This window comes from Mesoplodon bidens (assembly GCF_964165515.1).
Source record: "Mesoplodon bidens genome assembly, chromosome: 6".
Taxonomy (NCBI): domain Eukaryota; kingdom Metazoa; phylum Chordata; class Mammalia; order Artiodactyla; family Ziphiidae; genus Mesoplodon; species Mesoplodon bidens.
The window spans coordinates 24,696,896-24,839,855 of NC_138162.1; the positions used below are offsets into that span (position 1 = coordinate 24,696,896).

The following is a 142,960-nucleotide window of genomic DNA, read 5'->3' on the forward strand; positions in this document are numbered from 1 at the left end:
GAGGATAGGTGCTTTAAAAATTCATGCTACACGGAGAAAAGGATCATGTAAGTCTAAACTGATTAAAATGGAAAGTGAAAAAGTGAAAGAAGAATGTGTGTAACATAATCCTATTTATGAAAATTTTATGTATTTACCTAACTAAACATGTACATATGTATGTCTAGAAAGCCATCTAGAAGGATATTCACCAAAATTTTAACACTGGTTAAAACTGGTGGAGACTTTAAATTGTGTTCTTTTCTGTTTAGGCTGGTTGTAATCCCTCTGATATTGATATCACTGCACCATACAGGCAACAGTAAAAAGTCATCAATAATTTATTGGCACATTCTTCTATCGGGATGGTCGAAGTTAATACAGTAGACAAATACCAAGGAAGAGACAAAAGTATCATTCTAGTATCTTTTGTTAAAAGTAATAAAGATGGAACTGTGAGTTCAAACAAACAATCAAACTGGGGCTTCCCTGGTGGCGCAGTGGTTGACAGTCCGCCTACCGATGCAGGGGACGCGGGTTCATGCCCTGGTCCGGGAGGATCCCACATGCCGCGGAGTGGCTAGGCCCGTGAGCCATGGCCGCTGGGCCTGCACGTCCGGAGCCTGTGCTCCGCAACGGGAGAGGCCACAACAGTGAGAGGCCCGCATACCACACACACAAAAAAAAACAACTGGTATCTTCTCAGACTTGCTTTCTCTCTCTCAATATTATGATTCTAAGATCCATCGACACTGTGTACGTTTTTGATGACTTTAAATTTTTTTCCAACGACATTTACAGGCACTCTTTTTTTTAAACCTTCACCTATGCTCTGTGGAATTGATATAGTAAACATCTTAAAGATGAAGGAACTGAAGTCAAACAGTTCTCTGGTGTTCATAAAAATATCATGAAGAAAAATGGCCAAAAAGGGCTCCTACCCTAGTCAGTTATGTTCTGCTTTATTTAACAAACACTTTCCAAGTGTCTACAATTGCCAGACATTGTGCTAAGTTTGGGGAAAAGATACAAAACAAGAACTCTTACCACAGTGGAGTTAACAGTTGATTGAGAGAAACTCACAATAGGCTTCAGTATCATGGGAAATGTCGTATCTGTAGCAATGATCAAAGACTTTTGCCTTTGACTGATTGCGGGTCTAAAGTTTATAACTAACTTGAGTTATCACGTCATTGAATCAGTCTATACCTGTTTTTCACAGGCGATACATATGCTATGATAATTATAAGTTGTAACCAATTAGATTGATTCCAACCCTGTTTGTTCACCCCTATAAGAACATAAGCAAGATAACACTGGGTAAGCAATGAACTGAACGAGCTACATTGGAAGGAGTCCCTCAGCTATGTCACTCTCAAATGTTTTGGGACCACTCTCAACATTATCAACTATCCATCTAATAAACGTCGGAACTTAACCATATTCTAATACGTCTGGAACTTATTTATTCTCTGTGCCCCGGTTCTTGGGATATTAAATGCTATGAAATATAAATGCTCAATGATTTCCAAATATGAATTCTGCTTGAATGCTCTCCTTGAAGTGGAGGCCTGAGAACATCCACCCAAGGGATTTCTGATCTTCTTCCTCTTGCCTCGTATCTCAAAAAACAAACAAAAAGAAAACATTAAGCACTGTGCTGAGTGCCTGGGAACAGGCATAAACAAGAACCAGTTCTCACCATCAAGGTGTGCAGTACATTGACAGAGTGGACAGGTAAATCAACAATTAAATCAAACTGCCTTACATACATGCAGAATAGGGAGAGCACAGGTATGTCAGAGGAGTACTGGCATGAGAACCACATGGAAAGAGGGAGAAGTTTCCCTGGGGCCTATGGCTGGTATGAAAAGAGAAAAAGGACAAAAACAACACAGGGCCGTAACACTAGCTGTATGACCTTGGGCAAAACTGCTTACCTCTCTAAATCCAGTTTTCTCAGCTATAAAACAAGGATAATCATCCTATCTTGGAAAGATGACTAAAATATGTAAAGTACCTAGTACAACAGAAGGTGCTCAGCAAGGAGAGATTTTTAAAGCCCTTACACAGGCTTTTCCCTCAATTTAACAATATTACAACTGTACTAACCATATAATTTAAAAAACCCAACAAGTTATTAACGCAGAGGCTTTCTGTACACAAGTCTTATCAACAAGTCTTGTACAGACAGAAATGTCCAGGTCCTTTTCACCTCTTGCCCGGACTATTAAATTACCCTTGTTATAATTTGTCTTCCCTTTGCCAGTCCCTCCCCTCCTCAAAACACACTACACCAGTCCTCCGGATTCTGAGTTCCTTATGTCTCGCTACTCTCTAAACTTTTTGTTTCCCACTATTAACAGCTGTCATATTTCTTTTTTTTAATTTTTATGATTTATTTATTTAACTATTTATTTATTTATTTATTTTTGGCTGGGTTGGGTCTTCGTTGCTGCGCACAGGCTTTTCTCTAGCTCTGGCAAGCGGGGGCTACTCTTCCTTGTGTTTGTTTATTTATTTATTTATTATTTGGCTGTGCCGGGTCTTAGTTGTGGCATGTGGGATCTTTGTTGCCACGTGCGGGATCTTAGTCGGGGCATGCACGTGGGATCTAGTTCCCTGGCCAGGGATCGAACCCTGGCCCCCTGCACTGGGACCACAGAGTCTTAACCAATGGACCACCAGGGAAGTCCCCCATCCAACACTTCTGACTTACAGCTCCCAGACCCCATGCTCTGTAGACCTCTGAGCCCTGCTCTTTCCTGCCTGTCAAAATATCAGACCTGGGGCTTCCCTAGTGGCTCAGTGATTAAGAACCTGCCTGCCAATGCAGGGGTACGGGCTCCAGCCCTGGTCTGGGAAGATCTCACATGCCGCAGAGCAACTAAGCCCATGTGCCACAACTACTGAGCCTGCGAGCCACAACTACTGAAGCCCACGTGCCTAGAGCCTGTGCTCTGCAACAAGAGAAGCCATCGCAATGAGGAGTCCACGCTCCGCAACAAAGAGTAGCCCACTCGCCACAACCAGAGAAAGCCCACGTGCGACAACGAAGACCCAAAGCAGCCCAAAATATAAATAATGAATTAATTTTTAAAAAACTATCAAACCTATAATCTGGCAGTATGCAACAATTTTTTTTAACAGGCACAACCGTTGACCATGTAACAATACCTTTTAGAAATTCAAGTTAAACATTTAGAACATACACAAAGATTTTATTTTCAAAACTTTCATTTAGAACAATGAAAACCAGCAATAACCTAAATGCCCAACAATAGGGAACTGGTTAAATAAGAGCACATCTATAAAATAAAATAGTGTGCAACTTCTCAAAATTAACATTATTAATTGCCATGGAAAGATTTTCATGAACCTTAAGTTTTGTTTTGTTTTTAATAAATGTAGAGCTGGGATTCAAATCAAAGTTTTGTTTTATTGTTTTAAATTTATTTATTTACTTTTGGCTGCGTTGGGTCTTCGCTGCTGCGAGCGGGGGCAACTCTTCATTGCGGTGCACAGGCTTCTCATTGCGGTGGCTTCTCTTGCTGTGGAGCATGGGCTCTAGGCGCGAGGGCTTCAGTAGTTGTGGCGCGCAGGCTCAGTAGTTGTGGTGCATGGGCTTAGTTGCTCTGCAACATGTAGGAATCTTCCAGGACCAGGGCTTGAACCCGTGTCCCCTGCACTGGCAGGTGGATTCTTAACCACTGCACCACCAAGGAAGTCCTTAAGTTTTTTTTTGAAGTTATAAAACAGTGGTGTCGCGTATCACCTCATGTTTCTAGTGTGTAGGCACTGAAACTATTATGGAAAGTAGACACCAAAAATTAACAGTGGTTTTCTCTGGGTAATGGCCGACTACTTTCATCTTTTTTTCCATTTGCTTCCTCGGATTTCTAAAGTTAATATATTCTGCCCTAAAAATAGGGGTGAAAATAAAGAGAAACAAACTCATGCCATCTTTCAATGCCCAGTTTAAAACTATTTCCTACACTTCCTGCAGCACAGGTTGCTTCTCTCTTGTGGCGTTAATCCCGAATCGGCAGAACACCTGCTGTATATATCCTATCTCTCATTTATGGGTGAGAACTCCCCAAGACAAAGGCCACTACACTGCACGTAGCTGTTCTGCCAAGACCAGGCCACCTTAGCTACCAAGAACAGAACAGGAGAGATGATGTCATCCCGCTCGCCTAAGACACATCACGTGGTCTCCTAAGCACATGACCCGTGCCTTCCAATAATCAGGAAAAACGACCCACGTCCATTCTAGGTCTCGCATTTGCCGTCCCTCCCTGCAGTGAAGTCGGCTCCCTGCACTTAGGGCTCTTCGGAGTGCGGGACCTTCAGCCTCTTAGAAGTTACCTGTCTCCAGAGCCGGCTTCACGCACCCGCACGAGGTCACTGTGGGTCGAGGGCCGGGCTCCTCCAAGTCGCGCATGGCTAGTGGTCTCACAGGTGCCCACCCAACGCGTTCAAGCCTTCCGCTTCCGGTCTCCATGCATGGCGCCTGCGCAGTGCGGGAGAAGTGCGGCGCGCGGCGGGCGGCGCCGGAGGCCACCGCTAGGTGGCGATTAGGGCCTGGATCCCTCGTTCTGCTTCTGAACGTGTGTCTGCTGTATCCCGCGGATCCCTTGCAGTTGCCCGCCCTTTCAGGGCAGTCAGAAGCTCCAAGTTACCACCCTTTCCAAGGGGAGCACGTCGATGAAGATTTATGCATAAAGATGTCTCTCTCGAAATAATAATCAACCTACATATCCAGTGCATGACGCTAATTTTTAAATAAAAGTAGTATGTATATACAATTATCACATAGCAAGCTGATCGGATGTTATTAAACGTTAATTCTTCTTGAATGGTGGGAATACACAGATGGTCATTTATACTTCTCTGTATGCTCCCATTTTTCCACAAGAAAAACGATGTTTTGTCAGAAAGGAACCCCAAGTAAACCGTATTTCAAATCTAATGGATGGGTAGCCCCACACCAAATTAATGGGTAAGAAGTGGGGACTGTTCCTTGTGCTCCATACCTCACAAGAAATGAAGCGAGAATGAAACTGAGTCAACATGCCATACACATTGAGGGGATTGTAGTCGTTGTTTCTGGGCAGCTCTAAAAAGTTGAGGGCCAACAAGAGTCAGTTTTCATCCCATGAAATGACCAGTTATCCCTGCACCACTAGCCTGGCCTTTTACCCACTTACTTGTAACGTCATCTCTCACCTGTGTATTTATCAAGTTTCTCTGTATATATAATTCTACTTCTGAGCATTTTATCCTGTTGCTTCATGGGGAGAGGGGGGACATACTGCCTTCAAAATAAATTATTCAAAACCATAAAACTCCACAGATTGAAAAGCTTCAACAACCATGAAAAGCTGTTCCTAAACCTGTTCATTTGTCATGTAATAGACCACTAGCAGAAAGTAACCATCAGAAGGAGCCAAAGTTTTAAAGAGAAGATTATAGGGTTTTGTTTTTTGTTTTGACATTTTGCGAAATTCAGCGAACATTTTAATTTATACATGAGAAAAGGAAGTGTTCAAAAGGGTATGCATTTCAAGTTATTGCAGGTTATTTGTGAGAGAATTTCTGCAGGTAAAACATGTTTAAATTTAACCAACAGTAGCGTGTCCGTGTATTTAAAATCATGACAAAAATAGAGATTGTGGGTTTTAAAACAAAAACTTTAAAAATTGATAAAATTCATACACCTGGGCTTCCCTGGTGGCGCAGTGGTTGAGAGTCCGCCTGCCGATGCAGGGGACACGGGTTCGTGCCCCGGTTCGGGAAGATCCCACATGCTGTGGAGCGGCTGGGCCCGTGAGCCATGGCCGCTGAGCCTGGCGCCCGGAGCCTGTGCTCCACAAGGGGAGAGGCCACAACAGTGAGAGGCCCACATACAGCCAAAAAAAAAAAAAAAAAAAAAAAAAAATTCATACACCTACGTGTTCTCTGATAGTTTTTTTCCACGTGAAAATTTGGAAAAGAATACCATTATTCTTTTTCGAGGAGGGAACAATTCTGGGCAGCTGATGAAACAAGAACAAGTTTGAGAACCACTGAGCTACTATACACGTTGTAAAACTGAGGCCGTAATAGCTGCAAATTGCCACTAGATGGAGGTGTTGCTAAAAGTGATAGTCTTGCTTAATTTGTGGACAGACTCCTGTAGAAAATGAGGTATTTTCCCTCCTTGCTTTAGATAACATATATAATGATAATCACACCAAAAATATATTACCAAGTGTGACAAGTTCTGAAATGCAAAGCAGAATTGGATACACTGATGAAGTTGATTGCTACTTCATTTAAAGGAAAACTTTCTCGGGCCTCCCTGCTGGTGCAGTGGTTAGGAGTCCGCCTGCCGATGCAGGTGATACGGGTTCGTGCCCCGGTCCGGGAGGATCCCACATGCCGCAGAGAGGCTGGGCCATGCCGTGAGCCATGGCTGCTGAGCCTGCGCATCCAGAGCCTGTGCTCCGCAACGGGAGAGGCCACAACAGTGAGAGGCCCGCGTACCGCACAAAAAAAAAAAAAAAAAAAAAAAAAAGGAAAACTTTCTCTTTATGAAAAACAGGAACTTAAATATGTAGCCCTTTCATTATATGATTTGAAATTTCTGTTATCCTGTCTAGAGGATATATGATTATATAAATAACTATTATATACGATTATCTGTAGTTTATGAGACAACCCTTTCTCTGGAGCTAGGACCTAGGAATCTGCCTTAAAAAAACCCGAATGATTCAAGGCAGGTGGTCATCTGTCTACACTTCGAGAAACACTTCTCAGTGTAATGATTCTTAATCTTTCATTTGAGTGAAGGATCCCTTTGAATATCAATTAAAGCTTTGGATCTTCTCACACATCATATTAGATTTAATATCATAAGATTCATGGATTTTAAAGAACCACCATTCTACCCACGAGTGGAGGGTAGCACAAAGTAGGGCTAGATGGATTCTTGCAAAACTTTAATTCTATGACATGAAGGCTCTAAGCCAAGAAGAAAACTGGAACATTTTTAGATACACACTGGTGTTTGAATGAGAATAGTGAGAAAGCAGAGTGTGTATGTCTATATAGGGAGTGGGATAAGAAGGTAAGCAGAAAGGGTCCTAAAAGGTAGAAAGACCCCTCTTCCTCTAATGTACTATATTTCTTCATATCATCCACTTCCTTATCTCTTTCACCTTTGTGCCCCTGTACATTGTACATATGCAAATTTCATAAGATTCATCTTAATGAAACACTTTTAGAACTTGAGGTTTCAGTTTACTCTTTCTCTAATCTTGACCCACCCTGGCAGGTAAAATTGAGACAAGATTTCCAAAGATTGAAAACCATCACAAAGAACACTGAGGAAGTTAGATGAGACTTTGGGTGAGTACTCATCCTTTCTGCAGTTATCCCCTCATCTGTAAAATGGGAATGGTAATCACTGCCCAGCCTATTTCAAAGATTCTTGTGCAGATCAAATTTTTAAAAATGTATTTGAAAGTACAAGTTCTGAAGTGCCATCCAGATGTAAGGGACTATCATATGGTGTGCTGTCCTCAATATTTACTGTTACTTGAGTAATACAATGGGATATGAGTAATCATTGTTCAATTAATATATGCTGAGGGGGGAAATTTTATTGTGGGAGAGGGTGTGGCAAATAGGAGGGAAATAGCATTGTAACCTCCCACCATACCAGTGGTCCTCAACCCTAGCTGCACATTAGAATCATTTGGAGAGCCATTAAAATACTCTAAATCAGGGGTCCCCAACCCCCAGGCCATGGACCGGTACTGGTCCTCAGCCTGTTGGGAACCAGGCCGCACAGCAGGAGGTGAGCAGCAGGCAGGCGAGCCAGTGAAGCTTCATCTGCAGCTCCCCATCGCTCCCCACTGCTCCTATTACCTCCTGAACCATCCCCCACCCTCCGTGGAAAAATTGTCTTCCATGAAACCCATCCCTGGTGCCAAAAAGGTCGGGGGCCACTGCTCTAAATGCAACGTTGTAGCCTAGATTGCATCCAGAAGCAGAAAAAAGACATTAGCAGAAAAACTAATGAAATCCCAATAATATCTGTAGTTTAGTTAATGGTAATGCAACACTCTTAGTTTCTTAAGTTTTGATAAATGGACCGTGGTTATATGAGATATTAACATTAGGGTAAACTGGGTGAGAGCTATATAGGAACTTCTGTACTATCTTTACAACTTTTATATAATTCTAAAATTATTCCTCAAAAATTATTTAGAGCAAAAAACAATGTAAAAAAATATGTCTTGATGTCACCCTAGATAGGTGAATCAGAATCCCTGGGGAGGTGCCTGGGCAACTGTGATTTTGAAATCTTCCCCAGTGGTTCTAATATATGGTGAGGGTTGAGAACCACTGTTCTACACCATGAATGCTTGAGAGACTGGGATCCTGTCTTGTTCTTCACTCTAGCCTAGTACCTAGAACAGTGCCTATATGGAGAGCTTGCATAGTTGTGCCCTTGCTGAACCATTTGCAGAAATCTCCTTTATTTTGAGTCCTCTGTAATAACAGAAGGAAAACTGAAAACAAACCTCTTCCCCTCAAAAATACTGGGCTGGCCAAAAAGTTCGTTCTGGTTTTTCCATAACATCTTACTGGGGAAGATTTTCAGACATCTTCCTGCCCAGAATAGTTTCTACTCCTGCCCCCAGTCTCTCGTCATTTTCAGTTAATCCTGACCATTATCACCAGATAAATATTCCTGAAATACGAAAACTGCCATCTCTTTGTTCAAAAGTCTTACTTAGTTCCCCATTACCTAAGTAAATAATATACTTCTTAGTTAGGCAAGCAAAATTCCATACACTCCAATAATACAATAATTTTCAGCCTGCTAGCCTGCTATTCCACACGGACCCTGCATTAACTGTAGATTGCATGCAGTTCTCTTGAACATGTCTTTAATTCACCTTTCTCTGTGTCACATACAATAATGCTGCTATCCTCACCTATATTACAAATCCTCTCCATCTTTCAAGGCTCCACTCGTGTAATTTTTTCGGGTCACTCCAGCAAAAAAGTGAGCATTCCCTCTGTTGTATCTTCTAATTCAAATGGCACTAGCATTACTATTTTCTTTTGTAATTATTTGTTTTCTGTTTTATTCCCCCACGAGACTAGATTAAACTCCTAGTGGGCAAGGACTATGTGTTATTAGGTCTTCTAACCCTCACAGTGCTTACCATGATGCTGTCCACACAAACATGTGATAATGATTTAATGTACATTTTGCACAATTGCAATGTATAAAAAGTAAAAATAGAAAATCAAAATTCAAATACACAACTACATTCATCACTCCAAAATATCTTTGAAGGAGTCCCAGAATAAGAATTGTTAAAATTGTTAAATTGTTAAAAGCCATCTGAAGGCTGAATAAGATTTTGATGTTATTGTTACATTAGTAATTGAACAAAGTTTATAAGAAAACTATATATTTCCTCAAATTTTAATTGTTCAGACTTAAAAATGGGAAAAGAGAGGGCTCAGTAATTTTCCCCTGAAAACAAACATTTATTTGACTAATTCTTAAGGGCAGGACTAATTCTTAAGTCTATTTGACTAATTCTTATTTGACTTATTATTTGACTAATTCTTAAGGGCAGGACTAATTCTTAAGTCTGTTCCCACCACTATCCTCTCCCTAATATACCTACACATACACACGCGTGCGCACGCGTGGGTGTGCACACAGACACACACACACTAGCAGGATGTTGTCTATGTGGTAGAGCCTGAAAAATCACATTAGTTCTCTCTTTCAGATGTGGTCTATATATGGGGGAAAAACCACTGTTAAAATATTAATGAATATTGTAGAGATTTCTACCATATTTTGAGAAAAATCACACATATAATGTACTAAGATGTGAATTTTGTTGGACAACTATCATGGTTGCACATTGTTAAAGCAAAACAACTATAAATTTCATTTTCTGGGTGAATCTCTTGAGGAACATTCGGAATTGCTGGTATCTCTGGTTCTTCTGCTTTGGGTTTTTCCTTCATTTCTGTAAAATAAAATAAAATACGAAAATACATTTAATAAATGGTATTGGGATGATTGGCTATCCACTTGGAGAAAAAAAACTCTACCTAACACTTTGCACAAAAACAAATCTCAGATGAATTAAAGATTTAAATATTAAGATACAGTAAATGTTGTAGAAACAATAGAATATTCCTTTAATCTTAAGGTTATAAAGGCCTTTCTAAGCAGACCACAAGCCATAAGGGAAAAGACTGACAGGTTTGAATCATTAAGAATTAAAATCGTGACAGGTTTGAATAACTAAAAATTAACATTAAAATTTTGTCATATAGAATGCCAAACTACTATAAACAAAGTTAAACCACAAACAACTAGAAAAATATTTACAACTTATATGTAGGTAAAGATTTAATAACTATTATTTAAAGAGATTTTTAAAATCAATCAAAAAGGTAGATATCCCAAATATAAAATGGAACAAGGATTCAAACAGGCAATTCTCAAAAGAAAAAAACTGAATTCATAATAATCATAAAAATATGCCTAGCAGCATTAGTCATAAAAAAGTGGGAATTAAAACAATTAGGTTTTTTTTTAACCTAGCATAATAGGCATAGATTTTTAAAACAATCATGTGCAGTGTTGTCAAGGGCATGGGCAACAGGCACTTACATAAATTCTTGGTTTCTGTGTATTGCTACAACATTTTTGGAGGCTAGTCTGACAGAATATATCCAGACTTTAAATGCTGATACCCTTTGGCCCAGGAATTCAACTTCTAGGGATTTGTCCAAAGGAAGTAATCAGACCAACTTAAGCTTCCAGTGCCTTAGTTTCCTTATCTATAAAATAAGGATAATATTATTCATCCACTAGGGTTTTTAACACTGAATAAAGTGATTCACATGAAATGTTTAATACAGTGTCTGGCAGATAGAAAGTGCCAAATAAATGTTATTTAAATAAATGTTACTTCCAATGATGTTCATTGAACATTGCTGTAATAGTAAAACTTGGCAGTAATCTAAGTGTTCATCATTATAGGGATTGGTTGAATAAATTATTGTACGTATAATACTGTATAATTGTTACAAAAGATGTCATTAAGATGGCCACAATATATATTGTATGTGAAAAAAAGCAGGTTATAAAATGGAATGTATTGTATTGATACCATCTCATTTGTTAAAACAAAACAAAAACTTAACCTTGGGGATCAGAGATAGGAGATGGTATTATAGGGGACTTTTACTCTACAGTCACTTATATATTGCTTTAATTTATTATAATAAACATTTATAATTTATTATTATGACAATTTTATAATCAGCAAAAAGGTAGGTATTTCCACTTGTTTGGTAAGACAAAGCCCAAAACAAAATAAGCATTAATTAATTGCCCATCTTAACCTTGCTGGGATTAAAATGAAACTCTTAGAATTGGGCACTGTGTTTATTAGAGCTGCTTCTCCATCAGGGGACTCCTGTCAGTACAAGGAGTGCTTCATATGTCTGCTTTTACTGTAATTTTTTAAAAGGTATTTCCTCAAAACCTGTATTACTTGGAATACAATAACCCCAGGTTTTTGTTGCACTCATATTTTAGGAGAAAGAGAAAATAAGCTACCAAGGGATTTCTTTAGAACACAATTCCCTGGGGATAGCTATGGTCTGCTAGACAGCCCATTTCTTATACTGTGTACAGTATTGCACAAAGAGAATCAAGGCTCTCAGTTATGTCCCTGAGACAAGTCAAACTGAAGAAAGGTCACATTATTTCTTAAACGCTATGCAGAGGAGAAAGCTTTTCAGGAGCAAATATTTAAATAGAAAGGGTTTGGGATAAGCCTGGTAAGCCCTACAAGAATGAGTTCCCTATTACCAGGATCATATTTCATGTCTTTGTATCTCCCACGGTAGCTTGTACCATGAATTTACTTACCTTTAGTTTGCCAGGAAATTTTAATTTTCTAGAGAAAACTTTATTCACCAAGTTTTCTTGTTAATCTAAATGTAATTGTCCCTTAAAATATTTTGCACATAACTCACTCTATGTGGGGTTCATTCTTCTACACTGGCTAAAGCTTCCCAAAATGGATAGTATGTACAAGTACCCACTATACACACTTATAGTTTCAATGATTTTCTTTTAATTATATGGTAATATACCAACAGATATTGGTTGAATGAAAAACATTTTTCACTTGAAACTAGCCAAAGACATTGATGATACCCACTGAGATAAGTGGGATAACCCAGGATTGTCAAAGAAAGCAATAAATCACCGCTGCAAGGGAGATAAACCTATCTGGTACTCTGATTATGAGCAGGGAACACAAATAAGTGGCATGTCACTAGCTTGATCCCAATTAAAAAAAACCTACCTCAAGGAAAAATATAAACATCCTTAGCATCTTCCTGGTGTGCTTTAGGATCCTGGTCTTGGGGCCCACCTCTTTCTTGGTACAGTCCTGGAAAGCATTCTTCAGGCACATCCTTATCTTTATATGTCTTAGTAGAGAGGTCTTCAGGCCCAGGTGTTTCTTGGTATATTTCAGGTGCATAGTCTTCAGGCCCAGCTGTTTCTTGGTATATTTCAGGTGAATATTCTTCAGACCCAAGTGTTTCTTGGTATACTTCAGGTGAATATTTTTCAGACCCAGGTGTTTCTTGGATTGTTATATGAGAGGGGGCTTTAGACACAGCAATTTCTTTATATGTTTTATGAGAAAAGTGTTCAGGTTCAACTGTTTCTTGGTATGTTTTTATAGAAAGCTCCTTAGGCACAGCTATTTCTTGTGCTTTAGGAACAAAATTTTCAGTCTCAGCTATTCCTTGACCTAGTTCAGAATTGTGTTCCTCAGGTTCAGCTCTTTTTTGGTATGTTTCAAGAGTGTAGCCTTTAGGCACATCTGGTTTGGGGTATGCTTTAAGAGGGCATCCTTCCAGGTCAGCTATATCTTCAGATGTTTTAGAAGAAAGGGCTTTGGCTGCAGCGGTTTCTTGGCACATTTTAAGAGAGAGGTCTTCAGGTTGAGCCATATCATGGCGCATTTTGGAAAGATGGTCTTGAAATACAGCTATTGCTTGGCACATTTTAGGAGAGAGGTCTTCAGATTCAGCCATATCTTGGAGTATTTCAGAAGGGTGGTTTTGTACTGCTGTTTCTTGGTATTCAGAAGAATTTTCCTGATGGATAATGCTTTCTTGACCTATTTCAGAAAAATGTTTCTTGGGCGCAACTCTTTGCGTGGAGGCTACCGGAAGGAGAGCTTCGGTCACACTCCTGGGTGGTTCAGTTTCTTTCTCTGTAGGTGTTGGTGCTTTCTCCATCATTTCCTTTTCTAATTGTGACAGAGGCTCCACCTTCATTTCTCTATTTTGTTGTCTCTTTCTGCCTCTTTCACTTCTTTTTCCTGTTCTCTGCCGCTTGCGTTTTTTCTCTCTATAGAGAAATCAGAATTAGTGTCAGCAACAGGGTTCCAGAATTCAAATAAACATTTGGTAATAACAGTCTCAGGACTCCCACTGCCTTGTTGCACGACCTTGAACAAGTCACTTAATCTCTCTCTGGGCCTCAGTCTCCTTGTTTGTAAAATGAAGAAGTAGTTCTAGATGCTCTCAATTGTCGGGAGAGGAAATGACCCTCAGGACTTTTTGCCTTTGATGCCTTCCTCAACAGGAACCTTCTTGGTGAGTGTAGCATGTGTGTGTGTGTGTGTGTGTGTGTGTGTGTGTGTTTGCATGCATTTGAGAGCATACATTTAAAGCTTGGTTATGGAAAATGTATTGTTGATGTTATACATTAATAGACTGGCATTCTTGTTTATATACTAGTCTCTTTGGGTTTAGTCTATGTGAATTCATTTCTCTATACCCTGGGTAAACTGATATGATTGTGTTCCTAGATCTGCAATGCAGGCCTGCTCATCTGCGCAGCCTGCAGGTGAATGATGTATATGGCTTGCTTATCTAATACAGTGCCTTGTGTAAAGCAGGCTAAGTGGCCAAAGCTGAGTCCAAAGCTCCAAAGCTGCAAAAACACTTCCTTGAGGTAAAGCAGCTTGGTGGAAAGGCATGAGTGGTCATATTATACCTACTCTGAACCAACAGATAAAGATCTAGAAGATGAAAGGATATGCATGGGTATTGCAACCAATGACAAATTGTTAGGTACTGCAAATATAACCAAATACAGATGGCTAATATAGATGGACTTGGGGGAAGAAAAAGATACTATAAATAACATTTCATCATTTTTCTAAACCTATTGAAATTCTGTTTCATGCTACCTGCCCCATGGAGCCTTCTCCAACAGACCACAGGGCTGAAATGCTCTCCTGCTTACCACTCCTATAGGATTTATTATGAGGATTATGCTTAAGGTAAAGAACATAGGCTGCCTCATCCTGTAGTTATTTCTGGAGAAACCCTATTTCTTTTAGTAAACAAGACAGTCTTTGGAGATAAAACCCGTGTTTTTTACACCTATGCAATGCTTGTAGTTCCTTGTACACTTAAAACATGTATACCCTATTCTACTTTTGTGTGTTTGAAAATTTCCATAATTAAATTTTTTTAAAGGTTGTCTCATCAAAACCAGTTTGAAGTCAATATAAAAAAGGTACATATTGTAATAGTACAGTTTAAAATAAATATTAAAAATAATATAGAAGGTAAAAATGATATGGTACCTCAGCATTTGGAAGTTTAATTCCAAGTAACCAAGGTAACAAGATAAATTATAAAGTCCTTATTGTCAGATTTTAAAAAGATGATGTATGTGAATTCTTCAGGCAACATTATTATCCTAGAAATTAAATCCTAAATAATTTGCTATGTAGATCTCTATATGAGGGAAATCTGAGTAATGTTCCATATTCTTCCTGGTAGTTTCTCAAAAGATACAAATATATCTGTGTGGCCTAAAATTTAATCTGTACTCAGTCACTTATCAGCTATGTGATCATGGGCAAGTCACTTAAACTCTCTATGCCTTGATTTCTTCACAGGTAAAATGGAGTAAATAGTATCTGCCCAACCTCATGTGGTTGTTCTAAGAATTTCATGTAATAACGTATATGAATGAATCATCCAGATAGAAACTAGTACTCTTATATAAATATCAGAAATATACATATACATATATATGGCGCTTCCTATATGCCAGGCACTGTTTTAAGTAATTTACTTATTCTGTTATCTCATATAGTCTTCACATCAACTTATATGGTAGATACTATTATTATCTCCATTTTGTAGATGAAAAACTGAAGCACAGAGAGGTTGAATAACTTGCCCAAAGTGAAATGGCTAAGAAGTAAGGGAGCCACTCTTCAAATCTAGTCACTTAGCCATCTGGCTTTAGCAGCCAGGCTCTTAACTATTACACTCTACCGCTTCTCTCTGGAACTAGGGTTTCACTGTGTAGAATGTTGTAGTGAGGACAGCCCTCAGTAGTATAGATATGTGTCACAACAGCAAGGCCAGCCAGCTGCCAAGAGGCTCACCAAGGTTCTACCTACTCCAGTGACTTCTTCAGCCTTGCCCCCCTCAAACCAATGAGCACAGAAGCCCAATTCTATAGGCATACTGAAACCAGCTCCATTTCTAGGGTCAGAGCTCATCAACCAGCTCTAAGAGATTGATATGTAAACTTAAAGACCAATTTTTAAATGAACAGTGAGAAATGCAAAGACTTGGGAAGGCAAGAAATGATCAGAAGGTTGCTTGGTGAGTAAGGAATTAGGGGAACTAATTGTGTGTTTTTCAACAGTCACCTGCCAGAGGACTTGAGTACAGAAGTTTCTGCTATAACATATATGCATTCCTGAAAAACCTCACTTTCTGCAAAATCATGCACTAAGAGTGACAGTGCTTATGGGGAAAAAATAAAGTTGGGGCAAATGACTCAAATCCTATGCAACTTTTTAACACTAGCATAAACAGTAATTGGGACAAGGGAGAGATAACTTGGATAGTCCAGACAGGCAGCTTACTATGGCTGGAGGCTGCCTCAGGGATGGTAAAAATGCACAAAAGCAACAGTGTAAATGCAGGCTTTCAGTGCTGAGATCATGCAAATAAGGGTGCTCTGAGCCAGCAGGGCTGCCACTAAGTTGAGCACAGGAGGAAGTGCAACCTGCTATGTGTGGAGATCATTGCAAGGCTACTAATGTCCTTCTCTGGGGAAGAAGCCCCGGAGGAAGGCTGAAAAGGACCCTGTCTATACAGCAGCCAAGCTGAAGGCTTTTTCCTTTCCTGCGAAGGTTTTAACTCTATTCCCACTATTCTGGCTTCTTCTGAGTAGGAAAAATTATGAACTAACACAATTTCCACATTATACTGACATCATTCTCCTATTTACCAATCACATGTGAGCTAACTGGTGTTGTAGAAACATGTGTTGTTGCAGAACAGACGATACTCAGTCCACAGTGGGAATAGGTACTTAAAACATCTGCACTGTATGTTTTTTTAAAAAATGATGCCTAGAAAAATGTATACCTATGTTTTTTTGTTTTTTTTTCACAAAGCAGAGCCCGGCCCTGTGAAAAATGTATACCTATGTTATTTTTGCCATTGAAGGAAACATTTTTACAGTAAAGAAGAAATACACATCTAAATCTTAAAAAATTTTTAAAGAAGAAGAGTGCTTAGATCAGTGGTTCTCAACTGGGAGCATTTTACCTCCTCTACCCTGACCCCAGGAGACATTTAACAAGGTCTGGAGATATTTTTGGTTGTCACAATGGGGAGGGGAGAGTCCTGTGGGTTTCTAGAGGCTAGTGGTGCTGCGAAACATCTTCAATGCACAGGACAGCCTCCCACACAAAGAAGTCGCCTACCCACAGCATTAATAACACCAGCGTTGAGAAACCCTGGCTCAGATGGATGCTGTACTTTGGCTCCTTGGGCTCCCTTTTATTTCCAAGCAGGCAATACCTCTGTTTTCACAGTTATATTCTAAATGGTGCAGTTAGATGCTGCCTAATTTATAGTCATGTTCATGTACTCCCTTCCTGAGATTACATACAGCTGACTTTGGACACTTAGGAACTCTCAAACTCTTCCATCACTCATTTACAGACAGTGCTTTGGTTTACTCCATGGAGAGTTAACTACACTCATTCAAGAAGAATTTCACTAATAGAAAGCTTGGAGAACAAGCTTGGGGGTCTTCTCAATGGTGTCTCCCGCTCCCAAAAGATACTTCTATGGTTATATTACTAGGGTGGTTGAACACCAGGCCTCTCTACAATATACATAATTTGATCACCTGGTACTGTAATTAAAAGAGACCATAGGGCTTCCCTGGTGGCGCAGTGGTTGGGAGTCCGCCTGCCGATGCAGGGGACACGGGTTCGTGCCCTGGTCCGGGAAGATCCCACATGCCGCGGAGCGACTGGGCCCGCGAGCCATGGCTGCTGGGCCTGCGCGTCCGGAGCCTGTGCTCCGCAACGGGAGGGGCCACAGCAGTGAGAGGCCCGCGTACCGCAAAAAAAAAAAAAAAAAAAAAAGAGACCATAAATAAGATTCTGTTCCCATCACTTTACTAGATGGGTGACTTTAGGCAAGAGATTTAACCTTCAGAGACTTGGTTGTTGTTGTTGTTTTTTTGTAAAATAAGGATAACAGCTCCCAATTTATGGGATTTTTGGAAAGATGAAATATAGTGCGTAAAGTGCTCAGCACCACTTGACAAGTAGCATATGCTAGATAAATATCAGTTCCTTTCCCCTTGCAGCAATACCATACCCAAATTGCCATTGTGAAGTTTGCTTTTCTTGCACTTCAGCTTTTCTTTTTCTGAGTTGCTCTCTGTTTCTTAAACTCCAAGTTCCAATGACTTCTGTAGGATCAAAATGAAAGTTATGGGAGATAATGATGAATTGTGGCATTAACAGGAAAAGAGTCCTATAGAAAAATGGTAGAATCCCCTTACTGGGTGTGTAAGTTTTACCTCCTAGCCTTTTGAGGACAAGAACTATATCTTATTTATTCTTGTATCTCTGAAGAATGCCTGGGAGCAAACATTCGGTCAACATTTTTTAAATGAAAAGGTCAGTATTTGTACATAAGTGTGCTACCAACCTATTAATTTTTTCAAAATAGTGTACATATTGTACAAACATAAAAGAAAAAAATCAGCCATGTTCTGCCATCCTATAACCTGTTTTCATTTTATTCCTTGTATTCATCTAGTCCCTATATTAAACAAAGTTGCAATGATGGCATACCACAGTTTTATCATTTATTAACCTGATACATCAAAAATATATTCCATCATCTTGTCCTCATAATTATAACTTTAGCAGTTACATGATACTTAATTGAGTTGATGTATTCTCATTTATCCACTCACTCCACTCGTATTGAGCATTTAGGTTGTTGCCAGTTATTTTTTTTTGCCATTGTAGATCAAATTATAATAAATATTTCATGTACACATGAATATTTTTCTTTTTTTTCTTTTGTATATTTTTCCTTTGGATGATGTTTCTCCAAGTTCTTTGGAATATTAAAGTTAATATCAAGAAAGGTTCTGTTGCCATCCAAGTTTGTGAAAAGTTAATGTTGGTCTTTGATGTAGAACTTCTTAGAGACTATAGAATGATTTCAAATTTGCACTGGGACCCCCAAAAGAGAAAATGCCCCTTGGACCATGGCACCTTTTGTTTTTAGGACAGAAGTCCTTAATGGTGAACTTGGATGGGGGAAAATTATACTTTTATTTTTACCAATCTTTAATTTAAATGACCATTTCCTTCAATTATGAATGTAGGTAACAAACCACGGTAGTTTTAGCAGTGTGTGATTTTGTCACAAAAAGAAATTACAGATTTTCTTCATATAACATGACAGTTATTGCAGATACCTTAAAATATCATTTATTTGAGATGATATATTTGATTTGATACAGTGGTAATTAGATCCACCACTAGATCTTGTTATTTAATGCATCTATAAATAAGCACATATATTATTATATCATAGTTTTTTATTTTGATAACTTATCTTAATATAATTGTTTCCTTTATAATCCTATGTATTTAATTTTATGTGTTTAGACTTCTTAGTCTAAGAAGGGGTCTAGAGGTTCATCAGAATGCCAAAGGGATCCATGGCATTAAAAAGTTTTAAATCACTGCCTCAAGGCCTAGGGTTCTGCAAAAGCAGCAGAAATGCTGCTTTAGGATAGATCCAAAGACTAAGATTAGTGAGTCAAAAGAATAAACACTATTATCGTTCTTGCTACTTATTGCCAGATCCCTTTCCAAAAGTTTCACTATATTTACGCTACCAAAGAAGTATATGGTTGTATCTGTTTTACCACAACTATCTGGTATTGGGTATTTTCGTTATCTTTCATTTATATATATTATTAATAATTTATTTATTATTTCCTTGTGTTTCTCTGGCTTATTAGAATCTTAGTGCTAGAAGGCACCTCAGAAAGTTATATAGCCCCAATTCTTTCATTCTAATATATGAACGTATCCAATTATGCCCCTTTTTTGCCAGAGCCATAAAAAGAGGAAAATAATCATAGTCCAATCCTTCCCAACAGCCACTACCTCTTAAGGTCTCTTTCATTACCTGGAACATGGGTCTCTTCCTGATGAGGATCAGGTGTCTGATGGAGCATCAAGTGAGACTGGCCCTTTCCCAAATCCATCTTGCTGCAATACCTTCCTGCTGTTTGGTCTGACTTCCACAAGAACCCTTTTTTAAAATGTCAAAAGTAACTAACAGTTAAAAACACACACATACCCGAGTTCACTTGTCACTTGACTTCCTGCCTAAAAGTTTTATCTAGTTGGACCACAGCTGCTGGCTACTTCTACTTTCTTTATCATACTGCACAGGTGTGAGCAGGGGGCACAGCTGGTGCTATGTCCTCCTCCACCATAGTGGCTAGTTATACAGGCAGCCCTGCAGCCACAGGCTGGTACGTCACAGCCACCGGTATGGCAGTCATTTGGGTCTGCTAAGAAGTACCTGAGTCCGATGTTCCTTTTTACATACAGAGGTGGCATAGTATAGGAAGAACACCAAGTCTAGCACCTAACCAGCTCAATGTCCTTGAACAAATCACTTCCCCTTTCGTGACTATCCTTCCTCATTTGCAAAGTGGGTGAATAATTCCTGACTTGCCCACCTCACACAGTTCTTGTGAAAGTGAATATTATGAATGCGAAAACTATGAAGATGTGAAATTAATCTTATATTGTTTTCCTGCATGTGGCATTTTCTCATCTTAACCTGATGCAAAGTAATGGAAAGTCTTGCTGTTAGACTTAGATAATAGACATAAAGAACTAAATTGGGAATTCAAAGCAAATTTGAACCCTCTTCTGCTCCTAATCATTCACAAGTGACTCAAGATAACTAGTGAAATCCACTGTGACTCATCCAGGGAAAGTAAAAAAGCATTTCTTAATGAAAATATCAGCGTATTATGTCACAGAAATTAAGTTGAAACCAAAGGAATCACCCATCTTCAATCGGTCACCCGATTTGTGAAGGCAAAGAGGCACAGAGGATCAGGATTGTTCACCAAGGAAAGGAACACTGACCACCTCCTATTACAGGCAAACAGTCTGTGAGATGCAGGGTTAACACTGTATCTGGAGTCAGATACTGAAGTGAAGAGAGTTTGAATTCCAGGGTTGCCACATTCCCTAATTCAGTCACCTTAGGCCACTTAGTCTTGGAGCCAGTTTACCTACCTACAAAATGGGACAATATTGGTATGTACCTCATGAGGTTATTGGGATGACTGAATCAAATAATGCATTTCATATGTGCCTGTCATATTGAACACATGGTGCCTAGCATATTCAACCTGCTTAGTAAGTGTTAGTTGCTGTTATTAGTAATAAAAATATAGTGACAAGATTTTGGTAAGTCAAGTCACAGTTTAAATGCACTAAAGAACTCAGAGAAAACCTGAAGGGAATCCTTTATAAAGAGAAAACCTTTATAATATGAGTAGATGCCCTCTACTTCCATAGACTCTTAAGGCATTAGCATCTCCTCCTAAACCATCTAGTCCCTCCCCCTATTTTATACACAGAGAAATTGAGAACCAAGGAGGGGGAAGATTTACCTGCCCCAAATTTTCTTACTTACTGGTGGCACCACATCTTACTGATTATAAAATGGGTCATCTTGTTATGCTTCACCTTACCTGGGTATGAAAATGTATGTGTGATGTGAACATATGAGAGAAGCAGGTTTTTCAAACACACTGAAAAATATTGAGAATTATATAACAAGCACTCAAGGGCTTACCACCAAAACAATGTGGTATTTAATTACTAGATCCTAAGCTCTAGCTTTAAGTTTCTCGGTTCCCCAGTCTTTCTCATAAGTTAATCTCTACCTAAAAATTCAGATAACTCCAGGGAGTCCCTATTCCAAGAAGTCCTATAGGGAATGGAAAGTGTAACTTGCAATTTATCTCATGATAATTTTTGGATTTTCAGATACAGGGTTTTAAAAACCCCAATACAAGTTAAAGTAGCTTTGAAAATTATAAAACAGGAGTGTTTTATAACTTAAACTGGCATTTTAAATTAGTCGCTTTATTTGATATGTTTTAATTCTTACTGATTAGGTTATTTCTTATGATAATGAAATAAGATAACCTTTTAGAATACTTCTAGGACGTCTTACAGAAGATACAGAATTACTTCTTAAATACAATTATTCTTAAAGCTTGTAAGACCCAGTTCAACGATTCAGCAAACCTTCCTGAATGCCTCCTCTGTGCCATGTACTGAGCAAGGCTGTCAGACTACAAAGGTGGACGAAGGTGGACCGATGTTAGTCCCTGAGTTCTGGGTACTGTAGGCCCATAGAGATATGCACATCTTTATTGGAGGAAAATAATATTTAGACCCTTTTCACCCTGCTGCAGCCTGCCTAAGTTGATTCCACCCCATGTTCTGATATCTAGGAGCAGAATGTGGAGGGACTGTATGAGGGTGGGGTCTCAAGTTAACAGTAATTAGAGAGCAATACTGGGTGGAGGGGGCAGGTGGAGGGAGTTTGGAGCAAACTAGATTGGAAGTTAGGCAAGGTGTCTCTGTTGTGATAAGCAGGCCACAGCAGGAACTTGTCTGGGACAAAAATAGCCAGTCAGTAAATTCACAAGCCATAGTTCATTGTCCTTTCCCTCTGTAGTGAAGTCTAGAGTCGTTAGCAGTGTGTGAGATGTTAGGCATTCAAGGCCAGATATTTTTAACAAAAGCTGCCTTGTTCTAGAGTTATTTGCATATATACATAGTACCTCTCTCTAGGCCACAAACTCTTTGAGGGTGGTTACCACTCCTGATTCACCTTTCTATCCCCACAGTATAATCTAGTAGGAGGCTTAGCCCAGAGCAGTCCCCATAAATGCCCTCACTCCTGTATGCAGGGCCAGCCTCATGGGTGTGCAGCCTGTGAAAGTACTTTATACGCTCAGAGGGGCTGATGCTGCTGTTACTTAGTAATACCATCATCTGTTCCAGAGCTCTTTCTACTGTCATTCACTGGCACTGACCTCTGTGCTGAAGATATAGCAGTAAGGATTTCCCTGGTGGCGCAGTGGTTAAGAATCCTCCTGCCAATGCAGGGAACACGGGTTTGAACCCTGGTCCGGAAAGATCCCACATGCTGCGGAGCAACTAAGCCCGTGCGCCACAACTACTGAGTCTGCGCTCTAGAGCCTGCGAGCCACAACTACTGAGCCCACGTGCCACAACTACTGAAGCCCATGTGCCTACAGCCTGTGCTCCGCAACAAGAGAAGCTACTGCAATGAGAAGCCCACGCACCACAACAAAGAGCAGCCCCTGCTCACCGCAACTAGAGAAAGACCGCGCAGCAATGAAGACCCAATGCAGCCAAAAATAAATAAATAAATTTTTTGAAAAGAAGAAAGAAAAGTGAGCATGGAATGATAGGATAAGGAACAAGGGGGGAAAGTTGATGGTGGTTGCTATTTTAAACAGGGTGACAGTTGTTCGGGACTGAAGGAGGTGAGGGGCCTGCCAGGCTGCCCTCTGGGAGGGCACTGTAGGCAGAGAGGCACTGGCAAATGGTCTGAGGTGAGGGAGTGGTAGGAGGTGGGTTCAGAGAGGTAGCTTATTGCCCCTTGTAGGGATGTCTACTCTGATTGAGATGGATAGTCATGGGATGGTTTTGAACAGAGGATGGATGCCATCTGACTTTTTTTTTTTTTAATTTTTGGCAACGCTGCTTGGCATGCGGGATCTTAGTTCCCCAACCAGGGATCAAACCTGCACCCGCTGCAGTGGAAGCATGAAGTCTTAACCACTGGACCTCCAAGGAAGTTCCTGGCATATTTTTCAAGGATTATTCTATGTAAAGAACAGACCATGGGGACAGGGGAGGAGGTGGAAGCAGGGAGACCAGTTAGAAGGATCCTGCAGAATCCAGATGATTAAGGCTTGGACTGTGATGGGAGTGATGAAGAAGTGGTCAGGCTTTGGAGTAGCTTACAAACTGGATATGCAGTGAGTGATAAAGAATCAAAGAGTATGACAAGGGTTTTGGTCTGAGCAACTGGAAAGATGGAGATACCATTAACAGACAAAGAAGACTGGGGGGAGCAGGCTTGCAGGAGATGATCAGGAGTTTAGTTTTGGACATGCTAATAGATTAGGGAAAAAACAGCAAAGGAGCAGCCAGTGAGGCAGAGAATAACCAGGAAAGTGTAGTGTTCTGGAAGTCAAGTGGAAAAAATGTTTTAAGGAGGAGGGAGTGATCAATCTGTCAAATTTTGCTACTAGGTAGATAGAAGGAGGATTGAGAATTTTCCTAACAATTTCTTTCCTAAGAATTTAATTAATTATGAACTGGAGCCCAGAAAGGTTAAGTGACTTGGCCAAGGACATACAGGCAGGACCAGCAACATAATTTGCAGGGCCCAGTCCAAAATGAAAATACAGAGCTCCTCCTTCAAAAACTATTAAGAATTTCAAGGCAGCTACAGCAGAGTATCAGAATGTCAAACCCATCACAGGGCCACTTTCACAAGTGCTTCCCTGAATCTTTGTGGCAAACATAAAATAGCTATTAGTATCCTCATTTTTCAGATCAAGGCACTGGTGCTCAGAGTGTACAGTGATTTTACTAGGGTCACAGAGCTAGACTGGTAGTTTGAGCATGAAACCTGAGCCTGCAGCCTCCAAGTCTGGCCTTCTTCCTACTAGACCAAACTAGATATTGAAGGAGAGAATTGCTTTCCTGCCTCCTGACCCATCTGGAGCATGTTTAAGTAAGTGTTGAGGCCTTGTTCATGCATTTCAGAGGCCTGGTTGAACTGGGCAGATGTGGGAGGGAGGGAAAAACATTCCTAGGAACTTCTGCCCTGGGGCTCTTTATGATGGGGGTGAAAAGGGAGCACTGGATACTATTCAGTGAGAAACTTGACCTAATAAAAGTGCCCCCAAACTGATGTAGTTTTAGGCCATATTGATAGAATTATAGAAAAGAGGGTGCTCACTTTGCTACACTTTGGTTTGTCATCCCATATATGGAGTGTTATGCTGTGAAGACCGTGTGAATGGAATTTGAAAACGTGTAGAAAAAAAAGTGCAAGGGATTTGGGACTCTACCATTTCCTGGCTGTGTAATTTGGGGGGAAATCTCTCAATTCTTTCTGATTCTCAGTTTCTTCCCTTATAAAACAGAGAAAAAGTAATACCTCCCAGGGATTCTGGGAGGATAAAAGAGATCATGAGAGCTTTCTATAAAATAAAAAGCACTGTGCAGATAGACATGCCATAAACTCGGGCAGTGTTAATAGTATTATTGGAAGTGTTCTAATGATAGTATTATTGGAAGTGTTCTAATGATACACCTGGGCATTGTCCTGGAGTGCATTAGGGTGGAAAAGTCAAGAAAGGGAAGCTATCATACACTTTTTTTTCTTAGTGTTCTTTCCTTGCTAAAATACTTTTTCAAACCTTTTAAATTATTTTCAAAGAGTTGATCATGCTTTGTTTTCCTTAGTGGAGAAGGGGAGTTTCTGGTTTCCCTCTCTCTCACAGCCTGTTGATGCATGATAAATAAGTTCTGTCTCTGCTGAAACAGATGCTACTGCACACATACAGATAACACGGTCTATGACTTTAGGATGGCTGTAACCTGACTTTCAATTTAGTTTGTTCCAAAGTCCCTCCTCCGGCCTCCTCCACCAATATTGCTTTCTATTTCTTTTTTTTTTTTTTTTTTTTTTTTTTTTTTTTTGCGGTATGCGGGCCTCTCACTGTCGTGGCCTCTCCCGCCGCGGAGCACAGGCTCCGGACACGCAGGCCCAGCGGCCATGGCTCACGGGCCCAGCCGCTTCGCGGCATATGGGATCCTCCCAGACCGGGGCACGAACCCGCATCCCCTGCATCGGCAGGCGGACTCTCAACCTCTGCGCCACCAGGGAAGCCCTGCTTTCTATTTCTTAATGAATAGACAATAAGCATCTCTGACTAAACATTGATGTGTGGTCATTTATCTGGGGAAGAACAAGTCTGCTCCCACCTTGAGCCCCCGTCACATCTCTGTCCTCACATTCCTGAACTTCCGGAACTAACAGTGTACTCTCAAGTCGACTGCTTCCTTTCCCCACATAACTTCTTCTTTCCTTTGCATCCACAATCTAGTTTTCTCTTCCACGTATTGTTCTCTCGTAAGTCAGCAATGATTCCTAATGGCCAAGTCCAGTGGTCCCTTCTCACTTCTCTCTCTCTGTGACTTCACTGTAGTTTCTATGGTAACGTGTTCTTCATCCCTCCTTCCTCCCCGCCCCCTCCTCCACACACTTCTCTTTTACTCCTCTAGCTATGAGAAGTACTTCCCAAGGATGACTCCTCTGAGTCTTTTCTCTCTCACTCTTAGACAGTCAATCCAACTGTATACCTTTAGCTATTACCTTTATGCAGATATCTTCTAAATAATTACCAGTCTGAGTTGAAAGATCACATTTTCAAGTGTCTCTTGAATATCATTCTTTACCTGAATATCCCACTGCACCCTAAACTTAGCATAGCAAAAAGCAAATATAGGGCTTCCCTGGTGGCGCAGTGCTTGAGAGTCCGCCTGCAGATGCAGTGGACACGGGTTCGTGCCCCGGTCCGGGAAGATCCCACATGCCGCAGAGAGGCTGGGCCATGCCGTGAGCCATGGCCGCTGGGCCTGCGCGTCCGGAGCCTGTGCTCCACAACGGGAGAGGCCACAACAGTGAGAGGCCTGTATACCACAAAAAAAAAAAAAAAGCAAATATATCTTCCCCCTAAAACCAGTCTCTCCTACGCCTTATTTCTGCCATTCTTAACTATTCTACTATAGAAGAGCGGCACCTTGTTCCTGGACATCCAGTTCTAATTGGCAATCCAGTTCAGAACTGCCTTTTCCTCTGCCTCCACCTCCTCCCTTTGCTTCTCACATCCAGTTGGACACAGTTCTGAGTTTATTCTTCCCAATGTCCCACATGCTTATTCCCTCTTTTCCTTTCCCATACCACCATCCCAGAGGGGGGCCTCAACTTCTCATTGGAAGTATTGGAGAAGCTTCCTAAGTGGTTTATTTTCTTCTATCTCCCCTCACCTTCCCCAGATTGTCCTGCACAAACAGCCAGAACACTCCCCATAAAACTGGCTCAGAACTGGTCTCTACCCCATTTAGAATCCCGTAAAGTCTCAGTATTATGTGTAGAATAAAGACTAAACTTGTCAGTCTGGCATTTAAAGCCAACTTCCCAATCTTGTCTCCCATTACTTTCCTGAAAATACCCAATGTTCCAATTAAATAGTGCCACTTGCCCTCCCTGTTTGGCTTTGATTCTTTCTAACACCCACAGTACCTTTATTCACACCTCCTTGCTCTTCAGTGCTCTTCACTTGTGTCTGCTCATCCAGATGGTGAGTGCCCCCATCACAAAGCCTTTGGTGATGATGATGATGATGATATATTAGCTACTCTACAAACACATAATAGGTACCTGACATGTTACAAACATTATCTCATGTAGTTCTTCTAACTAATATTATCCCCATTTCACTGATAAGGAAATTAAGGTTTAAAGAAGTTAGGTTACATCCCAAGGTCACATAAGCTCATAGGTGCCGTAGTTAGAGCTCAAAACCAAAGCAGTCTGACTCTAAAGTTCACAGATTTAACCATTCTTTTCTACTACCTTTTCCTACATAGAGGTGATCTCTCCTTTTTGAGCTATAGTGTCACTTGATCTGAGCCTCTTGTATGATAAATATCACATCATATTTATTTTATTGTTCACATGTACACATCTTTTCTATAATGTTCATTCAGCAAACATTTATTGAACATTTATTTCTTGCCAGCCCCTTTACTAAGAATTGGAGACATAGAGAAGAATCAAACAGGAGTCCTTTCCTCCAAGGAACTCAGTCTAACTGAGGGTGATAGACAATAAGTAAATCTGAATTTAGAATATAATACAGTATGATAATTTTAACATCAATATTTCCAAATGTTCTAAGAGTAGAGGTGGAGTGCTTAATTCTGCTGTCATAGAAGTAGAAAGATAAAGATATTATATTGTGTATCCTCTAGCTATAATCCTCTTTATTCATAACTGCCTTGAAATGACTGCATTGGTCAACAAGTAGAATTGGAAAAATGATGAGGCTCTATGTGTGTAATAGTATTATGTGTTTTTTTCACTTTACAATAGTGTTAAGCTTTTCCCCTTTTATTAATTTCACAGAAATAATAATGATAGCCAATATTTATTGAGCACCTGCTTATCATATTCCAGGCAGTCTTCTAAGTACTTTATATAAGATAGTTCATTTAGTCTTTCCAACAGCTTTTAAGGTAGGTATCACTAATATCCCTATTTTGTAGATGAAGAAACTGAAGCACAGGTATTGAACCTGTGCCCTAAGTCAAACACCTAGTAAGTGGCAAAGCTGGGTGGTTTGGATCTAGGAGGCCATATGCTTAACCACCTTGCTCTCCTGCCTCTCAATTCTACTTCTTTCATATTTAATAAAATAAGGCAGCAATATATATTCTTTTTTGATCCTCTCTCCCTCCTTTCTTTCCCATTTCCCTCTCCCTCATCCTCTCCCTCTTTCTGCAATTTGTTGACTATCTAATCTGTGTCCCAAAGTGTGTAGGGTGCTGGGAATATAAAGGCAAATAGGAAAAATGGCATACATAGAAAATTAAGGGAACACAGAGGAGGGACATCTAACCAAGATGAAGAGATAAGGTCAAAGCAGTCTTACTAGAATAGGTGATCTCGAGCTTAGTTTTTTTTTTTTTTTTTTTTTGCGGTACGCGGGCCTCTCACTGTTGCGGCCTCTTCCATTGCGGAGCACAGGCTCCGGACGCGCAGTCTCAGCGGCCATGGCTCACGGGCCCAGCCGCTCCGCGGCATGTGGGATCTTCCCGGACCGGGGTACGAACCCATGTCCCCTGCATCGGCAGGCGGACTCCCAACCACTGCACCACCAGGGAAGCCCTCGAGCTTAGTTTTGAGAGTGAATAGGAATTAACTACTATGATTCAACCAGGCTCAGAGGAACAAACACAGGCTCCAGAGTCAGATCTAAGTTCATTCAAATCAGGTTCTGTGTGGCCAGGATCTTCCACCCTCAATTCCCTCATATATGGAATGGGTATTATAACACCTACCTTTCATGACTATTATGAGAATTAAGAATGATGACTATTGGAAAGAATCTGGCACATAGCAGAACTTACTGCTCTGGCTGTCATTATGATTGTTCATAATCTCAATAACAGTAAGTGAAATAGAACTGTTAAATAATAAAGCTAAGCAAGGCATGAGAGTTATTTTATAGATAAGGAGATCCAGAGGGGGCCAATGTCACACAGGCCTAGTGGCAGCTGGAACCGGAATCCAGATCCTCTGAGAGTTCTATCATTTTCCCTTTACCTGCCTGCTATTCCGAACTCTTCTGTCTACAAGTCAATCTACCTTATCCCCTGGTTTGATGAAGTATTTCCCAAACTTTCCAATTGTTACATTCTCTCTTCATGATTTTTGCCCTATTCTTGTAATAACACCTTCTGTATTATTATTTACTTAATGTTTTCCTTCAAATAAACTTATTTTTCCTAAAAGTATTTAAAATGGAAATTTTATATCACCAATGTAAATGGAAAACCAACAATATCACCAGTGAAATCACAGGTTTGTGGTATAACAAATTATAATTCTTCTAAGGTACATTAAAATAAATACTGAACTATTAAAGTAAAAGATGTTTCATCTGAAATTATCTGCACTGCCCCAAGTGGAATGAATGCATATCACCTCTTGGGAAAGGTTGGCCTATGTAATTAATCAGTGAATTCTTTTCATTTCACAGAATTTCTAGATCATGTCCAAATTATCCTAAAACCAAACTGCCCTTTGCAGGAACTGTTTTATAATTCAAAAGGGACAGAGCAAAAGACTCGATTCATTCCCTGGCCTGCCACTGACCCACTGTTATTCATATCAGCTTCTCCACAGGGTCTCTATTTGAATGCTAACCTCTCCTCTTTTTTTTTTTTTTTTTTTTTTGCGGTACGCGGGCCTCTCACTGTTGTGGCCTCTCCCGTTGCGGAGCACAGGCTCCGGACGCGCAGGCTCGGCGGCCATGGCTCACGGGCCCAGCCGCTCCGCGGCATGCGGTATCTTCCCGGACCGGGGCATGCACCCACATCCCCTGCATCTGCAGGCGGACTCTCAACCACTGCGCCACCAGGGAAGCCCTAACCTCTCCTGTTTTTGCTCTTTATTCACTCCTTGGAGTTTTAGCTACTGGGGCATAGAATATGTACTAGAACCTAACATGATGCTTTAGTCTTATTAATTTGGAAACTTCAACTCCCTGCTTCCAGCAGATTCTATCCCCTGGGCTTGACGTTTAGAGTTAGCATAACCTAGATGAGTCCCTGCCCAAAAGTGAACACTGCTGAAGAATTGCAGCCTTCCAAATGGTTCAGCGCCAGTGCTGAATGTTATACTATACGTTCAAGTAAATGGTCGTCACCTGAACCAGTTGAGGTAGAGATGACTCTGGCTAGAACTCTGCTACTAGGTGGACGTAAAAGCCAATTGCACCATTCTCACCTGTCAACTAGGTCTTGAGCTTTGGTTCCAGCACTTTCCATTGGTGGCAGCCTGCCTTGCTCCCTCCCTAATTCTCTGACACTCTCTGTTCCCCCTCCCTGCAAGTCCTCCTCTGGGTAAGTTCGCATCGGGGATGTTTGCATACCAAACACTTAGCTAATTGATATTCTGTCACAATCTGTTCAACAAATGTTAGGCTTTCTTGTATTTTGGGTTTGTGCGTGGTGTGTGTGTGTGTGTGTGTTTTAGTGACACTTTGGTTGTATTTTTAGCCAGAGAGAAGAGAAGGAGTTACTTTAGCAGGCAGAAAATGTATTGTCAGGTCTTCCTTCCCTGGCATTCTCCTAAGTGGCTGTGAGCACCTTTAACAGATGGAGCTCAGGATGTGATCAGATCTGATTTCATCAGCATTTATCTTGGGCAAGTTCAATGTGAGGATGAAGACTTCCTTTGTGCTTCTTTATGTTCTGTATTGTCACCCTTTATTGTTAGCACTCTCATCTCATTTTAGGGAAGCCAGAGTTGCTCAGCTGTGATAGACACCTGTGTGGGAGTCATGTCGCAAAGTCTGATGTTCCACTGGAAGAAAAGAGGGTGCAGGTCTGCCCCAGCTCTTTGTAATGAGCCCTCCCCTCCCCGTCAGCAACAAGCACATCTATTCTTAAGTGTCAGAATGTTCTTGGTAATCAAGAGAGAAATTAAAACAAACCCAGACAGAATTGCCATCTTCAGAGACTGCCAGCAATACTCAGAATTACCCATAATACTTCTATCTGATTGGCTTGGTCTTCTTGATGAAAATAAAATAGGATGTTACATGTTATTACTGCCATAGCCTTCATTATTAAAATTGGACACTATGCTTCACTTCTCAGGAAACACTAACTAATAGGAGCAATTATCACCCTGAAGAGTGGTGTGGTGCAGCAGACAGAGCCTGGACTCTTGGATCAGAAGATAAGTAGGGTATCTATTTCCACAGAGCTGCTATTAACTTCTGTTTTTACCCAGTTCAGATGGGTGTACAATACTTTGTGCTCATGCAAAGAGACTGGGCAGAATTATCAGGCAGAATTTAAATAACTTGGTCCATCCAACCAAGACAGATTTTCCTTTCTAGAAAATCCTACCCCTACCCTGATCTATGGAAAACTCCATTCCCATATCCCACTACCAAATATGGCACCCACATGGATTCAGTCGTCTCTCTGAGGAGGAATGAGTAGAATGAAACTTCACTAATCCAGTCAATTCCATTCCCCTTTAATGGGAATTAAATTAAGATCTCAATAAGTCACAACAGTTCTGATTTCTAGTCTTATATAGAAATTATGCCTTTAGCTCTAAATCCTAGTTATCTCTGACAGAGGAAGTGAACAATTGATCAAGTAATAGAGTTGCTACAGCGTAGGGAGTAGGAGTGGAAAGAATAGATTGATGAGTAGGTGATACAATATGTAAGTAATGGGCATGAGACTTTCTAGTAAGTCAGACAGCGATGCTTGACTGGGCAGGAGAGCTATTTGTTTTGGAAGTTACTTGCAAACTGGTAATTGTACTTTATGGAGTTACCTGAACCTGGGACACAGTAAACACTAAATTTCATAGAATTTCACCGCTGGAAGAAATCTTCAATGTCATCTAGTCAAATTTCCCAAGAGATGTCTGAAAGCCCTGTGTGGACTCAATTTACTAGAAAATGTTTCTGATTTCACAAAGTTTATTAAAGAAAACCCCACAGAGGAACTTCCCTGGTGGCGCAGTGGTTAAGAATCCGCCTGCCGATGCAGGGGAACACGGGTTCTTCCTAGTCCGGGAAGATCCCACGTGCCGCGGAGCAACTAAGCCGGCGAGCCACAACTACTGAGCCTGCGTGCCACAACTACTGAAGCCCACGCTCCTAGAGCCCGTGCTCTGCAGCAAGAGAAGCCACCACAATGAGAAGCCCGCACACCGCAACGAAGAGTAGCCCCCGCTTGCCTCAACTAGAGAAAGCCTATGCGCAGCAACAAAGACCCAACGCAGCCAAAAATAAGTAAGTAAGTAAAGAAAGAAATAGTTTAAAACCCGCAGAAATTTTTACAAGTAACCCCATATGTTATAGTTCTGATTATTACTTCACAACCCTGGGAAAGTCACTTCATTTTTGTGGGCCTTTGCTCAAAACATGACCTTGGGCAAGTCACTTCTCCTCTCTGGATATTAGTTTCCTTATCTACAAATAACCCCAGCTCTGTCTTGCCTGCCCCTCAGGGTGGATAACAGGCTCAAGCAGATGATAAAAGTGGAAGGTTTTGGTAACCACAGGGTATGCTGTACTTTCTAAAACATAAGAAGTGTTGCTACCAGCTACTACATTCCCCCTCCAGCGACATCCCAATGCTAAGCAAGAGTAGCAATGCTTCATCCCTCTCCATTCTATTAAGATGTTTCTCCCCCTTGCCCATAATTCTCCCCCATAGAATTACCCACAGATGGGTCCCTACAGGAACATTCTCCAAGGGGTCCTGTGTTTTTTCATGAAAGACAAGGAATGGGCTTGTGCGAGTCACAAAGTCTGAGAGGGAACGAGCTGCACGCATACAGGGAGGCTTTCAGTGGGAGCAGCTGCAGGCCTTTTGCTTTTTTGCACATCCTCAGCTACCAGTGCCACTTGGCCCTAGGCCTCTATCAGCAAGGGTGAACCCTAAGGAGCATGGCAGCTCCACACAGAGGACCCTCATAGCAGAACCTCATAATGGCACAGATTATTGTTCATTCTAACAGGCATTTAGTAAGTGTTTGTTGTGAGTCAGGTCCTGTGCTTGCCACAGTGGGTAAGAGATGAGTCAGATGTGCTGCCTGCCCTTGAGACCTCACAGTTTAGTGGGAGAAACAGACTCATGAGTGTCATATACAGACTGGGTTATGACCAAAGCCCACACAGCGTTTGGGCGCAGTTGATGGATCACTTAAGTCTGTCTGAGGGCTCAGGCTGGGCTTCTCAGAAGAGATAAGATTTAAATGTTACCTTAACAAGGGTGTAGAAATTCTCCAGGGGGATTAAAGGTGGTGGGGGGCGCATTTCAGACAGAGGGAGGTGGGAGTATACAAAGGCACAGGGATATGAAAAGGCATCTTGGCTCTGGGCACAGTAACAGAGAAGCTGGAATGCGTGCTACACACCAGGGAATGGAAAGACCTGAAACCAGAGGGGTAGCTGGGGGCCCAAGGAGAGGCTTTTATGATGTCATGGGGAGCCACTGAGGGGTTTTATGGAGGAGAATGCCATAATCAAGTAATGTTCTTAGAGCATTTAGGTGACAATAAGGGGGCTGGGTGGGAAAGAAGAGAGAAGATAAATTCACTGAGGGTATTAAAGGAAAGGACAGATTCTAGAGAGATTTAGAAGGTAGAAATGACAGATCTTATTATGAGAAATTCTAAGAGTTCCAGCGCAGAAAATTGAAAGAGAAAGACAGCAGACTGAAAATTTAGTGAGGGTCCACAGGTAAGATGACAAGATATCTTGTATCAAGCAAATCACACCCTGACTTCCATTTCTTGATGGCCTGGCCGAGATGGCCTATGTAATGTTTATGGACAGGAGGTCAAAAGCTTTTATTACAAATTATTTTTACAGCTACAGAGGTGGATTCAGCAGATCTGGCTGGCTAAGCCACTGTTTCCCTCCTTTCCCTCCTGCCCCAAAGCTAATTGCTTTGTCAAGGAGGATGCTTTCCCCAGGTAGAGAAAGGCCACATTTTGGTTAAGGATTGACAAATAGCTATGCCAGGATCTCCATACTAAGTCCTATCTAGATCCACGCATTACCACAAAGAACTGCATAGCTCAGAATGCTTGGATGCCTATAGCATACCGTCACAGACCACACATGTGGCGAATTCCCAGAAGAATTGATATATGAGCCGGGTCTTGAAGAAAGCAAAGGAAAAATAAGCACATTAAAATGATATCCTACCTGGTTTGGCCCTTTTTTAGAAGTACATCTAGAATGTTCTAGAGCAGAGCTGTCCAATAGAACTTTCCACAATGATGGGAATGTTCTTCTTTATGATCCAATATGGTAGCCACTAGTCACATGTGACTATGGAACACTGTAAATGTGGCTAATGTGATGGAGGAACTGATTTTTTTAAATGTTATTTAAAATTTTATTTATTTATTTATTCATTTATTTATTTTTGGCTGCGTTGGGTCTTTGTTGCTCTGTGCGGGCTTTCTCTAGTTTCAGCGAGCAGTGGCTACTCTTCGTTGCAGTGCGCGGGCTTCTCACTGCGGTGGCTTCTCTTGTTGTAGAGAACGGGCTCTAGGCGCACGGGTTTCAGTAGTTGTGGCGCACAGGCTTAGTTGCTCCGCACCATGTGGTATCTTCCCAGACCAAGGCTCGAGCCCATGTCCCCTGCATTGGTAGGCGGATTCTTAACCACTGTGCCACCAGGGAAGTCCCAAGAACTGATTTTTAAATTTAATTTTTATGAATTTAAATTAAAATAGCCACCTGTAGCTAGTGGCCACCATGTTGAACAGCACAGCTCTGAAGCCCACTTAGCAAGCCTAGATGCTGTTTCCCACGCTTATTCTTTGCTTCATTCTCCACGCCTGTCTCTGTTCTCTTCTGCCTAGTCCCTCCAGGTTGATATACTAATTGACTATCTTCTAGCTTCCAACATTGGTCCTGTTTCCTGGTTATTGATTTCCTCTCTCTCATCACAGCAGAACCCTGGACTATCTTCCATTTGACTCATACCTTAATACCTCCCCAACCTGTGCAGGAGTGTGGGCCTAGAGGAAGTAATTTCAGAGAACCTGTCCTGCCACGTTGGGCTCTCCACCAGGCCTTATCCTCTCCCTCCCTTCTTTTCCTCAGTTTCTTTTCTAGGCCACTTTAACCAGCTAGTTAGTAACCTGGAATATTCTTTGGTGTTTTCCCTCCCTGACAGCTTGAGTTAGAGGATGGAACAGTTGGAGGATGGAAGTGTGTATATTGGGGCTGGGGAGGGAGGCTTATAACTGGTTAAACAAATACTTTGATTTGAGGTCTCTGGGCTCCATCCTGAGGCCTTCTCTGTCAGGCTTTTTTAACTTTGATTTATATACAGATAGCAATATTGATAGATTGATTACACCTGTGGATGGAAAGGATAGATTCAGGATACAAAAAAGGGTCTTGATAGGCCAAAGCATTGGGCCAAATTTAACAGGATGCAATGTAATGGTGACAAATCTCAGATCCTCCTTTGGGGTCTAAATGGTTAATGCCTAAGTACCAATATATGGCTTAGAAGACTTGGTAGTTTTAGCTAATTAGGAATCAGTAACGGATAACAACAAAGGCAATATCCTCTTGGAAAGCACTAATAGAATCATATCCAACAAGAGAATTCACATCCAACAGAGACCTGCTCAATTCCACCCTGACCAGACCACATGTTGATCGCTGTTTCAGATTCTGAGCACCTCACTCTTTTTTTAAAGGGTGAACATTGACAAGCTGAATGACCACAGTGGTAAAGGGACTGGTAACCTGTCCTATAAGGACCTGGGATAATTGAGCCTTACGAGAGCAGACCATGGGGACAAGGTCACTGTCCTAAATCTCTAAAGGGCAATCACAGAACGGAAAGCAGGCATGCTTTATGTGGCTCCAGAGGGTAGAGCAAAAACAAACGAGTGAAAGATAGAAATAAAAAAAAAAAACAAACGAGTGAAAGCTCTAGCAGATTTCAGCTCAGTATGAGGAAAATGTTTCCAGTTGTCAGAGCTGTGATTTGGGCAGTTTAACCTGCAGAGGCAGAGTTTGGTAGAGACCCTGGAGAAACGATGTTAAACATGCCCCAAAGCCAGTCTGCTCAAATATTGATTGTCTCCACAGTGATGGATAGCTAATTCAAAATGTGTAGGCCCCATACATGCTGACCCCATTTAGCTTCCAGGCTCTATACTAAGTGTTAACTCCTCATTCTAGCTCACATTCTCGTTAAATAACCTGGGCTCCTTGTATGTGGAAAACCGGTTTCGAGCACAGAACCTCTAGCACCAAGCAGAATGGCAACATAATTTTAGCTCCTGAGCAAATGGGTCTCACAATAGTGTGAGTTCAGTGTACGCATTAACATTTGAATATGCTGTATAATAAGCGTGCTGATTACTCTGAGAAGAATACTTGAAGAATAAAATAAGCTGTGATCATTAGAGGAAAAAGGGGCTAGCAATTTATGGCATGGCTGCTGCTTGATATTCAAAAGTACATGACAGCTCTCATCACAGGTAAAAGGTAATTACTGTGATTATAAAATGTAATGACAGTGGCAGGAAGTGATCAGAATTTTACTGGAAACCAGTTTGTGGTACAGTTTTTTTACCACATTCAGATTTATAACTTATAAAAATGTGTCTGCATTTGGTTGTTTGGTTCCTCTGGGCAGTTTGAATGTGAATCCATTGTAATCTCAACTTTGCAGGAAGTGGCCGACCGAGTTTTCACAGGAAATGAGAAGCTGAGGTGTGGAGGCCTCAGGTTGGACGTGGGGACATGACAATCACCTTGTGCTGGGAGAGAAGCTGTAATGGGGAGCTGGCTGGTGCCCCACACCTTGGATGACCTAGACCAGCAGTTCTCAAAGTCTGCTCTGCAGACCTCTGGGGGATCCTGATACTCTTCCAGGAGGTCCATAAGATCAAAATTATTTTCATAATAATATTAAGATGTTACTTGGCTCTTTCACAGTATTGAAAGACTTCAAATTATATGACTCAACTTATATGAAATGTCCCAAATAGGCAAATCTATAGAGACAGAGAGCAGATAAGGAGTTGCCCACGGTGAGGGGAGGCCAGAAGGTGGAGCGACTGCTTAATGGGTACGGGGTTTCCCTCGGGGTGATGAAAATGTTCTGGAACTAAGTAGTGGTGGTGGTTTCATAACTAAATGCTACTGAATTGTATATTTTTAAATGGTTAAAATGGTGAACTTTATGTTATATAAATTTTACCACAGTAAAAAACAGTCCAAAAATAAATAAATAAAGCATTAAAATGAAAAACAGTAATCTTTTGGAGTTCTGACTACCTGCTCTTTGCTGCAAATACTCTTATATATCCCAGCTCTTCCTGTACCTCCTCAGAGCAGTCTCTCAGAGCTATCTGAGAGGTTTCGTCCTGGGCTTTCATCCTCAGTTTTGTTAGCCAAATAAAACATAATTCTCAGCTTTTAGGCTGTGCATTTTTTCAGTCAACAGGACAAAAGAAAAAAATGGCTAATGATATTAAGCAAATGAAAGAGATCCATTCTTATGACTTGTTAAATGTTTCCATATAAGTTTTCAGACCTTATAGCATGTTAGAGCTAGGAGAGACCTTGGTTACCTCCTCGTGCAAGTTGGAAATAGGGCAGGGGAATTCCAAGGTGATCCTGTGGAAGAAATATGGATCAGGAGCTAAAGAGGAGAGATCAGGAGTAGGGAACAAAGTCTCCCAGGAGCGGATAGAATGCATAAGATAATAAAGAGAGAAAGGGTAGCTTAAGATGATTATCAACCAGCATTTAGGAAACCCCCTACCCAGAAGAAAGGCCAGAGGAAGGCAAGAGAACTAGGAGATGGGAGAGTCCCAGAGCAGGGCAAGATGCCCCAGGGCATGCATTAGCAACCGGGGATACACAGAGTTTCAAATCAATGAGCACTTCAAAGCTTCCCACAAAAACCAGTTGCAGTGCCTTGTCCCATCCCACCCTGACAGAGCTCCCCAGAGGCAACTACTGCCAACACTTTTAGCTATTTCTTCTGATGTTTACCTCATATTTATAGACACATGCTCTGTTCTATGTCTTGGTTTTTCCACTTTAGACATTATCTATTGACTTCATATTATTAGAAGATTAGGATTTAGCTCTCTGCTACCACCTCTAAAAGCCAAGTGGGCACTAGTAAACTGGGCACCGAGTGACCCATCTTAAAGGGAGGCAGCTGCTATTCAGAGGGTTATTGCCAGGGAATGTAGCTCTGCAATGCAGAATGTGTCAAAGTATGTTCATTTGTAAGTAATTAAAATACAACCAGAAAACTGACTTAACGATGAAGCTCACACTAAAGTCCAGGTAATTTAAGCTTCAGGGTTGGTTTGATTCAGCAGAGCTCCAGTCTTATCAAAGTTGACCTTGAGGTGAGATGGCTAAGGACAAGTCCCAGAGCTCCTTGTCCATATCCAGAGAGATACAGGTCACTTCTGGAAGCCTCTTTCTCAGGAGTCCTAGCAAATCTCTATTAATCTGGATTGAGTCTTATGCCTGTAGGAGATACTATGGGGCTCAGCCCAGGTCCCCTCTTCAGGGGGAACACATCCATCCCTCAGCTGCTGGGAATAGTCTTGTTCTCAGCCTTAGGAAACCACTTCCTCCAAGGTTTTACACCCCCTTCCAGGGTGCAGCCTGAGGCCTGTGACTGGCTGATGTGGGAATACAAATGTCTGGCCCCCTTACTTCAGTTTGGGACAACTCTGAAGGATCATCCCCATTCTTGAGTTCCTGGGATCAGCTGAGGCTTTGGTTGTAACTACATTGCACTTACTTTGCTGGTCGGCTTCTCTCCACCCCCACCCTTGTCTTCTTCAGGTCCCCATAGGTGTGTGTCCTAAGGACACTCCTCAGTAAGCCTTCTGCATGCAGCTCTCCATCTCGGATTCTGTTTCCAAGGAACCCGGTCTTGAAACAGTGCTTGTTTCTGAATCAACAAAGGTGACAAAAGGTAGGGTTATGCTGATGAATTAGGACTAGTTTGCATGCCCCGTTCTAGAACCAGGGGTGGGATCAGCTTCTCCCAACAGCACATAGGCTGAGCCAGAGAGGATAGGGACTGGAACAAAGCTTTGAATTGTTTACTAAAAAGGGAAGAATCATATTGGGGAGGCAGCTGCACAGACCTTTTGATCTTTCCAGAAAAGTCAGAAACAGTTTATGTAAACAAACAAAAAACTCATGATGTTTTAATGTCAAAAACTAATTGAGATATTTTTAAACACTATCAAGAGCCAACAAGATATGGTCTAATACTGGCCTGCATTTCAGTAGTTTGCAACCTTGGCCAGAGAGAACATAGGTGTAGTTTGTAGCCCCAGAGAGCTAAGCTGGCACTAACAGTGATCGTGAAGTCAAGATTTCAGCTCAGCCTAAGGAACAGTTTCCTAATGATTTGAGCAAGATGAAAACGGAATGAAGCACCTCAGGAGGAGATGAGTTCCTTGGCACCAAAGGCCATTGTTGTTTGTTTTTTTAAATTTATTTATTTATTATTTTTGGCTGTGTTGGGTCTTCGTTTCTGTGCGAGGGCTTTCTCTAGTTGCGGCGAGCGGGGGCCACTCTTCATCGCGGTGTGCAGGCCTCTCACTATCGCGGCCTGTCTTGTTGCGGAGCACAGGCTCCAGACGCACAGGCTCAGTAGTTGTGGCTCACGGGCCTAGTTGCTCCGCGGCATGTGGGATCTTCCCAGACCAGGGCTCGAACCCGTGTCCCCTGCATTGGCAGGCGGATTCTCAACCACTGCACCACCAGGGAAGCCCCAAAGGCCATTGTTTGAGTCTTGTTAGAATTTGAACTATATGATCTTTGAGTTCCTATTCATTGAATAGGAACTTTATCCATATAAAGTAGATATCCATATAAAGTGGATCCACTTTATCCATATAAAGTGGATATAACTTTATCCATATAAAGTAGATATCCATATAAAGTGGATCCACTTTATCCATATAAAGTGGATATAACTTTATCCATATAAAGTGCCGTGTATACATAAAATACCACTGATACACCCTTTGGCTAATGTCAGTAGCAGACAGCAATGGGATTGCACCAATGGTTCTACTGAAACACAGCTCAATTTTCTTTTCTGGAAAACACACTCCACTTGACTCCTTGCTTCTGGATACTTCAGTATCAAGGGAAATAAAAGGTGAAAAGAGAAGTACGTGATTCTTTGCCCTGCTCCCGTCTTAGATACAAAAATGTCGCCAGCAAATCCTTTACAGATATCACATTATGAGACCCTCTGTTGCTTAGAAGTTAGCATTATATTCTAGCATGTCAGAGCTGGAAGCATCTCAAAGATCATGCAGTCTTACTCCTTCATTCAATAGAAGACACAGAGAAGAGAAGAAACCCACCTGAATGACACAGAAAATCCAGGACCAGGATCCAGATCTCTTTACTCTCGGAGCAGAGTTCTCTCACTGCAACCTAAAACCCATTTTTTGTCATTAAGGTGAAATAATTGGCTATTGTCAGCTATCCTGGAGTGATAGGACTTCTGGGGTAATGGACCTCAAGATTCTCACAGACAGGAGGTAGCCAGGCTCTGTCCTTTTCAGCAGTCTAGAATGCCTAATCATTTGTACAGATAGCTTACTAGGATTTTCTTTTTAAAAGGTAATATGCTCACATGGTTAAAAAAAAAAAAAGGTGTTCACTAAAAGTTTCACTCCCACTTCTTCCCCCATCCCTCTTACCCCCTCCTACAGGTGATTTCTCTTATCAGTTTCTTGTGAACCATTATAAGAAATTTGAAGTCACTTCCCCTGATTCTCAAAACGATCTGGTAGGGTGGGGATATTTACTCACCTTCATTTCACCTATGTGGAAACTGAGACTTAGGGAGCCTAAGCAAGTGAAAGAATGAAAAACTAACCAAGTCCAAACTCAGTGTTCTTTCCGCAATTTCACTATGCCTTTCAATAGCTCCGAGGTGTGTATAAACGGTACAAGTGGGCATGGACAGCAGGCTGAGCCACTGAATCAGAGCTCCTTAAACTTCCCAACAGGACAGAGCTTGCAGAGGGAGTGACTGGCCCAAGGTGAAAGAGAAGAGGGACCCACCAGGCAGATGTCCACCCGGAAATAGCATTTGTTTCATCCTGCCCCTTCATCCCATACACCTCATCTGTCACAAAGCCCTGTCAGGTTTTCCTGTGAAATATTTATCCCTTCTGTTCCTCCCTTTCTCTTTTCACAGCAAAAACTCTGGTGCAAACTTCAGTTACCTCACATTGGGTTATTGTCACAGGCTTTTAATTGGTCTCCTGGTGCACAAATAGCTTCAATCTAAATGAGCATGTATTACATCCAATTTCCATTTATAACATGTGTGTAAATGATGCTGGTCCTTCATAAAGCCTAGATTTTAATCTTTCAACTCCACTCAGTGGAAACAACCTCATTAGTGTGTTAGTAAAAAGGGTCATGTAAAGAAGACTTGCTCCAGCTCCGAAACAAGGCTGGTCTTGAGAAAGAAGAGACTTGTTAAGAAAGTGAATAAATAAATAGCAATGTTATTCATACACTGGAATCGTACTCATCAATAAAAAGAAACGAGCTACGGATGCATTCAACAACCCAGATGAATCTCAAAAATATGTTGAGGGAAAGAAGTCAGACACACGAGAGTACAGGTGTATGACTTCTTTCATATGAAGTCCAGGAACGCAGCAAAATCGTCTCTTGGGGGTATAATTTAGAACAAGTGTTGCCTCTGATGGGGCACTGGAAGGGACCCAGGGGGATGCGGTAGCAGTGCTTTCTACCTTGACTGAGGTGTTGGTTACACAGGTGACCACCTTTGTTAAAACCCACCAACTATATGCTTAACATCTGTGTATTTTACTGTAATTATTCCTCAATTTAAGAGAGAGACAAAGAGAGAGGAGAAAAAGAGAGTGAGAGGGAGGCCGACCTGCTCAGGCTGTTGTAGAAGGAAGAACCCAGATGTCCAAACACAGTGGCTTCTGAGTGGCCCCCTGCACTCTCTCAACTTCTCTCTAAAACACATCAGAGGGGTGGGAGGGAGGGAGGGAGATGCAAGAGGGAAGAGATATGGGGATATATGTATATGTATAGCTGATTCACTTTGTTATAAAGCAGAAACTAACACACCATTGTAAAGCAATTATACTCCAATAAAGAGGTTAAAAAAAAAACACATTTGAAGAAATCGGGAAATTAGGATCCTATCTCCCAACACTGTATAAAATCTGACTGAAACGTAATGCCAGAGTCTTGGCAACATCTCTACCCTTATAAAGTGCACGTTGCAGCTGTATGAAGAAAATCCAACCCAATTTTGAGCCCCTATCACGCCCACCTCCATCCCAGGAGCAGAGTGCCCCAGAAAAGGCGGGAAGGCCCTTGGCCCCTCCCACACCGTCTGTCCTCTGGGCTCTGGGGACCTCCAGCCCTTTCGGAATAGATCTCAGGCAGGCAGAACACCTTATCCCAGCATCCACACCCACTGTCAGGGGCCACCTCTAACAGCTCGCAAGCTTTTTGATTTAAATGTCATTTGTTTCCGAGTAATACAAGGAGAGAGTTTTAAACGCAAAAAAAAAAAAAGACTACTACGGAGCTTGTTACCAAAACAGCATTCTCCTGCCTGGCCCCTCCCACTTTCCTCCCTCTTCTGCAGAGACAGCAACTTCAATTCTTTTAGCTGTCGTCTCTGGTGTTCGCCTTCTTTTATATAAATAATGTGGTTATATTACATCCAGTGTTTTTTGAACATTAACTATTGACTTCCTACTATGAAAAATAAGGATTTAGCTCTCAGGTCCTCACTCCCACACAGCTTTGACTTCCCACCTCCTTTCAGTGTTGGTTATTTATGTTATGTGACTACATAATGTTTACAGATGAGCCATATAACATACTGTAATTATATTTCTTGTACAACTTTTTATTTTTCCTGGAGTTACGAATGACCTCTTTTTATTGTTTTCATTTCTCTGTCAAAGCTGCAAAGTCACCTCTCAAGGTGGCTGCACAGGAGGTAATCTTCATGTTTACTTTCCAGCATACCTCCTGGAGCCCCTGTCCTCTGTTTCCATCTGTATTGGGTTGTCCTCGAGGCCCACTACAGCTACCCTTAAGGGAGGGTATTCTCCAGTAGCTTCCTGAGAAAGGGTGCATGGAGGGTTAATATTTTGAGATCTTGAATGTCTGAAAATATTTTTATTCTTCTCTCACTCTTGAATGACAGTCTGGCTGTGTGTTACATTCTAAGAGGATGATCCTTTTCCTCAGAATTTCCTCAGAAGGCATCAATTCCTCCACTATCTTCTACTTCCCCATGGTCTATTAAGTCTCATACCATTTTGATTCTTTCATTATGACTTTTTTCTCTCTTAGGACACTTTCAGGATCTCTGGTTTTCTGATTTTCATTATAATATGCCTTGATGGGCCATTTCAACCTGGAAATCCAAAGGAATTGTGTTGTACTATTGCTTGATAATTTCATCCTTTACAGCCATAGGTACTGAAAATACTGGCATTTGGAGGTCTCTTAATGGAAATGCCTGCTTGCTTCCTGATCACCACAAGTCTCTAAGACCTATCAGTTCATCAGTTTCCAGTCATCTGTTTAGCCCCTCTCTCGTAAATATGAACGGACATTCAAGGATGGTCAGATACTCAGGAAAGACTTGTGAAAATTAACAAAAGGAAACCTCACTAAAATGGAGCTGGGAGGCCAGAGGGAGAGCTCTCATGTACATACCACGCAACATCCATAGAGATCCTGACAGGTAGAGACCTACCTTGCATCTCTAGCAAGAAGTGACACTACTATACCACCTTGGGAGGAAGAAAGAGTTCTCCTTGCCTGGCAACAGCTCAGCCAGTGAAAGGTCACTATACTTCAAAGTCCCAGTTTCCTCCAATGGACTTTTTGTTTTTAACAGCCCCTCCCAATTTCCCCTTCTGGTCTATAAAAGAGTCTCCTTTCTTTTTCTTAACTGGACTTGCATATGGTTCACCATAGTTGTGTGTCCTGAGTTGCAATTCTTTGCTGCTCCCAAATAAGCTCGTTTTGCTGGTAAAATAACCGGCTGTTTTATTGTTTTGAGTTAACAGACCCCAACACTAGAGCCAGAAATCTGAGTTAGTAAAAAGGAACTTGGAGAAAATGGAGACAATTCAGGTATCAGAAGAAAACTTTATCTTCTCAAAGAGAAGAGATGTTACATCAATGAAATAAAAACAGGATGCTATGAAAAATGAATAATTATAAAGACAAAAAAGTGCCCTTGGAAATTATAGCTAAAATAAAAGAAATTTGGTTATCTTAGACATTCACTCTTAAACCAGCCACTTTGGACTTCCCTCGTGGCACAGTGGTTAAGAATCCACCTGCCAATGCAGGGGACATGGGTTCAATCCCTGGGTCGGAAAGATCCCACACGCCGTGGAGCAACTAAGCTCATGCACCACAACTACTGAAGCCCGCGTGCCTAGAGCCTGTGCTCTGCAACAAGAGAAGCCACCTCAATGAGAAGCCCGTGCACCTCAACGAAAAGTAGCCCCCGCTCACCGCAACTAGAGAAAGCCCACGCACAGCAGTGAAGACCCAACGCAGCTAAAAATAAATAAATAAATAAATAAATATTTTTAAAAAATAAAAAATAAACCAGTCACTTTCCTCAGAAAAGAATCCTCCAATCTCCTGCCTTTGGAGATTAGCTATTAGCATTCTGGAACTAAGTGGGGAAAGGGGAGTTGGAGGGGTATCTCACCATTTGGGATGTAGACTTCCACTTAATTCCCTGCATTTTATTTTTTCTCTCTTTCTTGAACTCTGATTAGTTGGATATTGGACCTCCTGGACTGATCCTTTGATTTTATTTGTCCTTTAGTATATTTCATTACCTTTTTGTTCTACTTTCTGGGAAAATTTCCTCAACTTTATCTTTAGATACTTTTAAGGATTTGGGAGGATGTGGAGATAAGCATATGAGTTAAATACATCATGACCAGAAATCCTTCTGATATCATTTTACATCTTGACTGATGGTACAGCTGACTCTTGAACAACACAAGGGTTAGGTTTGCCAATCCTCCCTGAAGTTGAAAATCAATGTATAACTTTACAGTCGGCCCTCCACATCTAATCTGCATCCACAGATTCAATGAACCTTATATTGTATAGGACTGTAATTTGTATATATTGAAAAAAATTCACGTATAAGTGGTCCCCCACAGTACGAACCTGCATTGTTCAAGGGTCAAGCGTGGGGATTTCCCTGGCTGTCCAGTGGTTAAGACTCCACACTTCCACTGCAGGGGGCACAGGTTCAATCCCTGGTCAGGGAACTAAGATCCCACATGCCACATAGTGAGGCCAAAAAAAAAAAAAAAAGGGCCAACTGTGTATTCTTCCAGGGAAGAATGATAATAAATAGGGAGGGAGATAATATGGAGGGTAGCATAGGACTAGTGGTGACACTGTGCATTCTGAAAGTTATGTTCTCTACTTCTACATGGTTAATGGAGATGCACTCTCACCTGGGCCTGGTGTCCCCGAGTCCAGTGCTGCTCTGAGCCCATGTCTCCAGAGAATAAATTTCTGGTCTTCTGTCATTTGTCCACTGGCTTTACATTTGCTAAACTGTCCCAGAGGGGTACTGGTGAGATAGAAAAATAAGTGAACAGAGAAGGAGGTCCAGAAATAGACTTAAGAATATGTAAGAACTTAGTATGTGTTAAGGGTCACATTTCATGTTCATTGGGGGAAAGATAATTACTTAACACATGGTATTGGGACAAGTAGCTAGCCATTAAAAATAAAGAAAATTAGACCTTTACTTCAAGGCATACATTAAAATATTAATCTATATAGATTATAGATTTCACATAAAAAATGAAACCAGAAGTATCAGATGAAAATATAGGTGAATACTGATATAGTCTTGGGGTGGGGAAGGCTCTCATGACATGAGAGCAATAACCATAAAGATCAATTTTATCCTAAATAAAAATTTGAAATTTTTCTTCATCACCCTCCCCAGTATGTGTGTTTGTGTATGTATATATACATACATAAATAAAAATTTAAAAGCAAACAAGTGGGGAAAATAGTTTGAACATGAATGTCAGACTAAGGGTTAATATTCTTAATATATACAGAGCACTTATTAATAAATAAATTTAAAATACCAACAGGACATAAACAGGTAACTTATAAAGGAAAACTAATTCCTTATAAATAAACAAGTACAAATTAAAGATATCATTGTCAACTTACCTAATTGATAAAAAATGTTTACAGTTTTATTGAGATGTAACTCAGTTACCATAAAGTTCACTTCTAAAGTGTACAATTCAGTAGTTTTTAGTATGTTCAGAGAGTTGTGCAACCATCACTACTATCAAATTCCAGAGCATTCCTGTTATTCCAGAAAGAAACCCCATACTCATTAGAAGTCACTCCCTGTTACTCCCAGCCCTTGGCGACCACTAATCTATTTTCTGTCTCTATGGATTTGCTTTTTTTAGACATTCCATATAAATGGAGTCATACACTATGTGGTCATCTTGCCTGACTTCTTTCAGCTAACATAATATTTTTAAGGTTCATGCATGCTGAAGCACGTATCAGTACTTCATTCCTTCTCATGTCTGAAAAAAATTCCATTGTATGTATATACTACATTTTGTTTACCTATTCTGTTATGGATAAACAACCAAAATGTCCAGTTTATGGACATTTTGGTTGTTTCCAATTTATGACAATTATGAATAATGCTGCTATAAACATTCATGTACAAATTTCATATGGACATATATTTTTATTCTCTTGAGTATATAACTAACAGTGAAACTGCTGGCTCTATGTTTAACTTTTTGAGGAACTGCCAAGCTGTTTTCCACAGCAGCTGCACCATTTTACATTCTCACAAGCAATGCACAAGGGTTCCACTTTTCCACATCCTCACCAACACTTGTTGTCCATCATTTTAATTATAGCCATCCTAGTAAGTGCGAAGTGGTATCTCATTGTGGTTTTGATTTTCATTTCCCGAATGCCTAATAACATTAAGCTTCTTTTTGTGCTTATTGGCCATTTGTATATCTTCTTTGGAGAAATGTCTATTCAAATTCTCTGCCCATTTTTAATTGGGTTATTTGTCTTTTTGTTGTTGAGCTCTAATAGTTCTTTATCTATTCTGGATACAACTCCCTTATTAGATATATGATTCACAAATATTTTCTCTCATTCCATGCATTGTCTTTTCACTTTCTTGATGGTATCATTTGAAGCACGAAAGTTTTAAATTTTGATTAAGTCCAATTTATCTCTTTCTTCTTTGGCTTGTTGTGCTTTTGGTGTCATATCTAAGAAAGCTTTGCCTAATACAAGGTCATGAAGATTTACTCCTAGGTTTCCTGAGTCTTATAGTTCCAGCTCTTGAATTTAAGTCTATGGTACATTTTGAGTTAATTTTTATATATGGTGTGAGGCAGAGGTTCAACTTCTTTCTTTTGCATATGGCTATATGAGTCCAAGCACATCTTGTTTAAAAGACTATTCTTTCACATTGTCTTGGCACCCTTAGGTTTTCAAACTTGACATTAGTTGAAAAATGATTGACAAAGATTTTTAAAAGATAATACCCAGTTTAGGCAAGACTGAGTGGAAGTCTTACACACTGCTAATGGGAGCATAAAAGAGGAACAGCGTCTGAAGAGCAATTTGCCATGTATATCTGATTTGAAAAATATGTACTCTGATTCAGGAGTTGTATTTCTAGGCATTTATTTCAAGGAGATAACTGTACAAAGATGTTATGTATAATGGTGAACAACTGGAAGTAAACTAAATGTCTATCAGTAGAAGACTAGGTGAATAAATTGTGCTACCATTTCATCTGTACAATGAAATATGATGCAGACTTTAAAAATGATGAAATGATTTATTGACTTGGAGCAATTCCTGTGACCTACTGCTAAGTGAAAAATAAAAGCATGTTACAAAGTGCTCTATATAGTAGTATTCCACTTATATATTTTACTTATGCATCTACGTTCATAGAAATAGCTCACTGTTAACAAAAATGCTAACAGTGGTTGCTGCTAGGTAATGGGATTTTAGCTGGCTTGTATTTTCTTCTTTATACTTTTGGTGCATTTTATGCACTTGCTACATGAATATATATTGTCTTTATATTCAGAAAAAGAAAAGCTATTTTCATTTTGTAGAAGAATGTCCTCAAGGAATATATATTGTAAAAGACTATTCAATGGTATGGAAATATTTTCATAATATGTTAACTGAAAAAAGCAGGTTATAGTATCCCACTTAAAATATTTTAAATGTAATATACACCGTTATTTCCTAGGTACTGTGATACTGTTTTTCCACCACTTACTATTTCTGAAATAAAAATGTCTCTTACAATCAATATGAATATTTAATGTACTGGTTCCCCCCTCCCTGCCTGCCTGAAAAGCTGTTATTAATGAGATGATGCTTCTGGCAATCTGAGACTTGAGAAAATGCCATATGTGTGTAGAGAAAAGACTGGAAGAATAGACACCAAAACGTGAGCAGTGTTTAGCTCTGAATTGAGATTTTTCTTTTCTTTTTCTTTCCTCTTCTTCTTCTTCTTTTTCTTTTTTTTTTTTCTGGTTAAGTATACATTCCAAGTTTTCTGTAGTACGTGCATAAATAAACATAAAGAAATCAGGAAACCGGTTGCACTGCTTTTCAAGGAAGAAGCAGAGTGTGAGGGTATTTGGGACTTCGGGCCTTTACCAAAATAAGAGACTAGCAAATTAGGGTGCACACAAACCACCTTGCATGCCCACTGAGGGGCCCCTGGCTGGGCAGGAGCTGGCAAAGCAAGCTTGAGAACAGATGGTAGAGTTCGGTCAGCAGGAGCAGGGCTCTTGGATCAATCTTAGTTCTGTGTGGACAAGGAAATCCCTGTGAGGTATGAGTGAGTCCAGATGGCGGGGATGCTGGCTAATTATGGAGGAGAGGGATGTCCAACACCGCGGGGCCACACAGATATTTTCCAGGAGTATGTTCTCAGTTACTCAAGAGAGACCAAGGCCTGCATGAAACAGAAAATGAGTCCACCCTTTTTGAAAGTCAAAACTTACATTGATTAGAGAATTCCCTGGCGGTCCAGTGGTTAGAACTCAGCACTTTCACTGTGGTGGCCTGGGTTCAATCCGTGGTCGGGGAACTAAGATCTCGCCAGCCACTCAGTGCAGCAAAAAAAAAAAAAAAAAAAAAACAAAAAAAACAAATAAACAAACAAACAAACAATTTACATTGGTTTGAGGTGAGCCCATCCCTCAGCCAAAAGGGCAAGGTAACTACAGGAGATGAAGGGCATGAAGCAGAAGTGGAAGATTAATGGCCACAGCAGAACTTCGATAACCCCTGAGGAGGCTAGCAAGCTCTGGGCCTCTGCTTAGAAGGGAGGGACTCTGCCTTGCAGCAACTGTGACTGGGGCACAGAGAGAGTGCCAGGCACAGCGCCAGGTAGGAGCTTCACCCACAGGATCGTGTCTAATCCTCACAACAGTCCCGAGATAAGCAGCCTGAGGCTCCTAGAGGTTATGTGGTTTGTCCCAAAGCACACAGCCTGTAAGTGATGGAGTGGATTCCCACATTACTAGAGTCCATCTCTAAAAAGGGAAAAACACTGAGCAAAGTTAACACTCATATTTGTCATGAGTATTAACTCATTACTTACCATAGTGTTGGCTGGAAAAACAAGTTTCAAGCAAAAATCTTCAATCTGATCCCAATATTGTTTTTTTTAAATCGTGAAACATAATTTTCTTTTTAAATTTTGTGGCTGCGTCACGTGGCATGCGGGTCTTCGTTCCCCAACCAGGGATGGAACCCACGCCCCCTGCTGTGGAAGCGCAGAGTCTTAATCCCTGGACCACCAGCGAAGTCCCCCCAATATTGTTTTCTTAAAAAATTTGTATAATATAGAAAAAAAAGCTGCAAGGATATACACCTTAATGGTGGATATGTCTCAATAGTAGGAATCTAATTTTAAAATTTAATATTTTCTTTAGTTTTTTCTTTTTTTTAACTTCCTCTCCACCCCCTCCTTGAGCATGTAAATCTTCTTAAAGCAGAGAAAACAAAAAGGCTTTTCAGAAGCAGTTGTGAGGACTAGTGGATCAAAGTCTTCAGAAGCAGTTGTGAAGACTAGTGGATCAAAGTAATGAGAATGAATTACAGTGAGATTTTAATGACAGAGAAATCCAGGTTCTTACTAGCTATGTGAGTTCCACTTGGCCTTGCTAAACCTGTTTCTTAAACAACAAAAGGGAATTATAGTCTTGTCCCAGTGAGCTGGTGCCAGGATTAACTGAGATGCAACGTACACAAAAGTCCCAAGCACAGTACTTGGCATAAGGATAGTGTTTAATAAATGTTAAACCCGACTCTTGGTGGTCATAGCTCTTCCTTGCTGCCCCAGGAAGGCCACGCACCTACAGCTGTTTCAGAGAGCAGAACGGAATCTGGCTGTCTTGGCAGGGGCCCCTTACTGAACCTGCAGCTGCCTGCACACCTGACACTTTCCCCTCCTCATTTTTTTTTTTTTTTTTTACCATCTGGTGACTAACAGGATCTTATTCCTTAACCCATTTTCACCCAACAATTTGCCTTCCTCTCTCCCTTTGTCTCAGTGTCTCAGCTGTTTCTAGGTAATATTTTTGAGCACGCGTGACATTATTTCAACATAACACATTTGCAGGGCACCTATGTTCTAAAGATGGCCCCAGGCTCCTGCTCTCCATTCATATCATCCAGAAATATTTGTATGAGCTCACAGTCTCGCTGAGAATTTAGATCCTTCAACAACTCCCACGTGTTGCCTAGCTGCTATAACAGGCACACAGACCGTACTGTGGAGACTCAGCGGACAGATTTACCAGTGTATGCAAATGTGTATGGAGAGGAGGGAAAGAATGGAGGTGTTTAATATTTAAAGAGTAATGATTTCTTCATCCCATCTTATGCATCACCTTCATATACTGTCTTTCTTAAAGAGAAAAGGTGCCCATTCTGCTAAACTGGTTTCAAGGCCAGTTAAGCCAGTGCCTGAGTGGGCCTGTTTTATCTTCAGATTTGTTGAAGTCTGTTCACAGACACAAAGTTTGTGGAAGGCTCTGATCATCTGATGACATTGCTGAGGCAGTGGGGTTGAGAGCAGATCCAAGGAGCTACAAACTAGCTCCGAGTGTTCTCCTCAGACATTTTGGAGCTTATTGGAATACACACATTCTGATTAACAAGCAGTTTTAAGAGTCAAAGGAGTGCCAAAACCAGGCATTGTTTGATACCTGTATTACTTATTAGGTAAACATTAACATCAATGGAAGTAAGAGATTTACCCATAGTTCAGACTCCCTCACAAACTAAGATGTTTTTGCTTTTCCTTATTCCCTTCCAGTCCTTCAAATCCATAAATCCAAAATCATGATAATGATTGTAGCTTAGATACAGTTCAATATTCTACTTCTTTCTCACACCCAGATGCATACATAGAATGATGTTAAGTACAGCAATATTCACAACCAGGGCAGTGTGACAACAGCCCCTTCAGGCCTGTGGACTGACAGTCCAGTGGAAGATGTTGGCAGGACAGTGAGACACACCCTATTCTGCCTGTGTTATTTATGCCTTTGGCAGTGAAGCCCCTGACAAAGAAGCATGTCACTGGAACACATGCTCTTTGTTCACAGAGGTGCATGCCAGCACCGGCTGTGTCAGAAGGGACAGTGCCGGGTCTGTAGTCTCTCTTCTGTCTCTTTAGCGTTCTTTTTATTTGCTGCACATTGTGGCTATGTTTATTAATTACTTTGTAGCTTAATCTTATAAAACACACATTTATCTTGTGAGTCCTCATACCGTTGAGTTGGTCATAAAGAGAGGACAGGATCCCAAGATTCTGCCCTCTTTCTCCCTAAGGATTGATATCACCTCCCCCTCAAGCCACCAGGTTCCCACTCTCTCTAGCACAGAGCTACCACGTCCCAGTCTCCTTCAGCATCTCCCCTTTACCTACAAGATGGTGCCTGCAGCCTCTGTTTGGTATTAAAGCCTCTCTACAATTGTTCCCAACCTACTGTTCCAAAGCAGACCCCCATGCTACGACTTCATTCCACACAGACTGATAGTGTAGCAGAAAAGACACAGGCCTTGGAGTCAGACCCATCTGGGTTTAAACCCCAGCTCCACCTCTTGTTGGCCACACAGCTTCAGTTCCTCATCTGTAAAACGACTAAAATACAATCTACTTCACAGGGTCGTCTGAGCATTAAATTAGAAAGAACATATTAAGCCCTAAAAGTGGATGCTCAATCACTGCTTGTTACTCATGGAAATAATTTGCTAGTTTTTTTGTAAAAGCCTCCATCTCTTGGCCCTGTGGTTCTCATAACCTTACAGTTACAGACCTAGTGTGACATCCTGAAGAGCACTTCCTTCATCATTTTCCAGTCACAGAGATGACTGCTGAGACCAACATTTTAAATACAAGACTCAGGAAACAACATACTAGAAAGTTTTTTTTGGCCTTTTTCCATAATCCTTCTAAAACTTTTTTGCTTTGACATTTTAATGCATCTGTTATTTTAAAAATTGATATAGGTAGTTTTGTTTGCCACTAAATGAACTTAGGTGAAATGGAAGAGTGCAGTCTTTTTTAACTTGAAGAAAACCTTAGGTTAATGCATAGAATTGTTTTTCTCTCTTCATAAATTGTTCTCAATCTTGGAGCCTCTTGTCCATACTAGAATTAAGATGGTATCTGATTTGACACGTGATGTATTTACTTATTTTAAGCTGAATATAACGTTACATTATTTCCCTGAGGTCTGCAAAGCCGACCTAGTGCTCTAACCCTGTCTCTCAGGGAGCTCTCTGAGCCAGCCCATTACAAAGGCTACCTGCCAATCCCCGAAATGGAGACCATCGAGAATTCACACACCTCACAGGGGTGCCCTTAAAAATAAACGAGATAAAAGTCTTCGAAGAAACTCTGTAAACTCCGAGGCCCCATTAGAGATGCTAATTGCTGCCTTCGCTACCCTATATTTAAATGTTAGAAAACCCAGGGAGATTCTCCCGGACTTGGGGACGCTCGGCTCCCCTATGGCTTGGGCAAGCAGCCGGGGCTGCCGTGTCCCCGCCGGCCACGAAGGCCGACTCCACCCGGTGCCACGCGGTAGAACGCGGGCCCGCCGCGATTCTGTCCCCGACGAGGATCCTCGCAGCACTTCCAGCCCCACCCGGTCAAGGAGACGCGGGGCTCGGGCTGTTGGCCCCACACGGTGCGGAGGAGCGGGAGGTGAACCCGAAAGCCCTCGTCCCGCGCTCTCTACATGTCTCCCGCCTTCGCGGGTGTCAGGCTGGCCTGGCCGAGCCTCCGCGGAAGGACTTGGCCTTAGGGACCCCCGAAGCCGGGCTGTAAAGTCCCCCCTCAGCCCTCCCGGCAAACGTCCAAGCGCGGGCTGGAGACCCATCTCCGAGCGCGTCGAGGAGGGACCCCGGGGTCTCAGCTTAGCTGCGGGCGGGGAAGCTCCCGAGGCGGGTCTTACATCAGCCACCCCCACGTGCGATCTGAGGGCGGGAGTAAGTCACTCCCGTCCACCCGGCTGCGCTTTTTCCCCCCAGCCTCCGCCCCTCCCGCCGCGCCTCTCCCCGCCCCGTCCTTGGTGCACCGCGGCCGCCGAGCCGAGCGGCGCCGCGCGGGGCCGAGTCGAGCCGAGCAGCCACCCGCGACGCGTCGCCGGTTTAAGCGCAGTGCGGGGCCGCGGCCGGGGGCGGCGGTAGTGAGACCTGCGCTGCGCTCCAGCCCCCTTTTCCCTCCATGGTTTCTCTCCGCTCCCGTGAGTAACTTGGCTCCGGGGGCTCCGCTCGCCTGCCCGCACGCCGCCCACCACCCGGGACCGCGCCGCCGGCCTCTGCTGCTAGCAGACCCCTTCTGACGGCCCTCGCTGCGCAGGCTGGGACGCCTCTCCCCCCTCCGCCCCCGCCGCGGAAAGTTAAGTTTGGAGAGGGGGGAAGAGAGAAACATGGACATGAAGAGGAGGATCCACCTGGAGCTGAGGAACCGGACCCCGGCAGCTGTAAGCAGAGCCCCCTTCGGGCGCCCTCTCCCCCGATGACTTGCATGTAATGGTGGCCACCTGCGGGGCCCCGATCGCGGGTTCGCCGGCCCGGCGCGGGGAAGAGCGCAGCTCGCGGGCTCGGACGGGGAAGGCGGGCGAACGCGGAGGGGGGAGCGAGCGCGCGGGGATTAACTCTTTGGCGCCCACGGGCCCCCGCGGCCGTCCGGGGAAGGCGGTGGGGTGGGGAAAGCAAACTTTGAGCTCCTCACTCGCCGGGGTCCTTTCCCGGAGGAGCGCGTGTGCGTGTGGCCGGCGGCAAGGGAGGGAGGAGGGGGTTGTGTAACGCTGGGAGCCATGTTTGCAGCCTCCCGGGACGCGCGGCCGGGCGGAGGCCCGGCCTGCCGAGGAGCCGCGCGGCCAGCCGGGGCTGGGCCCATTGCGGGCCAGGCCGGGCTCCGCGCGCCCCGGGCCGGCCGGGGAAGGGGTTCGGGCGGGGCGGGGGGGGGCTTCTCCGGCCAGGCCTCGCGGTTGGCGCCGGCCCGGCTAGGGCAGGGGCCGAGGGGCGAGTAGGGGGCTCTTTGCCTCTGAGGGGGACGGGAAGTCCCCTCGGGCGCTGGGGGGCTTGGGCGGGCATGGCCTGGCGCGCGTGGAGCGGGGGAGGGGCGAGCTCGGGCGGCGTCGGTGGCGCAACCGCCGCCCCTCCCCAGGCCAAGTTTGAAAAAAGGATGCGGTTCCCGCCATTTTTCAAGCCTAAAAATAAAACTTTCTCCGGCATTTTTCTAGCTCCCTTTTTGCCCCCCGGGCCTTGCCCAGTCCCGGCCTCCCAGGGCGGGCCTTGCTCGGCCCGGGGCCGCCGGTGTGGCGTAGGCGGCTTCTCCCTTCCCCCGTGCCGCCGCAGCGGAGACCGGGGGCCCCTGCCTGAGAGGCTGGCCCCTCGGTGTGGGCGGGCGGCGGCGGCTCCTCGCGTCAGCCGGGGCGCGCTACAGGCCGACACAGCGCCATGTTGGCGAGCGCTCGTCTCCCTCCGCCGCGTGAGCCGGCCTGCTGGCTCGGCCAGCCGAGCTCTGCCCGTCCGCACCGGCGGTGGCTGTGGGCCGCCGCTCCCCGGGCCGAGCCTGCGGCTTGTATGGTGCCCGCCTCGCCAAGGCTTGGCTCGCTCTGGCTGGAGCCGCGCGCTCCGGCCGCCGCCGACTCATCTCTTGGGCGCGCTGCCGTCTCCCTCCCCCCTTCTTAAAAGGGCAACGCCAGGCGGCCGCCTCCGCCCCGGTCGAGCGTCGGGGGTACGGGCGGGCCTCGGCTGGGATCACGGGCCGGGCGGCCTCTGCCCTCGCACGTGCTCCAGGGCCGCCGACCCAGGCCGGCACTCGCCCGCCGCGGGTGCGTGAGCGGCGGGTGGACGTGTACGAATCGGCTTTCTTTTCTCCCCTGGCCCTCCCCGCGAACTAGAGCGCCTTCCCGCGGCCGGGCGCGGGGCCATGTTTCCTGGCCCCCGGGCGGGGAGGCCGTGCCTCTGCCAGACCCCTTCTTCGGGTGAGTGGCGTCTTTTGGCCCTGGGGCAGCCTCGGCTGGCGATGGGCGCGTTTCGTGCAGTCAGGGAGCTATGGGTAACAAGTTGCTAACTTGTGGGAACTCGTCAACCGGCATTCCCTTCTGTGCATGAGGTTTTGAATCCCTGAGGTCTCCACAAATGAGGTGCCGGGTCGCTGCACCTCGTGGCCTCCCCGCTTGTCCCTGGAGGACCTCGGGAGGTAGGCGTCTCGACTCGGTGCTCTGGGTTTTTAAGGTTGAGGTTTGACCTCAGTGGTCCCTTCCGTCCATCAGTCAGACATTTTGTGTCGGCCACGTGCTAGTATATTGAACCGTTAAGCTTCTTCATACTGTAAAACTTGTAGAGTTGTGATCTCATTTTGAGGAGTTGTTAATTTAAGACGTTTGAATTATTACTGCGTAGTTCCAAATGAGGAGAATGTGGAGGAATTAGATTTAGCTAAATTTTCCAAAAGAAAAGTACACATGGGTCTTCAAAGTGCCTTAAAATCTGGAAATTGAATTCTTTGAGGGTGCATAAAGTACTCTTAAAATACTCAGCTAAGAGCACTGTTGCTCCTTCTGGGAAATACAGCTGGGCTAGTTGTATGTGGAATTTGTTCTTATATGAAATAACTAATATATTGCTTTTTTAAAACATGTATGTGCAAGCGTTAATTTTTCAAGAAATCAGCTTAAGCCTTGCCCTTTTGCCCAAAACAGGCTAGAGTCGTGTGGCTATTTAACTTACACTGAAAGGTCAGTTTGTCAGTTGCAGTATTCACATATCAGGAATTCAAAAGCCACAGGTGACTAGTGGCTACTGTATTGGACTGCGCTCTCCTACTGTAATCCACTGTTTTTTGTTTTTTAATATATGACCTTTTAAAAAAATATTGACTTCTTTTTAATTTAAGAAAACACATCTTTTTAAAATTTATTTATTTATTTTTGGGTGTGTTGGGTCTTCGTTTCTGTGCGAGGGCTTTCTCTAGTTGCGGCGAGCGGGGGCCACTCTTCATCGCAGTGCGCTGGCCTCTCACTATCGCGGCCTCTCGTTGCGGAGCACCAGATGCGCAGGCTCAGTAGTTGTGGCTCATGGGCCTAGTTGCTCCGCAGCATGTGGGATTTTCCCAGACCAGGGCTCGAACCCATGTCCCCTGCATTGGCAGGCAGATTCTCAACCACTGTGCCACCAGGGAATCCCTTGACTTTTTTTTAAAATTAATTAATTAATTTTTGGCTGTGTTGGGTCTTCCTTGCTGCACGCGGGTTTTCTCTACTTGTGGGGGGAGGCTACTCTTTGTTGCAGTGCGCGGGCTTCTCATTGCGGTGGCTTCTCCTGTTGTGGAGCACGGGCTCTAGGCACACGGGCTTCAGTAGTTGTGGCACGCGGGCTCAGTAGTTGTGGTGCACGGGCTTAGTTGCTCCGCGGCATGTGGGATCTTCCTGGACCAGGGCTCGAACCCGTGTCCCCTGCATTGGCAGGTGGATTCTTAACCACTGAGCCACCAGGGAAATCCCCAGATGGGCTTTTATTGTGAGTGTGCCTTTTTGTTTTTATTTTATTTGGGGGTTTGAAGAAGACCCTGGTAACACTTTACTTCTTGTGTTCTTTAGCCAAAGTACATGAGACAGAGCAAGATAATAGGTTCATTTCCCTAAGGGGTGACTCATAACTATAATAATTCAGTTTTTTCTAAGTCCAGAACACCTGTTTATATCAGAGGTTTGTTCTCATAGTGGAAAAAATGGCTTAAGATGGCATTTTAAAATAATCTTCAAAAAGAACAGTGATCACTGTTTTTAAATATAGGCAAGGATAGGAAATATTTTATACAAAATATTATTGGTATTGTCAGTTATTTTGCTGAGAGCAAATTGTATAGTACTAGAACATACCATGTATACCACAGAAATTGGTGGTGTTGTCAGATGTGAGAAGAGACATGCAGTAGCAAGATATAGATATTATCTATATCTAAATTTGTAATTTAGATATATTCCAGAATTGGAGAAAATACCTGTTCTTTACGTGAGGCCCTAATCTTTCTTTATGCCAAACATGCCACTGATACGAGGCACCTCATTAACTATGAATCTAGGGGTATCTAGCCTTGATGTTAGCTCTGTTCCAGTCTTGTGTTCAAAGTTAGAAAGTCATGCAGTTCCTGTGGTTTACAATCAATGCCCCTGTGGAACACTGGTGGGCTGTATGCTAGACTGAGACATTTCATATCCCACAAATAAGAGTAGTCTTTCCTTAGTCCCAATTTACTAAAAAAAAAATTAATTTTTAAAATAAATAACGTGAGGGGACTTCCCTGGCGTTCCAGTGGTTAACGCTTCGCACTCCCAATGCATGGGGCACGGGTTTGATCCCTGACTGGGGAACTAAGATCCCACATGCCGCATGGTGCGGCCTTAAAAAGAAAAAAGGAAAAAAAAGACAACGTGAGGAGAACCTTTCCCCCAACTTTTGGCATTTATTGTTGTGTCTGTTGTGATGTGATTTTGAGCTCCGTGGGATATTTTAATTGGTTGCATAGCAGCTAATTGGGTTCTTTTCCTTGTATAAGGAATACAGTCTTCATTGAAGAAAAATTTGATACAGATAAGCTAAAAAAATAGTAGATATAGATAAGGAAAAGTTTAAAAACCCAGAAGTCTCATACACTCCCATCCTACCATCTAGACATTCTGGTGTATAGTCCACGAGAATGTTTTTTTCTAAACTCAGATCATGCTATTAATGCATATAATATCTTGTTAAAATATAGTAAACATCTTTATCTTTCTCTGGCACAGTTTATTATTTTACAGCCTCATTGTTAACGTCTGCATAGATCATAATTTAACCATCCCCATTAGGTGGTTAGAAGGTTTTTTACTGTTTTAAGTAGTATTGAAATGAACATTTTGTAATGTGAATCTCTGTCAAATTGCTTTCTAGAATGGTTCTCCCCACCAGTAGGGTATGAGTGTTTCCTTCCTTCATACCAACAGTTCTGCCATCCAGACACATTTGAGAACTGCTAATGTTCTATTCTACTGCCATTTTGCAAACATTATTTTAAAATAATAGTAGGGTGGAAGGACTTTGAAGACTGGTTAACTCAGAAAGATGGAAATTATCAAGGGTGGCAGGAGTTACTTTCCACATTTTGGACATATTTCCACATATTTCACTTACTATAATAATCATGTATTTTCTAACAAAAAAATTGATAACTCAATGATTTTTAATCCTCTATCTTCTTTTCCCCTCTTATAACAGTTATAATTGATGATTGGGGAAGGTCACTCAACCAGTTACGGAAAATTGATTTTCTTTTTTTCTTTTTAAAGAGTAGCTGGGGGGGCTTCCCTGGTGGCACAGTGGTTAAGAATCCGCCTGCCAATGCAGGGGACACGGGTTCGAGCCCTGGTCCAGGAAGATCCCACATGCCACAGAGCACCTAAGCCCGTGCGCCACAACTATCGAGGCTAAGCTCTAGAGCCCACGTGCCTAGAGCCCTGCTCCGCAACAAGAGAAGCCACTTCAATGAGAAGCCCGCGCACCGCAACAAAGAGTAGCCCCCGCTTACCACAACTACATAAAGCCCCCGTGCAGCAACGAAGACCCAGAACAGCCAAAAATAAATAAAATAAATTAATTTAAAAAAAGAAAAAGAGTAGGGAAGTAGGAAATGAGAACAAGTTGGAGAGGATGAAAGGAAAATTGCTTGATCTCCTATGGGGCTCCTAGCCCCAATCCCTGTAACTTGGTTGCAATATATTTCAAAATTTGCATTGAAAAACTAGAGTATCAGCTTTGCTGATAACTATCAACAAAAGTTGAATAGGAAACAGTTTGGATTTTTGTCTTTAGCTCTTAAGTGTTTACCTTAAATTAACGTTTGAGAAAAAACTAGTTTAGTTGGAAGATGAGGGATGAAGAAGAGTGAATTTGGCCCCCAAAGTTAAACCATCTTTCTTCACTCAGAAAACCTGGTTGGTAACTCTGCCTTGGACCAAATAACTCCTTGAGTTGTGCCCACAAATGTACAAGTGCCTGCCCAACCTTCCCTCCTGGGAGGATTTGGGACATAAGGAGGAAAAACTAGGGCTGCTTTTTCTTGATTAGAACCTCCCATTCTGGGTCTAGATTGGGATGCCATGGCATTGTATGTCCCCCACCCCATATGCCTTCCTTTTTAAGGCAGTCTGGATCCCTTCACCCTCAAGAAGGAATTGGGGGAGAGGGGAGGCTTAGTTATCTCAAACGCTGCTGAAACAATGCCTGAGAGCAGACACCTTTTCACCAGGGTCCTGTTTAGAACTTTAGACTGGCTAGAAGGCTGCTTATGGCAGGCTTTCCAGACCTGTCATCCTTGGGCACAGCCCTAAGTGGACCCTCCTTTGGTCTCTGCTTTCTGCAGTAATTTCCCACTCTGCTCTGTGCTTGTTTGTGGCTCATCTTCTTACTGTGCCTCTGGAACTTTGTTCTGGGGTTAGCCCATTTCTTTACTACGTGCTTAGCCTTCCTGGAAAAGTCTAGGGACATGATTTCACTGCTGAGCCATACAGCCCAGTCCTTCCCTGTACTCACCCCAATATATTCTGTTGCCTCCTACTCATGGAGAAAATTAAAGGTCTCAGGTGTGCGTTCCCTGACTTCTCACTCTCCCACTTACAAACTTACCTGCACCTATACCCATCCTATCCATCTCTTCTCCATGAAAGAGCTGCCCCATCCTCAATAAGAGTAGAATAACATCTCATTTTTAATATGTATCTTTTATAATTTGTTGTCATTGAATGAGTTTTTCGTTTACTGATGATTTATATTTTTATGGCTTGTCTGCTTTTTTGTCAGTATTTCTTTTGGGGTGTTTGGTTTTTTCCTCACTTAGGGTAAAAACTATCCTCAAGAAAAAGATAACTATATGCAAATACCTAGAATTTCCATATGTCAAGAAAGGTCACAAAAAAGTGTTGAGGGATTGGTTGCCATTTTAAATAAAGAACTCAAAACTCAGAGACTCTAACATTTATATATTTTTTCACCTAGCAATAGATTGTGAGGAAACAATCCTTATTACAAAAGAAACTTCACATAAAAAGATAGCATGGCATTATATATAATAAACTTGGAAACATGTTCATTAGGGAGGATTGTAATTTATGGTGCATCCATACACTTTAATTTTTTAGCCATTAAAAAATATCTATAATTGTGAAAATATGCTAAGTAATATTGTTTCATCTTGCTGTATTTAAAATATACAAAGACTGAAAAAAAACCAAAGTATTAAGTGACAAACAGCAATATGATTTGCATTAATGTGATTATGCTTAAGATCAGAAGGTAGGTTCTCTTCATACCCAGGTTTCCTCTGTTTCATCATCTGCTCATTCCCCTACAATCCGGACACAAACCCCAATGCCATTTTTTCTGCATTTGACAGTTGTGAAAGCTCCTTCTCATACTGGGGTATGGTGGTAACTAAAATAGACATGACCCTGCCATCATGAAGCTTGATGAAATTTCAAGGCTAGTAGTGACCTTTTTTAAAAATTATTTTATTTTTAATATTTATTTCTTTATTTGACCCTGCTAGGTCTTAGTTGTGTCATGGGGAATCTAGTTCCCTGGCCAGGGATGGAACCTGGGCTCCATGCATTGGGAGCGTGGAGCCTTAGTCACTGGACCATCAGGGAAGTCCCTAGCAGTGACCTTTTTTTAACCTTTACATTTTTTTAATAGATTAATCTCATCATAGAAATGTTAAATAAGGTTATGGAAAAGTCCCCCAGCCAGTCACTTTCTCTCCCTGAGAAGAATATAAGAAAGTGAATGTGTGATATGTGACATAAATGAAAACATTTAATACATTTTGTACCTTTTTCATCATACACTGTATCCTGGAAATGAGTCCTTTGTTGATGGACAGTTACCTAATTTTTTTCAATCCTTTTTTTTTCCCCCCTCAGTAACTTCTTATGCCTTATTTCGTAAACCTTTCTAGGTGTTTGAAACTAATGCTTCACCTTTGGGTACTACTGATTCCTCTCAAGTCACCTTTGCAGGATCCCCCGGGTTCCATCCTTGGTTCTCTTCCTAGGAATTCCATCTTTTCACTACTGTCTCTGCCCTGATGACTTCCAAATACAGAACTTAAAACTAGAACTCCCGTGAACTCCGGACCCTCATGTCCAGCTGCCTGGGGGTTTCACCTGGATTTCTCTTTCACCTGGACTTCTCATGAGAACTTTAAACTTGGTATTCTTCGTGGTATTCATTATATACCTGCTCTCCCCCCCCACCCCATCCCCAAAGCTGTTCCTTCCTATTTCCATCCAGCTACATAGTTCCCATTTCTTTAAACCAGAACCTCAATTCCTCTCCATTATCTTTCATACTTAGCAGTTAGATTTGCAGATTTGGACCACTTTAACATCTTTTTTTCCCTACCAATTTCTCCTTGATTCCTATTCGGCTATTTGGTTCAGCACACTTGTACTAACTCTTTGATGACTCTAGTTAAAGCAGAATTTTACCAGTTGAGAGAAATGTCCAAGAGGTACACCCATGGGCTGGGAGGCAAAATGGCTATCTAAATTCCTCCTTAGTTGGCTTTTGGCATATTGGTGTCATTCTGTGTGACGTTTTTGGATTCTCTGTCAGATATAGTCATAGAAAACCCCCCAAATCAAATAGAAACATTTAGTTGTATTGCAGTATACTACTTAAGTTGGTGGGTGATTACAGTTGACCTTTTTTTTTAAATGATTTGCTGGTTTTACTCTTTTTTTAAATAAATGTATTTATTTATTTATTTTTGGCTGTGTTGGGTCTTTGTTGCTGCGCCTGGGCTTTCTCTAGTTGCGACAAGGGGGGCTACTCTTTGTTGCAGTGTGCGGGCTTACTATTGTGGTGGCTTCTTTGGTTGAGGGGCACGGGCTCTAGGCGCACGGGCTTCAGTAGTTGTGGCACGCAGGCTCAGTAGTTATGGTGCATGGGCTTAGTTGCTCCGTGGCATGTGGGATCTTCCCGGACCAGGGATCGAACCCGTGTCCCCTGCATCGGCAGGCAGGTTCCCAACCACTGTGTCACCAAGGGAAGTCCTACTTTTTTTTTTTTTAATACAAAAGAAATACATGTTTGTAGAAAACTTAGTACAGATAGGAATAAAGTAAATAGCAAAGGTCTTTGTCATTCTCCTGCACCCTTTCCCAGAGGTTACTTTCTCAGTATTCACTATGCCCCAAGCACTACTTTCTATAACAGTTTTACTTCACAGATGAGGAAACTGAGGCACAGATAGGTTAAATGACTTGCCTAAGGTCACACAGGTTGTGAGTGGCAAAGCCAGAATTCAACCCTAAGCATCTGTCTCTGGAGCCCAGCTCTCCTCAGTCTACCTTAAGTTTTCAGATGTGCTAATTTTCATCAGAAGAGGAAAGAATGTCCGAGGTAGCTAGAGAAAAGTGGAAGGAAGGGAAGAAAGAAGCAAAAGATATAATGGGCCTGTATGCATGCTGAAAGCAAGGCTTCTGAGGAGGAAGTAGAGTAGTGAGAAGTAGTGAAGAAGCGAGCAAGAAGTTGTGGTATTATGGGTGTCCCTGACTCTCTAAATCAGTTTCCTTCTCTGTAACTGAGGGGAGGGTATGATGGTACAAAGAAAAATGAGTAAATTCTCCATAAATGTTAGCAATTGCTAGAGTAGTATCCTTGGATTTTGTATGAGAGAATGAAGATATTACTAGCCCCTATTTTCATTTTAGAACTATCAGCATTTCCTTCTCATACATGCTTGATTAATGCTATTAAACGTGTTAGATTCACTGCAAGAATGCCTTTGGCAGTTAAAACTAATTTGCATCAGTGTAAATTTATCAAAATGTCTTTAAAACTTGCAAGTTTCAGAGTCAACCACAGAGCAAGAATGGCAGTAGGGATTATCATGGTAGATATTCACACAGTAGACTTTATTAAATAATCAGTATTCACAATCTTCAGATGTGATACCTTTGGATGGATTTGAATTCTGAATTTCAGTATCTCCACATAAGGAGATTTTGTGGCCTGAAAAAGGAACCTAATGTCTAACAAGTTCTCTCCCCTAGAAATACTTTCTTACATGTAACACAAAATGATCTTTGTTTTGAATTAAGGCCTCTTGCATCTTGATCTTTTCCTAGTGTCAAAATAATCTTAGTAAAGATTAATAAGACCAAAAGTAGAAATGTATAGTCCAGAAACCTGTAGCCACAATCTCTTAGTGACCTTGATGGGAAAAGTGAAGCTTTCCTCTTTTCCTTGTGTCAGTCTCCTGGGCCTTGAGGAAAACTCGGCCTAAAGGGGTTGCAGGGGTTGGGGGGGTATCTTCACTCCGCATTTGTAGTTAAAGCTGCCCCTTGCGGAACAGACTTGGGAAAAGGAATAAGGGGGATATCATTTCTTCACTTATCTCGTAAGAACTGTAGTTTCGGTCTCTGGAAAGTAAAGAGTTTAAATCTTTATTTGTACCATGGTGTGACATTCCACCCTTGATATCTATTAGAATATTGTTACTAAAGGCTTAATCATTTTTCATTTATTTATAACTGACCTAGGTCTAAGTTGAGGCTGCCACTATATGTGGGTGGTTTGGTGGGTATTTATGGTTGAAGTTTTTGCATTGTTTTTTGTATTCTGCATGTTTTTTAAAGCTTTTCTTCCCCACTTTGTCACCCACAGGTTCGAGAACTTGTCCTGGACAATTGCAAATCAAATGATGGGAAAATTGAGGGCCTAACAGCTGAATTTGTGAACTTAGAGTTCCTCAGTTTAATAAATGTAGGCTTGATTTCAGTTTCAAATCTCCCCAAACTACCTAAATTGAAAAAGGTAAGTGCTTTTTCTTTAACAGTAGAAGAGAGAACCATGCTGCGGAAGGGAAAAATATATGATTCTATCTGTAAGGAAGCATTTAGTGTAGCAGAAAGCATATGACCTTTGGAACTGGGCAGATCTGGGATTGAATTCCAGCTCTAACATTTCCCTGATGGGTAAATCTTCCTCAGGTTACTTAATCTCTCTAAGACTCAGTTTCCTCATCTGTAAACTTGTAATACCACCTGACCTTGCAGAATTGCTATGATGTTTGGAAATAATACATGTTGGGTGCTGAATAAATAGTAGTTATGAAGAATAATTATTTTGAAAATAATTTATTACTTGTTATGAATCTGTTGCTATGATGTTAACTCGTATTGTTCTTAGTATGCTCTGGTTTAAGAACCACAGGTATCTCTCCCATTCTTCGTGTTTTATGTTGATTAAGGGCGAATTGAAGTATAGACCTTTCAAATTTGTAGTCTATGTTATTTCAAACCCATTATGTAATTCTTAATGACTAGGAAGTTTAAATGTGTTGTGATTGACTGCAAGAGTTCATTTTAACAAGACTGCTGTACTTCCCTATCCTAGTTGACGGCCCATTGTTAGGGCTTTATTGGTCTAATTATAAACCATTCGCTATCCCTTCTAACAACCCCCCCCCAAAAAAAAAACAACAAACAAAAAAACCTCAGGAAAAATGTTTTTTTCATGTCCTTGCACGTTGCCCTGTCACAAAGCCCCAGAATGTCAGAACTGGAAGAAACTTAGATCTTCTAGCCTTGTTTTACAGGCACAGCAGTAGACCCAGAAAGGTACAGTAATTTGCCTAAAGCCACCCACAGAAGTGGTTAGTACTGGAACCAAAGCTAGAACCCATATCTTCCTATTTGCTAACCCAGTATCTTTTCCATTACATACGAAAATGTTTGTGGTCATGGCAGTGTTGCAGAATTCTCCACTGTTTACCTAGTCTCTTTATTAGGGAATTTAAGTTGAACCTTCATCTAAAAAAGATACACATAGAAAACTGAAATCAAATTGAGGCAAAGGACAGGTAGGCTGTTCCTGTAGCTTGCTTGCTTGAATTCTGAGAGGGACTTGTTTTTTGGTTAAGTACATGAATTAAAATCCAGAAGTGCTTTTTACTTATTTGCCTTTTATAGGTAATAAATGCTCAGGATGTCCTCATGAGTTTCAGGGCGACCCTCCTATCAGAAGGAATTGTGTTATGTTTACATTTGTGAATTTTTCTTCCTTTTTCTGACAGGCGTTTCCTGTAGAGGTTCAAGTGTAAATCCTTTTGTGTTTGCATAGGTTACTGTGACATTGGAAGCTCTGATAAGCCCATAAAACACTGATGGCTTTTTAGCCTGTTTCTACATGAACTTGATGCTAGCAGGCCCCTACTGTGTGTTCCGCGTTCGGTTCTGCTTTCCTGGCATCCTGGTACATTGTCCTGAATTACTGTGGTCTGTGTACTGTCACACTTACTCAGAAAGTCAGTGTATCAGTGTCAAATCCTTCTGAAGTCTTATTAATCACTTACCTTGTAGGGTCAGAGAGGGAGGAATAGAGATACCTGTAAACCAAACTTAAAGGCACATTGGGTGTTCTCACAGCTGATGCTCTTCCTACCCTAGAGCACAGATTGTTTTTTTTTTTTAACAAGAAACAGGTTCTGCAAGAGATTTTGGTGTATAAATGTCACAGGTTTCCTAAATTTACACATTGATTTCATTTCGAAATAAATATGCCACTAAATGCCTTGGCAGATTGCCTTGTTATCTCTACTCCCTAAGATACGCATGTTGAAAGGATGTGAATACTACATATGTCGATATTCTAACCAACCCAGAGAAATTTTAGATGTTTTACTGGGCTGTCCCAGCAGAAGGAAAAAAATGTATTGAAATGTTGCATTTTTCTCTTCCAAAATGCTTAATAACACCAAAGCAGCAGACTTACTGTTTTTTAAACTCATTCTTTCAACAAATATTTAAATTTTTAAAAGTTCCTGTATTCTGCATCATGTACTTCATTTCATTGCATGCCAGACTAAATTGCATAAGTTGTCATGCTGTTCTAGGTACATAGCATAGGGGGGAGCACATTGAAGCTAGCCTGCCTGGCTTCAAATCATAGGTTCACCGATGTAACAGCTGTGTGATCTGTGGGCACTTATATAGTCTCTTCATAGTTCATTTTTGTCATCTGTAAATGGGGGTAATAATTCTACCTACCCCATAGGGTGATTGTGAGATCAAATGAGTCCATGGATTTCTAGTGCTCTGAACAGTGCCTGAAGTACTATGTAAGGGTTAGATACAGTTACCATTGTTGTTGGCAGTTAAAAGAGAATTGAAACTAGCTGTCTGGCCTTAGTTTTCTTCATCTGCAAAATGAAGAGTTTGAATTAGATGCTCTCAACCATCGTATTTTTCCAGGCTCCAATTTCTTTCACTCTAAGAGTCCAATATTCCTTGGTGAAGGCTTGTTCCTTCATTGGCATACCACTTGCTGTGCTACTTGACCTGCAGCTAAGAAATTAGAGTGGGTTCTTACAAAGGCTAGTGCCAGGTTTGTGCAAGAAGTGTCCTCTGGGGAGTTGGTTTCGTCAGCCCTGAAGCTGTTGCCCCAGTCCCTTTTTCCAAAGTCATGGAGCTTCTTTAAGAGCTTGTACCATTCCTGTAGCCTTCAGAGCAACATCCCCTGGTGGCTTCCAGATGTAGAACTCCATGGCGAGCCAGCACTGAACAGAACCAGATTAGGTTTCAAGTGGGCATTGTGAGCTTTGCTTGGCACACAGAATAGCTGCTTAGAATGCACAGACCATTTACCCTTCCTGGCAGGTATAGAGTATTACAACTTCTCAAAGAATTCTCATTTGCTTTGACCCACTTTTTAGGTTAGAAAATGTATTTGCTGATGTTAGGGGCCAGCAAACTGTTATAATTAGCAGCTGGTTAAGAAAATACAACTCTTCTAATCCTAACATGTCTCTCCTTCCCAGAAGTATTCCTGGGATCTGTAAACTACTTATTTGGGTTTAATCAAACAAAATGAACACACCTGCCCTAATAAAAAAAATAGCAATCATTTGATCTTGGTGTTTGAGAACTGTATTCGTTATTTATAACACTTTAATGATATGTGTTTCTCTGTGTGTATTTGTGTGCTGTGTGCATTTTCTCTTAACAGCTTGAGCTCAGTGACAATAGAATCTTTGGAGGTCTGGATATGTTAGCAGAAAAACTTCCAAATCTTACACATCTAAACTTAAGTGGAAATAAACTGAAAGATATCAGCACCCTGGAACCTTTGGTAAGTAATCAGGAATTTGAAAACCAGGACTTATTGGTCATTTTCATTTTCATATTTCTTTATTGTGAGGGAAATAATAATTGACTGAGAAAATTGTGGTTTTTTATAGTACTTCTTATAGAAAGAGTCCAGTTTTAAAGAATCAGGGCCTCTTTAGTTATACGTGTTCCTGTGACTTTGTTCTCCCTCCCTTATTATTGTGGTAGCTTCCTTCAAAGGGGAATTCTTTTCTTTTTTGTCCTTTTTAAATGTCATGTATTAACTATAGCCTTAAACATTTATCTTAAAATTGTTTCCCCAGACTGGCCAGACTGTTCTATATTATACTTTTACAGAAAAGGCTGTTTATATTGGGTGACATATCTGATCTGTAGATGGAACAGGCCAAGGGCAGCTCCAGTGAGTTTTAGGTCTTCTAATTCATGATCTTGTGCTGTAGCTGGATCACTGTTGCCTAAAGTTTTGCATGGGAACCTCCAAATTCTCCTCAGTCTTACATACTGGGATAAGCTATGGAAAGTTAAGTGCCAGTTGGGTTATAGACTTGCTGTGTGACCTTGGGCAAATTGCTTCTTCTCTCTGGGCCTCAGTTTCCTCACTTATGAAGCAGGAAGGATAATAATCCCTGCCTAACTTACCTCACTTAGGAGTTCTGAGAATAAAATAAGGTAATGCACTTATTTTGCTTTGTAAGTTGGGAAGCTGTGTTAATGGGGGTCCAGTCTAGTGGAACTTGTAGTGACCAGAAAAGAGCTTCTGGAGGCAGGGGTTAATGCAGTGTAGGGGGTAGCCCCACAGCCTGTTCTCTTTGGCTGCCACCTGGAAATTCCTATGATTTCAAGATTGTTAAATGACTTTTTCCCCTAAATATGACATTCTATTTATAGAAGTAGAATTCTATTTTAATAAGGCTAATGGAACTCAAACTTGTTTCGTATCACCCAGAGAAGTTTGTGGCAGCTTTCTGGGTTTTTGTTTTTTTTTTTTTCTGTTATACATAAAGTCAGTATTTCCATCTGACTTAACGTGCAAACATTAATTGGGAGAGGGGCTATACAGCAGATAGGAGCTGTCTTTCAGGATCCAGCAGAGCAGAACCCAAGAAGATAAGGCATCCTTCTGCTATCTCTATCTTTTCTGATATCACAATATATTAAAATATTTACACTTCATATCATTTGTACAGAATGTGCTGTTGATATTTCAAGAGAAGATAGAGTTAAATTATGGCTTTTAATAAAGAGGATTTCCTGCTAAAACTATAGGGTCTTTTCCCTCCTAATAGTAATTGAGGCTCTGTTCCAGTGTAGATTTAGTCACTGTTTACCGAGTCCCTTTGTTTTTATGTTTCATTAAGTAGACCACATTGAGCTCATTTCTCATAAATGTTGCGAGCCTGTTGTTCACCTTTGCTCCATGAATTTTGTCCCCTTTTTTTCTGTTACCAGTTCACTCAGATACTTGGGCTCCCTCCTTTTTCACTAGTTCTGTTTTCCTCCAAATCAATCCCCATTTCCAATGTTTAAGCAAACATTTATTGCAGTTTGCTTTATTCAAGGATGTTAACATTTGCCCATTGTATCCTCATGTAATGCAAAGAAGAGGGAATGTCCTCCTTTTAGAAATGAGGAAACCAAGTTTAATTACTCAGCAGCTGCAGAATAAATGGCGAGTAGGGATTCAAATCCAAGTCCACCATTCTTTCCACTGCCCCTGGGACCTGTTCTTCTCTTTTTAACCTATAAATTTATTCCATACCCAAATTGACCTAAGCTGGGAGTTCCAACGGGAGCACTAAATTAAGTGCTGATGGTCTCCCAGTCCCATGGGGTACTCTAAGCCTTTATTGTTTGTATTAGTGACAGGCTATCAATTTAGGGTCATTGTAAGCACAGGAACCCCTTCTCTGTAGAACAGAGCACCGGGCAGTACCTTTCCACGCTAAACCACTGGCCATTGCCTAATTCTCCTGGCAGCCTTAGTCGTCTTTGATGTTTCATCAGAAGCTTTTGTCCGTGTCCTAGCATTCAGAGGCAGAGCAGAAGCAAACGTTGTGTGGGAATTGTTCCTGACCTGGTCAGTGATTGATTAGGGCCCTTTGATGGCTATGGAAGTCTCAATCCCCTGGGGCAATGAAGTATGAGAAAAATAATTATTACAATATGTACCATTTTTGGAGGATCTGCTATGTAGCATACACTGTAGTGGTCGCTTTATGTATGTTATCTCATTAGTAATCCTCAACATTTCTATAAAATGGATAGAAATAGCATGGCCCTCATTTTACACATGAGGAAGCTGAGGCTTAGGAGAGGCTGAATCCCTTGTCCAGAGTCACACACTTGGCTAGGGAGTGACAGAGCCACGGTGCCACACACCCAGGGCTGTCTGGGAAAGGCTGAGCTCCTACCATTCTCCTGAACTTTCTATTCAGATTCCTGGGGGCGCTAAGTGGGTCTCCTGACATTATAACTTCAGGATAAATAAAACTGTAGGAGAAGGTGAAGGGGGGAAATGTTGGGTCCATTTTGACTTCTGAAAGTATTCTTCAGTGGGGAAAACACCATCCTCATCCTCATCAACCACATACATTTTGAACACCGTCTACGTTGAGCCCAGTTCTTACAGTCAATGCAATGATTGTGAATGCCTCTGCTTACTACAGGGACATTAATCGAGAGACAAAGAAGGCATCAATTCAAACTTCCTTGGACACCTTTTTTAAGAGACCTGGGCCATCCAAACCATCCCCCAAAGCCCTTCTAAATTCTAAGAAGGCAAGCAAAATTATTGTTAATAAAATGTTTAATGTTTATTATGGCTAGCCTATTAGTTTTAGGCCAAATTTCTGAAATGGTAGAGTTGTGGGTTTTTTTTTTTGTTGTTGTTGTTGTTGTTTTAAGCAGTATTTACACATTACATTGGGATCCTGAATAATCTGGGTGTAGTGTATTTTGGGCCTTAAGCACAATTTTACTGCTTTAAACAATTCTGGGGTCCTACAATTATTGGGGCTCTTGTTGTTTATTTGCTTTCACTTCGTTTTCTAGCATACTGTTTGGCATGTCCGAATTATTCATAATGGGTCCTTTCTGAAGAAGTAGCAAAAAATGTCACAGATTCAGAGTTGCAGAAACAGGAAAGCCTTGGAGGCCCTGTGTACTAGGCTAGTTGATAGAATTAGAAAACGGGCTTGGGGCACTGTTGAGCATTAAAGATCTGGAGTTGTATGTATTTTTGCACATCCATTCCTAGGAAATAATGTTGAACAGTAAATGGCTCATTCCTTTGAGTGAAGAATTTATACTGAGCCTCTGGGAAAGCTGCCTAAATATATTATACATGGTTCTATCTTAGCTGGTATAGAGTCAACCTTTCTGTGAAGAGAAGAGCGTTCTACAGTTGTCTGGGGTGGTATTTCAGCATTTTTTTCCCTCTTTGTCAAGAAGTCATACCTGGGCTTCTGGGGGTCGGGCTGTCCAGTAGGGAACCTAATCTGAAAGCTACATGACAGAAAAGCAGTTCTCCCTATGATCAGAAGGGCTGGGGACAGCTTTCTTAAGACCTCAGTGTGACTTACATAAGCACATTATTGGATCAGTGTGACAGCTTTCTTAAGACCTCAGTGTGACTTACATAAGCACGTTATTGGATCCACAAAGCTCTTGGATCACTGTACATTGGTGTTTTGAGGAGTACATTTGCCTGTTGCTGTAACACTGTTCTGTGTTCCATGCTTGGCTTCTTGTTCCCAAGGGCTGTTCAGTGAGAATAAAACCAGTGTGGGAACCTCTTTGATCAGGAGGACGAAGATTTGTGAGTGCAGGGATCATCAACCCCTTCCTTTAAAGGACCAGATAATAGCTCTTCTAGGCTTTGTAGGCCATGCAGTCTCTGTCACAACTACTCCACTTTGCCGTTTGTAGCATAAAAGAAGCCATACATAATACATAAACAAGTGAGTGTGGCTGTGTTCCAGTAAAACTTGGTTTACAACTACGGGAGGCAGGCCGGAGTGGGCCAGCCAGCTGTCATTTGCCAAGGCCTGCTTTAGAGCACAGATTTTCAAAGGATTTTGTAACTCCCAAGAACTACACAGATACCTCAAGTCCTGCAGACAAGGTTTTGTTTCATCTTTGTTTCTTCGCAGGTCCTTGTGAATGTTGAAATAGATTTCCCAATAAAACATCGAAGTCTTTAAACATCAACATTTATTTTTTTGCAACTTGCTTCATACAGAGATCCTCTCAGTAATTTTTTAGAGAATGGCAAACTTTTCTCTTGACTCAGAACCATTAAAAGTTAAATTTATGAAGCCGTATATCCATATGTCCCCCAAGCCCCTATTTTAAAAGGCACCAGGCCTCACAGTACTTCACATTTTGCGTTTACTCTTTATCGGTTTGCCCCTCTTCTGCTCCCTATGAGGGTCTATTGTCACTTTCTGTTGCTGTCTCCTTACTTGCCTGTAATACTAACTCTGCCCTCCCAATCTCTTAATTCACCCTTAATCAAAACTTAATAGACCTGGCATTGAAATACTAGTACACTGATGTAATAACAAATGAAGATCTGAGTAGAATACGTGGACATTTTCCTATTCGCTTTGGTTGCTCAGAAAACTTTTTGGGCCAAGTTTTTAGATCTTAACTGTTTTAGATAGATGAAACTGAGGTTTCAAACAGAGAGGTATTACAACAAAACTTCAAGGTATGGTAAAATCAGAAGAGTTTTACATCAGAAAGTTCTGGTAATAGTGTCAATCTTTCCCCCCAAAATTAAAATAGAAGAAAAGAGTGTAAAGTTTCTCTACTTTTGAAGTTTCAACTCTGAGTCCCCCTTCTTTTCCCCCAGCTTGCACTGACTCCTGTCTTCCCAGAAAAGATCTGCATCACCACACTTTGTGCTTTACTAGGTTCTGTTCTCGAGTGTTTCCCATCTATGTCCCCAAGTAGAAATGTCAAGGATCTTGATGTTGATTGATTTGATTGAAAATTTTTTTTTCCCCTTCCTATTCTACCACCCCAGAGCACTGAAGACTGACTGCTTGATAACCCAGCAGGTTCTTATTGGTCATTTGATTACTCAAACATTAAAACCTAGTTTTGAACCAAATTTGTTAAAGTCTCTGTTTTGTCTCATATTGTAAAAAGATCCAGTTTTAATATTTCAAATTCATATTTCTTAAGACTATTCATACTGCCAAAAGAAAACAGTTCTCTGAGAGGATAGAGGTAGAAGGGAAGGACTAATTAAAAATCTAGTGACCTAATATAAAGGTTGCAAAGGACTTGAAATGTTTTCCTATGTACAAGGCTGAGTAGGTAGCAGCTAATTGAATTCAGAGCCTAGAATTTTACCTCTTTAGGAGATGGGTTTTGTTGCTTATGTTCCTTTGGTTTAGTAGGTATGTTTCTTGATCCTTTTCCTCAGAAAAAGTTGGAATGTCTGAAAAGCCTGGATCTGTTTAACTGTGAGGTTACGAACCTGAATGACTACCGAGAGAGTGTCTTCAAGCTCCTTCCCCAGCTGACCTACCTGGATGGCTATGACCGAGAGGATCGTGAAGCCCCTGACTCAGATGCCGAGGTGGATGGTGTGGATGAAGAAGAGGATGATGAAGGTGAGTGGGCACAAAGCAACGTGCAGTGAACTTAATTTCTGCTTTCCAAAGGTCCTGATTAAGTCACTGAATGCTCTTGCTATTGAGAAAAATAATTTATATCCATGCATGTAGGCGTTCTGTTAAATTTGAAACTCTTAGGGCATTGAAGTCTTCAAATGATCAAAATAGAAAATGGTTTGCTAGCTAATTAGTCTTGAATTTGGAGCCTAGAGATCAGAGACTGCTTCAGTCCATTTTTTGAAGTACTTGTGGTTTATGGTTTACTAAAAGGACCATTGCCTCAGGTCTCCTGCCTTTCTCCTAGCTGTTTCCCTTTCTTGGCTACTGCCCTCTTACCCTTACCAACTCGGCTTTGTCAACACTTCCGGGAAGCATTTTTATGATGCTGGAGACCCAGGTCCTTGTATGTGCCAGAGCATCCCCTCGCTTACCTCTTTCGTAGCACTTGTCACTCTGCTATTCTCGTCCCTTCGAACTATGCTATGATTACCTTCTTTTTTTAAAAAATTAATTTATTTGGCCGCGTCGGGTCTTAGTTGCGCCACGCAGGACCTTTTGTTGCGGCACGCCAGCTCTCTAGCTGTGGCTTAGTTGTCCCACGGCACGTGGGATCTTAGTTCCCCGACCAGGGATCGAACCCTCGTCCCCCACATTGGAAGGCGGGTTCTTAACCACTGGACCACCAGGGAAGTCCCTATGATTATCTTCTTATCTCTTTATTCACAGGGCCTAGCACTTGGTAGGTACTTGGTACATGTTTTTTACATTCAAATATAAATATCTTTCCTGCTTCGATATATGACTATAGAGTTTTAAAAGGTAATGATTTGAAAGCACTATGTGTTGGCTTCCATTTTTCATTAATGAAGGAAATTTCTAGCTATAACATGGAATTAGAATACACTTTTTATTTTTGACTTTTTTAAATAATAAATTTATTTATTTTTGGCTGCATTGGGTCTTCGTTGCTGCACGCAGGCTCTCTCTAGTCGAGGCGAGCGGGGGCCACTCTTCGCCGCGGTGTGCGGGCCTCCCATTGCGGTGGCCTCCCTCGTTGCGGAGCACGGATCAAGGCACGCAGGCTCAGCAGCTGCGGCACACGGGCCCAGCTGCTCCGCGGCATGTGGGATCCTCCCAGACCAGGGCTCGAACCCGTGTCCCCTGCGTTGGCAGGCAGATTCTTAACCACTGCGCCACCAGGGAAGCCCCTATTTTTGACATTTGACCAAGGTTTTTTACATCCTGTTATCTTTAAGAATCTTTGTATATTTTCTACCCAAACTATCCCTCCTGATCAGCTTGTGCTTTCCTTGCACAGTGACTTGTTTACTCTTGAGTCACTCTTAGGATAAAAGGTTTCTCACCTGAGTGGCTTAGAGGAAGCAGAGCTAGTAGTGATCACATCAATCAGCATGAAGAAAACTTATTCTCCTGGAATTCCTGATGTTGCTAGAATTTGCAACATTACTGTATTTGAAGCATTATTTTCAATATCTCTTTAAAGATGAAAGTTTATAAGACAGAAATGGTTAAGAAAAGTGGAGAACATCATCAGGCACCTCGGTTGCAATTAGTGGGGTAGTACTCTGGAAGAATTTTACAGTTTTGTTTTGCAGCAGGTTTGAGACAAGGCAAAAAGAGATGGGATGTTAGATGGTAAAGTGGACGCTGAATAGGATGTTTCATCTTGTTCCAAATGTTGACATCACTTAGTCCCTTCATTGCTGGTTCTCAGTTTTTCTTAAAAACCAGTCTAGTTGTCCGTATTTAAGTCCACCTTAAATGGGTTGAGCAGCCACCCATGTGCAGGAGCCTGTAAAGAAAATTCCTTGGAGAGTGGAAGGCAGTTCTTGAGAGCAAGATCAGTCAGGCAACAAGTATTTGAGAATTTCCCATGTGCCAGGCTTTTAAAACTATCTAAAAATAGTTTTAAGAAAAAACAAACATGGTTCCTGTCCCTTGGAGCTCACTGTCTACTAAGAAGAGAAATGTTAAGTAATCATAACTAAATAACTAATCACAAGTGAGCAAAGTGTGTGGTAATGGAGAAGCACCAGGTGTGTGAGAGCATAGGAGCTGAGACTGGGGGTCTGGCAAGTTGGCCTGAGGAAGTGATGTTTAACTGAGACTCAAAGATTGAGCCAGTGTTAGCCACACAGAAAAGAAAGGGAAGAGCATGTGGGGTCCGGAGGCAGGAGAGAGCACAGTGAGCTCCAGGACCTGGAGAGGTAAGAACTAGTTGATGAGAGGCCTGCACCAAATGGAGTAGAAACACAGGGCACAGGTGCCTTTCAGCCTGCCTGGCTACCACCACTACCCCCACCCTCATCCCCATCATGGGGTTATTATGGGTGTTTCCCAGGTTCCTGATTTGCACAGCTGGTTGGTGGTGGTACCCTTACCCCAGAGAAGGAGGTTGGTGGGTCTTTTTTGGGTTTTTGTGTGTGTGTGTGACTTTTTACTATGGAGAATTTCAGACATAGACAAAGGTAGAAATAACAGTAAAACTAACTTTAACTTTCATGTTCCCATTACTGAGTTTCAGCCGTGATCTGTTCACGCCTGATATTATTTTACACACACACACTCTCCTACCCACTTCTCCCCTTCCTTATTTTGAAGCACATCCTAGGCATTGTATCATTTCATCGGTAAGTATTGTAGTGTACACTTGGTCCGCCAGGACTCCTGGCCTCTGGATTTTATGGGGCTCAGGTCAAAGGGACTGAGCCTCAGCAACTTGCAAGAAAGGAGGTGACTGTGGTTCGTGGTTTTCCCTGACATTGGTGTGGCCCAGCATTTGTCCTGTGGACCAACCCAAAGCTCCCCACCACCTGAATGGGTGTACCTTGTGAGACACACAGGGTATTTGATGTATTCCTTTTGGACTGTTTTCAGAAGGAGAAGATGAGGACAAGGAGGAGGATGAGGATGGTGAGGAAGAAGAGTTTGATGATGAAGAGGATGAAGATGAAGACGAAGATGTAGAAGGGGAGGAGGATGAAGATGAAGTCAGTGGGGAGGTCAGTGCACTTCTTGCTACCCTGCTTCTCATTTGTAATTAAAATAAAAGTGTGGATTGTTTAAAAAAGAAAAGTCTTCTGAAGAAATTAGTATACTTGTAAATAGACTAATAGTGATCTGATGAATTTAGCTCTTGTCCCCCTTTTAGAAAATACTAAATAGAATACTTCCTGAATGCTAACTAAGCAGTGCTTGGCTCTGCAGAGTAAGTTTTGACCCTTTAACTTTGGGAGGCAGCAACAAGAGCATTCAGTACGGTGAGAAAACTGGAAACATTGAGAACTGATGGGATGTCCTCCCCTTTGTTGTATTGAAGTGAAGGGTATGTTTACCAAGTCTGAACTTCTTGTATATCCAGCTTAATGCAGTAAATGCATTATGTACCTGCTGTGTTAAAGGGTTGAGGATGAAAAGTTGAAGAAAAATGTGGTCCTGCTCTGAAAGAGGCAGGTAGTCTAATTTATGGGACAGGCAGTAATAACAGTTATCTCTGAGGAGCTGAATACCATAGAAGGATAGGAGAAAGGAGTGACTTTGGCCCTGAAGGGGACTTGTGAATACAGGCCAAGAAAATTAGACATCATCAAAAAAAAAAAAAAAAAGTTCTTTTGTAGTACAAACGTAAGGCTGAGCATTTGTATAATCTCATAGGTGTCTAATGAAGTTAAGTTTCTGAAAGGAGCTTTTTATAAGAAAGGGAATATGGAAGTCTTTGTCCAACCTGCTTTGAAGTTTTTAAAATTATTTCTGTAGTTATCCATTGTAAGTTGTATACTAATTAAAGATGTCTTTAATTAGTCTTCAATTAATGCTTACTTCTGAAAAGCAATTTTTAATTAAGCTCATTAATTTAAGAAAAACCAGTAGTTCTCACTATATTAAAGTAGATAAAAGTAACGTTACAGTTTTCTCTTTGAACGAACTGTTAAATTTAATTGACAATTCTTGTTTTTCTTCGTACTTCTTAACTTGGCAGAATTAATCTAATAATGATACGCTATTTACCATTCTTTAGGAAGAAGAATTTGGACATGATGGAGAAGTTGATGAAGATGAAGATGATGATGATGAAGATGAGGATGAGGATGAAGGTGGGTTAATGCATGCATTTTTGGTCCCTGTCAGTTAAAGATCAAGGGAAATGTCCATTAATTTAGAATTTGAAATCACTGAGAAGAAAATAAAATGCCTTTGGCCCTGGTGGTCTTCAGAAGCACTTGTAAACTCCCATTAGTGTGTGTGTACTGGTTCACCCACCTGCTCTACAGCAGTTAGTAGTGCCTGTATGAGGATAGGCAGCCCCGGCCTCAGTCCCCACATGTTGTGTCTTTAGACCCCATTGTTTGTGTTACTGTTAGGCATGAGATTTCTGTGTTTGGAATTTTTTCATTAAAAAAAAATCTTAATTGGATTGTAATCTTTGCAGGGTAGATAAATAGCACCTTTCTAGTTTTATTGGTGTTACTCCTTTCCCCACCACAACCAAAACCAGTGAAACATCTGTTTATTTATTAGAAAGTAGATTCTAACACTTGTGTAAGTTTCAGAGTACTGGGTTGGTTGCTGTGCTTTCTGTTGGTTCATACTTTCTCAGCAGCATCTTCTCTGTGCAAGTCACAGGACTAAAATTACTTTGGATACAGCATTGATTAGGACCTGGTCTCTGCCTTCAGGGAGCTTTTTGGAACACAATTGAGTGCAGATTTAGCTAATTTCATTAAAGTAGCAGTGAGTTTTTACTAGTTGAAAAAACAGAACAATGTGTAGGTCTCTGTGTCTCAAATGCTTAAGGAGTCTGAGAAATCTCTTGTTAGTTAATATAAACGTGCAACAGTTTTTGAGTCTTGCCAAGTTCTAGGCTAAATACTTCGTGCTATTTCATTTAATCCTCAGAATAACCCTATGGAGTCAGTGCCATTGTCCCCATTTTACAAATGAGGAAATAGGCTTAAGGAGCTCCGGAGTCCTTGCTATTTATTTTAATAACTGCTAATGTCTGATTTTGGTGACCAACAAGTGTAAGAAAAATAAACATTTGGTTAGACAGCAACTGAACTTGAGAAAACTGAGTTAACTTTGCTGTGATTTGAGATGCTGCTGTGCATTTTACCCTTCTTGGTTCCGCGGCTACTATTTATGCTGCTTAGAACTAAAACTTCTTAATTAACAACCTATCGTTTGACCAAGCTTTCACATCATTTCTTATCTCCCAACCGTTAAAAAATTCAGTGTTGTTACCTCTGTTAGCAATAATTAGGCAAAGAAAATGCCTTTCCAGTTGTCTCAAAATGAATTTTTATTATTGTACAGAAGAGGAAGAAAGCGGGAAAGGTGAAAAGAGGAAGAGAGAAACAGATGATGAAGGAGAAGATGATTAAGACCCCAAATAACCTGCAAAAAAAGAACTGTTCGGTATTGGTTGGACTGCTCACGTGGATTTGGTAGCTGTTTAAAAAAAAAAAAAAAAAAAGTAGCTGTGATACAAACCCCAGGACACCCACCCACCCAAAGAGCCAAAGAATAGTTCCTGTGACATTCCGCCTTCCTCCATTTAGTCCCTCTTGGAAATCCACCACCAAGCTTGGGGACTTCACCCCAACAAAATTGTAAGCATTGTTAGGTTTTCGTGTAAGAGTCTTGCTGTAGCGTGGATAGCTGTGATTGGTGAGTCAACGGTCCGTGGCTGCCAGTTACACTGAGATTGTAACAGCATTTTTACTTTCTGTACAACAAAGAAGCTTTGTAAATAAAATCTTAACATTTTGGGTCTGTTTTTTCATGCTTTTCTTTTCTTTTTAATGAAAATTTTTTTACATTAGGACATTTTATGTGACAACTGCCAAAAAAGTATTTTTAAGAGTTTAAGTGAAATAAACACATTCCTCTTTGGTAAAGCCTAGTTGTATGCTTACATTTGTAATTTAAGACTTTGATTGTAAGCCTGTGTTGAAACACACTGAAGAACTGGTTTCTTTGGTGTTTTTATATTAGTGGTTGTTGAGGGGAAATACACAAGTATGTAGGATCTTTGAGCATTTAACTCTAATCCTCATTCTTGATGACTGAGAGTAAGGAGGTAGACTTTTGAAAAATAACGTGTGAAATTCAATGCTCTGGAGCCCCTGAAACCCAGTAAAAATAATGTTAGATTCAAATAATAGATGAATTAAGTAAAGGAGGGTAGTATAAAGGAGAAGGCCTTACTCTGAGTCCCAGGAGATCTGAATCCTAGTTCTGGCTCTGCCACTGATTTCCTGTGTGACCTTGTGTTGCCCTCTGGACTACCTCCCAGTCTATAAAGTTGAGGGGGTGTGACCAAATGGCTTCTGACAGGAAGGTCTGAAGAAAAAAATGGGCTTTGCACGAAGGCTGAAACATGTAGGGTTCGACTGATAGGTGAACAGGGTATAGTTTGTTATCAAGACAGGCGAGCTAAGGAGGAATGACGTGAAAAGCTTGGCTTGGCGGGGGGAGGGGCGTGGGTACACACTGCCTGAGGTCAGCTCAGCTTTTTTTGCGGAAGATGGAAATTTGCTCTATTCTTACATATCTTAAAGGGATTTGGGGGAGGGGTAAGATTCTGCAGTCTTTATGCAGTGGCTCAACAATTTAATGTGCGACTACATTGTCAATTTTTGTAGTGGAACACTTGAGGATTGTTTTGGTAACTTAGCTATAAGCTACTGGAGTGAGTGTGTTTTTACACACGTAAAAGCAATGTTAAAGATTGGAAACTAGGGCTTCCCTGGTGGCTCAGTGGTTGAGAGTCCGCCTGCCGACGCAGGGGACACGGGTTCGTGCCCCGGTCCGGGAAGATCCCACATGCCGCAGAGCGGCTGGGCCCGTGAGCCATGGCCGCTGAGCCTGCACGTCCGGAGCCTGTGCTCCACAACGGGAGAGGCCACAACAGTGAGAGGCCCTCGTATTGCAAAAAAAAAAAAAAAAAAAAAAAGATTGGAAACTAATCTGAATTTATGTCATTTTAGTGTCAGTGGAGCCCCCAAATCATGTACTTTACATTAAAGTCCCCTCTAGGCTTTAGAGTGGAGTTTGCTTTTTGCAAACAGCAAAAAAGACAAACCAGGGGCCTCCCTGGTGGCGCAGTGGTTGAGAGTCCGCCTGCCGATGCAGGGGATACGGGTTCGTGCCCCGGTCTGGGAGGATCCCATATGCCGCGGAGCGGCTGGGCCCGTGAGCCATGGCCTCTGGGCCTGCGCGTCCGGAGCCTGTGCTCCGCAACGGGAGAGGCCACAACAGTGAGAGGCCCGCATACCGCAAAAAGAAAAAAAAAAAAAAAAAAAAGACAAACCAGCCCTTGGGTGCTCATGGGAACTAGTAGGGAAGAGAAGACACATGGGAATGATATTTACCAAGATCTAGAACAAGTGGTCCAGTAAGTGTTAGAGTAATTTAGAGGTGGGAAAGGTAGCTTTCAACTGGGAGGATTAGGGAAGTTTCCTAGAAAGGAAAGTATTTGAGACGCCCATGCGGATGTGAGTAGAGTTTAGAAATAGAAATGGAGAAAGGAGGGAGGAACATGATGGACAGAGGTCAGAGGTAGGGAGTTGTGTACGCTTGGCTTCAAATAGGCAAGTTTGACCAGAGAATGAGGAGGAAGAAGAGGAATGGCAGGTGAGACTGGAGCAGTGATTTGGGACCTTATCCCAAGGGGGCTTGAACGGCAGACCTTTCTTTTGCATTCACTTTGCAAAATGTCAGTTTGATCTACTGCCTGTGGCCAGTGAGGATTCTAGGGAACTCTCAAACCAGCTTTTCATTTCTATCATGCTTTTTCTTGTTTTAAAATTACATTTTCCAGAAGCCTGTGACATTCAGACCTCTGGGAGGGCCTTGAGGCTTAGCTGCTCTTAATATTTATTTATTTACTTATTTATGGCCATGTTGGGTCTTCGTTGCTGCGCGTGCACTTTCTCTAGTTATGGCGAGCAGGGGCTACTCTTCGTTGCGGTGCACGGGCTTCTCATTGCAGTGGCTTCTCTTGTTGCGGAGCATGGGCTTTAGGCGTGCGGGCTTCAGTAGTTGCACCACGCGGGCTCGGTAGTTGTGGCTCATGGGCTCTAGGGCACAGGCTCAGTAGTTGCAGCGCACATGGCTTAGTTGCTCCGTGGCATGTGGGATCTTCCCGGACCAGGACTTGCACCCACGTCCCCTGCATTGGCAGGCGGATTCTTAACCACTGCGCCACTAGGGAAGTCTCTGGCTTAGCTGCTCTTCACTGAAGACTATTTTAAACTTCTTGAGGAGCAGGATTCTTGGTGATGAGGTCACAGAGCAGACCATATTTCTGGAGTTAATTCCCATCTGAAGGAGACGTTCATTCAGTGGGTTTGCTCCCAGCTTTTGCAGTGAATGTTTAAGTTATAAATGTCTGAGCTGGGTGGGAGCTGTGATGGTCTGGATAACTGGTTCCTACTTGCTCCTTCCTGCAGGGTAGGGAGAGGGGTCTCTTCCACACACACCTGCCCTCCAGCCAGAGCAATGGCCCTGTTCCTGTGTGATATGTTGGCATGCATTTGAAGCATTCATCTTTTAAAAATAAAAGGGCTTAGAACTATTGCTCATCATAGGTATGGGGAAACTGAGGAACAGGAAAGAGTCAAGGACTGGCCCAAGGTTTCCTGGTGAAGTAGTGAAAGAACCTGGCCCTGCTTTCAACTCCGCTCTTACCTTTTGTTTACTCCTGCTTTAGGCATCCAGGCCCTGAAGAGTGACTGACGCTTCTGATGGAAATTCAGAGCACCTTGTGTAAGATGCTAGCCCCCACTCCTCGTCACCACTACCAGGACTCCTAACTAGGACACAGTGAGCTGAGTTACAGCAGAGTCAATGGTTTCCATTTCTGGCATTCCTATTTGGGCTACACCACCCTCCCATCAGAGAAGGGTGAGACAGAACCACAGAGGTGGTTCTATCCCTAGGCTATGACCTTCCCTTTTCTCCAGCCCTGTCAAGTTGTGCTGACATCAATTTTAATGAGACTGGTGATACCACTGTGTTGACAGTTTGAAAGGGAGTCAAGTTACTTAAGCTTCAGCTGCCAAACAGTTGCTCTGCAGGAAAGCCACCAAGATTGAAGCAAGTGTTGAAGTTTTTCCTAGAGCCAATTAGGTCAGCTTTGTAATCTCTGACCAAGTATTTTATAACTTGTCCCAGAGGTGTCAGAAGGGCATAAAGAGAGAAGAAAATGACCCTTAGAGTTACTCTGTCTGATTAAGGGGGCTTGACCCAGGTCAGCATGTGTGTTCGTTACAACGTCACCCCACCCCAGCCCTGGGGAAGAGGAGTGGAGGCGTGGTGAGGGAGGCCTCAGAGAGAACCCAGAGACCTGTTCTAGCCACAGCCTGGCCACTAGCTGGTATTTGACCCTCCTGAGTCACCTCCCTTCTGTGAACCTTCAGTTCCTCGACTGAAAATATGGGGCCCAAGCTTAAGCAAGCTTGCAGCTCTGATCCAGCTACACAAATCGGAATGGGGGTATATTCCAAGTTCTAACCAGCAGTAGACATGCTGGTAGTTAGTTACGGGCCGTTACTCCCACCTACCCCGCCCTCCTGAGGAGTTAGGTATGGGTTTGGGCTCGTGGAAAGTGTCAGAGCTGTGCCTTAGGCTGGTGGAGTAGAAAGGGGTAGACCTGTAGCAAGAGATCATTGAGGAGGCTGTTACAGTTACCTGGACAAGGCTGGATGAGGACTGCACCCCCAAGACTGATGGTGAATGAGGGGTCATCCAAAAACTGCAACAGGAATACTAGTAAGTCTGTTTTACTAGTCAGACTAATCAGTCTGGAAGACGGAATTACAGACTCACCTTCGCATGAGCAAGATGTATATCTGCCCCTAGCAGGGTACTAATGCTCTGAATCGGAGGGAGCTAAACTGTAATCCTCATTTCACGGACGTGAAAACTGAAGGATTTAGAGGTGAAGTGCTTCTAAAGTCACATAGCCAGTGAATAGCCAGCCTATTCCAACCCAGCTCTGCCCGAATTCAGTTTCTGCTGTTTGCCAAATGCTCCTCCTTAGGGCTGTCTGGCTCCTGGCTCTGTTCTAATGAGAAAGTTAGTGGACCTATTTCTTTCTTCTCCGGAGCAAAGTAGATGTTGGCTAACAAGACCCTGAGGCTCAGGACAGAGTGAAGACAGAGTGAGAACAGAGCTCGTTTTTAGAATTAGAACCATGGGGGCTTCCCTGGTGGCGCAGTGGTTGAGAGTCCGCCTGCCGATGCAGGGGACACGGGTTTGTGCCCCGGTCCGGGAAGATCCCACATGCTGCGGAGTGGCTGGGCCAGTGAGCCATGGCTGCTGAGCCTGCGCGTCCGGAGCCTGTGCTCCGCAATGGGAGAGGCCACAACAGTGAGAGACCCGCGTACAGCAAAAAAAAAAAAAAGAATTAGAACCATGAAATGCTTCAGGGGTGCAGGCAAACAGTGGGCAATCTATATAAATACAACTACCACTCTTAATCATAATAATTTCACATTGTGAGAGGCAGCCCTGCCATATACCATCTTAGTGAACTGGCAAAAGACCCTTTGCTTCTTGGGACTCAGTTTTCCATTTATAAATTGGGGGTGCCCTAAGCACGCTGTGGTAAGCTAATGAGTGTGAGAATGCTGGACACTGAGGGGTGATGTGGAGAACTGCTGGGAACAGCCTACACCGTGGGCTTCTCTCAGTGGCCAACTAGGCTAGCAGGCGTGCAGCCAGGGTTCTGCACAGCTGTGCACCTGGTAGCTGCTGCAGCAGCAGCAGGTGGGTGAGAGGTGGGCATCTGAGCAGAGTGGGTGACCTGGCACTGGGGGAGTCTGGGAGTGGGTGACGTGGACTCTGGGGAAGCTAGTAGTCCGCAGGATCCCAGCCAGCCCCTGGGGATAGGAATTCCTGTCAGGCCCTTGGCTTTGTCCATACCAGTGCTGGGTCAGGGCCCTACCTTTTCCCTGATCTGCCATTAGGTTTCACTCCTGCTGGGACATCAGCCCATTGCTTTCCTGTTTCTGTAGCCACCTGGTGCTTCCCACAGGTACCTGTCCAAATCCTACCTACAACCACTCTGCCAAGCTCTGGCCTGACCAGCTCCAGTCTGACCCGTCCTGAGCCCCACTTCTGACAAAAGAATGATGGCCCCCAGTGTGTCCATACCACACTACAGTTCGCATAGCTCACATCCATTATCTTGTTCAAGGGAGGCAGTGTGAGGATTCTGACCCCATCTTTCAAATGAGGGAATTGAGGCTCAGGATGACTGTTGCAAGGCCCCAGAGTGCAAAGCAAGGTCAACTTCTCTCCCTGCCTTGTGCTAATCCTGGGGTAAAGACCAGGGATGAGCCAGTAACAGTAGACTCTTCCACTGGACTTGGGAGAAGCTCATCTCAGAGGATCCCTCTGTGGATGGGAACTTCTGATACCCAGAGCACTCCACAGTGCGGGTGCTTCGGCAGGAGGAAGAGGGAAATGGAAGAAATGAGGCTGAGAAGATCCAAGTTCCCACATCGTAGGCCACTTGAGGCCCTCAGTGTTTCACCCAGGACCTGTCCTCCCTATGTTGCTCAAGGGATCTCCCCACAGCCTGGTTCTCCTGATGCAGCTCAGGAACTTTCAGTGACTTTCCAGTGCCACCCACCCCCCCCCAACCAAGTGCACACACAGACAACATCCCAAATCACCCTCTCAGCCTTACTTCCTGCGCCCAGTCTCCATATGCCCTACCTGGCCGTCCGAACATTCCTGTGTGTTTCACCTTGCTCGTGCTGCCTCCTCTGTCTGCACTCTTCCTCCATCTGCATAAGCCAACCATCCCAGTCTTCAAGAACCAGTGCAAAGGCATTAGCCTCCCCAGCAGACGGGAAACTCCCCTCCCTGGGTTCCTCATTCAGTGACTTTGATAACTTGTTCTCATGGCCCTAGCACTGGCTGCTCCGCTCCCTGTCTTGTCTCCCCTGCCAGAGAGTGAGTGCTCGGGGCCATGGGCCTGAGTCCCTTTGCTGTGCCTCACCCACCAGCCCTCAGTGCATATTTCCTCAATGACATTTCCTCACGTGTATTAACTTTCTGGGGCTGCTGTAACAAAGTACCATAGACTGGGTAACATAAACAACGGAAGTTTATCATTTTACAGTTCTAGAGGCTAGAAGTCCAAGGTCACGGTGTCGGCAGGGTTGGTTCCTCCTGAGGGCTGCGAGGGAAGGATGTGTTCCTGGCCTCTCTCCCTAGCTTGTAGATGGCCATCTTCTCCCTGTGTCTTTCATGTGGGGTTCTTGTGTATGCATTTGTGCACAAATTTCCCTTTTCTGTAAGGACACCTAATCATCTTGGATTGAACCCAGGCCACCACAGTGAGAGCACCGAGTCCTAACCACTGGACCTCCAGGGAATTCCCTAGACCCACTGTCTTAACTGGGGGGAGGAGGGGGCAGGACCTGCCAGACAGGGGGTTGTGGTGGGGGATGAAGAGGAGATGAGGCTGGTGACAGGCAGAGACTGTCAAGACAAGGTATGAGGATAGGGAAGGTCCTCCAGGCCACAGGCAGTGGAAGCAGGCCAGGGAGCCAGAGCTCAGGATGAGACTTCTTTCTTAAGTATCTGGGGCAAGAACCTTGGGCCGCAGGTCCAGGCTGTTAGAGGTCTCACACCCCTCGTCTCCTATGGTCCTCACTACGGCCTCTGGTGGTGGTTGTTTCCATTGGCTGGAAGATGAGAAGTTCCTTATCAGGAAGGAACACAGCTGGGAGTGGAACCCAGGCCTGACTTATTCCAAACCCTGTGATTTTTTCAGGACACTATACTGTTTCAACCTCCTGTGGGGGCCCAGTGTGGGAATAGATTATTATCATTTGGAAGAAATTTGGGATAGGGGTCTCAGCTTCAGTGTCGACTCTTCAGAAAGACACTTCCTGACCACCTGTGTAAAGAAGGTCCCCTTGTTAGTCACACACAGCACTCAATTTGTTTCCTTCGTTGCCCTCGTTAGTATAGTCCATGATTTTATAGCAGTGCGTGAACATAGTTTACTTTTGTCGTAAACTACATTTACTGTAAAATACAGTTTACAGAAAGAGGACCACCCTCTTCATTCCCCTTTCTATTCCTGGTGCCCGTATGGGTGCCTCGCATGCAGGAATTATTTGCTGGATGGGTGAGTGAGGTAGCATTTGGAAAATGGAGGCAGGTAAGTTGTGTATCCCAGGTCAAAAATCCTTCCACAGAGACAGTATGAGTTGACTTTCACCTCCCAAACTGCCCCAGGTGTGATGGTGGGCTTGTTTGCTCAGGGACAGTGTAAAAATGATGCTTATGTTCCAGGAATGAGGACCAAGGTTGAGGAAGCAGGACGTGGGTGTAGGTCAGGGTGTGACCATCAAGGGTGCCTATAAATGGAACAACTGAGAACCTGGGGCACGTGACACCAGGGCAGGTCCTCGGCGGCTGGGGTCGGGGAGCTTGGGTGCATTAATACTTCACTTCTTCCTCAGAGGAACTTTCCAGAAAGCTGACTTCAGGGAACAGTCATGTTCACCTAAGAGGCTGAATGTGGCCTGAGGAGTAAACGTATGAAGTCAGTTATGCCTCAGTCCTTGCTGTCATTTTTTCTTTTCTGCACTTGGCCATTCAGAATGTTTATTGGCACCTACAAAGTGTTAAGTTCTGTGCTTGGTGCTACGGATATAGTAGGAAACAGTTCAGGCCCTGCTCTCAAGGAGGTCTTTGTCCTGGAGGACACAGTTATAATACAAGGCTCTAAGCCACAAAAGGGCAGAGGCCTGGACTTCTTGTTTGTTCACCATGGTGTCCCTAGGGCTTTGCCCTGGGTTTAGTGCTGAGTAGGTGCTCCAGATGGTTCCAACCCAGAGGAGCTCACAGTCTAGAGAGAATGACAGACAAGAAAAGAGGGAGTCACCATGAAGGGTAGTAAGTGGGCCAAAAGAGGGTGCTATGGGAGCCCAGAGAAGGTCGTTGGGGAGATCAGAGAAGGTCCTGAGAGGAGGTGACTTCTACCCTGAAGGACTTGCAGAAGGACCTGCAGAAGGCAGGGCTCAGCGTGGTGGGTGTAGGGGAGGAGGGAGTGTGCAGGCTTAGGAAACTGCCTGTGCCAAGGCCTAGAGGAGAGAGAACATGATCCTTTAGGGGAACTCAAAAATAGTTCAGTGTAACTAGAGCACAGAGTGGCAAAAAATTAGGCAGGAGTCCTAGGCTGGAGGAGGCTTTGCGGGAATCAACTGCAGGAGGGGCTGAGCACAGTCAAACTAGCCACTGGGGTCCCAGGCCCCAGGGTCTGAGCTCTAGGAACTGGGTCCAATCCTTGACCTTGACCCTCATGACCCAGCACTCTGGGTACCCTAGTTTCTCCAAAATTAAGTTCTTCCTTGTGCTCTCCTGCCAAAAAAAAAAAAAAAAAAAAAAGATCCCTCATTGGTTTTAATTTGTTTTTAAAGACCTTCCCACATGTTCTCGTCCATTTCGACAGATAGAACACTGATTCATTATCCAAGCAGAAAAAGCAACAGAAAGCACTGGAAACTGGCTTTAAAAACAAGAACAAGAGTAGAAGAAAAATTGTATACTTTCCTCCTTATTTGTGGTAGGTACTAAATAAGTACCTACTTTAATTTAGTGAAAGTCCTTATTTAACCACAAATAACAACAGCCTAATTTGCTTTTGTGGGATGATCATATTTTTAAATGTGATTTCTTTTTTTTCCTTTAAACTTAATTTCCACTTATTTACGAACTATGCAAAACCATGATGGTTTTCTTTAGCCCCAAGTGACTGAGTTACTTTAGTGCTGGGTTTAATTTTCTCTGTAATCAGGTCCTGGTGCTCAGCCTTACCCAGGTGTGAAAGGCCATTTAAACTTGAGAGACATAAGGCACATGGCCTCTAGTCTAAACATATCGCAGACGAATGAACACTGCTGCAATCTCCTTGTCCTTTGGTTGCTTCCTTCTGGCCTCCAAACTTGCACTTCTTCAGAACCGCTCAACTTTGGGACCCCCCTCTAGCCCATGGTCCATTTTCCGTCTGTTTTTAACAACTGAACTTTTCCAAGGAAAAGTCTATTTTTGCCTCCGGTGTTTCTTCATCTTCCTTTGGCCACCAAATCCATTTCACCACCAAATCTGCTGTCTCCAGTGGTCCCCCTGCCCCCATGTTCCCCCCACGTTCTGGCTCCTCATTCTCCTGCACTGCTCTGGGCCTTCGAATCTGTGGGTCTCTCCTCAGGACACACCCTGGTTCTCTGTCCTTCCAGGACGGCTGCACAAGGCTCACCTCTCCACTGCTAATCCCTCTGCACACTCTGTCCTTCAGGAGTCAAACCCATCCTCAGGCTTTCCTCAAAATGGCTCCCGCATCTCTCTCTCCAGCCCAGACCTCCACTCTGAGCTTCAGACCTGCCTCTCCTCCTGCCTGGTGGGCAGTTTCACCTGCATATTTACACCAGCGTGTCCCAAACCTACCCTTCTCCCTTCCACCCAGAAGTGCCTCCTCCTCTCCTTTCTGTTATTGTTACTTTGCTCATTATTTCTGAAAGTCAAGCTGGGAATCAAGTGTTATTTCTTCCTTCAAACTGGTTCTTATTTCTCAGCTTTGTCTGTAACCCAGTATAGTGTATTGCAAGAGCCCTAGGCTAGGAGGCAGTCCAGGGTCCTAATCCCAGCTGCACCACGGCTTTCTGGGTGGCTTTGGACAAGTCAGTGAACTTTTTTTTTTTTTTTTTTTTTGCGGTTCGCAGGCCTCTCACTGTTGTGGCCTCTCACGTTGTGGAGCACAGGCTCCGGACGCGCAAGCTCAGCGGCCATGGCTCACGGGCCCAGCCGCTCCGCGGCATGTGGGATCTTCCCGGACCGGGGCACGAACCCGCGTCCCCTGCATCGGCAGGCGGACTCTCAACCACTGCGCCACCAGGGAAGCCCTCAGTGAACTTTTTGAACTTGTTGCCTCTCGTATAATAGTACTGGCAACCACTTATTGAAAGCTTACTACAGGCCAAGTACTGTGATTAGGGCGTTCTATACATCATCTCACGAACCTTAAGAGGTGGGGTCTTTATAATCTTCCCATTTCAGAGAAAAAGGAAAATAAAACTGAGAAAGACTAAGGTATTCAGGATCAAGAGCTGGTTAGTGGCATGGGCTGGGCTCGAACCAGCTCTGTAATTCTAACTCCAGAATCCGTTTTTTCCATTACACTGTAGGGCGCGCACTCTCTCCACGCCGAAGGCACCCAGCCGTCAGCCTCCTTCGGGGAATGTCTGCTCATGGGTGAACGCAGGGACCCCCGGCCGCCAGAGGTCACGCACGCCTCCGGCTATGAGCCGCAAGCCCAGCTCCCGAGAAGTTCACTGGGCTTCCTCTTCCCGCCGCACCTCTCCCCTAGAGGGTCGCTCCGCCCCCTGACCTGATTGGCTGTCTGGAGCGAGGCGGCGCTCGAGGATTGGCTGCGCGGTGGCCGCGGGCTGACGTGGCGAGGCCGGCGTGTGGGCTCGGCTGGGTGCTGACCGAAACGACCAAGGCGGCGGCGGCGGCGGGACTGTGACGGGTGGTGTGGCGCCGAAGCGCGAGCCGCTGCCATGCCGCTGGAGCTGGAGCTGTGTCCCGGGCGCTGGGTGGGCGGGCAGCACCCATGCTTCATCATTGCCGAGATCGGCCAGAACCACCAGGGCGACCTGGACGTGGCCAAGCGCATGATCCGCATGGCCAAGGTGAGGGGACTGTCTAGAGTACCCGGGCGCCGAGCGGGAGGCGGGGCCTGGGGAAGACCGGCCTGGGCAGGGGTGGGGCAGGGCTGCGCAGAGCTGGGGCCATCCTTCCTCTGCCTCTCGGTGCCCTGCATCCGGCCTGCCGTCCAGCTCGCCGAATCCATTTCCAAACGTTTCGAATCCTCTTCATCCCTCCGCCACCATCCTGATTTGTTTGCATTACTGCATCTGCCCCCGCCCCCCTTACTCCCACCTCTCTCGCTCCCTTCTGGTGGCAGAATGATCTTTCTGAAACACAGATTTGATCAGCCACCTGGCACCTTCAGTGGCTTCCCACTGCCCGCGGGTAGAGTCGAGACCCTTTAATAAAGCCTTCAAGACCTTAATGACCTGGCCCCTTCTTGCCTTTTTTTTTTTTTTAATCTCTGACATCTTTCAGAGACAGTGAATTACTTCCAGGAAGTTCCTGAAAATTGCTGTTGTCTCTCTCACCTGCCATTCCTTGTACTTAACTACCTCATAGAGTTGTGAGGATTAAATGAGATAACTCGTGTAAAGCTCTTAGTACAGTACTTGACAAATAGGACTCAATACATGTTGGTTATTAGTGATATGATGTTAATGAACATCTATGCTCCCTCTCTGGATACTTTCTCCAATCCCTCCCTGCAAAGCTGGGCTCCTGTAATTGTTCCCATCGAATTGTATTGTCACTGTCTGTTTAAACTTCTCTCTTAGACTGTGAGCCCTCTGAAGGGGAGGCCTGTCATGTTCTTCATTGTGACCCCGGGCCCCACCATAAGTCTGCGCTGTGATTCCTTGGTTTAGCGAGAGCTCACTCCATCTTTTTTCCTTTCACTTCCCTTCAGTCAGTGCTATTCACTCAGTCATTCATGATTAGGTTTTCTGTTACTCCAGGACTAACTCTGCTTTTATGGACGCCTACTGAATCATAAAAATACTTTTATTTTTAAATTTTATTTACTTTTTCATTGAAGTATAATTGATTTGCAATAACATTGGTTTCAGGTGTACAACATAGTGATTCAATATTTTTATAGATTATACTCCATTTAAAGTTACTGCAAAATAATGGCTATATTTCCCTGTGCTGTACAATACATCCTTGTTGTTTTTTTAATTTTATACATAGTAGATGGTGCTTCTTAATCCCCCACTCCTATCTTACCTCTCCCCCTTACTTCTCCCCACTGGTAACCATTAGTTTGTTCTCTAGATCCTTGAGTCTATTTGCAACCTAAGTGTCCCTCAACAGACGAATGGATAAAGAAGATGTGGTTGATATACACAATGGAATATTATTCAAGCATAAAAAAGAATGAAATTCTGCCATTTACAACAATGTGGTGGGTGGACTTGGAGGATATTATGCTTAGTGAAATAAGTCAGAGAAAAACAAATACTCTATGTTATCACTTATGGAATCTAAAAAATAAAATACCTTTAAAGAGTAACAATTGCTAACATTTTTGAACGCTTACTGGGCCAAGTGCTTTAAATGCACCATCTCATTTAATTCCTACAACAACACAGTGGAATAGATGCTGTTGGTCTCATTTTAAAGGCTCAGAGAATTTCAGTGACTTGTCTGAGGGCCCACAACTAGTAATTCATGTATTTCAGAGCTTTGCTGTTAGACACAGGGCTCCAGCCTTTGTACTGTAACATTGTTTTCTAGGGGGAGACTTCGGCTCTTAATTTAGGAAACAACCTTATTTTGGAGGTGTCCACTCTGAATGCTGAAGTTGTAAAAATACCTAGAAATAGTGAAGCCATAGAAACAAAGTTATAGTGGTTCTTTTCTTCTTCCTGTTTTAATTGTGAAGGATAGTATTCCCCGGGGGAGGAGAATGAAGAGTTTGAGGTTGTGTTATAGTGGAAAGAGCGCTGGACTGGAGTCATGATACCATTTACTAGCTGAATAATCTTGGGCAGCTGGATAATCTTGGTCTTTTCCTCTCTAGGCTTCAGTTTCACTTGTTTTATAATATGTATGTATCTTTATTTTTAAACTTAAAGCAATGGAATCTTTTGAAATCCTTATATTTTAGGATTTTTTTTCTTGCCAAATGGAGTCACAAGTTTAGTTATCCAGAGTATATTACATACAAGCTGGCTTGTTCATGTACCATATCTGTTTACAATATTAAAAGTTGAGTTCTGTCAACTTGGAAAAAAAACGCACAGTATAAGAGCTGTGAGTTGATTTTATTCAGTGTCATACTGAGGACTATAACCAGGGAGACAGCCTCTGAGAAACCGTTCTTTAGAGGTGAGGAGGGAGGTAAGTATATATGTGATTTTGATGAAGGGAGCCTGTAATCAAGCACACATCTCTGTGGAAGGTTGCTGCTAGTCATGAGGAACAGATATCTTAGTTAATGGTTTTAGTGCTTTTCTAAGTGTGGGAAGATTCAGGAATCCAGGTTCATAAAAAATTTCTCCTACAAATACTTCACTGTCTAAAGGCCTGTTCTGCCAGTTTTCCTGGAGCACAGAGAGCCTCATTCCTGATCTCTACCCTGAATTACTTTCAGGATATGTTGAAGGTCAGCAACTGCAGTGGCTAGTGACTGAATTCTTGTAGAACCAGGTGGCAAGTGACCTTCTTTAATTGGCAGTTCTTTCAATTGTTGACCAAAATAAAAATGCGCAACAGAAGAGTTGTGAGCTAAGTTTTATAGTGAGGACTATAGCCCAGGATACAGTCTCTCAGTAGATCTGAGAAACTGCTCCAAAGAGGTAGGGGAGGAGCCAGTATATATATGGATTTTTTGGCTACAAAATACATGTAATCAAGCATGAGTCTTGGTAAAAAAGTACAGCTAATCACAAAGAACAGATATCTCAAGTTAATGATTTTAGTGCTTTTCTATGTATGGGAAAATGCAAGAATCTGGGGTCATTTAAGTTTTTCCTGAAACATGCATCTTAACTATCTGGGGGCTTTTTTTTTTTTTTAACATCTTTATTGGAGTATAATTGCTTTACAATCCTGTGTTAGTTTCTGCTGTATAACAAAGTGAATCAGCTATACATAAACATATATCCCCATATCTCCTCCCTCTTGCGTCTCCCTCCCACCCTCCCTATCCCACCCCTCTAGGTGGACACAAAGCACCGAGCTGATCTCCCTGAGCTGATCTCCCTGTGCTATGCGGCTGCTTCCCACTAGCTATCTATTTACATTTGGTAGTGTATATATGTCCATGCCACTCTCTCACTTCGTCCCAGCTTACCCTTCCCCCTCCCCATGTCCTCAAGTCCATTCTCTATGTCTGTATCTTTATTCCCGTCCTGCCCCAGGTTCTTCAGAACCAATTTTTTTTTTTATATTCCGTATATATGTGTTAGCATACGGTATTTGTTTTTCTCTTTCTGACTTGCTTCACTCTGTATGACAGTCTCTAGGTCCATCCACCTCACTACAAATAACTCAATTTCGTTTCTTTTTATGGCTGAGTAATATTCCATTGTATATATGTGCCACATCTTCTTTATGCATTCATCTGTTGATGGACACATAGGTTGCTTCCATGGCCTGGCTATTGTAAATAGAGCTGCAATGAACATTGTGGTACATGACTCTTTTTGAATTATGGTTTTCTCAGGGTATATGCCCAGTAGTGGGATCGCTGGGTCGTATGGTAGTTCTATTTTTAGTTTTCTAAGAAACCTCCATACTGTTCTCCATAGTGGCTGTATCAATTTACATTCCCACCAACAGTGCAAGAGGGTTCCCTTTTCTCCACACCCTCTACAGCATTTGTTGTTTGTAGATATTTTGATGATGGCGATTCTGACTGGTGTGAGGTGATGCCTCATTGTAGTTTTGATTTGCATTTCTCTAATAATTAGTGATGTTGAGCATTCTTTCATGTGTTTCTTGGCAATCTGTATATCTTCTTTGGAGAAATGTCTATTTAGGTCTTCTGCCCATTTTTGGATTGGGTTGTTTGTTTTTTTGATATTGAGCTGCATGAGCTGCTTGTAAATTTTGGAGATTAATCCTTTGTCAGTTGCTTCGTTTGCAAATATTTTCTCCCATTCTGAGGGTTGTCTTTTCATCTTGTTTATGGTTTCCTTTGCTGTACAAAAGCTTTTAAGTTTCATTAGGTCCCATACGTTTATTTCTGTTTTTATTTTCATTTCTCTAGGAGGTGGGTCAAAAAGGATCTTGCTGTGATATATGTAATAGAGTGTTCTGCCTATGTTTTCCTCTAAGAGTTTTATAGTGTCTGGCCTTACATTTAGGTTTTTAATCTATTTTGAGTTTATTTTTGTGTATGGAATTAGGGAGTGTTCTAATTTCATTCTTTTACATGTAGCTGTCCAGTTTTCCCAGCACCACTTATTGAAGAAGCTGTCTTTTCTCCACTGTATATTCTTTCCTGTTTTATCAAAGATAAGGTGACCATATGTGTATGGGTTTATCTCTGGGCTTTCTATCCTGTTCAATTGATCAATATTTCTGTTTTTGTGCCAGTACTATATTATCTTGATTACTGTAGCTTTGTAGTATAGTCTGAAGTCAGGGAGCCTGATTCCTCCAGCTCCGTTTTTCTTTCTCAAGATTGCTTTGGCTATTCGGGGTCTTTTGTGTTTCCATTCAAATTGTGAAATTTTTTGCTCTAGTTCTGTGAAAAATGCCATTGGTAGTTTGATAGAAATTGCATTGAATCTGTAGATTGCTTTGGGTAGTATAGTCATTTTCACAATGTTGACTCTTCCAATCCAAGAACATGATATATCTCTCCATCTGTTTGTATCATCTTTAACTTCTTTCATCAGTGTCTTATAGTTTACTGCATACAGGTCTTTTGTGTCCTTAGGTAGGTTTATACCTAGGTATTTAATTCTTTTTGTTGCAATGGTAAATTGAAGTGTTTCCTTAATTTCTCTTTTAGATTTTTCATCATTAGTGTATAGGAATACAAGAGATTTCTGTGCATTAATTTTGTATCCTGCTACCTTACCAAATTCATTGATTAGCTCTAGTAGTTTTCTGGTAGCATCTTTGGGATCCTCTATGTATAGTATCATGTCATCTGCAAACAGTGACAGTTTTACCTCTTCTTTTCCAATTTGGATTCCTTTTATTTCTTTTTCTTCTCTGAGTGCTGTGGCTAAAACTTCCAAAACTATGTTGAATAAGAGTGGTGAGAGTGGGCAACCTTGTCTTGTACCTGATCTTAGTGGACATGGTTTCAGTGTTTCACCATTGAGAACAATGTTGGCTGTGGGGTTGTCATATACAGCCTTTATTATGTTGAGGTTAAGTTCCCTCTATGCCTACTTTCGGGAGAGTTTTTTTGTGGGTTTTTTTTTTCTTTGCGGTACGCGGGCCTCTCACCGCTGCGGCCTCTCCCGCTGCGGAGCACAGGCTCCGGACGCACAGGCCCAGCGGCCATGGCTCACGGGCCCAGCCGCTCCGCGGCACGTGGGATCCTCCCAGACCGGGGCACGAACCCGCGTCCCCTGCATCGGCAGGTGGACTCTCAACCTCTGCGCCACCAGGGAAGCCCAGCCCCACCCCCTTTTTTTTTTTTACATTTTAAGAGGGAAAAGTAGAGCAGAACCCCCATCCCCACCCTTTTATTCCTTTGAGACTTCCTTGTTTTTCCTGTTTCTCTCCTTTGGGAGTTCTTAATGCGTCTGTCAATTGATGTTTTTTTTTTTTGCGGTATGCGGGCCTCTCATTGTTGTGGCCTCTCCCGTTGTGCAGCACGGGCTCCGGACGAGCAGGCGCAGCGGCCATGGCTCACGGGCCCAGCCGCTCCGCGGCATGTGGGATCTTCCCAGACTGGGGCACGAACCCGTGTCCCCTGCATCGGCAGGCGGACTCTCAACCACTGCGCCACCAGGAAAGCCCCCGATGTTATTTTTAAAGATAATAATTTCATAGCAGTTGCCCCAACACTTCTCTTGTCTCTCAGAATCTGTGCCGGGTCATTAAAGGACCCCTAATGTGTGTTGCAGGAGTGTGGCGCCGACTGTGCCAAGTTCCAGAAGAGTGAGCTGGAGTATAAGTTTAATCGGAAAGCCTTGGAGAGGCCGTATACTTCGAAGCATTCCTGGGGGAAAACGTACGGGGAGCACAAACGCCACCTGGAATTCAGCCACGCCCAGTACAAGGAGCTGCAGAAATATGCCGAGGAGGTTGGCATCTTCTTCACTGCCTCCGGCATGGATGAGGTGAGCCCTCTGCCACGCTGTTATTTGCCATTTTAGCAGACCTAGGGGACATCAGGTAGCCCTGTGGCTTTGGCTTAGAGCCAGCTGTGGCCCTTGCTCACTTTAGACTTTTTTGTGCTTTCTGGACCTAGAGTTCCCCATAGCATTAACAAGATAAATGCCCAACTAAACAGGAGGCCAGGGGGATCAGAGGTCCAGTGACGCAGAGAACCATAGTTTTCAAAGCAGGCTGTCTCTGGGAGTAGGGGCCAGCCACCCTGGAACCCCAGAGTCCCTCAAACCTGTGGGAGATGCCCCATTGGGCCAGTTTTCTCCCAGTGGAAAGTGGCCTGGACTCCGGAAACCTCAGTTCTGACAGGAGTCCTCCCCTTGCTGAGTGGCCGTGGCTTATCTGGGTGAGGTGGCATTGCATCATTCAGAAGGCAGTAGCACACAGGATGGCCATGCTGACATACTGGAAGAGCCCAGCTGGTGCCAGGTCTTGGGTCCCATCTGCTCTGTGACCTGCCTCAAGACTCCTTTACGTGCTCTTTTTTCAAATATAAAAATTTTTTTAATTATAAAAATTATACAGTGTTATACAATGTCACAGGAAGTTTAGAAAACAGAAAAAAAGGGAGAAAAACTGACCCATAATCTCTATATGGCAGCTCTTTTCTTTTTTTAAAATCAATTTATTTATTTATTTATTTTTGGCTGCATTGGGTCTTTGTTGCCGCGGGCGGGCTTTCTCTAGTTGCGGCGAGTGGGGGCCACTCTTGTTGCGGCGCACAGTCTTCACATTGCTGTGGCTTCTCTTGTTGCGGAGCACTGGTTCTAGGCATGCGGGCTTCAGTAGTTGTGGCACGCGGGCTTCAGTAGTTGTGGCACACGGGCTCAGTAGTTGTGGCTTGAGGGCTCTAGAGCGCAGGCTCAGTAGTTGTGGCGCACGGGCTTAGTTGCTCCGTGGCATGTGGGATCTTCCCAGACCAGGGCTGGAACCCATGTTCCCTGCATTGGCAGGCAGTTTCTTAACCACTGCGCCACCAGGGAAGCCCCTGGCAGCTCTCTTTATATATTTCCTCCTGAAATTGTTTTATATGCATATTTTATTGCCTAGTTGTTATAGTTGTGAATGTTTAGTTCCGTGCATGCTTTTCCCAGTTAATATTATCTACAGTTTTTACCCATATCTTGTTTTTTTTTCTCAGCTTTGAGATATAATTGACATGTAGCTCTCCATATCTTGTGCTGAAAGTTATTAATGGCAGTGTAGTATTTCTTTTGAGGATTTATAATGTATGTAACCATTTCTTTATGTTTCAACATGAGGTTATGTTTTTACTTTCAGTTTTTTGTGCTTACAAATAATGCTGAGATGACCATCTTCTTTCTGTGTTTTGAATTGTTTCCTTTGCAGTAATGGATCATTAGATGAAACAACATTTTAAAGGCTCCTGAAACACTTAGGATTCTTTTAGTCAACTAGAATATTTGAAGGGAGCCCAGTTCCTTCTCTAGGCCTCTGACCTTTTGTGTCACTATTCCAACCCTAAGATATGTCTGTAAATTGAGTCAAAAGAAACGTAACTCTAGCCTAAACCATTGGTAGTTTAAAAAAGGGGGGGGAAGCAGAGAACCTAGGTGTCTGTGAAACTTGACAAGTCCAGGCTTCAGTTCCGTAGCCCACTTACAGTAATATATCTTATCCCTACTATGTCCCATTTTGCAGATGAAGAAATGGAGACTCATAGGGGCCAGGAAGTTTGTACAGTGTCACACAGCTGGGAAATGGGTCTTGAGGGCAGATCTGACGCCTAGTGCAGTGTGCTTTCTGCGGTCCCTCAGCTGCCACCTGGCCGTCCGTCTGGGTGTGTGTGGCTTCCCAAAGCTCAGGAGAGGCTTTGGGCTTCCCCCCTGCTCTTCACCACTCTCGATGTTGGTGGCTGGAGAGTCTTTGGGCCCAAGAGATGCCCTGGGAAAAGGGGACATATTTTTAGGAAAACCTATCTGAAGTGGTTACTGGGCATTTTTCTGATCCCATCTTAAATAGTACCTCCTCAGGAAATTCTTCCTGTGCCCCTGCTGGGTTCAGGCCCCTCCTTCTGTTGTGTTCTCCTGGTTTTCTTTTTTTTTTTTAATTAATTAATTTATTTATTTTTGGCCGCATTGGGTCTTCGTTGCTGCGTGTGAGCTTTCTCTGGTTGTGGTGAGCAGGGGCTACCCTTCGTTCTCATTGCGGTGGCTTCTCTTGTTGCAGAGCATGGGCTCCAGGCGCACGGGCTTCAGTAGTTGTGGCTCACAGGCTCCAGAGTACAGGCTCAGTAGTTGGGGCACACAGGCTTAGTTGCTCCACGGCATGTGGGATCTTCCTGGACCAGGGCTCTAACCCATGTCCCCTGCATTGGCTGGCAGACTCCCAACCACTGCCCCACCAGGGAAGTCCTGTCTCCCGGTTTTCTTTACTTCCATAATTACTGCTAACTATTGCTCCTTTCCACCAGGCTGTTAACCCTACAGCATCCCCAGTGCCTGGCACGTAGTAGGTGCTCGGGAGATGTCTGTTGATTGAATAAGTAAATAAGCGAGCCAAGCAAAAGAGAGGGCTGATGGCTTTTATCAGATCCTTAAAGGATCTGTAAATCAAAAATGTTAGACAAAAAAGATTGTGGGCTTTGGGATCTGAAAGACTTGGGTGTTTTTTTCTGGTCTTGCTATTAACTAGCTGAGTGATTAAAAGTAAGAATCTTCAACGTTTCTTGAGTGTTTATGATCTGCCAGGTTCTGTGCTAGGTATTTTAAATGTATCAGCTCATTTACTCCTCTTAACAACCCCTTGAGATAGGACAGTTATTATTCCCACTGTACAGATGAAGACGCTAGAGCACGGAGCGGGTTAGCTGTCAGTAGCTGTTGATCAGCAGAGGCTGATTACAACCTAGGCGACTCCAGAGCCTGCCCTCCTGACCATACTATACTCTTCTTGCATCCCTCGGGCCTGTTTCCTCATAGGTAAAGGGCAAGGGGGTGGATTTAAAATACCCAGAAGTGGACTTCCCTGGTGGCGCAGTGGTTAAGAATCTGCCTGCCAATGCAGGGGACACGGGTTCGAGCCTTGGTCTGGGAAGATCCCACATGCCGCGGAGCAACTAAGCCCATGCGCCACAACTACTGAGCCTGCGCTCTAGAGCCCGCGAGCCATAACTATCGAGCCTGCATGCCACAACTACTGAAGCCCATGTGTGCCTAGACAGCAAGAGAAGCCACCGCAAGGAGAAGCCAGAGCACCGCAACCAAGAGTAGCCCCCGCTCGCCACGACTAGAGAAAGCCCACGCGCAGCAACAAAGACCCAACATAGCCAAAAATAAATAAAATTAAATCTTAAAAAAAAAAAGTGATGATAACACCAAATTGTGGCAAGGATGCAGAGAAAATGGACTTCTCATGCATTGCTGGTGGGAATGTAGAACGGTACATTCTAGAAAATTCTTTTTTTAAAAACAACTTTATCAAGATATAATTCACATACTATACAATTCACCCACTTGAAGTGTACTGGTAGTTTCTTATAAAACTAGAGGTGCTCATCATGTGACCCACCAGTTGTCATTTGGTAATTTATCCCCAAAGAAATGAAAACCTATGTTCACCCAAAAATCTGTATATGAGTGTCCATAGCAACTTTATTTATGGTAGCCCCAAACTAGAACCCAAACTTTCTTTAGGGGATGAATCATTAAATAAACTGTAGCGTATCCACACCACGGAATACTACTCAGCAATAAAAAGGAGTGAAAACTGATAGCTGCCACAGCTTGGATGGATCTCAGGGATATTGTGCTGAGTGAAAAAGCTTCTCTCAGAAGGTTGCATACCTTACGGCTCTGCTTATTTAACATTCTCGGAATAACAATTATAGAGCTGGAGAGCAGATTAGTGGTCATAAGGAGTTAGGGAGGGGAGGGCTTGGAGGTTGATGTGGCTATAGAAGGGTAACATGAAGGGAGCCTTGTAGTGGTGGCATAACTCCGTATCGGACTGTGGTGGTGGTCCGCGTGAGTCTGGGCACGTGGTAAAATTGCAGAGAATTAGATACGAGCACACTCAGATGGGTACATGTGAAAATGGTGAAATCTGAATGAGATCGGTGGGCTCTATCAACCTTACCCTCCCAGTTGTGATATTACACTGTAGTTTTGCAAGATGTTACCATTGGGGGGAACTGTAAAGTGTACATAGGTTCTTTCTGTATTATTTCTTACAGCTGCATGTGAAGCTATAATTATCTCAAAATAAAAAGTTTAAAATCTAAAAAAAAAATCCTCAGTTAAAAAATTTTTTTTTCTTTTTTTTTTTGGTTGTGTTGGGTCTTCGTTGCTGCACGTGGGCTTCTCATTGCGGTGGCTTCTCTTGTTGCAGAGCACGGGCTCTAGGTGCACAGGCTTCAGTAGTTGTGGCTCGCGGGTCTAGAGTGCAGGCTCAGTAGTTGTGGCGCACGGGCTTAGTTGCTTCGCAGCATGTGGGATCTTCCCAGACCAGGGCTCGAACCCATGTCCCCTGCATTGGCAGGCGGGTTCTTAACCACTGCGCCACCAGGAAAGTCCCTTACCATATTTTAATTCAGTAAATATGAATAGGTAGAACCTGCATAAACAGAAACTCAGTAGAGTCCTCAGTACTAAGAGTGCTCTCTAGCGCAGACTCTTGCTGGATGGGCCCGTGGTTAAGTGTACAGACTCCGGGGTCACATTTTGAGTTTGAATATGGTTTTTTAAAATTTTATTTTATTTATTTATTTATTTTGCGGTATGTGGGCCTCTCACTGTTGTGGCCTCTCCTGTTGTGGAGCACAGGCTCCGGACGCGCAGGCTCAGCGGCCATGGCTCATGGGCCCAGCCGCTCTGCGGCATGTGGGATCTTCCCAGACCAGGGCACGAACCCGTGTCCCCTGCATCGTCAGGCGGATTCTCAACCACTGCGCCACCAGGGAAGCCCTTGAATATGGTTTTGCCTGTCATTCCTGGTGAGTCCAGGTGGAGGTTATTTACCTTCTTTGTGCTTCTGTTTCTTCAGCTGAACCCATCTTGTAGGGTTGTTATGAGGATTAAATGTGATCACCCATGTAAAGCGCAGCACACAGCCAGCGCTTAGCGATGTTAGTTACAGTTCAGGAAACAGCCTGGGCAGAGGATCAGGACATCCGGGTCCTTGCCTTGCTCTGTTCTGAGTTCATCTCAGTGTGAGCTTGGAAGAGTCGCTTCCCTGCTCTGGGCCTCCATTTCCTTTTGTGTGTGAACAAGCTGCTATCCAAAGGCACTCCCTGCTCTGTTGTCCTGAGCCAGCATAGAATCAGAGATAGTGTCACTAAGGTGACTTGGATCTGGGATGAGAACTTTCCTGTTCAGTCCACGTTTCCAGGCACCAGAGCTCCCGGATGTGGACTCTGAAGGGGTTGCATCTCCTTGCATCTGCTCAAGAAGTCACTTCTTTAGGTCTTTCACTCCCCGGTGGCTTCGAGGTGGGAATCAGGAGCAGGTGGGAGAAGGAGAGGAACCTGGCTGGGTGTTGGTAGCTGGGGCTGACTCTCCGCAGGTTCCCTCTTGGTTTCCCAGGAAGCACTTCTCTTTGGCGTATAAACGCGTGCTCTGCGGCCACCCTCTGAGTTCAGGTCCTGGTACTAGCACTTGATCGGTGGGCTTGGGCTGGTCATGTAGCCTCTTTGAGCCACACATGTCCAATCTGTAAAAACGGGGTAATTAAGATGCCCACCCCAGAGGCTGCAGTGAGGACCCAATGAGGTGAGTCTAGGAGGTGCAAGATCTGCACCCACTGAATGACAGCTGTTCTGTTGCTTAGAACCCTTTTCTCTGCTTCACACTAACCGGGCAGGGAGGCTCCTCTCTCCTAAGGATGCCGTTTGTTCCCCACTAGTCTCCTGACTGACCTGGGCATAGGCAGTAAGGAGAAATGCATTCTTAAGAGCCTTTGCAAGAGTTAATTTGCTTTGCCGGCCAGGTCCCTTTGCTGAACCAGCAAGTCCTGTCTACCCGGCTGTTGGAGGTGGGTTGGTTCCTTGTTCTGTGTTTACCTGGCAAGTATCTCTGAGTATTTACCCACCCAAACTTCCTCATGGACAGTAGGCATTTATTGAGTGCCGATTTTCTCCACTCTGTGTGCTGTCCTAGGGCATTCTTTGTGTGCTGAGGAAAGGTTAAGGCATGGTGGAACGAACTTTGTGAAGACCAAGAAAACTGCCAGGGCACACGGTCAAAACTGCACGGAGGCATGTGGAACTCAATTGAAATGAGCAGAGTGTCTTTGGTCAAAATAGAGGGTTCTGTTGAGAAAGCAAATGGGAGCCGTGACATAGAGGTGGCCCCTGGAGACCCATTCCGGCAGAGCTGCCCTGCCCTCCCAGCGCCTGCCTCCACGGTGCCCTCTTTCCTCCACCACCTCTGCCACAGGGCACCCCCTGCCTACGTCGTGGTGCACTCTGACAGGGCCACCGGGCTGAGGGCAGGCCCAGCCTTTATGGCTCCGTGCTTCCCCCCTCATCATTTCCTCACCCTGGGCAGCTCTCCAGCACCCCCTGTTCTCCCCAGCTCATCACCATGGATCCAGAAACCAAGGGGAGTGGAAGCAGCTCTAGAAAAATCCCAGCTCCACTCCTGTCGTTTCTGTTACCCCTTAGATCAGTGGGCCCCCAAACTTCTCATCGGACATGATGTGGAAAGGGGGTTCTGTGGGCACACATTGTGGGAAGGGGGTTCCTCATTAATTCATTAATTTAGAATCAAAGCCCCTTCCCCAAATAAATAAGGGTTCTGAGTAGAATAAGTGTGGGAAACACTGTAAAATAGCTAGACAATTGTATTACTGGGACCCTCTAAGGGAGAGTCTGACAATGCAGCATTTTACTCAAACCAGTTTGCTGGTGGGACCGTTTTCTGTGTGTTTAACCCAGTTGGATGCCCAGGGAGGGTCATACTCAGTTGAGTTCCTTTCAAACACACTCAGAAAGCCTTTGTGATGTGTGGGGTGGGAGGGAGAAGTTGTGAGACTGTCTGGCTGCATTGTACCCCTAGATGGAAGGAGGACAGACAGCAGCGTGGGCAGGGCTAGAGGAAGCCAGGGAGTCCACAGAGAGAAGGCAGCCACTGGCGCTGACCTAGCCTGAGGGGCCCTGGACACAGTAATATTGCCTCAGGATGGAAGGCTAGCATTTTCCAGATTGCTACTGAAGTTGGCACCGTTTGCAGAGATTAATCCAAAATGGCAGTTTTCTTTTTTTTTAATGTTTAAAGAATGCTTTCTCTATTTATTTTTAAAATTTTATTAATTTTTGGCTGCACTGGGGCTTTGTTGCTGTGCGCGAGCTTTCTATAGTTGCAGCGAGCAGGGGCTACTCTTTGCTGAGGTGTGCAGGCTTCTCATTGTGGTGGTTTCTCTTGTTGCGGAGCACGGGCTCTAGGTGTGTGGGCTTCAGTAGTTGTGGCTCGAGGGCTCTAGAGCGCAGGCTCAGTAGTTGTGGCGCCTGGGCTTAGTTGCTCCGTGGCATGTAGGATCTTCCTGGACCAAGGATTGACAAAATGGCAGTTTTCTATATGGCCACTAGATGGGGCTGGCTCCCCAGGAGGGCTGCAAAACGAGATGCACCTTTCTCCTCTGGTAGGAATTTCCCCTTTTCCTCACTTGAAAATTGTAGAGCTCCATGCAGATTTTACAATCAGTGTAGGTAAGCTTTTTAACAATTTTTTATTGCAATGTAGTTGCTTTACAATATTGTGTTAGTTTATACTGTACAGCAAAGTGAATCAGCTGTACGTATACATATATCCCCTCTTTTTTGGATTTCCTTCTCATTTAGGTCACCACAGAGCATTGAGTAGAGTTCCCTGGGCTCTACAGTAGTGTAGGTAAGCTTTTGCAAAGTGTGTTTTCTGCATTTGGCCCCTCCTTGCCCCTGCGTGCTCTGCACCTCTCCTGAGTGGGCTCATCCATCTCTTTATGCCCTTGGGGACTTTTTCATCATGAGCCATGCTCTCACAAATAGAGCATTTTACAGACGAAAACTTAGCATAGGGTTTTCCCTCTTAAAATAGAAAACACTCTTCATCTGCCAGATAGAGTGAGAAGGGTGGGAACATTAGACTTTGTTCAAGAAATATATTAAAAACAAATGTTTCTCAGTTCCATCTTAGGGCTGGTTAACAGTGTGAGAGATACGTACACAGGAGAGAGTGACATAGAAAACTGTGGAAGGGAAGAGAGAGACGAGGAAGACATAAAGCAGAGGGGGGGAAGGCAGTGGTGGCTTAGCACCTTGGAGGGGAGTGGCGCCTGGGCCATCCTGAGAGGTGTCTCTTAGACCGAGGGGGTTGCCTTCTGCCTTTGAACTGTTCACTGGCTGGTTGGTCACTCTGTATGAATCACCAGCAGCTCTAACCCCTACATTATTAGAGGATTAACATATGAGGAAAGTGATTCTCTGAGTGAGACCAATGATTGGAGTAGCTCATCACCTGCTGGGAAGATGGAAGGAAGCTCAGGCAGTCGCGGGTTGATTTAAAGAACCTGCTAGCAGAATTACCTTCTCATATTGTTCCTTAACACCCCCGAGCCCTTTGGATTTTCATGCTGGTAACCTTGCTACTTGCTACTCAGAGTATGATTCACAGAGCAGTAACAGCAGTGTTACCCAGGAACTTACAAGAAATGCAGACTCTCAGGCCCCACTCTAGACCAACAGAATCAGAATTTGCACTTCATTTGGGCAAGATCCATGGCAGGTTCGTGTGCCCGTAATGAAGCGTGAGAAGCACTGACCTAGCTAATCAAGTCTTCCAAACTTACTTCTGAGACTCAGCCAACATTTTAAGATAGATGGAACTTAGATATTGGGAAACGTTCCAAGACATTGATTCGCCCTACTTCTGATTTTCAACTTCAATTTAAAAAAAATAGTAATGAAAACAGTAATAGTAATGTAAAATTGTAATTTTACAGCAAATTGAGATTTTACTCTTAAAACTTGTGGTCCACTGGTTCCTTCAGCAAGCATTTGCTGACATTTGCCAATTTCCTGAGTGTTACTGATGAATCCCAGATAAGGATGGTGAAGGGCCCTAGAGAGGTAACCTCAAACAGTGATGTTGTGTCCAAAAAAGTGACTGAGGTTCGTTTTTTCTGTGGGCAGCATAGTTTGAGGTCTGAAAGGGCTTGGGTTTGACGGGCCCTGCCAGCTGTGGATCAGTGTGTCAGGGCTAGGCCATCAAACGCTCCACTTTTTCTATTTCTGGCAAGGATTGAAATGGCCTCTTTTCCGGCTGTTCGGTCCTGAGGAAAGGATAAGGCCTTTGAGGGACTTTCACTTGCTCACTGCCTGCTTTTCTGGGTCAAGATTAGGTCATGACCCTTTTTCGTTTGTTTACTGGGGCTCCAGGCCCCTGGGGAAGGAAGGTCCGGCCAGGGTTCCGATTATTTTCCAGTTTCTCGTACGTAGCCAGTGTGTGCCAGCACACAGTGTTTGTTGGACAAATGGATGGGTGGATATGAATGACGGAATGTTTGAATTTGAATGACATGACTGATAACAAATCTGTGTCTGCTTTCGTGTTGTCGAGAGAGTCCCTCTTGCTGGGCAAAGAGGGGTTTTTCTCTTCATATGTGGCTCCTCGCCTGTCTTGAGGACAGTGATTTTGAACAGTCGTGAAAAGGAGCTCCCTCTTGGATTTTTGTAGATGGCAGTTGAGTTTCTGCATGAACTGAATGTTCCATTTTTCAAAGTTGGATCTGGGGACACTAACAACTTCCCTTATCTGGAAAAGACAGCCAAAAAAGGTGAGTGTTGAATTTTTGTCATACAATCTGAGTCCAGACCTTCCTGTTTTTACCCCGCTAGTAATAACCCACTAAAGGAGTCTCCTGAAGACAGATTTTCCAGACATTCCATTTTTCAGCCTATACTCCCACTTTTTCATGTGCTGACTTGAAAGGAATGAAACATAAGACAGTTTTTAAAAGGATTTTTAAATTAAAATTATTTTTAATTTCTAAGAAAATATTTATATAAACTTAAGGATATAACAGTGTGTGTAAACCTTCTTGGAGGAAGCTGACTTTGAGAAGTATTCTGTAGGTAAAATATCCAACCTCCGCACATCACAGTTCGTAAAGTCGTTTTACAACATGAGTGATCTCATTTGATCCTCATGACAACCCTGGGACTGAAGCAGCTCATATGATGACGATGCTTTCTACTTACTTCACTGATGAGGCATCTGAGACCACACAGCTAGGACGTTGGCCGCCCCAGGCCTCACACTCTTGAATCTGGGGCAGTGCTCACCCTACCACACTGTGCAACCTCTTAATCCAATGAGATGCTCATCTTTCTCTAAAGAGTGTGAAATTCCTCTTAATTGGGTTCACTTTGCTGAACAATGTTATGGGTGGGGGTGAGGGGAGTCTACGTTTCCCGTGGTTGAGGACAGGAACCCACCAGGCTCACCTCTGTTCCCCCACTGTGGCTGGCACAGTGCTTTAAGAGATGTTTGCGGGATTCAGTAGAATGATGAAACCAACAGCAGGGGTGTGCTTAAGGGAGAGTCAGAACCCCTAAAAAGAAAGTGATGATGGTGTTGGTGTTGGGTCCCTCAGGCCGCCCAATGGTCATCTCCAGTGGGATGCAGTCCATGGACACCATGAAGCAAGTCTATCAGATTGTGAAGCCCCTCAACCCCAACTTCTGCTTCCTCCAGTGCACCAGTGCATACCCACTCCAGCCCGAGGACGTCAACCTGTGCGTCATCTCGGTGAGCCCGAGGGGAGGGCCCTTGTCTGATTGGGCCATTTGCTGTGGGGAAGATGCAGCCCAAATTCTAACCAGTCTTGACATGCTTCGTATTCGAACATCCTTCGACGATCTTGCTGTTGCAGAATCAAATTAGAATCAACTATGCAGTTAAGGAGTCAGATACATTCTAAAGATTACAAATTACGTTTTCTTAAAACCAACCTTAATTTCTCTCATTATAAAATTTAAGGGGGAGTCTTCATAATTGTCCATATACATTTTCTTTACCTGTGTGTATTGGCCATCAGCGATCCCTCTTCTGTGAATCGCTGGCTTTCTTAGTGAGTTGTGGGTTTGTTTTTGTAAAATATACATATGATTTACCATCTTAACCATTTTTTGGTGTCCAGTTCCGTGGCATTAAGTACTTTCACATTGTCGTGCTACCATCGCCACCATCCATCGCCAGGACTTTTTCATCTCAGAGTCAAACTCTGTACTCATTAACACTAACTGCCCATTTCCCCCTCCCTGAGCCCCTGGCAGCCATCATTCTATTTTGTCTCTATGAATTTGACTACTCTAGGTATCTCAAATAAATGGAATCATACAGTACTTGTCCTTCTGTGTGTCTGCTCTCACTTAGCATAATGTCTTCAGGGTTCATCCATGTTGTAGCATGTGTTAGCATTTCATTCCTTTTTAAGGCTGAATAATATTCCATTGTATGTATGTACCACATTTTGTTTATCCAGTCATCTGTTGATGGACATTTGGCATGGTTCCACATTTTGGCTATTGTGAATAATGCTGATATGAACATTGGTGTACAAATACACCATTTTTCTCCATACTGACAAACAAAATACCCATTTTGTTTGTCAATGGGGGAGGGAGAAATGGGCATTTAGTGTTAATGAGTATAGAGTTTGACTCTGAGATGATGAAAAAGTCCTGGAGATGGATGGTGGTGATGGTAGCACAACAAAACCATTTTGGGATGGTTCCACCTTTTGGCTATTGTGAATAATGCAGATATGAACACTGGTGTACAGAAATCCGTTTTTCTTGATATTGAGTTGTAGGAGACCTTCTTGAAACTTCTGGCTTTTCCTGCTCTCTTTTACCAGCTCTCTGATTCTGAGTATCCTTGAGGGTCAGAGTTGTTACAGTGACAACCTTGAGAGAGCTTTCTCTCTCCCAGCGTTCTGTCTGTTCCACTTCAGTTGGTTTACAGGTGACGAGGTCCAGTCCTTACTTGGCCTGAGATCTCACAGCATCCTGGTGGCAAAGCTGGAGTAGAATTGTCTCTTATTGTCTCGGGCCATCTCTATCAATTCCTCCTGGTAGCTCCCGAAACATAATTAATTGGAAATATATAGGTGTGTAATTATCGTGCAAAAAACATTATAGTAAGAGTAGTGGAATTCTAAATATATACACACACACAATCCTGATACTGCAATTAACCAGTTTCCCTTTTGTATTTTTCTTTCATTACCGTATATGACGTTCTGGGGTTTTTTTCCCCCCCATGATTATATAAGCTCTTATACACTTTTCTAAAGAGTCTTCATGTTTAACTTAAAAAAAGAAATTAACCTTTTTTGAAATGACACTACTCTCTTTTTAACTAAAGTTTCTGTCCCTCCCAGTTCTGTAGTCTTTTCTCCATTTCTAGCTCATCTCTAAATCATGTTTTTTAAATTTAAACATGGTTTTAAAAAAAAACTCAGCCCTGAAATATATAACGTACAAAGTGAACATCCTCTGTAATCCCATCCCACAGAGATTACCATAATTAACAATTTAGTGTGTCTGACGCCAAATATTTTCCTCAGTTTTCTTCCTTTGTGAAGTGTGGTCCCCATATCCCTTCCGTCCCCACCTGAGGTATGCTCACATCCTCTCTTTAGAGCAGGGCACCATCAGAGTTAAATTGCCAGCCTGCCCCCCAGGCCCAGCCCACCCCCGTCACAGCAGGGTGAGTCCTCCGACCTAGCAACCTGCACTTTTTTGTCCATCACACACCCTTAAGCCTGGTTTTCAAGGCCTTTGCCACTCAGCCATCCTTATCTTCTATTAATTCCCATCTGGGTCTTTCTGCTGTACTTAAGCTTTCTGGTCACCCTCACTGACAAGGCTCACTCCACTCAGAATGTCTTTCATCACATCCAGTGAATTATAGATAACCAATTAATTAATTATTTAGCATTCCCACCAAAGGACTGTTTTGAGATTGGGCTGTATATATTATTGATGGTGATATGTGTGCATATAGCATACTTGCTTTCAGCAGCTCAGGCTAATTAAATGTGAAAGATGCTTTTTGAATGGGTTTAGGCATTCGGTTATAGTTCTTATTCTTCGTGGTTTGCGCAGTATGAAACATTCTTCAGATGTGTTCCTGATAACAGCAGCCATTATTTTTGAGCATTTACAGTGTGCTGAGTGCCCTCCACAAGTCCATAGCAGCTCCCACCAGGTACTGCTATCCCTGGGAAGGAGAGCCTCAGAGAGCCTCAGAGGCTTCCTGGAGCTTACTGGGCCTCAAACTCAGATCTGCCTGACTCTGGAATGTATGCAGAAGGTACCACACTATTTAACTTTTTTTTCCTCCCTTTTTCTATTTTAAAGGAATATCAGAAGCTCTTTCCTGACATTCCCATAGGGTATTCTGGGCATGAAACAGGTATAGTGATATCTGTGGCTGCAGTGGCTCTGGGGGCCAAGGTCTTGGAGCGTCACATAACTTTGGACAAGACCTGGAAGGGGAGTGACCACTCGGCCTCGCTGGAGCCTGGGGAGCTGGCAGAGCTAGTGCGGTCCGTGCGCCTCGTGGAGAGGGCTCTGGGCTCCCCGACCAAGCAGCTGCTGCCCTGTGAGATGGCCTGCAACGAAAAGGTGGGTTCTTCTGTCCTGCCGGGCGCCACTGTTGAGAGGGGCCGCATGCACTTACCCGAGAGGTAGTTGGTACCAGCCCTACCTGAGGCCAGGCCAGTGGAATGATGCAGGGATGTCGCTCGGAGCCTATGAATTTTGGGGGGTTCATATTAGCAGCGGGAGTAACTGGTTATTTAAGGAACTTCAGCTGTTTCTCTGGTTCCCTGGCATCATATTACAGTTTTCCATTAAGTCTCTGAAGCCTCTGGCCCCAGTGCTCCAGACCCCGGGTAAAGGGGGGGTGGTATCTGGGGCCCCTCATGAGGCACGCGGGTAGGTCAAGTCTGGGGTCCCGTGGAGTAGGTAATCCTTGAGGGATATCCAGGCAGAGGGGCCCCGTGAGGCAGTGGGAGGAGGGCCTGTGATATGTCAAGGCATCCCTAAGCGTGGGAGGCATTGGATGGATGGGGGTGGGGCTTGTCACGGGGTTGGTGGGGGATGGCGCAAACGTTCCCTCAGGAGCAGTTTGAGCTGTGCAGCGTTAACCTTAAGACAGAGGGGACGGGGAGGCCCGCGAACCCTGCCTGGCACACTGACTATCTGGGCTTCCCGGAAGCCATGGCCTATACCTGGCTCAGCCTCTGAGTCTAGAGCCAGGCGTCCCGGGGCTGCCAGGGAAGCAGACACTCCTCAAACGCTGCAAGCTGTCTGGGCCGAAACAAAGATCTAATACCAGGCCTGCTAGAGGAGTGCTCTTTTATCCCAGTGGGGCCTACTTGCTGCCCTCAAATTAAAGATGCATATACACCAGGAAATTAAAATCACAGTAAAAAGAAACAAACTACCTTATACAAGAAAAGGGGAGAGAATTGGCCCAGAAACTGTAATGAGAGTTATAGCAGTTGAGCACTTAATTTGGTTCTGAGCCTCCTGGCTCCCTGGGCAAACAGTGAGGTACCAGAGGATGCAGAATCTGATAATCATCTGCCGACAAACCTTTTGTCCTGGCATAAATTCCAGAACTGATTCCTTGGCCCTTACCTGGAAGATGCAGAGTATTGGACCAGATACTTTGTTGAAAAGCATCTATGGACAAGACCTAGAAACACTGGTCATGAGCTTCAGGTCTCCTTCGTTCCCCTCACCTGCCCAGCCTATCTGCCTCTTCCTAAGAGGCCCCCTTCCATACTCAGCGTCTGTGTGCCCTCTGTACTGCTACTGTACTGAGCAAGGAGGACACAAGGTTTGTGTCCCTCAAGCAGTGGGCCAGGAGTCAGGAACCCCAGGTTCTCACCTTGGCTCCTCGCAACCTTGGCCAGCTTACCTGCCCTCCATGGACCTCCGTTTCCCCATGTTTAAAATGCGATGCTGAACTGGATGATGACAAAAGCAATCATAATTTTTATTTACCGAGAGCAGTCTATGTTCCACGTAGGTTACATACATTATTATCACGAATCCTTGTAGTCATCTGACAGGGTAGAGACACTGTTATTTCCCATTTTACAGAGAAACTCAGCCACAGCTTGTACCCAGCTGCCTGGGATTCGGATCTGGCTCTCTTTGGCTACATAACCTGAGTCCTTTATTATAAAGGCCTCTCCTCTGAGTCTCTGAGTCCACCCTACACTGGCCGAGTCCCTGCTGTGTGTGAGATACTGTTCTAGGCACTGAAGGGGGAAAACAGAGTCCCTGCTATCCAGGTAACCTTGTGCAAGAAAACCGATCAGGGACCTTGGGGATAAAGCAACGTGCGCTAACTATTTCTGTGAGGCTGGCACTGAGTCTTAATTTTATCCACAGCTGGGCAAGTCTGTGGTGGCCAAAGTGAAAATTCTGGAAGGCACCATTCTAACACTGGACATGCTCACTGTGAAGGTGGGTGAGCCCAAAGGCTACCCTCCTGAAGACATCTTCAGTCTGGTGGGCAAGAAGGTCCTGGTCACTGTGGAAGAAGACGACACCATCATGGAGGAATCAGTAGAAAATCATGGCAAAAAAATCAAGTCTTAAAATAAAGTGCCATTCTCTGAATTCTGGATTGCCTTGCTGGTGCCGTCAGGTGCATTTGGGTGAGGTGGGGCAGGAGTGGTGGTCTCTAGGGATCTGGCTTTCATTCACTCCCCACCCAGACAGCACACATTTAGGGGCCAGGCCTTGGGTCAAGCCCGTTGGAGGGATACAGAGAGCAAATATGGACGGCCTCTGCCTCAGGTTGGCTGGCCCAGAAGGGGCGGTGGGCTCAGAAACATCTCATCACTGCCCAGTGGCAGTGCAGGTGCAGAGGAGTGAGTGCTGGCCGTAGGGGCCTCTCCTTGCAGCCTTCCTTCTTCCTGCCTGCAAAACCAACCCTAATGACCCCAAATATCTCTTCCCTCCAGCTTTCTCTCCTTACCCCCTGCCCGCCCTGGGATTGAGTCTAGTTAGCTGTATAGCCATCACTAGGCATTAGAGAAGGGGTTGGCCAAAGTGTTTTGCAGGCAGAGGATGCCAAAGCACTCATAGCTCTGAGCAAAGAGAGGGAAAGGGCATTTATTCCTTCTTTAAACAAATATGGAGGGCCTACTATGTGCCAGGCCCTGCTTTGGGGCCTGAGGATACAGCAGTGAATCGCTTCCTTATGGGACTTCTGTTCAGATGGGGACAGATGCTCCATAAACCAGGAGCACAGTAAAGTAAACCACAGTACGTCAGAAGGTGACACGTGCAGTGAGGCACGTGAGGGAGCTGGGGAGTGTGGGGCTTGGTGTATTTGCAGCTTGTGGTGACTTGTAAGTATGCTGGTGATGCTGAAATCAGCCCTTCCACGATCCGTTGTGAAATTACAAACCCAGCTAACAAAAGTTCCTCACGGTTGGACCTCCTTGAACTGCAGCATGAACCCTTCACAGAGATTCCATATCACAGTCCTCTTTGTTCTTTTGAACCAATACTGAGATTAATGATTATTTTCAAATGTACTTTCAAATTCTTAATCTTTGTTCATATTTATTTGACCTGGTTACTTTAATTCCTCTTGATTCAAAGTGTATCTCGGAGTCTCTTTTTGAATGCGTAAATTGCCCTCTGAAGTTTCTTTACTTGTGAGGATAGGGCCTCCCTCTCCTGGGGATCCCCAAACAGTTTCTGGAAGGAGACTCGCGTTTGTATGTGTGGGTGGGGTGGGGTGGGAATCCGGGTCGTACTCACGAGAATCCATAAAATTGACGTGCTAGGAGCTGGAGTGTGACGGCATCCACTTCTGGCTGCTGTTCACTCCCTTTCACTTCTCCCTATAAACAGTCATGAGCAGACAATCAAAATTTGATTCCATAGCCTTTTTTTTCTACAAGAGCAGAGATGACATTAAATATCTGAGACCTCCTAACAAGAAGAGACTTAGTATGGTAGTAGACGGATGTGTTCCAGGGCCTGGGAAGAGGAGGTGGGTCTGAACGGAAGGGAGGGAAGAGCCTAGCTGGGGCTCTGGCTGAGAGCAGGCAGGCGGTTTCTAGCAGGGAACCCGTCAGTTGCTTCCAGGTCCTGTCAGACTGGAATGTGAGAAGGGCCCAGGCTGCTCTGTAGACCTCAGCTGGATTCCCCCAGAGGGCAGAAGCCAGTGAGGCTCACACCTGGAAGAGCCACTGAGGGCACAGGGCCTAACTCTGCCTTTTGGGTAGAGGATCGGGTAATGTGTTGGAGAGAACTGTGAAGAAGGGCCATCGTCTAGAACCCGCTTCCCATCAGGGCACATAGAGAAAATCACAGCCCGTGAATGCCGTGTGTAGGTAAAGTATGGGGCTGCCTGCAGCCAGGAGCAGCTGGCCACCTCATGCTGTGCCAGGCCCTGAGGGCAGGAGGATGGCTCTCTGGGCACAGCTCTGGCCTATTCGTACGTCCCTGAGCACCTGCCAGGAAGGAGGTCCAGTGCTGGGCCCACAGTGAGGCAGCAGACGGTCCCTGTTGGAGAATTCACAGCCTATTGGGTGCAGTTACGTCCACAAATAGTGCCCCCTGCATGTGTGACTTGCTGAAATGTTTTCCAAGAGTCATGAGAGCTATGGGAGTGGGGGTGGGAGAGGTGTTGGCCAGGGAAGCTCTCCTGGAGGAGGTGGCACTTTAGTTCAACCGTGCATGTTGAGAAGTGACTGAGGGAGGAATTGTGGGATCTGGGGAATGGGAAGTACCCTGTATGTTCAGGTGAAAGTTGGGCAGGGAATGGCGACATGGAGAGGAAGGAAGGGATTTGGAAGGTTGTCAGGAAGGAAGCAAGGGCTTAAAAGCCTGCTGACTTTGGACTGTGTTCAATTGGCAATGGGAAGCCATGGAAGGCTTCAGAAGAGGGCACGGTGGACTCAACCTTGGGCCGCACCCCTCTTATGCTTACCGTCCCACCTCGTATGCAGCTTGGCTTCTTGGGCAGCCTGTCCCCTCCTCATGGTATGGACTCCTGCCCACCATGCCCTGGCTGCACTGGGCCACCTCTGTGTGCCCTCTGCTAGGCTGTGTCTCCACCAGGCTATCATCACTGTCCCCTTCTCCCTGGCAGAGAGGAACTGCAGAAACAGAAGATATCATGCAGTAGACAAGAAAGGGTCCCTGAAATCTCTAAAAATTAGTAAGTGACCACAAATGGCTTCAATGTTGATCAAAAGTTGCCCAAAGTTACATATTATTATCTTGGATAGGAACAGCTGGGAGGCAGAATTTGTTGCCACATAAGCAAGAAGTTCTAACGTGAATTACCTTCAGAAATAGTGAACTCCCCCCATTACTAGAGATGTTCCATCAAGGACCAGCTGACTAGAGCAAGAAAGTTGTGGAGGGGCTGGGAAATGAGCAAGGCCCCGTCCAGGCCTGGGTGCCGTGTGCTTGAAGCAACACAAACTCCCAGTGAAGAACACGGTTAAAAGGGACGGTACTCATATTTTATTAAAACCACATCTGCAAGCAATTTGCTCTTATCGATAAGGAAATTTCTATAGATTCAAGTCTGAAAGAGAACAAGTGATCAGTACCATTACAGACATGGACCCCAAGGAAGCTCAGTCCTGTGCTGAATATTCACGGAGGCTCCTGATACTACCAGATGGCAGCTAGGAGTATCGGCTGTCTCAGCACTGTGTCAGGCACAACAGGAACTCCACTGGGGATGCTGATAGGTCCTGGCATGGTACAGTACTGTACAGTTTTTAAGGCAAGTTCATATCCTCTGGGCTCATTTGAGCCTCACAGCACTTGCAGGTAGGGTCATTAACCCCATTTTACAGATGACGCCCCAAGGAGGACAGTGACTAGCTTGAGGTCACGACTGTGTACCAAAACTGCAGTTTTCGTCCTTTATAGTCCAGCTCTGACTCTGCTACATGAATCCCAAACTCTCAAATCTCCCTCTGGGTGTAAGACCTCATCTCAGAGCCCATGGAAGGTAATCCAAAGGTAGACTTAAGTCCCACAGAGTAACCGGGCAAAAGCAAAGCATCACAGGCCTAAGAAGAGAGGGGCCATCTCCAAAGAAGATATAGAGATTGCCAACAAACACATGAAAGAATGCTCAACATCATTAATCATTAGAGAAATGCAAATCAAAACTACAATGAGATATCCTCTCACACCGGTCAGAATGATCATCATCAAAAAATCTAGAAACAATAAATGCTGGAGAGGGTGTGGAGAAAAGGGAACACTCTTGCACTGTTGGTGGGAATGCAAATTGATACAGCCACTATGGAGAACAGTATGGAGGTTCCTTAAAAAACTAAAAATAGAACTACCATATGACCCAGCAATCCCACTACTGGGCACTACCCTGAGAAAACCATAATTCAAAAAGAGTCATGTACCAAAATGTTCATTGCAGCTCTATTTACAATAGCCAGGACATGGAAGCAACGTAAGTGTCCATCAACCAACAACGGATAAAGAAGATGTGGCACATATATACAATGGAATATTACTCAGCCATAAAAAGAAATGAAATTGAGTTATTTGTAGTGAGGTGGATGGACCTAGAGTCTGTCATACAGAGAGAATTAAGTCAGAAAGAGAAAAACAAATACTGTATGCTAACACATATATATGGAATCTAAGAAGAAAAAAAAAAAGGTCATGAAGAACCTAGGGGTAAGACGGAAATAAAGACACCTACTAGAGAATGGACTTGAGGATATGGGGAGGGGGAAGGGTAAGCTGTGACAAAGTGAGAGAGTGGCATGGACATATATACACTACCAGATGTAAAATAGACAGCTAGTGGGAAGCAGCCACATAGCACAGGGAGATCAGCTCGGTGGTTTGTGACCACCTAGAGGGGTGGGATAGGAAGGGTGGGAGGGAGACGCAAGAGGGAAGAGATATGGGAACATATGTATATGTATAACTGATTCACTTTGTTATAAAGCAGAAACTAACACACCATTGTAAAGCAATTATACTCCAAAAAGATGTTTAAAAAAAAAAAAAGAAAAAAGAGAGGGGCCAGAGTGAGTAGGCACTGGCTAGAGACTGGCTACGTTCACCTGAACATGGTGGATGAGTACAGATCCCAGTTCCACCATTAGCTGGTGACCTTGGGCAAGTTACTCATTCTGTGTCTCAATTTTGCCATGTGTACAACTGGGATAACTTTATACTTCCTAGGGGTGATGTAAGGATCAAATGAGTTAATAGCTGTAAAGCATTAGAACAGTGCCTGACAAAACAGCAAGTTATTTTTACTTGGACCCTGCGGCCATGGGTCTGGGAATAAATATTGGTTTGCAGGGATGAACAGAGATATGGGGTCAAGTGCATGCATCTTCCTCTGTCAGGAATGCCCTCTGCCTGTCAGAATTCAGCTCTGGGCCATCCCCAGTAGAATTAATTTCCCTCTTCTCAGCATTCCTGGAGCATAGTGCTGAAGACATCTATCCAAGCTAGAGTTTTAAATGAGTTGGTTAGGACTAAAGCCAGTTTTGAGGCTCCTTCTGCCTTGTATTCTACTTACATTACATTGCCCCATATGAAAGTACCGTTTTTAGGTTAAAAAAAAAACTATTGGAAATTGGCAGTTTTATATGGTTCAAACCAATTAATGCACTGAGAGTCTGTTTAAACCCTGAGGGAGATTGCTTTGCGTTTTCCTCACCCTACCACTGCCCTCCTGCCAAGCACCTAAGAAGATACTTTTACATAGTACCACTTCAAAACCATTAAGGAATTTGACAGACAGGATGCTGAACCTTCAGAACTGAGGCACAGACCCTGGAAAGAGGCCTTTCCCTCCCTACTAGAGGGGATGATCTCCCTGGGAAGTCCTGCTGATTTGGCCTTCTCTATTTCCATCATTACCTTCTGGAAAGCAGGGGCTCTCTGGGTTTCCTTGGCAACATTTTGGATCTGAGGAGCACAGGGATGCCTGAGCTGCCCAAACCCCACTCACAGTTAGTTCCTCTCCTTTTGATTCCAACACGGTTGGGAAAACTGCCTGTGGTTGCTTAGCAACAGTCACCTGCTGATTTCTTCCCAACATCCCCTAAGAAATGAATAAGCAGTAAAATCTTCCAGGTTGAAAGCTGGGCCTGAAGGGCTGGGCCAGGGGGCAAGTGAGACACATGCCTGAGGGCTGCGAGGTGGCCGAGCCCTTAATCACCGTGGGTGACTTTAGGCAACTTTCTTTCAGGACCTTATTCTCCCCAAACGTACAATGGGGTCAGGCTGAGTGATCTGTGTGTGAGACCCTCCCAGCTCAGCTGTTCCGATTCAATAGCAGCCAGCTAGTGGTCATTCACTCGCTGCCTTGGAGGGAAGGGACTTTCTGAACTTTTCAGGGTGGGTAAGGTGTAGGACATGGCTGCCCTTAGGAATCTTCCAATCTAATTGGAAAGACAGGTCCCAGACTGTGGATCTGATACAGAGAGATTCTTGTAGCTTGGGGAGACTTCCTGGGGGCAGTTAAGCCTGGGGGAAACAGACAGGCAAAAAGAAGAAGGGGCTTTCCTGTATAAATGCGTTTATATGGGAAATGGCAAGGGTACAGAGGTGGAACTATGCGACACACAGTTCTGATTGGAGGGTCTCTGAAAAGAGCAGTAGGAGCTAGATGAGGATGTGTAGTTTGCGGCAGACTAGGAAAGCCTTGACTGCTAAGGTAAAGTGCTCCCCCCCCCCATAGTCCTTGGGAACCTTCTGATAGTTCTAAGAGGTTAAGTGAGGTTTCACGCAGATCACTCTAGCTGTAGGGTGGAGGATGAGCACGGGAAAGGGTTCAGGCCAGGAGGTGTTAAGAAGCTCTTGCAGCGGCTCTTAAGGGAGTGACATGGACAAGCTGAAGGAGAGTGGAGAGGAGGAAGCAGATCCAAGGGACATTAAGAGACAGAAGAGTCTTAGCGACTCTTTTTCATTCACATATTTACTGTGCGCCTACTGTGTGCCAGGCGGTTCTGAGTGCTGTATGAGGGAGAATGTTCTGAGGCTGAGGATCATGTATTCTGACATGGTGAGGAGGCTTAGGGCTCACCTGTGGGTGTGTCCTTTCAGGAACCTGGACTAAAAGCAGTGTAGTATAAGGGCCCTGGTGGCGGTGGGGAGTTCGGATGAGAGAGCAGCAGCAGAGGACCTGTGTTTAGGGCTCGTTTGAAACTAGCCTACCTAGGAGAGGAACTGTTAAAAGCACAGGGCATGACTGGTAGGGGAGAGGATGGGAATGCTTACAGAGGCGGCAGTAGACCAGCCACGTCCGGATCCGGTGAGACCAGAGCCACGGAGAGCCTAGGGGGGCCACTCAGGTGTCGGCCCCTAGGGCAGTCGGGAGATGCTGATGGCCCCTTCCCAGAGCCGCAGGGCCGGGTAGAGCAGCTCCTGGAAGGCGGCACGGAAGGTGTGCAGGTGGGTCAAACCGCCCGTCACGTCGTAAAAGGTGAAGACACCGACTTCGTAGTCCAGGAAGACGCCGAGCCGGTCGGGGTCGTCGCGGGGCCGCAGACGGCTGCGCTGGCCGTCGTGGAAGGCCCAGTCCTCGAGGTCATACACTTCGAGGCACCAGGACTAGCGGTTGCAGCCCAAGCGGGCGGCGGCAGAGGCGCCGCAGGGAGCCGTAGGCCGCGTCCACCCACCAGCTGACGCCCGCCTCCTGCACGTCCACTTCCCAGTAGTGGCGGCCGGCGTCGAAGCAGTCGCGGCCCAGCACCTGCCACAGCGCGTCGAAATGCAGCGCAGGCTTGAGCCCCAGGCTGCCGTGGTGACCGCAACGCACCTTCAGGCGGTCTGCCGAGAGGCGCAGGCGCGCGTGCAGCGTGTCTGCCTCCAGCGTGGGCGTGCGCGCGTCTGCGGAGGGCGGGGACACCGGGCCGCGCCTGATGGGCGGGGCCAGTGCCCCTGCCCCCGCCCCGCCCCCGGAAACCGACCCTGCTGGTACCCGTTGTTCCGCAAGTGTTCAGGGTAGAATACAGGGAACACTGAAATCACGAGTGGGGCGGTGGCTGGGGAGCACGGGCAGGAGAGAACATTTTAGTGCACACCCGTTGTACGGCTTAAATTTTGTACCATGGAATTTGTTGCCAATTTCTAAAACTTTCATAAAAAATAATCCTATCGGGGCTTCCCTGGTGGCGCAGTGGTTGAGAGTCTGCCTGTCATTGCAGGGGACACGGGTTCGAGCCCTGGTCTGCGAAGATCCCACATGCCGCGGAGCAACTAGGCCCGTGAGCCACAACTACTGAGCCTGCGCGTCTGGAGCCTGAGCGCCGTAACAAGAGAGGCCACGATAGTGAGAGGCCCGCACACCGCGATGAAGAGTGGCCCCTGCTCGCCGCAACTAGAGAAAGCCCTCGCACAGAAACGAAGACCCAACACAGCCAAAAATAAATAAATAAATAAATTTAAATTATATAATAATAATAATAATAATCCTATCACTGTTAACACTTGGGTGTATATGTTTCCAATTTTTTTCTTTACTTGCCCCTTTATAGTTTTTTTCTTAACGTTGGTGTCATACTATACAGGCTCTTGGGTAATCTGCTTTTTAAATTTATTGATGTATTTATGAACATTTTACCACATCAAATAATATTCTCTTATAAGAGCATTTTAATGGCAACCTTAAGATTTTGATGTATAGATGAATTATAATAACCTATCCCCTCCCCCCGCCTTAAAAAATACGCTTTTAAAAAAGGTTTTGGAAACACTAATATGAATACATCTTTATGTATCTGATTATTTATTTAGGATATATTCCTAGAAGAAGAATTGCTCGGTCAACGGGGATGATTGTGGTTTTAAAGCCTTTGGTAACTATTGCCAAACTGTCCTCCAGAAAGGTGGTGGTGATTTAAACTCCCAATAACAGTTCTTGTTGCATTATACACATCTGTAGACATGAAGTTAGAGAAAAGTCTAGGTCTTAGGGCATGTGGATGTTTAGCTTTAGTAGATACTGCCGGATAGTTTTCTTGGTAATATTTTGGAGTTTTCTGTACAGAGGTTTTGTACATCTTTTGTTAGATTTATTCCTAGCTTTTTAAAAGTGTTACTGAAAATAATGTTTTTAAAATTTCATTTTCTAATTGTTTATTGCCAATACATAGAAACACAATTGACTTTTGTATGCTGACATTACATCCAGCAGCTGTTCTAAATTCATTTGGTAACTAACTTATTTATAGATTATTTTGGATTTTCTGTAAATAATCATGTCAGCTTTGAATAATGATCTTTTTTTCCCTTTTCCCATCCTTATAGCTTACAATTTTTTTTTTTTTTTTTGCCTCAAGGCACTCTCTAGGACATCTAGAACAATGCTGCATAGAAATGTTTATACTGGGCATCCTTTTCTCCCACTCCTGGGTAAACACCCAACAGAAATGCATACATAGGTGCATCAAAAGACATGTACAGGGATATTCAAAGCAACACTATTCACTAGAGGCAAAAGCTAAACAATCCAAAATGTCCATCAATAATATTAAGTGTGCTACATTCATACAATGGAATACTACACCACAGTGAAAATCAACAAACTACTGCTACACACAACGATATGGGTAAATCTCACAAATGTCATGTTGTTCTGTCGAAGCAAGACACAAAAGAGTAGTCTGAGTGATCTCATTATATAAAGGTCAAAGACAGGCAAAAGTAATCTTTACTGTTAGAAGTCAGGAGAGTAGTTTCCCTTTGGGATAGTGAACTGGCATGAGGAAGGATTCTGGGGAGCTAGAAGTTTCCATTTCATGGTCTGAAGGAAGTTATTCAATGTGTTTACTTTTCAAAAATCATTGAGCTACAGCCCTTTGATTTGTGCACTTTTCTTTATGTATTTTATATTTGTTAAAGTTTAGTTTAAAAAAATGCATGCCTAGTAATTCCATTTTGAGAAATTACTCCTAAAAAAAATACAAAAATGAGCTAAGGTGTATTCAGTCACTTATTCATTAATTCAACAAAGAGGTACATGAATGGATGTTTGGGCTTCCCTGGTGGCACAGTGGTTGAGAGTCCGCCTGTCGATGCAGGGGACACGGGTTCGTGCCCCAGTCTGGGAGGATCCCACATGCCGCAGAGCGGCTGGGCCCGTGAGCCATGGCCGCTGAGCCTGCGCGTCTGGAGCCTGTGCTCTGCAACGGGAGAGGCCACAACAGTGAGAGGCCCGCGTACCGTCAAAAAAAAGAAAAAACAAACAAAAAAAAGAATGGATGTTTACTGCAGCAATGTTTATAGAAATGAAAATGTAAAGCAGCCTAAATGTCCAACAATATATGAGATTGATTTAAACATGGCATATTCAATGGAATACCATGTATCCTTTAAAAATAACCATAATATCTGTGTTTATTAAAATAGAAAATTGTTCAATCTATACTATTAAATTTTAAAAATTACTAAAGAAGGCAATTCCCTAGCGGTCCAGTGGTTAGGACTCTGCACTTCCACTGCTGGGGGCGGGGTTCGATCCCTGATTGGGGAATTAAGATCCTGCAAGCCTCGTGGTGGGTGGATGGATGGATGGATGGATAGATAGATAGATAGATAAATAAATAAATAAATAAATAAATAAAATTACAAAAGAATATCTATAATATGATCCCATTTTTAAAAATCTGTAGACATATATTTTTTAAATGTCTGAAAGAATATATGACAAAAATTAACATCATTTAACTCTGGGGCAGGCAATTGATTTCTTTTTGTATATGTAATTTCTAATTCTCTACAAGCATGCATTACCTGTATAATTGTTTAAGGGAACAAAGATGTTCATAATATATCAGTAAATGAAAACACAGATTACAAAACAGGATGTAGAGTATGACACCATGTTTGTAAAAAATATATATATTAAATATTGATCACAGTATGTATATAGATATGCCAAAGAAAGTTAAAAGGCAAATAATAGTAGTTATTTACTACTACGTGTCTGCTTGGGTATGTGAGCAGAAAAATTTCCGAAGCTCTTCAGTGATTTATGAGTGATTTTCTTTTAAAAATCTTTTGTTTTCTAATTTTTCTACAGTGAACGTGTATTATTTCTGTGGTTTTTAAAAAACTGATAATAAGGCTTAAGAAAACTGAAGTTGGGTTTCTTAGGGAAAAAGGGGGGCCTCTACTTTAGTGACCCTCCCTCCCACCAGTACACCCCACGCCCTCTTCACCCTCTCCCCGCTCATGGGGTCTTACATTTTAACAAGAGTGATCGCTCTGGTGAGGGGCTTGTTTTCAACAGGGAACCCGGCTGGGCGCCAGAGGAGCCCGAGTGCTGGTAGTTCACGTCTGTAATGAATTGTGAGAACTGAGTGCCTGGTGTTCATGCAAGCAGCACAAATTACAAAACATACTAAAAATATGATAGAACTGGAGATTAGCATAATCTCTCCCCAAGAATTGTATGCAAATTTAAGTAGGAAATGCAAATTCACAATAACAGGAAAACTTCAGGACAAGGCTCAGATCTATACAGAAACACACTTTCCAGGATCCAAAGCAAACTGAGCAATGACAGGCCAGTGCGAGGGAGGCCTGGACATGGGGAGGAGACAGCAGGCTCCAGGACCATCCTGAGAGTCAACCATGTACTCAGCAGTCAAGGAAGGGGGCAATTTCATGGCAGACATGCAAATTCTAGGATAAAGATCGAAAACAAGAAATCAAAGCTGAACCCTTAGGAAGGTCGCGTTCAGGTCTCATCCAGGTAAGAGGGAGTTCAGGGGAAACCCAAGTCATGGTCCCTGTCTCCAACAGCTCAGTCAGGAAAATGAGGTGAGAAATGGGCTTGCTTGAGCTATATCGCTCAAGGCAGAGAGTGCTCTAGATCGAAGAGGAGACGTGAAAGGGCTCCAGGGCCTGGAGGGGTCAGCGAAGGCTTCATGGAGGAGGAAGCACCTCAGCTGGCCCTTAAAGGATGGGGAAGATTTGGACACCGAGAAAAAGGATGGGAGGCTTTCTCCAGGATACAGCAGGAGCAAAGACATTAAGGACAGGTGCTAGGAGCATTGTGTAAAAAGTGAGGAGCCATGGAAGGTGTTTGAAGGAGCGTAGACATGAGCAGAAGAATCTCCAGAGCTCTCTCTGGTGGGGAGTGGATGGGGCAGGGTGAGTGTGGAGGCAGAGGCCCTGTTGGTAGGCTCAGGCCTGACCCGGGGCAGCAGGGATGGAAAAGGGGCTGGGTTCACGATATACTGCAGTGGTACAAGTACCAAGGCTTAACTCTAATGCGAGTGGAGAATGAAGAGTAGATTGGAGTCAAGAAGCGGAGGATTGGGGGTTGAGGCATGGAAGATGCCGGATTCCATTTCAGCCTGTTGAGCCTGCAGTGTCTGTGGAATTCACAGGCGGGGAGGTGAGGCGGGACACTGGAAGGGCAGTGGTGCTGCAAGACCCCCATCTCCCTGTGGCCTTCCTGGGAGTCAGTACCTCTCAGTATTACCTGTGATAGTAAGAATGATGGCCTTATCTGGTGGTGGATGAGGGGTGATGGCCTGGGAGGAAGCAGACTCCAGGGGATCAGAACACAAACCTTGGGACCAGAGTCTGTTTGAATTCTGCCTCTACCCCTAGCTGTGTGACCTAGGGCAAGTCAGTTAACCTCTCTGACCCTCAGCTTCCTCATCCGTAAAATGGGGGATAATGAAGATGTCTACCACACGGAGTAACGCTGCTTGTTGCATTTGTTAGCAAAACCAACACAGAACACGTGAAGCAAATAACCACTGGTAACCTTGACATCAACATGAGCTTCAATCATGGTCTGCCATGTTTTGACCATGGAGCAGATTTTGTCATGGATAAGATCCATGCCACGAAAGTTAGGCAGTTCTTGCCCTGAACATCTTCAGGAATTAGCTTTAATTCTCTAAATGCAGCTTCATCACTCTGCAGGTCAGCAAGGCTCACTTCCACACGTTAACCCTTGAGGCCATCAGATGCAGTTTTGGTTCCTGGAGTTCTCATGACTAGGGTTTTCCCAGTATTTCTTATATGGAACGTCGTTGGTGCCCTCACATCGTACCAACCTTCCTTAGGAAACAGATCAACCATCTTCTTCTTGGCTCCCTTTGAACTGCCTTTGCTCTTGCAAACCACCATGGTGCTGCTCAGAGAGCCAAAAGGGCCATTCCCTCCAAGTCTAAATGCTCTTTTCCATCTCGGAATATGACAACTTCCTTCTAGTTGTTCTGGTCAAAATCTGTGCAGTCTCCTTGGTATCTCTTTCTCTCTTCTTCCCTTCCTGCGCCCACATCTACTCCTGTTGACTCCCCCCACCTGCCCTTTGCTGTTCCTTCAAACGTGCCAAACTTACCCTTGCCTTGTGCCTCGGGACCTTTGCACTTGCTTTTCCCTCTGCCTAGAAGACATTTCCCCCAGATATAACAGCAGCGGCAACAATAATAGCTAACGCTCACATGGTGCTTATTATGCCTGAGCGCCATTCTGAGCGCTTTACACGTAAGAACTCATTTAATCCTTACAAAAACTCTCTGAGACAGGAATATATTATCATCTCCATTTTATGGATATGCAAACAGAGGCACAGAAAAGTTAGGTGCCCTGCTCAAGATGGCAGGGTTAGGAAGTGGCGGACCTGGGATAGGAACCCAGGCAGTCTGGCTCTGGCTCCAGTGTCCATGCATGTGACCACAATGATCTCCAGCCCATCCTTCAGGTCAGCTCACACATCCCCTTCTCAAAGAGGCCTTTCCCACTTCCCATAGAAAATAGCTCTTCCTCCTGGTCATTCTCCTTACTCAGCCTTATTTTTTTTTTTCAAAGCACTTTTAAAAAAAAAAATAAATTTATTTATTTGGCTGCGTTGGGTCTTCATTGCTGTGCACGGGCTTTTCTCTAGTTGCGGTGAGTGTCGTTGCGGTGCACGGGCTTCTCAGTGCAGTGGCTTCTCTTGCTGTGGAGCACGGGCTGTAGGCACGCAGGCTTCAGTAGTTGTGGCAGGCGGTCTCAGGAGTTGTGGCTCGCGGGCTCTAGAGTGCAGGCTCAGTAGTTGTGGCACACGGGCTTAGTTGCTCCGTGGCATGTGGGATCTTCCTGGACCAGGGATTGAACCCGTGGTCCCCTGCATTGGCAGGCGGATTCTTAACCACTGTGCCACCAGGGAAGTCCCTCAAAGTACTTCTTATCGCTGACATATATTCATTTGTTGTCCATCTTCCCCTTAGAAGACTGAGCACCACAAAGGCAGGAGCTTTGTTTTGTACCCCACTGTGCCCGGCACATAACAGGGGCTCAGTAAATGGTCTGAATGAATTCTAATAGCAGAGATGAATGAATGGATATTTCTGAACACCTGCTTTGTGTCAGGCCCTGCAGTGACCTCACAGCTGGACCCAAAGTGGTTCTTGCCTTCCAGGCATTTAAGAGAGGAAGGGAGGGGTCCATGTATCCAGTTGACAAACACCCCCAGGCACAAGATGGAGCAGGCCCAGGGCAGAGGGGGGAGACGGCCGGGAGAGCGAGCGAGCCTGGGGTTTCTTGGAAAGGCTCCTCAGGTGAGCACAGCTGTGGGTCCTGACCAGGCAGAGGAAGAGGAGGGGGAGTTGGCCCTTCCAGCTGGGAGCCCAGCGCAGGCAAAGCTGAGGTGTGGCAGAACCTCGGGAGCAACTGAGGGGCAGGGGCAGAGCAGTGCAGCTGCGAGAAGCAGGACCTGGTCTCCGAATGGGTAGGAGGTGAGGTTGGAAGGGAGGGTTGGCCCAGGCCCAGGAGACCCTGACCACCCAGCCTAGGGCCTCTGTGCAGGAGACACATGATTCAGGGTGGCAATCTTCACAGCTGTCTCTAATCACAGGGCACTAGGGGAGTAAAGGACTCAAGGTTGGTCACATGGTGACTTACTCGCCTTAAGGCGGACGTCCAGTGGCGTCTGTAGCGGGCTCTGCGTGGCTTCCACAAAGCCCTTAAAGAAACTCTTGACGGGCTCAAAGGAGTGGGGCATGGGGTGGCACGACTCCCCCAGGCTCATCTGCTGCTGCATCTGCTGCTCAGCGGCCGTGTACACGCGAGGGCACATGGGGCTCAGGTTGGCTTGGAGCCGCGTCCCAGCCTCCACCACTGTGCCCAGGAATAAACCCAGCCAGCGAGCACTGGCCCCACCTGGCCATGGCACCTGCTGCCAGCCCAGGCCCTGCCCCTGGGAGCAGAGCCCCGAGGACCACAGCCATGGCAGCCCCCCCCACCCCGCCTCGAGGAAGGAGGCAAGCTGACTGCCCCTTCCCTGAAGTTGCTCACCACCTTGAAAGGGACCCCGAAGCTTTACAGACACTGTGACAGAGGTCAGCCTGAGGTACAGGGGACGAAAAGAGCGAGGGGCCAGTTTTCCTGGGAAAGGCGCTCCTGGGGCATGTCCAAAGGGGGGGAACAGGAAACCATATCCCAAAGGGGAAGCCAAAGACTCTGGAAGCTCAGCTGGAATGCTGACCAAGGGGGTGTGCCCACCACAGTTGGGGCCTGTCCTGTTTTCTGCCCGGACAGCACCTTTTAAATATCCTTCCCGTGTTAAGTGTGGCTTTGCTAAGTAGAAGCAAGAAAACTGTCCCAGCCCCTGGTGTAGGCATGTGACAAGGAGTCTCCACTCCAAGACTTGGATGTGGAAGTGAGGGTGGGCTGGTGACAGTGGCGTGTAGCTGTCAGGGACAGCAGTGGTGGAGGTTCCAGGGGGCGTGCTCTAGGTCAGTGGTGTGAGCTGTGACATCTTGCCCAGCGGAGAAGGGTGGGTCTACACTGGAGCAAGTCTGTGCCATGGCCTTGACTTCACTCCTGTGGCCTGGTCTTCATCACGACTTTCTGGCCTTCCTGGAGATCAGATGTGCTGCCTAATACTCTCTCATAAACTCCTTTCTTGCTTAAAACAGTTACAGTGGATTCTCTTGTTTGCACCTAAGATCCCTGCCTGCACTTTCTGGAGGGTTGTCCTGGGCAAGGATTTAGAAGACAGCACATTGCCTTAGGAGAGCAGGCCCTGGCTGGTGGGTGGTGCTGCCCAAGATGGGAGGTGGGGTGGATGCCTCAGGAGGGAGGGAAGGTGGCCCAGCGCTTGGCAGGAAGGATGCTGGGCCTTGGAGGGGCTGAGGGATGGTCTCCAAGCCCTGTCTACCTAGGAAGCTGCAGGTCTAGAGCCCATCCTCATTCGGGTGGGAAGAAGGTAATTTGTGGAGAAAGAGGGCTAAGGTCACACTCAGAGGGCTGGCCAGGGAGCCAGAGCACTAGCAGGGAGCAGCTCCGGGGTGGCCCAGAGGGCAGATGGGCAGGGTGGGACTGGGGAAGGGGATGAGGGACAAATGCGACCACCTGGTGACCCCAAACTCCAGCATCTAGCACAGGGCCTGACACATAGGAGGTTCTCGATAAATGTTCACGATGCAATAAATGAATGAATGAAACTGAGCACATCTACTTCTTGCCTTTGCAGACTCAGGGAACAGCCACATAACCACCCATCTCTCAAGCCAGAAACCAGCTGTCATCTTGGATTCCCCCAATCACCAATCCTGTCACACCTATCAAACTCGCCTGCTTCTCCCCATCCCCACTGCCCCTTCACTGGTCCAGCCCACCATCATCTCTCTCCTGGATACTGTGGTCTCCTCCCAGCTTTCCTTCCAGGCTCCATTCCTGTCTGTCCAGTCCATCCTCCAGCCTGTCACTAAAGTGACCTTTCTAAAGCATTAATCTGACCGTGTCATTCCTCGCTGCAAAACACTCCCCTGGCCCCCGTTCTCTTTACAGGACAAAGTCTAAACTTCATAACCAGGCATATAAGACCCTTCATCAAGTAACCCTGGCATCCCTACATCTCCCAACACGCCCCCCTCCCTTGTACCCTTGCCCCGCCTCCAGTCAGGCTGAACCCTGGCAGTTCTCCAGCCTGCCAAGCTCTCACATGCACATGCTTCCTTTCTGCCTGGGATGTCCTCTCTGCTTTTCCCCTCTGTATATACCCAGTGAGCTCCTCCTTATTCTCCCATACCAGCTCCACTGTCACCTCCTCCTGGAAGCCTTCCCTGATTCCCCATACAGAGTTGGACTTTTCTTGGACACACTTTTGCTAGCTCACTTAGCTCTGCTGTGTTGTGAATAACATCCTGAGCATGTCTCCCCACACATGAGCTCCTAATATGAAGCAGGGGCCTGTTGCAATCAGGTTGCTCCGTGTATATTTGATGAAAATATGAGTGAACAAATGGAAGGAACGATGAATGATGAAAATCAGTAGCTTGGGCACCAGAGAATTAAAAAAAAAAAAAAAAAAAAAAAGGGAGAGAGAGAGATGAGAAAGCCCTGAAACTGTATCTATGATGGAAGAATAGCATTCTTCTCCATGGAAGCATCCCTTTGCATTAGATATTCCTAAAATGTACCACTATTTTAAAAGAAAAAAAAATGTGCCCCTCTGTGCGTCTTGCCTCTCTTAAAGTACAACGTCTAAAGTGCCTAGGAGAGCACCTCACACAGAATATTTTGTTAGGTTTTTTTTGTTGTGGTTGTTATTTAACAATGAGACACAGGCTGAATTGACCAAGGCCACATAAAGGCACAAGAGTAGAAATAGCCTCCAGGGACTGGCTTGACTAGTTTTGTACTGACTTATTTATTTGTCTGTCTTATTTTGCAGCCAGAGCCCATGCTAATCTGTGGTTCAACTCAGTGCCATCTTTACTTAGTTGTACCTTGCTTCATCCCACAAACCTTTAAAGCATCTTACAAAAGTTATCTAATGCTGCAAGATTTTCCTTTACAGTGAGAAAAATGAAGCCAAGAGATAACCAGGATAAGACTGTAAGCTGGAAGCCAGAGATGAGGCATAAACTGTATGCCACAAAGTCTCATCCCAGCTAGTTGAAACATATTTGCCTCTAAGCTTCCCAGAAGCTATGGCAAAGAAAGAAAGAGGGAGAGTTAGATGAGTAGAAAAGCAATCCGAGTGCACAGGTGACTGCACAGGAGTACTGACACGAGAGAGGAGTTTCTCCCATGGTTCCCTGAAGACAGGAACGCGACCCTCAACAACATGCTTTCACTAAGTGTAGTAGTGCATATTATAGGGGCTAGTTTTTAGATTCTCCTTCAGTATAAGATAATAACCTCCAACAGAGCCCACTGGCCAAGGAGTCCCGTCCTTCTCTCCCCTTTGAGCAAACTGTGACTCCACTCTTGAAGTCTGCTTAGTAGCTTTTGCAAGGGTGCCTGCCTTTCCAGGAGTGATGTTTCCATTAAGACTGTACCGTCAGAGGACTGGGCAGTGATGCCTTGTGGCTTTAGAGTCAGACAGACCTGATCCCAGATCTGCCACCTACCAGCTGTATAACCTTGGATGAGTCTCTTCATCTCCTTGAGCCTCCATTTCTCATTAGTAAAATGGGGTGAGAATATCCAATTTGCAGAGTTCTAGTAAATATTAGAGCTAAAATACAGAGGTGCTTGGAACACAGAGGCCCTCAAAAATGGTGGCTGTTCATGTCATTTAATTAGTCCAAGATGTATATTATCTTCCTAACAATGTAATCAGTCTACCTGCTGACAAGGCAGTTCTCTGTGTATTTACTCAGTGTGTGAATACGGTGTTCAGTGCCACATTAACCAAGATGAAATGTGGCGGCTGGTGGCTGCTGTGAGGGCAGAAACCCAGCATTACCCGCAGCAGCTGTACAGGACTGGGTTCCTGGTTGATATTCCAGACCCTGTTGGAGAGATTGTTCATGACATCGATTTGCTCCCCACAAGACTCAATTTGCTCCCTCTACGCCTGCAGGGCAAGCTGTGTGTTTTTCTCAATGAATTTCTTGGTCAGAGCTTCCTCTTCATCAAGTAGTAATCTGAGTTCAGCAAATTTCCTGGTCAGCCAGGTTTTACTTGACTCTGCATGAGCCTAAAGAAAAACCCGAACAATACAAAACCAGATGCAGATGATATGATTGCCAACCAGGAAATCCAAAATTATCAACATGAAAAAAATTATTATAACTTCTAAAAAGTGAGTTCAGCACTTATAAAAAGCTTTCCTAAGTACCAGCTATAACCAACTGGAAAATGAGTGGAGAAATAAAGATCATCCTTAAAACAGTAGAAAAAAAATAGCAAAATATTTAAAACTAGACCTAACAAAAACTGTAAGGGCCTAGATAAAGAAAAGCATAAAACTGTACTGAAAGACATAAAATAATCTGGATGCATGGAGGAAAAACCATATCCCTGGCTAGGAAGATTGAATACTATAAAGATGCCATTTGTCTCCAAATTAGTCTATAAATTGGATGCAATCCCAATCAAAGTCTTAACATACAGATTAACCAAATGTTAAATTACCATGGGGGAGAATAAGCACAGGAAAAGCCAAAAATTTCTTTTAAAGGATCAATGAAGGGGAATTCCCTGGTGGTCCAGTGGTTAGGACGCCAGGCTTTCACTGCTGAGGGCACTGGTTCGATTCCTGGTCGGAGAACTAAGACCCTGCAAGCTGTGTGGCATGGCCAAAAAAAAAAAAAAAAAAATCAATGAAGGATGAGCTGCCTTATTAGATATCAAAACAAACTATAAAGGTACAAGGTTTAAAACTATGTGGCTTAGGCATAGACAAAAAGATCAAGAGCAAAGAATAGCTTAGAAAAGTATGTATATACATATATATAATTAATATAATTATATATATAACTCAATGAATGGTATTGGTACAGCATGCAATTAATCATGTATTTTTTTAAAAACTAAGATTCTTATCTTATTCTGTATACAAAAACAAATTCAGACAGAACCCCACCTATGAAGTACTCTTGTGAAAAATGTGAATCTGAATCTGATTAAGCCTCTAGATCTAACTTAAAGATACAATTTAGAAGACACATAGAGCACAGAGGAGCATGTTAACCATCAACATAAAAAATACATCAACCAATAGCATTGTGAAAACTTTCACTCCTAATTCAAATAAACAAATAAAGTGTGACATTTATAAGACAATTGGGAATGGGACTACTGGTTGGATATTTGATAATATTAAGGAACCACTGTTAATTTTCATAGGTGTGATGATGATACTATGCTTATATATTTTAAAAAATGAGTACTTATCTTATAGAGGTAATATGCTCAGAGTTTTACAGATGAAATTGTATGTCTGCGATTTGCTTCAAAACACATATGTATGGGCTTCCCTGGTGGCGCAGTGGTTGAGAGTCTGCCTGCTAATGCAGGGGACACGGGTTCGAGCCCTGGTCTGGGAAGATCCCACATGCCGCGGAGCAGCTGGGCCCGTGAGCCACGGCTACTGAGCCTGCGCATCTGGAGCCTGTGCTCCAGCAACAAAAGAGGCCTCGATAGTGAGAGGCCCGCGCACCGCGATGAAGAGTGACCCCCCGCTTGCCACAACTAGAGAAAGCCCTCGCACAGAAGTGAAGAACCAACATAGCCAAAAATAAATAAATAAACAAAAAACAAACAAACAAAAAAACACATATGTATGCTTGAGGTTTTCCACGATAAAAGCTAAACAAACAAACAATTCTAAATAGATCAAAGCACTATACATTAAAAAAATAATAAACCTACTAGAATAAAATACAAAACAATTTTATTTTTAAAAATCTTAGAAGGGGAGACCTCTGTAAGAGGAACCCAAAACTCAGATAGCAAAATGGGAGTCATGACAGGTTGGACTACATAAAAAAAGAAACTCTTCCCAAGAGGTAAGGCACTGTAAACAAAGCCACATGACAAGTAACAAACTACACAGGCTTACTATCCATAACATATAGTGAAAAAAGAAATCATTCAATTTAAAGATGGACCAGAGATATACAAATGCCAATAGACGTATGAAGAGGTGCCTCAGCGTCCCAAACAATCAAGGAAGTGAGCAGCATAATCAGAAAAAAAAAAAATTATATATATATATATATATATATATATATATATATATATATATATATATATATATATATATAGGCCATCAGACTGGAAGAATGCTAACTGATGGATAATACCAAGAGTCCATAAGGGTGTGTGGAATAGGCACTTACATACACTGCAGGTGGTAGTGTCCATCAGTATTGCATTTTTAGAGGGTGATATGATAATATCAAAATTTTAAACGCTTAAATCCTTTGATGCAACAGCTCCTCTTGCAGGAATTGATCCTAGAAAATGTTTTCACATGTGCACAAAGATTTGTGTACCAAGAAGCTCACTATAGCATTGTTGGAGATAGAGAAAAGTTGGACAAAATTTTCAACATGGGAAGTATATATATATGTTCATTGCACAAATTATGCTGCATTCATACAATGAAATAATAATATTCAGTGATTAAAATGAATGCAGTGTTCTGACACATGCTATAATACGGATGAACCTTGAAGACATGATGCTAAATTAAATAAGCCAGACAGAGAAGGACAAATATTGTATGATTCCACTTATATGAAATATCTAGAGTAGGCAAATTCATAGAGATAGGAAGTAGATTAGAGGTTACCAGGAGCTGGTGGGAGGGGAATGGGAAGTAACTGCTTAATGATTACAGAGTTTATATTTAGGGTAATGAAAAACTTTTGGAAAGAGTGCTGATGGTTGTACAACACTGTGAATGTAATTAATGCCACTGAATTATATGCTTAAAAATGGTTAAAACGGTAACTTTTATGTTATGTGTATTTTGCCACACACACACACACACACAAAGAATGCAGTGGACCTATATGTCCTGTCGTGGGAAGCTCTTCAAGACACCGTGTGAAAAAGGGCAAGTTGCAGAATAATATATATAGGATGATCCCATTTATGTAAAAGATAACAAAATTAAAAGTGTACATGTATATATGCATCTGCATGTTTGCAAGTGCATTTTAAATGTCTGGGGACTTCCCTGGTGGCGCAGTGGATAAGAATCCGCCTGTCAGTTCAGGGGACATGAGTTCGAGCCCTGGTCCGGGAAGATCCCACATGCCGCGGAGCAACTAAGCCCGTGAGCCACAACTACTGAGCCTGCGCTCTAGAGCCCACGAGCCACAACTACTGAGCCCGCGTGCCACAACTACTGAAGCCCACGCGCCACAACTACTGAAGCCCACGCGCCTAGAACCCGTGCTCTGCAACAAGAGAAGCCACCGCAATGAGAAGCCCGCGCACTGCAACGAAGAGCAGCCCCCACTCACCACAACTAGAGAAAGCCTGCTAGGAGCAAGAAGACCCAACACAGCCAAACTAAATAAATTAATCAAAAATTAAAAAAAATAAAATTTCTGTTAGTTTGGTCATGTTTGGGAAGAGGTGTGGGATTGGGGAAATGGTCAAGAGGGACCCTCACTCTGTACTTTCCATAGCTGTACACTGTATTCTAATAAACTTTAAATTTTAAAAATCGAGATGCGTTCATGTATTACTAGTACAATTAAAAAATAAAATCAGGGCTTCCCTGGTGGCGCAGTGGTTGAGAGTTCACCTGCCAATGCAGGGGACAGGGGTTCGTGACCTGGTCCGGGAAGATCCCACATGCCGCGGAGCGGCTGGGCCCGTGAGCCATGACCGCTGGGCTTGCGCGTCTGGAGCCTGTGCTCCGCAACGGGAGAGGCCACAACAGCGAGAGGCCTGCGTACCGCAAAAAAACTAAATAAATAAAATAAATAAAATCATAACAACAAAAAAATCAGGTCGGCTTCTTTCCTCAGCCCAAATGTCTGTACAGCCCACACAGCAGAAAGATCCTTGGTACCCAGGCAGGCATGGGGGTGGGCAGGCTCCCTTGTGTGCCATGTTCTCTCCTTAGTGGGGCAGGAATGTGTGGTTTGGCAGGATCTACGGGATGGGCTCCCGAAGTCTGTGTTTCCCGTGCAATGTTCTAGGCAGTGGTGAGGCTCTGAGTTTAGAGCCTCATATTGATTAAATTGGCTCTGGGCTAGCTTGGGAATTAGTCCACACTTACAACATGGTTTCTATGAGTCAGTGAGCCTGGACTGAAGAAATATATCTTTGTTGAATGATTAAACGAAGGAAAGAAAATGTGTTCTAAACGCTTGATTTATCCACACATTTTGGAGGCAACATATGTACACTGAGGACCTTTCTACAGAAACTGAGAGCAAATATCTTCTCCCAACCAACTGGGCTCCAAGCAGTTTCTACAGATCCACTTTTTAAAGAAGAATATACAAAATAAGCTTAATGACACTACACATTGTTATAAATCTCAGCGTAGAAAACTTAAGTATAGGCAAGATGAGGCTGATTATGCAATATGGTAAAAAAAAAAAAAAAGACTGAGAGAGAATTCTGGAAATGAAACAAGGAAGTACACTGTCTGGTTTGGGCCACATTGGTTCAAAGTGAACTAATGTATTATATATCTATATATATATCATGTATTTATATACTCTTTTGTTGTTGTTCACAAGAGTATCAAAAGCTCACTGTGGAAAATTTGGAACATTTGAAAGAAGACTATAACCACTCTGCTATATTGTCAACTCATCCCAGTTTGAGTAAAAAGTTAGGGCAGCAGGCAAGTGTTGATTTTCCCTACACCTGGCATGTATGAGCCCGCTGAAGAGCCCTGATGGGGAAGCAAACAGCCTATTAACAAGGATGTCAGAGAAAAATCATTTAGTGGGTATTGGCTGGGGATTCATGTTCAAGTCCTTCTTGATTGCTCTCTGGAAAGGCATGGAGGGGTAGGTGTGGTTGTTGGCTTCTGAACAGTAGACGTTGGACAATTATGAACTTTACTGGTTTTAATTTGTTTACCAAGCTGTTTTATGGATTAATTTTCAGGCAAATGGCCTTTTCCCTAGTACTGCCTCTGAGTAAGCAAGGCCAGAGAGGCATGGTTGCCCCAGATCTCTTTGCCACAACTACGCCTGCCACAGTTCAGCGGAACGAACCAGACCCCCTACAAACGTCTGCGCCTATTGAGCCAGGCGACTCACTTCTAGGAACGTGTCCCAGAGAAAATAAATCAAGGTGCCAGATATCACTGCAGTGCTGTTTTACCTGAGTGAAAGCCTGGAAGTGATCTAAATGCTCAACATTAGGAAAATGGCTTCATGAATCATAGTCGATCCCTATAATGGAATATACAGCCTCTAATACTGACACTGACAAAGAACTTTTAATGACATAGGGAAGGGTTAGGGTCTTAAACGAACAACCACAAAACCCCCCATATGGGGCTTCCCTGGTGGCGCACTGGTTGAGAGTCCGTCTGCCGAGGCAGGGGACGCAGGTTTGTGCCCCGGCCCGGGAGGATCCCACATGCTGCGGAGCGGCTGGGCCCATGAGCCATGGCCGCTGAGCCTGCGCGTCCAGAGCCTGTGCTCCGCAATGGGAGAGGCCACAACAGTGAGAGGCCCGTGTACCGCAAAAAAAAAAAAAAAACATATGTAAAATGACATATAGTTTTGGTCAAAAAGGGAGAAGGAGCTGACATGGAAATCCCCCTTCCTACTTCAAACACATGGAAATGCTGATAAAATGAGCAAATTTTAAAATCACGTGATCAAGCTGGAAAAACAAAAACAAAACCCAAAAAACCAACCCACAATCAAACAAACAACAACAAAAAACGGGAAATCCTCGGGTGCCAAAAACAAAGAGGGAACTTGGCGTCAGAACCATGGGCAGTGAGCTGAGTGAGGGACCCCGGTGGGGTGGAGGTGGAGGGGTGTATGAGAGACACACCATGCTGGGGCTGGGTCATCTAGGAGGGCGCCCTGGGCACCTGGCGTCCTGGGAGCGGGAAGGGGGCTACCTGACCCGCATCAAACCAGATTCACAGAGAGCCGCTCCATCCATGAACTAGGCACCAGTAAAAGCCCACCCACGGGCCTGGGGGAAGGGCAAGGAATCTTTTGATCCATCCAGGGTCATGCATGACTTTTGCAACTTCCTATAAATCTGTAATTACTTCAGAATAAAGTTTAAAAGTTGGGGAAAAGCTTCAAAGAAAGAAAACCATTCCTTAGATTAAGCTGAAACCTGCCCCCTTAGACTTTCCACACGGATCCTAACTCTTTCCTCGGGGACCCCCAAACCATATCTGCTTAGAGATTTACAGACAGTGAGACTGTGCCCTGACTCTGTTCTTCTGGCTGAACAGCCCAAAGCACCTCCACCATCCCTTCAGGTGTGTCAACTTTCAGTTCCCAAATCCTTGTGAACTGATGTAGTTGCCTATACCCAGAGTCCTGCTCTTGAAGACATGACATGATTAACAATTAACCCAGGGCCACAGGTGTAAACCACAACCGTCCCCAGTAAACTGGGGCATGCTGTCACCCGAAAGATAACGGATGTTGGGCAAACAGGGGGCCAACTCTGTGGCCTGGTCTGGGTGCCAGCTACTCCTGTGGTCGTCAAGGCCAATCTCCCTGCCTGACTTGGGGTGGCCAGTCTGGGGTTCACAGAGCCCTCAGTGAGACAGGCCCTGGGAGGGCAACCCACTCCAGCCCTCACTTTGAGGCGGTGGCAGCTGAGGCTGAGAAGGGAAGGGATCGGCCAAGTTCACCTAAAACGCTCCTAAAGAGCAACACCATTCTCACAGTCAAAACAGCAGCTGGGATAATGTCAGCCCCAACTTCCCACTTAAAACCCACAAAAGAATCCACTTAAATAAAGTGTTATACAAGGAGAAGCCTGAAGAAAGTACATATTTATGGAATACATTTATACCTATTTACTTTCAACATTGAAACCTAAAGAGCGATCTGTGTGTTCCTTACCTTGTATTTTGCTTTGCTTAAGGCAGTTTGGGGTGCAGGGGATGGAGGACTAGTCTGTCCAAGAGAATGGCTTTGGCCATGGCGGGAGAAAAGGCTGTTCCTGCATTTTGTCAGGCATTATGGGACAAGGCCAGGGCTCTGGGCAGAGGCAGATTCACCACAAAGCTAATGAAACAGGAGCCCCAGGTCCCTTCCTGGCATGGCCCCTTCATGATCTTGCAACTAATTTTGTGTTTTCTCCAAAAGGGCCCCCTAAATTACAGAAGCCCCAGGTCTCACCAAACCTGACCTGCCCCTTTGAGGCTGTTTTTCATTTTCCCTTGGCTCCATATTGGGGAGAACTGTGTGTCCAAGGGCAAAGGTGGACATCTCATCTAGAATAAGGAAGAATCCCCACTTGCCTTGAGCTTCTCAGCAGCATCTTGTCTGGGTTATGTTGCCAACTTGCCGCTGCTTCTTGGTTGTCAAATTCTTTAAACATTCTTGGGTGAGTTTCTGTATGTGAAAGTGTTAGGAGAGAAGTCTTAATGTTGTTACTTTTGAGATAACAAGTCACCCCAGGGGTCATGTCCTCTCACTCCTGTATTTTTTTTCAGCTGAGCTGAGACTCAAAAGGTGAGCTGACTTGCCCAAAGTCATGAGGCAAGTTGGAAGATGAGCTGGAAGTAGGGCCACTCTGATCCTCATGGCCCTATGAGGTATTCTCCAAACCTTGAGCTGCCCCCTTTTTTTCTAGGATAGTCCTGCTTGTGACCTGCTTTTCCAGGCCCTCAAATAGGACTTTAGGGAAGCAGCTTGGGATCAGGGGAAGAGCCTTCACTTCTAGAGTGAATACTAAGTGCCTATAATGTGCTGGGGCCTGTTCTTGGAGCTGTCCTCATGGAACTTGCATCCAGGCTTGGTCTGTGGTCCTCTGGCCTGGACTGGGGTTCAGAGGACCTGCATGTGTAAGAGGTCCCCTCTCCCACCTAAGATGGCTCCCTTCCTTATCTCTGCTTTTTGCAACTGCCATTTCTCCAAAGGCCTTACCTCCATCTTACCTTCTTATGGCTCACCTTACACTCAGCTGCTGGACCAACTGGGAGCTTCCTGAGGGCAGGTCTGCTCCATTCTTGGTTCCTGCTACCCCACAGGGACCAGGGGGTGACCCAAAAGTGTTTGCTGAATTGAACAGAATTACCAGGGGCTGCCAAATTCAAGTGGAGAGCTGGAGCAAGTTATGAGCCTAAGCCCCAGAGTCAGATGGGACCTCCTAGGTCTGAGTCCCAGCTCTCCTTCCACATGACCTGGGCAAGTGATCTCACCTTTCTGAACCTCGGCTTCCTCATCTACAAAAAAGGGGACACCCCTACAGAGTTGCTGTAAAGAATAAGAAGTACACAAAGTGCTTGGTATAGTGCTTGGCACACAATAAGTGCTCAATAGACGTAGCTTGTATTGTTATTTTAATATCCAACAAGCATTTGCTATGGTGTGCACAGTTTTATTCTAGCTGGGGGGCTGGGAGTGAGTGGTGGGGCTGGGAACACAATAGTAACCCAAGTATAAGCCATAGCCTCAACTTCCAGGAGCACATCCATACCCCACTGTGATTTCTAAGCCTTCAAGTCCAGCTCCTGGCTATCAGCCAAGGATAACCCAGCTTCCTGGTGCTTGAAACCTCCAGTCACAGGGTGCTTCTCCCATCTAGGTACCTGGTGAAACCCCACTTATTCTTCACGGCCAGTTCCAATGACTCCTCCTCCAGGAAGTCTTGCTGGGCTTCCTGTCCCTGGTTCACATTGTCCTCTCTTTGGCTCCCACTGACCACTGCCTCAGACTCCCCAGTTACAATACTTATCATACTGTATTGTCACTGTTTGTTCTTCCCCCACTAGCCAAGGAACTCCTCCAGGTCAGGGAAGAATTGGTCTATTCCTTGACTCATGGCACCAGGTATGAGTTGAATGGATGTCTAATGAATGAATGAATGGGCAGATGGATGATGCATGAACAGACAGGTGAGTGGGTGGGTGTGTGGATGCAAAAGGGGTAGGTGGGTGGACCTATTAGAAGCTGTATCTCTGAAAGCAGCCTTGTTAACTCTGAAAACAGCATTTTGAGGAACTAATTATTATAACCATTTTATAGACAAGAAGAAGAAGATCTTGGAGGCAGAGGTAAGCCTTGAATCCTGGACTCCACCTGCTAGATTGGCCCCCACGTGGCCCATTCTCACAGTGGAGCTCCAAGGTTGTCACCATGATGGTATTAAGTCATGCTGTGCAGGGGATAGGTCATTATGGGGCTGGATTAACCACAGACGACTTCTTGAAGGTGGAAGTGGTAGAATCAACATCTGTCTGTGACAGGGGGGCCTGCCTAGCCCAAAGAGGTTGGAGGGGTCTGACTAGAGTCACTGGACAAGTTGGCCACAAGGATGGGACAAGAGTCCAGAGCCCCCTTCCACTATTAGGAATAAGCATGGGTGAGAGCTCCAAGGTGAGAATGGGCCCGTGGGAGGCAGTCCTGGGTTCAAGGCCCGCCTCGGCCTCCAGAACCCTCCTCTTCTAGGCCACGAAGCGGCCGGCCTAGCTCTCACCAGGCTGTTATGAGCGTGGAATGGAGCCGGTATGGAGGGGGAGGGGCAGAACGGCGTAGGCAGAGGGCCTTTGTGTCCGCAGCCCCTCTCTGAATTCCAGGAGGGAAAACCAGAGGAGGTGTTTGTTTGGCTTTCCGGAAACACAGATGTTTTCGAAGCGGGAGGTTTTTCATCTTTGTTAAAAGGCAGAATTTCTTCCGGCCCAAAGGCAGTGTGGTGGACCCGCCTTGGTGGGTGAGGTCCGGGACATCCGGTGCCGGCCGGGGCGCCCAAGTTCTCACTCCCAAACCCACCTTTTTTTTTTTTTTTTTTTTTTGCGGTACGCGGGCCTCTCACTGTTGTGGCCTCTCCCGTTGCGGAGCACAGGCTCCGGACGCGCAGGCTCAGCGGCCATGGCTCACGGGCCCAGCCGCTCCGCGGCATGTGGGATCTTCCCGGACCGGGGCACGAACCCGTGTCCCCTGCATCGGCAGGCAGACTCTCAACCACTGCGCCACTAGGGAAGCCCAAACCCACCTCTTCTTATGCCTAAATGATGGCCTTGCCTTTCCTTGGGCTTGTTTCTTTTTCTGAACAACAACAGGTCGGCCTCCTAGATGGTCTCTGGGCCGCCTTGGGGGTCCTGGTCCCAACCGGGAACTGTCACGCGCCTCCCCGCCCTTTGCTCCCGGGCTCCCGCCCCCCCGTCCTCACCTGCACGCGCGCCGCCTCCTCCAGCGCCAGACCAACCGGGTGGCCGCGGTGCGAGCCCAGCACCGGGCAAAGCGCGCACACGCGGCAGCGGCGGCAGCGGCGACAGCTCAGCCACGCGGTCGCCATGCTCCGGGCAGCGCCAGCCGCGCGCGTCTTCGGGCTCCGCTGGGCCCAGCCCCCCAGGAGGCCCACTTGCCGCCGCCGCGCCCGCCATTCACCCGCAAGATTTGGGTCCGCCGCGCAGAGAGGGGCCGGCGGGGAAATCGAAACCTGGGCGGTGGGGCGGGGCGCTCCGGGCCGTCCCAGTTCCGGCGGGGAAAGACAGATATCTGGCAGGGCGCCGCCTGCAGGCCAGGGCACACCCGCAGCATCATCACCCTGCGGACAGCACGGTGCTCTCCCGCCCATCTGCCCGGGCAGTGAATGTTCAGGCCTGGTCTCCCGGCTCTGTGTCTAGCCCAGAGGCGGCCACAGCACAAATGGGGGCTCACTTCGAATGGGCTAACTAACTGCAAGGAGGTGGGCTTCCCCGCTGAGTGACGCTCGTCCAGTCATGATCAGAAAACTGCAGCCCTGTGGATGGGACCAAAGTTGGCTGTGGCCTTCCAGGATGCTGTGCATTACCTAGAATTTTCATTTTCCCTTAATTCTCTCTTGCCCTATCCCCAAGAGAAATAACGATTCCCACAATTGTGAGAAACATTCTGGAAACTCCCACCTGCCCCCACGCTAAAGTCTCAGCATCCACGGAATGTAAGTTGGTACAGGCATTATGGAAAACAGTATGGAGGCTCCTCAAAAAATTAAAAATAGAACTACCATATGATCCAGCAATCTTACTTCTGGGTGTATATCCAAAGAATATGAAGTCAGTATATCAGAGCTATCTGCACTCCCATGTTCATTGCAGCATTATTTACAATAGCCAAAATATGGAAACAACCCAAGTGTCCATCAGTGGATGAATGGATAAAGAAGATGTGGTATATGCACGTATATATAGTGAAATGTTATTCAGACTTAAAAGAGGAAATCCTGCCATTTTCTAAATGAATGAGCCAGGAAGACATTATGCTAAGTGAAATAAGCCAGACAGAGAAGACAAATACTGTATGATACCTAAATATGTGGAATCTAAAAAAAAAAAAAAAAAAGTCAAGCTGATAGAGTAGAAAGGTGGTTGCCAGGGGCTGACAGAAAAGGGTAGGGTGGGGGAAAAGGGTACAAACTTTAAGTTACAGAACCCATAAGTTCTGGGGATCTAATGTACAGCACGGTGACTATAATTAATAATACTGTATTGTACACTTGAGATTTGTTGAGATTGGATCTCAAATGGTCTCAACCATACACAAAAAATGGTAACGACGTGAGGTAATGGATGTGTTAATCAACTTGATTGTGGTGATCATTTCACAATGTATTCATATCGTAATCATTACCACATACACCTCAAGAAATCACAAACAACATAAATATATACAATTTTTTGTCAATCATACCTCAATAGAGCTAGGGGGAAAAAGTCTCAGCTCCCACCTACAAAGCCGTTGGCTCTTTCCTTTTTTTTTTTTTTTTTTGGCCACACTGCTCGCATGTGGAACTTCCCCTAGCAGGGACTGAACCCACACTCCCTGAAGTAGAAGCATGGAGTTTTAACCCCTGGACAACCAAGGAAGTCTGCCCCTGGCTCTTAATACTCATGATCTCTGCCCTGTCTATGCTCCACCCTTTGCTTGTTTCCAGACTATGGAACAGCTCGTTTTCTCTGCTTGGAACACTCTTTTCCCCAAATGCTCTTTGCCTTGTTTACTCCTATCTATCCTTCAGGTTTCTGCCTAAGTATCATTTCCTCCAAGAAGTCTTCCTTGCTTCTCCTCCAAGAGCAGCCTGAATGTTCCCTTCCTTCCAACCACGACTAAAAACTCTTTGGAGGGTAGGAACCAAGTCTTTCTTGCCTGTTTCCCAGCTTGGTTTCTGGCCCAAACAAGTGGGTATTTCCAAAAGTTCACTTTATGCCACCTTGCTTTCACAAAAGACCTACATTAGTACTTGCTTTCACTAACAGAAAGAAATCTGAAGAGGATTTTCGCTTTTATGGGAAAAGACAAAAAGTGAAAATATGTTCAGCGTTTGTTTCACAGCAAGCTATTAGAGAGGCATTGGTGCACCCCCTACCACCCCAAGCAGTGGGAGTGGCACCACCAAGCTCCTTCCCCAGGAACTACACTCAGCATCTCAATATTAAGCGGTCTTAGCTTTGAACTGTGCCTGTGAGCATTTGTGCTTTATCTGGACTTATTTTGTGTGTCCGTTAGCAAGTTGTGTTAAGGTAACTGATTCTTCACTTTAGCCATTTTGGCTTACAAAAGGTTTCATAAGAACCCTCTATTTTCAGATATGGAGGGAAACCTGTCATTGGTATTTGTGAAACAAATCAAGGAAAGCTCCATGCATTAAAATGTCTAGGAAGATGTTGTTTATTATTTTGTTACATTCTTTT

The 142,960-nt window shown here is 44.1% G+C and overlaps 5 protein-coding genes across 12 annotated transcripts in view; 2 read left to right on the forward strand and 3 right to left on the reverse strand.

The window, feature by feature from the left end:
• Positions 1-4,590, reverse strand: part of TRMO (tRNA methyltransferase O) — an 11,990-nt gene extending 7,400 nt beyond the window's left edge. The window contains exon 1 of one of the 2 annotated variants that reach the window (XM_081237120.1): positions 4,348-4,590. In XM_081237120.1, coding sequence (XP_081093246.1) covers positions 4,348-4,483 — 136 coding nt within the window. In that variant the 5' untranslated portion in view covers positions 4,484-4,590. Of the gene's footprint in view, positions 1-3,443; positions 3,836-4,347 lie in introns of those variants that run through there. The other variant, XM_081237121.1, reaches the window with a different exon arrangement.
• Positions 4,591-9,901: 5,311 nt separating this feature from the next.
• Positions 9,902-52,185, reverse strand: HEMGN (hemogen). 6 transcript variants are annotated; one of them, XM_081237408.1, is made up of 9 exons: positions 46,905-52,185; positions 45,475-45,593; positions 40,312-40,377; positions 38,721-38,873; positions 37,522-37,567; positions 19,612-19,737; positions 17,770-17,863; positions 12,396-13,456; positions 9,902-10,031 (listed from the first exon to the last, which is right to left on the reverse strand). In XM_081237408.1, exons 6-8 carry the CDS (start codon positions 19,688-19,690, stop codon positions 12,397-12,399), a joined length of 1,233 nt encoding a protein of 410 aa, XP_081093534.1. In that variant the 5' UTR covers positions 19,691-19,737; positions 37,522-37,567; positions 38,721-38,873; positions 40,312-40,377; positions 45,475-45,593; positions 46,905-52,185; the 3' UTR covers positions 9,902-10,031; position 12,396. The 6 variants fall into 6 exon arrangements, with proteins under 6 accessions (XP_081093534.1, XP_081093533.1, XP_081093535.1 ...); XM_081237407.1 differs by lacking the exon at positions 37,522-37,567; XM_081237409.1 differs by lacking the exons at positions 37,522-37,567; positions 40,312-40,377.
• A 1,503-nt stretch (positions 52,186-53,688) lies between these two features.
• ANP32B (acidic nuclear phosphoprotein 32 family member B) lies at positions 53,689-79,192 on the forward strand. Of its 2 annotated transcripts, XM_081236782.1 has the most exons (7): positions 53,689-54,078; positions 64,313-64,462; positions 67,655-67,777; positions 73,211-73,400; positions 76,302-76,426; positions 77,443-77,518; positions 78,738-79,192. In XM_081236782.1, the coding sequence occupies exons 1-7, from the start codon at positions 54,025-54,027 to the stop codon at positions 78,803-78,805; spliced, it is 786 nt and encodes a 261-aa protein (XP_081092908.1). In that variant the 5' UTR covers positions 53,689-54,024; the 3' UTR covers positions 78,806-79,192. The 2 variants fall into 2 exon arrangements, 1 of the variants encoding a protein (XP_081092908.1); XR_014016043.1 differs by lacking the exons at positions 53,689-54,078; positions 67,655-67,777; positions 73,211-73,400; ... (1 more) ...; positions 77,443-77,518; positions 78,738-79,192 and adding an exon at positions 54,574-55,590 and having other exon boundaries at positions 64,313-64,436.
• A 10,725-nt stretch (positions 79,193-89,917) lies between these two features.
• On the forward strand, positions 89,918-112,047 carry NANS (N-acetylneuraminate synthase). Its single transcript, XM_081238252.1, has 6 exons — positions 89,918-90,142; positions 96,140-96,355; positions 106,076-106,175; positions 106,995-107,149; positions 109,768-110,034; positions 111,817-112,047. The coding sequence occupies exons 1-6, from the start codon at positions 90,011-90,013 to the stop codon at positions 112,024-112,026; spliced, it is 1,080 nt and encodes a 359-aa protein (XP_081094378.1). The 5' UTR covers positions 89,918-90,010; the 3' UTR covers positions 112,027-112,047.
• On the reverse strand, positions 111,937-140,744 carry TRIM14 (tripartite motif containing 14). The gene is given in 13 exon segments (XM_081238253.1): positions 111,937-111,958; positions 113,203-113,285; positions 118,684-119,016; positions 119,020-119,056; positions 119,058-119,295; positions 122,653-122,745; positions 126,316-126,478; positions 130,112-130,216; positions 130,220-130,345; positions 137,585-137,609; positions 137,611-137,678; positions 140,458-140,563; positions 140,565-140,744. Coding segments are annotated over 11 exon segments (1,317 nt in total). The 5' UTR covers positions 140,672-140,744; the 3' UTR covers positions 111,937-111,958; positions 113,203-113,285; positions 118,684-118,767.
• Between the last annotated feature and the right edge of the window lie 2,216 nt (positions 140,745-142,960).

Bases quoted from the DNA above. Each gene is read 5' to 3' on its own strand.
- HEMGN (XM_081237406.1), bottom strand. From the start codon at position 47,005: ATGTTATTAGGCATTCGGGAAATGAAAATCAAAACCACAATGAGATAC. The intron at 45,594-46,904 runs GTGAGGATGTGG...CTATCTCACCAG, and splicing joins ATGATGGACAACAAGTGTTG to TACCCCTCTGGGACAGTTTA. The intron at 17,864-19,611 runs GTAATGAAAGAG...TTGATCCTACAG, and splicing joins GGAAGAGACCCATGTTCCAG to AAGTCATTGGAACTTGGAGT.
- ANP32B (XM_081236782.1), top strand. From the start codon at position 54,025: ATGGACATGAAGAGGAGGATCCACCTGGAGCTGAGGAACCGGACCCCG. The intron at 54,079-64,312 runs GTAAGCAGAGCC...TGTCACCCACAG, and splicing joins GGAACCGGACCCCGGCAGCT to GTTCGAGAACTTGTCCTGGA. The intron at 67,778-73,210 runs GTAAGTAATCAG...CCTTTTCCTCAG, and splicing joins TCAGCACCCTGGAACCTTTG to AAAAAGTTGGAATGTCTGAA.
- NANS (XM_081238252.1), top strand. From the start codon at position 90,011: ATGCCGCTGGAGCTGGAGCTGTGTCCCGGGCGCTGGGTGGGCGGGCAG. The intron at 90,143-96,139 runs GTGAGGGGACTG...TGTGTGTTGCAG, and splicing joins GCATGATCCGCATGGCCAAG to GAGTGTGGCGCCGACTGTGC. The intron at 96,356-106,075 runs GTGAGCCCTCTG...GGATTTTTGTAG, and splicing joins CTGCCTCCGGCATGGATGAG to ATGGCAGTTGAGTTTCTGCA.